Source organism: Meriones unguiculatus, chromosome 19 (assembly GCF_030254825.1).
Source record: "Meriones unguiculatus strain TT.TT164.6M chromosome 19, Bangor_MerUng_6.1, whole genome shotgun sequence".
Classification (NCBI taxonomy): domain Eukaryota; kingdom Metazoa; phylum Chordata; class Mammalia; order Rodentia; family Muridae; genus Meriones; species Meriones unguiculatus.
In genome coordinates, this window is record NC_083366.1 from 15359245 (window position 1) to 15503113 (window position 143869).

General features: G+C 44.5%; 3 protein-coding genes and 1 pseudogene across 5 annotated transcripts; 1 reads left to right on the plus strand and 3 right to left on the minus strand.

The window, feature by feature from the left end:
- Positions 1-543: 543 nt before the first annotated feature.
- On the plus strand, positions 544-8141 carry Ucma (upper zone of growth plate and cartilage matrix associated). Of its 2 annotated transcripts, XR_009587578.1 has the most exons (6): positions 544-739; positions 1080-1145; positions 1242-1337; positions 5212-5310; positions 7655-7823; positions 8000-8141. XR_009587578.1 is itself a non-coding variant. In XM_021643606.2 (5 exons), exons 1-5 carry the CDS (start codon positions 682-684, stop codon positions 7750-7752), a joined length of 417 nt encoding a protein of 138 aa, XP_021499281.1. In that variant the 5' UTR covers positions 544-681; the 3' UTR covers positions 7753-8141. The 2 variants fall into 2 exon arrangements, 1 of the variants encoding a protein (XP_021499281.1); XM_021643606.2 differs by having other exon boundaries at positions 7655-8141.
- Positions 8142-12844: 4703 nt separating this feature from the next.
- On the minus strand, positions 12845-37098 carry Mcm10 (minichromosome maintenance 10 replication initiation factor). Its single transcript, XM_021643598.2, has 20 exons — positions 37021-37098; positions 34505-34588; positions 32818-33153; positions 31844-31921; positions 31556-31690; positions 30876-31110; positions 29598-29763; positions 28687-28854; positions 26055-26171; positions 25657-25853; positions 24014-24114; positions 23263-23367; positions 23063-23180; positions 20897-21125; positions 18974-19118; positions 18058-18170; positions 16535-16648; positions 15683-15828; positions 15039-15081; positions 12845-14626 (listed from the first exon to the last, which is right to left on the minus strand). The coding sequence occupies exons 2-20, from the start codon at positions 34509-34511 to the stop codon at positions 14543-14545; spliced, it is 2637 nt and encodes an 878-aa protein (XP_021499273.1). The 5' UTR covers positions 34512-34588; positions 37021-37098; the 3' UTR covers positions 12845-14542.
- Positions 37099-40395: 3297 nt separating this feature from the next.
- On the minus strand, positions 40396-85942 carry Optn (optineurin). Of its 2 annotated transcripts, none has more exons than XM_021643603.2 (14): positions 85810-85942; positions 76153-76329; positions 75148-75350; positions 67247-67429; positions 63481-63557; positions 60005-60139; positions 56689-56785; positions 55199-55314; positions 54002-54151; positions 53069-53162; positions 51111-51269; positions 47647-47777; positions 45461-45540; positions 40396-42541 (listed from the first exon to the last, which is right to left on the minus strand). In XM_021643603.2, exons 2-14 carry the CDS (start codon positions 76316-76318, stop codon positions 42414-42416), a joined length of 1719 nt encoding a protein of 572 aa, XP_021499278.1. In that variant the 5' UTR covers positions 76319-76329; positions 85810-85942; the 3' UTR covers positions 40396-42413. The 2 variants fall into 2 exon arrangements, with proteins under 2 accessions (XP_021499278.1, XP_021499277.1); XM_021643602.2 differs by having other exon boundaries at positions 45461-45543.
- A 44880-nt stretch (positions 85943-130822) lies between these two features.
- Positions 130823-131303, minus strand: LOC110552355 (large ribosomal subunit protein eL21-like; annotated as a pseudogene).
- Positions 131304-143869: the final 12566 nt, after the last annotated feature.

Genomic DNA, 143869 nt, shown 5'->3' on the forward strand with positions numbered 1-143869 from the left:
GCCTCACACATGCTAGGCAAACTCCCTACCACTGACCTATATCCCTAGGCCAAGGGCTCCATGTTTTACTTGACAGGGAACAATGTGTGAAGTGAGGACCTACTGTAGGTACCACCAGAATGGCCTCTGTGTCTCAGGATTCATTAGGGTATAGTCCAGATATTAGGGGCTGTCCTTGTCTGACATTTGAATGCAAATAATCTCAGTAATTCCTTCTTTCTCGGGCCCCATATGTTTCAGCCATAGTACCAGATTCCTTCTCCACCTTGAGTAAATGCAAAGACCTCATTCAAGCATGCCATTGGCCTCTCCCACCCTGACTCAGCCTGAATGTTCTTCATAGAACCTCCTTGGGCATGGATGTTGTCAGGGACACTTCAGAACTGTCCCTGCCAGGGCCCCCACCAACTACAGCCTCCGCTTCTGTAGAGGTTTTGCCAGGCGCCAAAAACATCTCCAGTGCTCTGGCTTGGAGCAGCCAATGGAAACCACAGCCAGGACCCCTCCCTCTCTCCCCCCAGTGGCATCCCGGCTTCTTGCCTCCTGTTTCTCTCTCGCCTGTGCCAGTCTGCCTGACTCAGAAGCGAGGACTCACTGGGAAGCAGCTTCAGCAGCACTGGGGGCTCCTGGGACACCGCACCTGACTATCTGCCCTGTGTTTTCTGGAGGCTTGATATAAAGATGTCCTGGAGACAGGTCATCCTCCTGTCGTGTCTCTCGGCGACACTGCTCCTGTGTAGTGAGTAGGGAGGGTCCAAGGGTGGGCTGTGTTACCTTCATAGTAAGACTTTACAGATAGGTAAATTTGCTCAGGCGGCATAGGTAGGAAGGGGTGTTTTTCTTGAGGTAGCTACTCTCGGTGTGTGTGTACAAGATAACGTAACAGCGAAAATAGCAAAGATGAAAAGTAGGAAACAAAGCAGGCTCATATGGTGAGTTACCATAAAGCGTGGCTCTGTGCCTGCTCTGCCGACAGGCAGAGGGCCCCACAGGTAGTCTGGTGAGCTACAGCACCCAGAGCAATCGAAGCCCCACGAGGGCTCTGATGTTGCAGCCTTTCCCTGTATCCGACCCTACAGTGCTACAAGAGGGGACCAGCGCTTCTGTGGGCAGCAGGCAGGCATCCGGAGAAGAGACCCAGGATGGTGAGTCTAGAGGCTACCCCCACATGTGGGACAGTTAGGTCCTGCCCCCCCACCCCCACCCTGTGCTGGGTGTGAAGAGCTCTTCTCTGGTTTCAGGTACGAAACAGAACATTTTCATGCAAGAATCTGATGCCTCGAACTTCCTCAAGAGGCGTGGCAAGCGGTCTCCTAAATCCCGAGATGAAGCCAATGGTAAGAATGGTCTCCCTTCCACAATGGGTGACCAAAGGCCTTGGATATTAGGGTGACTGGAGTGCTAAGTGAGCAATGGTAACATATTTGGGGCCAGTGAGATGGCTCAGTGGGTGAAGGTGACCTGAATTCAGTGCTTGGAGCCCTGCCACACACATGATAGAAGACAAGTGACTCCTAAAAGTTGGTTTCTGACCTCCACGTGCACACTGCGGCATACATGTGTCCCTAACAAATGAAATAAATAAAAATATAGAAATATTGTATGTCACTGGTTGTGGGTCACTGGTGGACTGAATATGGCACCGGAGTAAAGAGCAATAAAAGCTTTGCCACATCAAGAGCGCCAAGGTGCATCCAAATTCAGAAAGTGAAAAAAAAAAAAAACTTAGAGGAAATGTCTAAAGGTCTAAAAGGAATACGGTACTTCAGTGTGTGTCAGGGGATGGTGGCATGGTGCATCCTGGACAACAGCATGGCACTCAGGGGACAAGCACCAGGGACCCAAATGCTGAGTAGATGTGGTGACGGCTCAGCTCATGAGTGGCCTTAGCCACTCCTTCTCTGTGATTCCAATTTCCTTATCTATAAACCCAGGAAAGAGGAGAGGGACAATGTGTCCAGACAAGGACATGGCATGGGTTTTTTTTTTTGTTTGTTTGTTTGTTTTTTTCAGTCTAATTTTCTGTGAATTTCAGAGTCTCCGGTACTCTGAATGTCCTGGTCCTTGACCTTCCAACCAAAGAGGCATTGGAGTTTCCTCTCTTTGAAATTGATTCTTGCAAGCCTCTGAGCTCAGACTATCCTGGCTGAGTCTGTGGCTTGATTCTTTCCTTGTGCGTACAGATGAATGCATTCTTTGTATCCTTCACCACACCGAGCAAGGTGACTTCTTGTTCAGGAAAAACAGCAGGATTATTTTCAAATGATGGGGAAGAACAGAGATGGAAATGTTTACAGGTCATACTTTTTTAAAAATTGGAGAAGGCTAACCAACCACGGTAGGAAAAGCGCCAGACTGCACACAGGTTGAAATTCAAAGTGGGCTAATGCCGAGCAACACTGAAAGTCTGTGCTGGGGGTGCAGTCCTTGCTTGCAACCAGAGAAGCAGCTTCTGGCAGACCCTGGGTGAGGCTGCTATCTCCTGTCCTGTGAAACTGACTCAGAATAACGAGGTGCATGACTGAGCCCGAGGCCTCTCACTTTGGATGAAAGCTCAGTTAGGCAGGCAGTTGGGGAGGCCCAGATTATCCAAGTGAGTAACCAGGACTTCAGGCAAGTTCTGTAGGCAGTTAGGGGAGCATGGCATTAGAATTAACTTGAACGTAGAACTGCTTTAGAGTAAGAATTGGATGGATGGATGTTTGCACGTGTGTGTGTGTGTGTGTGTGTGTGTGTGTGTGCGCGCACGTGCGCACGCATGTTCAATGCATATGGAGGCCAGACGACAGCTTCAGGTGTTGTTTCTAAGTTGCTGTCCACTTTTCTTTTTGAGGCAGGGTCTCTCGCTGGACTGGAACTTGCCAGATCGTCTAGTCTGGCTGGCCAATAAGCCCCTGGGGTGTGTGTCCCCTCTATCCCAGCTCTGGGTTTACAAGTGCATGGCACCATGCCCGGTTACTTTATAGAAGATGCATATAATGTATATGTTGGTACAAATTATAAAACACCATTTTGGTGGAGAATGAAATCATTCTGTGTTACTATTATTTCAGATATCCTTTTTTTTTTTTTTTTTTTACAAAGATGCCTCTTCAGGAATGGGTAGTCACTCATGATGTCCCTCCTAAAATCTGTCATCCTCCATCCCCAGCAGCAGCTTTGTGACCACTGGAGGCACATCAGAGCCTCCAGGGCACAGTGCTCTGGGCCAGGCAGTTGTGTGACCTCCATCAGGTCACCACACTCTCTGAGCTTGAATCACCTCCTGAGAAGTCGGTAGGCTATGGTGATGGACTGGACTCATTTCAGTCAGAAAAGCTTTTTGCCACTGTAAATAAAGGCAGGGCTTTGTGAAGAAGCATAGGACTTCCATCAGAAGTGTGTAGTAGGACAAATTCTCAGAAAACCTGGTTTTAATGAGTTATTAGTATTCATATTTACTTATTAATGTAAGCTTCTTGCTTCCAGGAAGGAGCTGAGATTTTCTTCTCCTTTTCTTCTCTACTTCCTTATTTCTTTTTCCTTCTTTCATTCGTTAACAAAACAGAAAGGCCACTTGTTGATTTACCCTGGGTTGTGTATGTTGTATGTGCATATGTATGCCACAGCATGTGTGTGCAGAGGTCAGAGGACTGTTTGTGGGAGACGATTCTCTCCTTCCATCGTGTGGATTCTGTGGATCAAACTCAGGTTGTCAGGCTTGCTGGTGAGCACCTTGTTGCTGAGCCCTCCTCCTGCCCTCCTCCTCTTCTTTCTCTTCTCTCCTGCTTCCTTCCTTCCCCCAGAGGGAGGTACCGACTCAAGGCCTTGTGTGTGCTAGGGGAATCCAACACTCTGTACTGTGGAGTGTACTGTGGGTACAGCTCTTAGCTCTTCTGCTTCTCTCTCTCTCTTGCATATCAGCGACATAGGGCCACAAGAGCTGTAGTCTAGTCTGTGATGTCCAGTCTGTGATGTGAGGGGACCCCAGCCTTGACAATGAGGTGATCGGAGGGGCCCACTCTTCCTGAAGTCCTGTGACCTGCAGGCCTTCACTGTGTTTTCCAGTTGAAGGGACACCCTTTAAATATAATCTTCCAGAGCATCACCACTCTCAGTTTTTATTATAGACGTCATCATGCAAGTAAAAATTTGTTTGACTATTGTTATTTTGTAGCGTTGGGAATGGAACACACATTCTAGGCAAGTGCTCCTACCACAGAGCCACACTCCCTAGCCTGCTGACACTTGATTTCATACCCCTCTTAACTGCATGACAGGGTTGTCCCTCTTAGGAAGTGGATGGCATCTTTATCTGCCTTTAAATTTTTTATGATGTTTCTGTATCAATTTTGTATGCGCACGTATATTTGGTATGTGTCCATGTATTTTGTATGTAGCATCTATGCACCTATTTTGTATGTGTACCATGTATTTTGTATGTATCAGGTGCATGCCTGCTACAGCATACAAGATGTCAGAGGACAACTTGTGGGAGTTGGTTCTCTTCTACCATCTGGGTCCTAGGGACTGGATCATGTCATCAGGCTTGGCAACACGCACTTTCACCCACTGAGGCATCCTGCCAGCCCCTTACCCTTTTAATCTCAGTGCTAACCCCACACTCTGGCTGAGACAGGTGCTCAGAATGGACTTCAAGGTATTCATCAATGTGAGATTAACTTTAAACATTTTTTATTTTCACTTTATTGCATGGGTGTTTTGCCTGCATGTATGCCATGTATGCCTGGTGCCTATGGAGGCCAGAATAGGGCACTGGATTCCTTGGAACTGGAGTTACCAATGGTTGTGATCTGCTATGTGGTTGCTGGTGGTTCAACGCAGGTGCCTTGGAAGAGCAGCCAGTGCTCTCAACTGCAGAGCCATCTCTCCAGCCCCAAGGGTCATTTTCAAGCCAATTAAGCTTTAGAGAGTTCAATTATCACCATGGGGGTTCAAGTTTCTATGGTCTGGTACTTGTATCTAACTCTGTGACCAGAGCCAAAGCACTTCCTCCTTTTGGGCTCCATCTTCTCATCTGCCAAATGAGGTCCGTGGACAGAATGGCCTCCCAGGCCTTTCATGTTTTAAAGTCCAAGAGAGGCATAAACCATTTTGGCAAAGCCCTGGACCATCCCTCTTCCCTCAGATCCAGTTTCTCAGACGCAGTGTGCTGTCCCTCATGCATGTGCTCTCCTTGCTCCTCTCTCAAGAGCAACTCTGTCTTCACAGCGGAAAACAGACAGAAGCTGCGAGACCAAGAGCTGCGGAGAGAGTATTATGAGGAACAAAGGAACGAGTTTGAGAACTTCGTGGAGGAACAAAGAGATGGTAAGGGCTCTCCAGCAGCAGCCTTGGGGGAGGAGAGTGTAGGGCAAAGTCCAGGCTTGCCTCGCGTCTCCCTGATGTTGACCGGAGGAGGGAGGTACGGGTGGAGGAGGCATTTTCAATTCCTATCCATGGCAGATGTGAAGAGGACAAGTCACAAAAATGGCAGAGGATAAAGGACATACGGGTTAGAGACACACTGGCCTGGGGGGCCGTGGTGACCAGGGAGTTATTGGCTAACGGTATGAAAGCTGTGCCCATTTCCCTGCAGGCAGCACCTAGCTAAGCCCTGCAAGCAGGTGCTGGGCTCGCATCCTAGGAAATCAAACTTTCTTGGGAACAGAGTGTAAAGAACTCAGACTGTCACCTCGGGGCAAACGCTTAGGTCGTTAGAGACTTGTTGACCTTGGCAGGCGGCTGAGGAGAGCTGTCTTGTTTTTAAAACCTGAGGATTTGGAATCCAAATTTCCTTCAGTGTGATTTTTTTACTCTCACTGTTCCTAATAACACCGGACAGAGTGCCATCCTAAGTGTTTCAGGCCTTGGCCAGGCCTAGTGGTGCCGGCATGTAATCCCAGCACTTACTCGGTAGATTGAAGCAGGGGGAATCTCAGCTTTTTAAGCCTGCCTGGGCTACATAGTAAAACTCTCAAAAACAGAAACAACCAAACCAAACCAAACCAAAATCCCCAAACCCAAAATTAAGCAAAAGCATATCATTTTCAAATTTTTAGCACATGGGTAGAAGAATTCACTGTTTTCTCCTTCATGATGAGTTGGGATGAGGGGTGACCCTGGTCCTCGAGCCCCACCCACACAGAGTAGAGAGCAGGGCAAAAGCTGTTGGGGACTGTCATCATAGCAGCTGCTGGCAATGAACATTTGTATGAAATGGATTCCTGTCACAATCCTCTGAACATAGGCCTTGCCATTTCCACTTTACAGACTGAAAGACTGAGGCTTAGAAAGGACACACAATCGCTTGATGATGTGCTAGAAAATGGCCTAGGGTGGATGGTCTGTTTGCCAGCAAAGCTGCTGCTCTTTCCCATCACCAATGATGGCATTCGTGGAGGCCTTGGGGGCTCTTCCCACTGGTCCACAAAGATGGTGGGATGAGCAGGGTAAAAGAAAGTGACCCTAAGGGTCTCTGCAGAGCTTAATAAAGGAAGGCGGAAAGAGAGCAAGCCTAGCTCACCATCGATTTGATTTTTGAAAAAACTTGAACTCATTATCCCCACCCCTACCCTCTCTGCCCCAGAGTGACTGCCACAGGGGTCCAGCTGCCTGGACCATTCCCTCACATGCACCTGCACTTTTTTCCTGAGCCCCATGGCAATCTGCTTTCTGTTAGCAGTTTTATGTCAACCCACTGAAGGAGTGAGGTCTCCCAGTGAGCTGCTTCATAAAAGGGACACTTAACCAACGACAAAAAGATGCGTGATTAACTTCCAGGTCAAAGTCACACCTCCAAGAGGATTTATTCCACCAAGCTTGAAAAATGTCTGAAGAGCTAAACCCCACCCCAGGGCTGGGCTCTGTGTGTACCTGGCTGTTCCAGAGGGAGCATGCATTGCAGGCTCATGCAGAAATGAGACAGCCTCAGTAGCCACAGTGACCAACACTTGCCTCATCTGTCCCTTCTCCAGCTCATTTTGACAGCGTAATTCTATTTTTAAAACTTAGAAAATCTAGAACATGCAAGGTCTGATGGGACACGTCTGTAATCCCAGCACTCAGGAAGTTGAAGCGGGAGGATCATGAGTTCCAGGTCAGCCTGAGCTGCTCCATAATTGCTGACGATTTCCATGTTTTTCTCCAAATTATTTTATATTGTTTGTTTATTTATTTGTCTGTGTGTGTATACACATGCATGTAGAGATAAGAAAACAGTTTGTGGGAGTTGGTTCTCTTCTTTCATGTGAGTTTTAGGGACGGGACACAGGTCATTAGGCTTAAGAGCAAGCACTACCCTGAGACAAGGCATCTCACTGGCCCCATGCATGAGTTTTTCAATACCTGGCCTGTGTCCCCATGTGGCCATTATGTTGTTACATGTTAGTTTGGTGTCTAGTCTTAAGCCAGTGTTTACATACGACTTTCCCCCTCATTTCTGGCAGCATAGGTAAGGCAGCTCGGGGGTCAGGTGTTGCCCTTAGTTTCAGTTCTGCTGGTAACCAGCTTGTGACCTTTATCCTCTGGCCTGATCCAAATGGAAACCTTTGTACAAATGCTCCCTTAGCTCAATGTCCCCTCAGCAGGTGCTGTGGGCTGATGGCTGATCAGTAACTGCTGCTGGGTTGGGTGTCTTCTAGTCTGCACAGTGGCCTTTGTCTTCTGTCCTCAGAGCAGGAAGAGAGGACCAGGGAAGCAGTGGAGCAGTGGCGACAGTGGCATTATGATGGCCTGTACCCTTCCTACCTCTACAACCGCCATCACATCTGACCTCACCCTGAAGCAGCTGGGGAAGAGGAACAGGAAACATGCCTCCCACCTCTCTTCTACAGACCCACGAGGTGAAGCTCCCACACTGCCTCGGCCAACGGCTCCAGGGCGCACACACCCTTTGTTCTGATGACCCAGGATGCTCGGCTTTTGCTTCTTTGTGGATATTTTTTTCTTTTCTTTTCTTTTCTTTTCTTTTCTTTTCTTTTCTTTTCTTTTCTTTTCTTTTCTTTTCTTTTCTTTTCAGGTGAGCAACCACCTGTGGTCCTTCCCAGCATTAAATCTACATGCTTAGCCACTGGAAACAGAATTAGAAGGCCCATCTGATAGGACAGTTAAAAGGATCGCAGCAAGATTTTAAGTTTGCCTACCACCTATTAATAAAAGTGCTGAATCAACCTTGTGTATCATTGCCACAAAACTCCGAGGGGGCTGGCTGCTATGTGTCCAAGTGTCATGCTAAGCACATGCTCTACCACTGAGCTATACCTCCAGCCCTAACTTTAAATACTGAAACACTGTGCAGAATGAAACAGGCAGGATGGAGGAAGCACTCCTCTGAGTGCCTGGGGCTCCGCTTTCAAAACTCAGGACAATCAAACCTGGAATACAAGTCCCAACAGAGCAAAAGCCCATGCCTGTTCCTGCTGGCATGACACACTTGTAGCTCCATGTGTACACAGTCATCTCTTTCCCCATTTCTCTTTTCCTGTGGAGTATTTGTGTCTGCCTCTTTACTTGAAGCAGGTGGTCCAATGTCCACACCAGGAGGTTTCTCTGTGAGTAGCAGGTACTCAAAGAATTTTCTGTGCTTTCATGTTCTTTCTTCATAACTGTTTTATACTGAAATCACTGGTGCTCTTGGGGTCTAGGCTGTGTTCCCTTTACATGCCATGGATAGGCTAATGTCAGTGTCCCTATTCCTTCTTCAGTAAGATGGTGAAATGTGGGTCCTAATTTCTGTACTGTCAACCTGGAGATGTCAGCAATTTGCAAACATTCACAGGTAAGCCTCAGCAGGAAAGGACCCTTCAAATATTATTGGTGCCATCTCACCTTTACCCATCAGACCTCCTGAGGTTGCCATCGCACACCTTCTGCATGACTTGCACATTCCTACCCCAATGCTTTTGGGGAAGGCTCATCTGCCATAGTGTGAATCTGGACTCTCCCCAAAAGCCCAGGGTTAAAAGCTTGGCATTCAGTTTTGATTTTGTGCTACTGGGAGGAGGCAGAGCGTCAACAGATGAACTCCAAAGGAGGTATTCTGGGACAATGCTGCAAGTGGGTTGTGCACTTTAATGCCTTTCCTCTCTCTCTCTCGCCCACAACCATGAAACAAGTGTCATATGTTCGTGCCATGATAGGCCTCATGCAAAGCCACAGGGCAGGTCAATCATGGGTTGAAGCCTTCTAACCTGATCCACACCTAGATTAGGAATTTCAGAGTAACCCTTCACTCATACCTTCTGGGTCACATGAGAGGTGATGAACTTTTTTACTGGGGCCAACGTGTGGGCAGTGATGCAAGCTCAGCCTGGTGAGCTCAGGTAGTGAGGCCGGATTACAGGTTGTTGGGCTAAGGGTCCAAGGGAGACTGGACTGTGGTTACTTAAACTGTCTTCCTGATTGGGCAGGAGATAAATGATGACACAGGCATTGAGAACTTTACCCTTTGATAGGAATTAGGTAGATAAGGTGCTTTCCAAATTGATTGTAGTTGTCCCAGACCTACCGATATCTAAAGATGCTAATCTCTTATATAAAGCATGCACGCAGCAGCCTTTGCATATAATCCCCCACCTGTGTGTTCCAGTTCATCTTGAGATTACATAAACATAATACAATGCAAACGCATTCTCAAGTTATTTTGAGAACACTGACAGAAATGTCTGCAGCCAGTGCAGAGGCAATCTGCATAGTTTTAATCTGCGGTTGTTGAGCTGGTGAATGCAAACCCCACACACACCTCACACGCCTAGCTGGGCAACAGAAAAGGCGAAGTACCCTCTCTACTCCCCAGGGAAGCAAGGGTGGCAGACCCTGCCAGGCTGGCCTACTTCCATTCACCCCTTTTGGTTGGCACCCCTTGCCACAGGCTAGTGAACAGGCAAGAGCTGGTTGCACTCTGACCCAGGGCCATCCCACACAGCCACCTGCCTATTGTGTCTGGTGCTGGCAGCTACATGTCCGGAAGCAAGCAAGCCAGTTAAAAAAAAAAAAAAAAAGTAAGTACATTTCCCTCTTCAATGGCTCCCTTGGCATGCTGGCTCTAGATAAAGGATTTTGGCCGGGAGAGGCTGGGTCAGAAGCCTCTCACCTCATTCACCCTTGTCCTGAACAAGGGGTCCATTCATTATACTTAGGTTTTCAAATTCAGCCTAGAATTCCTTCACTAAAAGCCAAGCACTGTCATTCTCTGGTGAGAATGATGCCAAAGGTTAACAAGACCAGGAATCTGAGTGACTAAGTTTCATCGGCAACCAGCAACAGAGCAATTTGTACTTGGAGACTGGCCTTGTCCAGTGTGGCTTCTGGGACATGCTTTTACTCTTTTCTGTTCTTTTATCACTCTCCCCTCGTTCTGAAGATGTTGAGAACAGATGTGTCAGTCTCCTGCTACTTTCCATCTACTAGCTTCGTGTTTTATTTACAAATACTGGGAGGTGGGGGTTCAGCTGGGGGGTAGACTGGGAAGCACATGCTTACTGAGGTCAAGGTCCTGTTCCCAGCAACACCCAAAACAAACTAAGGCGGTGACTAAAGCAACTGTGCTCCCAGGGCAACTTATTTATTTCCTGCCTTTCTGAAAAGAGGCCAGTGATTTTCCTAAGCCCCACAATGAGTCTTACATTCCCTGTATTTGTCCTGGGCTTCCCCATTTGTTTGGGTTATTTAATTTCTAATTGATTTTTTTCAAACAATAGTGCTCTAATGCTTTAGTAAGATCTTCATAATTTGGGTTGGTGAGATGGTCAGAGTAAAACTGCCTGGTGCCAAGCCTGATGACATATCCCCAAGTCACTCCCCAAGTCACAGGGTAGAAGCAGAGCACCAACCACTTCCAACTTGTCCTTTAGCTTCATGCACATTAGCTAACTCTGTCACTTGCTATTTATTCTCTCATTCAAAATAAAAAAACACGGCTAATACAGAGCATTCTCTAGACTGGTGGTTCTCAAACTGTGGGTTGTGACCCCTTGGTGGGGAGATTGAACAACCCTTTCTCAGGGGTTGCATATCAGATATTACAATTCATAGCAGCAACAAAAATTTTACAGTTGGGGTAATGCCCTCACCACAACATAAGGGTATTAGAGAAGCGCAGCATTAGCAAGGTTGAGAACCACTATCGTGGGCTCTTCACAACCTTCAGACTTTCATGATGGAAGCAAGCACTTGTGTTCAGGAAGGCATCTTTATAAACTCATCCTAATGCTACAAACAGTTGGCTGGTTGACAGCACAGGACAAGATGCTCAACAGTATTGGTGATAATGACATGTCACCATACCCTGATCAGAAAAGGAATGACAAGAGCCTGGGGAGATGGCTCAGCAGGTAAGAGCATCTGCTGCTCTTCTAGGTGAGTTCAGTTCCCAGCGCCCTTACAGGGCAGCTCACAACAGCCTGTAACTTCGGCTCCAGGGGATCTGATGACCCTCTCTGGCCTCTGTGGCTACTTGCACACACAGTCATAAATTAAAAAAGACTAACAGGCTGTGGAGCAAATAGAATTCCCGTACCTCTATTAGAGCAAGGCTGGCAGTTTCTTATAAAGTGAGCACACATATCCCATTTCTAGATTTTATCTGAAACCCAAAGATCTATGCACAGAAATATCTGAGTAAATATCTGGAGCAGCTTTAGTCATAGCCCCGAAGCAGAAAAGATTCAACTAAGATGTTCATGAACAGGTGATTAAATAAACCAATGACAGGTACATCCGCATAGTAGAATGCTTAGCCATAACTATGGATACACGAAGCAACATGGGTGAATCTCACAATACCATGCCAAGTGAAAGATGTCTGATACTGAGCTCTCTGTGATACCATTTATCCTAAACTCTAGGAAAGACATATAGAAAGCACCAAAAAAGGGATTATTCTCTACATTTGCTCTAATGGGCAGATCTAGGTCAGGCTTTGACTAGAAAGTACCTTAAGGCCAACTTCCTAGTGATTGTACTTTTAGTTTCTAAACATTTTTAAGTTTTTCTACACATTGTTTCCAACTTTAGCCAACTGACCTTTCTCTTCTTTTTAATGTATTGGCAAATGTAGAATTTCACTGACCTTGCCCCAGTTTGGAGATCCATGGCGTATCCAAACACATAAGGCAGTGAGGCTGACTTTCATGGGCAGAGTACATGTTTTGATGGCATTAGTGACATACTTAGGCAAACAGATTTGTTATCCTGCTTTTTTTTTTTAAAAAAAAAAAAAAGGTTTTATTTATCTTTATTTATAAAACAGGAGTGTTTTGCCTCCATATAAGTGTACCTTATTTTTGTAAGGAGTGTTTTGCCTGGATATAGGCTAGAAAGTGGGGGAACAGGACTTGGATTTCTTGGAGCTGGAGTCAGACAGTTGCTAATTAACATTTGGGTGTTAGGAAGTGAACCCAGCTCCTCTGGATGAGCACTGACTGTCCTTAACTGTTGAGCCATTCCTGTCTCCTGTGCACCCATTCTAACATGCCTTCGGACGTTACCTGTTTACTTGGCTAAACACCAGCCACTGGTGAAGCTTCTGGTGTTTTGGCTTCTGCTGGGAAACACTTAATCAGTGATTCAAATCACTTGCTATTTCTGCAAGATTGTTATCTAAAAGACTTCAGCTTTCCTTTTCTTGTTTGGAGATAGGATTTTGTTTTTAAAAATGTTATGTTTTTCTAAACCAAACAAAATGAAAAACCCACAGGGGAAAAAAGCAAACCAACCAACTAAACAAAGAAACAAATAAACCATCTTGAAGATACATTCAGATTAGCCAGTTTCTGCCAATTGCTGAGTGTTTACCATGTTCTAACTGCCTGATGACAGAATATGGCACCGATATTAGATGAAGAAAAATGATAAACACAGTGGATTTGTATGAAAGTATTTAATAGTTGATAAAAGCACTAAAAGGCAGGATTAAAAAAACTAATTCCATTCACGAATATTTTCAAGGCTCATGCGTAGTTCTCTCCACCACTCCTCACCCCTGAATACTCTGGAAAAACACACACACACAATGCACACAGATCAGCCCTTCTAATACTCCAATATGTTAGCGGGGTGTGGGTCCACTGTGTTTCTAATTATTTAGAAATATAAGGTTAACGTTTAAAATAAAGAGATCCAGACTCAGGCCACCACAAAGCTTTGTAAGCATACTGACATCTTGTAGACAGCACACACGAGCCCAGCCATGCCCTGTTCAAATGAGAGCACATTTCCACACAGCACAGGTGGCTCAAAGAGCCATCAAGCTGTACGTGGCTGAGCCACCAACTTCAGATACATCACTGTTTCAGATGCCAGTTTCAAGAACCTTTTGGTTCTAACTAATAAACACCTTATTTTTTATTTGTTAAATTAGAAACCAAGACCTTCTTGTAAGTACAACACCCCTAAAAAATGGTGGTTAGACCTTAAGGTAAACATGGCTGCAGTGGTTAGCACCGCCAGCCCATATAGAGCAGAAACAAAGCTGTATGCCAACCGGGGCCGTAGGATTGTATCTTTGGCTCTTGAAAACCTCAACCACCTATCTCCATAACCACTTTCCATTGGATTACTCTCTTGGCATGATGTTGTCCTGGATAAAAGTGAAACATGTCTAGCTACAGTTCAGATTCCAGAGAAATGATCCTGTCAACTTATTCTACCATTAGACAGTGCCAGCATTCATCCAGGTCACATACTATTTGAAAAGTTATCCAGCCAGCCTAATCTCAAGAATTAAATGTTTACTCAGATAAACTAGGTACGGTTTGACCTTTAAGATCCTGACACACATAATAAAGTGGATCTGCAACCCCCAAAGTCCTTGGGATTCTGTCCATACAGTTGGTTTTTGAGTCAAGCTTTACAGCTTCTCAAGTTGTATGTCTGCTTTTATTAAAAGCGTCAAACTTTATTTTGAATAAAGCCACAGTAAAGGTGACGAGAGCTTAGGCATCTCTATCTCAGAGTATCACAGCTTTGCAGACAGGGCAACTTCCTTCTCTCTATCAATGAACTGAGTCACAAATTGGCTCAGTGACTTTATTTTAAAGACAAAGCTGAAATGACCATAGAACAAAAGGAAAGAATGTGGCCTCCAAAGTCAGCACAGCCAGACTACAGGAACAGCAAGGAAGCTCATCCCCAGAGAACTGAGTGTTAGATATTACAGGCATGTAGCCCAGGCTTCACTTTACACATAAGGAAACCAAGTGCAGAAATAGGGAGATGCTACTGTAGTTCTTGAACTTGACTGTGATTAAAAAAAAAATGCACTCTGCCTCTCACAAGGACACCCATTAGAAGCAAAGCTCTTGAGTCACCTTTTGGTTTGGGGACAAAAATCTCTGTGGCTGCTGTAAGGCAGGCATGTGTAACATGAGTGTCCTGATTTCTCAGGTGCACGCTAATGTTAAATATGGCATCAAACCAGCACACAGAGCAAAGTGAGTGGGCGGTGTTTACGAAGCACTTCTTTCTCAAGCTGTCAGTTAGGAAAAAGGATGATGTGAAGTCAAGCTCTTGCTTTTTGGAGCCACAGAAGTAAGGCTGGTTGTGAGATGTTTGAAGAGAGGGGTCATTTCAGGCTGTTCAGGAACCTAGCGTGCTCCTCTCCTCTGGGCAACAGTGTTTCTCCTCCTATCTTTGGACCAGTCTTCTCCTAGAGAAAGGAGAACACATGAATAAGAAATGGCTTACCTTGATTTTCTGGGGTCACCAACTTAATTATGAAATAGAGTGCTGGTAACACACAGCTAGATAACATCTAGAATGTCCCCAAGGCCATTTGTTACAGCTTTGGCAATAGCTAGGTGCTCCTGGGAGGTAGGGGACCCTAGTGGGAGTTCTTAGAGCACTGGGGATGAGACCCTGAAGGAACAGAGGACCATGGCTCTTTTTAGTTCTAAACTATGAGATAAACAAGCCTCCCTTTGTCATCTCCTCCCATTTCCAAAGACAGACTAACCAGTCAGCATTGGAAGAACCATGAGCCAAAGTAAACCTTCCTGCTTTTAAAGTTGATTAGCTCTGGTCATCTGTTACAGTGATGGAAAACAGATGACCACACATACCTTTAGCATGCCATCCCGTTCCCACTTGTAGAGGCCACAGTTACTGAAACAGAAAAAATGGCTTTACTCAGTAGTAAGGTATTAATGGTCCCCCAACCCCATACACATAGACAATGGGGAGTGGGGGTGTCACTGAGGGGAAAAGCTGTCTCTTCAGTCAAGGAAGAGCTGTTCAAGGAGGTACTCATACATCCCATCTATGGTTATGCTTGAAGCTACAAAGAATAAGCACTTCAGTGACTTGAGAACGGCCTTCCACTCCTCTACTGTCTGGAGACTTCAGAGATGATGGTGCAGGTGACAGTATAACAGGACAGTGCACACCCCAGTGAGGAACACACTCTAGCCACTAATTTATGTTCACTGGAGGAGTACGTTGACAACAGAGGAGCCAGGGGGAGCACCATCCTTCTAAGCGCTATCTACAAAGCACCTGTTCTCCCATCTGTGGGCTGTACATACTGCTCACCCGTCGGTGAGCACCATGTGTGCCCTTCACCTGGGGGACCTCTCAAGGGTCCCAGGCAACAGCTCCAGCCTGAGGACTACCAGGAGCTATAGGAAGGTGTGGGGTGAGGATCTCATGTTCTAGGGACTATACAGGAAGGGCCACAGAGTCAGAGAACCCCATGCGATTCTCATACCTGCAGTGCTTATTTGGGAGCCTGTCAAGGGAGATCGTCCTGTTTCCACAGGGGCATCTGAAAAACCTCTTTACGCCATCATGCCAATGGAGGTTATGCTGTTCGCTGATGCAGGTCTCCAGAGGCTTGAAGTGGGTGTAGGCGCACTGCACAGACCAACACACACACATCCAGTGAGGGGCTTGGAAGGGGAGGCAAGGAGCTGCTATCGGGGGGCCCAAACTGTCACTACTGAGATGTAACCAACTTCTTCCTTCATTTCTTTTGTTTTTTTGAAACAGGGTTCTGTAGCCCAGGCTGGTCTTAAACCTGCGCTCACGTACAGCCTCCTCTCTCCCAATGCTGGGATTGAAGGCGGGAGTTAACATACCAGGATCAACTAGCTTTCTTGACTGTCTTATACTGCTTCTTTAAAGTAGCCCCAGTTAAGTAGAAGCATATAACAACATTCATTGACACTGAGTTGTTCGGAAGTCTGAGCTTGGTGATGCAGCCTCTACTCGAAGTGTTTGGGAGGCTGATGCAGAAGGGTTGCAAGCTTGAGGACAGCTTGGCACACACAGCGAGTCAGGGTGCCAGAGACAGCAAATTCTGAACATCAATCAATCCCCGGGATTCGTCAGAACTTGACATACAGCAAAAGGAACAACTTGATCCTAGTGTCCTCACAGCAGAACCTCCCTACAAACGCCCCATTGCACAGCTCCCAGGTCAGCAGGGAGCCTGAACCTGTCTATCCTGTGCTGCTTATTCTCCGCTCTAATGAGGTGACATACTATAAGATACGGTCCCACAGTTCCCAATGTCCTGCCCAGCTGACACTTCTAAACAGAGCCCCTGCCTTGCACACACCGTTCTGCATGTCACCACTCGGCATTTCACTTCTCTGATGCTTCTCATCTTTTCTTCCATTTGTTCTTTTTTCACCAGTGGCTCAAAATAGGATTTCTGTAGCTCAGCCTCAGCCTGAATGACAAAACCAACAATTAGAAGAACAGATAATTGGGAATGGTGGCACTCCCCGGGGACATTCTGAGAGCTCATTATCTAGTTGATTGTTACCTCGACCCTAGCAGGGTGCTACTTTTTCTATACTCCCCATGATAGAGAAATATTCCTTGTCCTACACAGATATGGCGCGCTCTAGGAGACACGTGAAAAAGAAACCTGATTATAACGTACAGAGCAGACCTGTTTTCTACACAACTTGACATACTTGTGAGTGGTTAACATCTGCATGACTATTCCAAGAACACTCGTCCTGTGCATACTGAAGGAGGACTGGACTTCAGTTCCCCAGGATAACTCACTCTTTGTTCTGTTGAAGCCTCATGACTAGGCTGTACCAGACTTACAAATTCAAGCCTCTTATCTCTTCCAGGATAAGCTATAGCCAAGCACTTAAAAGATGAAATACATATTGCCAGAAATATTTCCCTGTGCTCTTTCATACTAGTTAGTATATTTTATCTCTGAAACTGTAAGTATAATTTATTTTTTATTTTATATTCATAGCTTATACGATAAGCAATTTAAATAACCCATTAGTTTGATAAGGATTCTTGCTATTAAAATACTTGTTATTAAAGGGGTTAGGAGTGATAGGGCTAACTGTTGATTGGAAGTACCTGAAATGCCAGTAAGAAAATACTGAATGTTAACCTGTGATTAGTATAAAAATAAAAAAAAAAATAATTAAAAAAAAAAAAAAAAAGCTGAATGAGCTGGGCAGTGGTGGCGCATACTTTTAATTCCAGTACTCAGAAAGGCAGAGGCAGGCGAATCTCTGAGTTTGAGGGCGGCCTGGTGTACACAGTAAGTTCTAGGACACAGCCAGAGCTACACAGAGAAACCCTGTCTAAGGAAAAAAAAAAAAAAAAACCCGGAATGAAAAAAATTCCTCATATTGTGGAAGAAACCAGCAAGTAGTAAACATTTTGACATAATTTACAGTCATACTATATGTAAACATTTTTATGATGTTTACATATCATAACAGTTGTTATTGTAACAATAACATAACAGTTGTTACATATCATTACAGTTGTTATTCTTTAGGGCAAGGGCAAATGAGAAATTACAATGTCACTGAGGGTGCCAAGCAGATGGCTCAGTGGTAAGAACTCCTTTCCTGGAAGCCTGACGGCCCGAGTTTGAATCCTTGGAACCCACATTTTAAAAGCTGGCTACGGTGGCACATATCTGTAGCTCTAGTACTACTAAGACAGAAACAAGAAATGCCCAGAAGCCTGTGTGCCAGCCAGCTGCAGTACAGAGCACAGAGTACTTTTTCACTTGTGTAAGAAGCAGATCCTTAGTCCTCCCCCAACCTTGTTTTGAAGGACACTGACCCAATCAATCCCTTACGTGCTTACCTCTTGCAGGATGTCCGTGTGCTTGGACTTTGCTTTTAGAATTTTCTGAAACTCCTCTGATTCTAAGTAAGCAAGTTGCTCTCTCCTTTTTTTCCTGGCAGGCTCCAACTCATCTGCAGAAGAACATTAGCTATTACTGAGAAGACATGAGAGCCAGCATGCTTCATTTATTCAACTCCCTTCTGCTCTTTCCCTGCCCACCAGGCTCTTCAACCTTGACACCAGGACCCCAGTTATAACTGGCAGGGGTGACCTCAAGAGTGAACAGGAAGGGGGCATGATGGCCTATGATCCCATTATTGGCAAAGGTGAGGTAGGAGGATTGCCAAGCTTGAAGACAACCTGGGCTACATACTGAGACTTTATTTAAAAAGAAAAAGCAAACAAACAAAAAAGGTAACAAAAAATTAAGCAAGAGGTAGAGCCTAGATCATGAGGTGGAACCAGCTTGGCAACAAGAACAGATGGGTCTTCTCTTCTGATTACAAAGACAGAAAAACAAAAACTTGACTTACAAGCTAATTTTAAATGACATTTAGCAGCTTCCATGCTTTAAAAAAATAAAAGCAGCAAATTAAAACAAAGGAACTCCGTTCCTTTCCAAACCTTATGTTAGTATATGATGCATAAAGATTTAGTGAGCCATCTTTTTCCTACTTGCTCAGACTACCCATAATTCCAGTTCAAGTTAATGTGATCATACATGAATGACTGGATGAACCAGGCAGGTGATACGTGACTGTATCCCCGCCCTCAGGACTCTGGAGCAAGAAGATAGAGTTGGAACAAGTGCAACTTTGACTATTTAGAGACCAACTCAAAACCAACCATTGATATCAGGGCACGAGCTATGCGTAGAAGACTTCCTTTAAAAACAGGGTCTATCTGTCCACTACCTACTGTGGAGCTGCCATACCTTCAGGAGGATCCGTGTTGCTCTTCTCTGCACGAGCCTTCACTTCCAGCACATCTTGGGGGTCCATTTGCTTCCTTACAATATTGTTTGGATCTCTTTTGGTAAGAATCTGGCCTTTTGCCCTTAATTTTGCAATAGCAGCTATCTAGGAGAAAAAAAAAAGTTGAGATAAGACAGGCCCCTACAGTCCCACAGCCCACTCATTGTTCTCTAATAGAAACTGTGCTAGTGAGACAGTCCAGTGGGAAAAGCCTGACCATCTGAGTTCTATCCTGGGAACCCACAGGGTGGCCAGAGAGAACCTATTCCTGCAAGCTGTCCTTGGACTACCACATTCATGGCATGTTCATGTAGACACACATGAAAGACCACACACTACCACAGAACAGACATAGGTTGTCTATAAACAGCAAAGAACTAGGTCTAAAGATGATGTTTCGCAGAAATATACACTAAGAAATAGCAGAAATGCGTATAGGGACTTTTCGGATATTGTTATAAAGTCTATTTTAGTCTCAAGCCAAAGAATTCACTTAGCAACTCTTTTTTTTAAATTTATTTATTTATTATTTATACAGAGTTCTGCTTACATATACACCTGCATGACACAAGAGGACACCAGATCTCATTACAGATGGTTGTGAGCCACCATGTGGTTGCTGGGAGTTGAACTCGGGACCTTTGGAAGAGCAGCCAGTGCTCTTAACCTCTGAGCCACCTCTCCAGCCCCACTTAGCAACTCTTAAATCAAATGTTCTAACAATACGTTTCAGAGATAAAATTTTATACTTATACCCTGAGGAAAGATGGGAGGAAAATAGTAAATGTTTTTGCTTGCTGTAAACATTCTTTAGTAGTAGAAAATTGTGCATACACCAAAAACACAGCAAATTATAATGTAGAATAGGCTGGATTCCAGAGGAGGGTGTTTGATTCTGAGGTAATTTTTCAGACATTGTAGGCGCATAAGCTTTTATCAGTGATAAAATTTTCATGACTCATAACTTCAGTTATGAGAGCCCCATACAGTTGCAGCTAGGTTCAGAGGCTGAACTTTTCACCATTATTTCGTAGTTTTATCAGAACAATGACAGGGCTCTTTTGCCTAATGCTACTGTCTCAAGCTGTAGAACAGTATCTTCCTGAAGGCTGCATTCTCTAGACTGACAAGAAATTGTATGGGGATAGCTGTTCTCAAACTCACGGATTAGGTTAATGGCATTATGTTGATACCATTACCATTGCAAATCACTTTGAGTCTATTTAGGATGACTGGTAAATAGGTGCTAAGTGACTATCTTTTTGGCCATTAGTATAGAGTTTCAAATAAAATCTCTTGTCACAGAACGCAAAGGCAAGCAATGAAAAACAAATAAAAACCTTAAAAAAATTTTTTTAACAAAAGATTTGGGTGTGCATGGTCTATGTGAGTGGTTGTGTGCATGTGTATAAAATGACAAGAGAGTCTTTCTTGCTTGATCACTCTAACCTTATTTATTTAAAAGTTATTTATTTGTCTGTCTTGTGCCTGCTTGTCTGTGCACATATGTATGCAGGTATCCTGGAGGCCAGAGAAGGGTGTTAGGTCTCCTGGAACTGGGGTTACAGATGTGTCAGCTGCCTGGTGTATGTGCTGGGAATCTAACCCAGGTTCTCTAAAAGAGCATCCGAGGCCTCTAACCAAGGACCCATCTCTCCAGCCCCGTCCATCTCATCTTGAGATAAGATCTTTCCCTGAGCCCCAAACCCACCAGTTGGCCACAACGGCTGGCCATCATGGATCTGTTTGTGCTCCCCTCCTCTGCTCAGGTCACACACAGCCACCACGCCTGGCTTGTTACATGAATGCTAGGGGTCCTAGCTCAGGTCCTCCAGCACAGCAAGCGCGTCACTGACTGAGCCGTCTCCCTGGCCCCCAGTTACCTTTTTAGCTTCCGCTGCTGCGCTCAGTTTTGGTCTTGGCGGTGGTGACTCATCAAAGAAGAGAACATCGTCCCCTTCTGAGAAGCCTCTACCGAGCTTAGGCATCCTCGGGGCTGGGGTTCTTTCCAACTTGGGGAACTCAGCCCCAGTCCGAGGAGACTGGGCAGCAGCCTGTGGAGAGGAACACGGCACTGCGGGCCTCTTGACTTCACTTGTGCTCTGGAGGAATCTTAAAAGGAACATGAAGTCACTAAACATGGGCTGGGGGTGTGGCTCAGCGGCACAGCATTTATTTGTCTAGCATGCCCCAAGCCCTGGGCTCCAGCCCACAACCCAAACCCAAAGCAAGTAAAAGTAGGTCAGAAGACCCCCAAGGCTCCAAAGACTTAGAACTCAAAGTAGACTGGGAGACCTTAGGCAAGCTAGAGAGGACAATGATTACAACAATGTTGGTAAACAATTCCTTTCTTTGGTTAATAATCCAGAACAGCAACTAAGAACGCCAGCAGCTTTGCTAACTCTTGCCTGACTGAATACAGGGTGGCTGCTCCATCCCTTCCTAACAGATGACTGTTTTTCCAACTGGCTTGCAGGAGTAGCTGTCTTCGGCACACATCTAAAATTGTAATGCAGAAGTCTCTCTGTGTGTGGTTAGCTGTAAGAGCCCCAGGGCCTCACTGAATGTCCCTGCTTTTCGTTTTATCCTCTAGAAAGGGAATACGTAAGGAATGTTTAGAAATCCCTCACATGGAAGAAGGGATGAGATGGTGAAACGGCATGGGGGTGAAATGACTAAAATTTCTTATAGACATATATGAAACTGTCCAAGAATTAAAAGAAATAAGAATCTTTAACAAAAATGGCCCTGCAATCTACATGGTGATCTTTTATATAGGTTTAACATTAGAAAAATATTAGAAAGGCCAGGTGTGAGGGGCTGGAGACATGGCTCAGTGGTTGAGAGCAGTGAATGCTCTTCGAGAGGTCCTGAGTTCAATTCCCAACAACCACATGGAGGCTTACAACCATCTATTTTGTGATCGAATGCCCTCTTCTGGCATGTAGGTATACATGCAGATAGAGCACTCATACCCATTTAAAAAATAGAAAAAAAAAAAAAAAAAAAAGGCCAGGTGTGGTAGTACATGCCTAAAATTCTAACACTTAGGAGGTACAGTTAGGATTATGAGTTCAGAGCCAACCTGGGCTACATGAGATGGAGTCTCACTATGTAGCACAGAGCCTTGAACAGACAATTCTCCTGACTTGGCCTCATCAGTGTTAGAATTACAGGTATGCACCACCCTGTCTGACTCAGAACCAACCTTCCTTCCTTCCTTCCTTCCTTCCTTCCTTCCTTCCTTCCTTCCTTCCTTCCTTCCAATAATGACCTAGCTATACTTTATTTAAGGTATATTTAAGAATGAGACCATTCTACACATATATGAACTATCTACTTAGTCCTCATCAATTTTAGCACAGACACAAAATTAGATGTTAAGTTTCAGGAGATGCAGAAATGAACAAGACAAAATTCTTTTAGTGAAGTAAAAGAATTTCACATTTTATAGTTGTTTGCAATATCCACGAGATAATCCTCAAGAAGGATACATAAACTTCTTGCATGGTCACTCTATTGCTCAAACTTGTAACTCTCCTGCCTCTATCTTTAAGAGCTGGGATTTACCATGTCTGACAGTTTCAAAAACTTACATGTATTTACTTACATATGTGTGCATGCATGTGTGCCTGCCACAGTGTATATACACAAGGCCACAGGACCACAGGGAGTTGGTTCTGTATTTTTATTATGTTGGCGTGGGGATGGAACCCAGCTTGTATGGCTTGGTGGCAATCATGTTTATGCATTGAGCCATTTTGCTAGGCCCAGGCCTGACATATTTAAAATAACAAAGTCTGAGACTTCACTTCAGAACCGCCCAAACCAAACTTCTCATGTTGTAGATAAAAATATTGAGCTCAAGACCAGTGCTCAGACAGCCTCTTCATACCTCTCCTCTTTCTCCTTTCCAGGGCTGTACTAACTGCTCTTCTCTGTACCAGCAGGCTCTGGGAGCAGGAGCATTAGTGAGAGGCAGACAGCTTGATGTCCTTCAAGTTATTCCTAGAATAAGCTATCCCAACAGTTGAATCTACACCTCTTACCGTTTCTGTATTTCTTCTGATTTCCGCTTCCGCATTTCCAGCATCTGCTGTTTCTGCTGCTTTAAGAGGGCCGACGCTGAGATAGACTGGATGGCAGGTTTTGGGCTTCCCAGTATGCCTAAAACAAAAGCCACATACTGAGGGATTGTGGAAAGGTCTGGGGAACATGGGCACACCATAATCACACATGCTGACTGTACCTGAAGTAGCTTTGGCTAAATGCTTTAAGTTTCTGGCTCCAAATGTGGGTAGGGCCATCAGTTCTTTGAACTCCTCAGAACAAGACAAGCTCTTCTGGGGAATTCCTGAAACATATGAACATTAATCACAGAGGATTAAAAATTTAATTGGCTTGATATCATGTGACATCACTTTTTAAACCCTGTAGTCATAACTTAGTATCGATGAATAAGATAGAATACTAAAAAAAAAGCAGAACTTTTAACTTAAAGGTCAGACTAGTAGGACAGCAAGGAGATCATGAATATCAAACACTAAGCCCTCAGGTCTGTGGGGTTCATGGATATGCCATTTCTGGAATCCGTGTGAGTAAGAGGCCATACAGGTTCCTGGTTGCTCTTCAGACCACAGTACAGGTGGCCTCACACTGTCTGATCTAGGCCCTACTGTAACAAAAGGTAGCTGGCAAGATCTGCCAGGTACCTGATACTAATGCTGGATCACTGAGAGCCTGACCAGCCACATGAAGAAATTTCAGAAACGATATGAAGCGAAGGCACGCTAAGATCATGTTGCAGATTTTCTTTTCTGCTCCATTGCCAAACTTCTTTAAGTTTATGCCAGACTGTCCACTAAGCCCAGGGGATGAGTAGCTGCTATTCATCACTGAAGAGTGTAAGTAAGCCATATCCATTCTCAGGCCCAAGTACTATATCCACTGGATGCATGAACAAAGAATTAGAGACAGAGGATGGGTGAACAAAGAATTACCGAGTTTTTGTTTTGTTTCCTGGATGATAGAGCCTGTGCCCTTCACAACCAGATTAGTCAAAGTGGTTTGAACCTTCTTCTTGGGAGCAATAGCTGCTGCCCTGGAATGCCAAGAGTGAAAGCAGAAAGTAAGTTACTGAAACTACAATGCTGTCAGAGACAACTCAAGGATTCTCAATGCATTTGTTACCAACCGTCCACATTCCGCAAGCCCTACACAAGTAAGTTCTGCTAGCCACAGCTCAGTAGCCCTCGAGTTCTCCTCATCACAGATGGAGAACTTATCGATTTGCTTGAGGCCTTGCCGAAGGGCCAGAAACATCAAAAATATGCCATTACTTGAATTGTCTTAAAATAATTAATGACTGCTAGAATTTAGTATGTTACAATTACAGTAAGTTCAAAATATTATTAGAAGCTATGCAGAGTAGCATATGCATGTTATCCCAATACTAGGGAGATGCAGGCAGGAGGATCAGGAATTCAAGGCCAGGCTGGAGTGTCAAGCCAGCTTGGGCTACATGAAATCCTGTCTCAAAAAATTAAAAAACTACACTGCTGTTAGAAATATCATTAGTACTCACTCACAGGGCATACTTAAAATAACCATATAAAAGATACCCTATGATTACTAAAAATGACTAAAGAGATATCACTCAATACACAGAAAGTATAAATCTTGTTGCCTAATTCTTTAAGATTGTTTTTAGATCAATCACAGTTTGATTCCTTTGTACATTTTCTGACCTGTCACACTCTCAGATGCCATCCTTCGGGTAAGATGACAAGGTCCACATCACCCGGGGTCCCTACAGTCTAGAATCCCAGTAGAGGACCCTGATCACCCTCCTGTATCATCACCACACACTTATGCAAGCTACATCAACATGTGAGTTCATAAAGGTAAAAATGGTTTTAAAAGGTTTGCAATCTCACCATAAAACAATAATGGTAACAAAACAAGAAATAATAATAAAGGGAACGACTCAAGAAAGGCCAAAACATTTTTTGCTTTAATACAGCAACTCCTATATCCCTAGCTGGCTGAAAATTTTGCCACAGCTGGGCATGAACTCTTGCTCCTGCCTCCACCTCTTAATTGTTTTCTCCCCCTTTAAAAAGGTTTTACTTATTTATTTAATGTGTATATGCATGTGTCTAAGTGTAGGTTTGTGCACACTGACCCAGAGAGGTCAAAAGAGCATCAGATCTCCTGAAGCTGGAGGTCCAGCAGTTGTGAGCCACCTGACATGGGTACTGGGAAACAAACTCTGGTCCTCTGGTGAATAGTATGCACTCAACCATCTGTCCAGCCCGTTTTCTCCATTTGGGACAGGGTCTCCTCCCTATATAGCTTAGGCTGGCCAGAGAGTCATGTTCTTTCTGCCTCCATCTCCCAAAAGATGGGATTGCAGAGCTATCACATCAGCTCTATGTTCAAGATCACCCACAACTCACTTTCCATTCATTCCGAATGTGCTTCTCCCTCCTTAGGAACAAAAGATGTCCTTCACCACCTCAGTTTCAGCCATGAAAAAAAGCTCAGGTGAGCACCCCAGGACAGGCACAAAATCATCCACCACCAGCTTCCTCTTAAGAGACAAGCAGAATCCTTTCCCAATAGCAGCCCAGAAATGCCTTACATGGACGCTGCGAAGGATTCAGAGGAAACCCCGCCGTAGTAGAAGCCATCCTGGCACAGCCGCTCTTTCAGGCTGGTGCCTTTGCGGAACTTCTTTGGAATCCGTCCCCCGGAGAAAGTGGACTGCAGATCAGACCGCTTGGCGCTAAGCTTCTTGTACTGGGCCTGGATGTGATACTGGCAGTATTCACAGTCATGCTGCAGGGGAGAGCACCTGGTGAGGACTTGGTCAGGGGAGCAGGGCCACCCGCCCATCTCTCCTAGCCTTACAACACTATGTGCAGGATAAGGCCTGTGACCTCCAAGGCTCCCATTTGCTCATCCACCCTAGCACCTAGTCTATCCCTCATGACTGATTCTTTCCAGAGGCAAAAATTGACTAATGGATTTGAGACCCACCAAATTAACAGTCTGTGTACACGGCTCTCCATTCTTCTTCTTGGCTTTACAGGTTCCCAGGTCCATAGCTTCTCCCATAATTAAAACTTTTTGAGGATGATCAATAGATAAGCACACCTGTGAGAGAGAACATATGTAAGTGCTAACAGCCTTTATCCTAAGAATGGGAGAAGGGATGTCTGCAGCTGAGTTTAGGAAGGCATCTTAGAGGCCAATGCTTAAGACTGTCTCAGCTCCCTTCTCTGTGACCAACTTTTCCTTCCTCTTGGTTGTCGGAATCCTGTCTGTCCAGGCTGGCCAAGTGCTCATACTCAGACAATGGACCCAGCCCTCTGTTTTCCTAACATTCCTACAGCTAACAATGGTCTTGTGACAAAGGCTTGGCAAGTTAGGCTGAAACAGGCCTTGATAGGAAAGCTCTTGAGTTCCTACTAAAGAGCCAGGCTGGCTCACCCTTCTCCATCCTGCCACCAACAGTGAGAAGAGGTGAGGACAGTCTGAATGACCTTGGCTGACTCAGACCTTCCACTCACTGATGCCAATTCTCAGGCGACCTACCAAGAATACAGGCTGAGATAAGAAGGAATGTCCTCAGGTGCCTGGGCTCTGTCCTTGTTTCCAGAACATCCTGTCCCTTGAGATCAGAGGGTCTAGTGGTTACTAGGTAACCAGCCAGCCACTGTGCAAACTTTGCCACAGGAAAGACTCCATCATGACAGTTCTGAGACTGGAGGGATGAGCCCCACAGAGCATGGCTTCTAGTGATTCTTGCAGAACAGCTACAACAGAGCTGCTTTGCCTAACTGGACTCACACCCTGCTAACAGAGTTTGTACAAAACTCTAGCTCTAGGCTCCCAACCCAAGATGAGTAACGAATAGTTTTTCTCTCCCAGGATAGGGAGACACAGTACTCTGCCTCATAGTGATTCAGGGTTGTCTTGTGATCAAGGGGGAAAGGCAGAGACTCACCGTGGTGGCTTGAGTAAACCCTGACCCACCATTTCATAGATGTGGGTGTTTAGTCCCCGCTGGGAATATTTTGAGAAGGATCAGCAGGCGCGACCACGTTGCAAAAGGCCTATGACCGGGAGCGAGCTTCGAGGCTTCAAAACCCCGCACCAGTGCCAGTCTCCCTCTCTGACTCAATGGAGCAGGACGTGAGCTCTCAGCTGCTGTGCTGCCATGCCTGCCTGTTTGCGGCCATGCCCCCAACCATGATAACCATTGACCCAGCCTCCGAAACTGGGAACAAGGCCTCGGTTAAAGACTTTCTCTTATCTTGGTCATGTGCCTCTTCACAGCAATAAAAAAGTAACTAAGCCACTCACAGAGATAAGACATCACTAAGTTATCTATTTCTAGTTTTTGTTGTTGTTTTTCTGTGTATAGGAGGATGGCCCAAATTCTCCACATAGCTCAAACTGGCCCAAAACTTATGACTTTCCTTATACTGGACTTATAAGAATAAAAGGGGCTGGCTAGATGGCTCAGTGGGTAAAGGTGCTTGCTAACAACCCTGAGGAGCCGAGTCCAATTTTTGGGGCCCATCAATAGAAGGTGGGAACCAGTTTTGCAAGTTGTCCTCTGATCTCCACATGTGTGCTAACACCCATGCACCCCACCTCCAGCCCACAATAGACAAATACAGGTAGTAAATTAAAAAAGAAAAAGGATGAGAAGGAAAAATAGTAGTTGGGCATAACAGACCACACACACACACACACACACACACACACACACACACACACACACACACAGTTGTTTTGGTTTTATGAGACAGGATCTTACTTTGTAGCCAGACTGGCCTTGAAGTAATGGCAATCCGGTGGCCTTTGCCTCTGGAGTGGGGGGATTTCAGGTGTGAACTACCACACCCATTTAAATCCCACTGTTTATTGTTTAAGAAAGAAAACTCCATTGAATTTTGTTGTTGTTATGAATGGCCAAATACACTTTCAGTCAACAAAGGAATGCTTTTTGCCATTCTCTACTGGAAATAAAGTCCTCGCTGGGTCAGAGTAGAAAGACTGCCCACTGCCATTCACACAGGAAGCAACACACAACCCTACTGCAGATCAGGACAAAGATCTGCTTTAGCTCTGAGCATCAGCTAGGACTGTAAAACTAATGAAGCAAAATTCATTCAACTGCAACACACCGATCTTGATACAACCATGGACATTTATGTAAGGAACCTATGGAAACTGAGTGGGAGAGTTCAATAAACTTGGGCTGGCGAGATGGCTCGGCAGGTAAAAGTGCTTGCTCTGCAAGGCTGACGCCCCAAGTTCAATCCCCAGACCCACGCAGGTAGAAGTGACTCCATAAAGTTATTCTGTCACCTCCACATGTGAGCTGTGTCATGCAAGTGCGTGTTCTGTCTCTTTAATAATAAGTAAAATAGCAATCATAATAAGAGTTCAATAAACTCTGGGGAACTGTGGTGCTAATTCAAAGCCATTCAGAAAAGGCAGATTCGTGGACTAATATAGGGCAATAAGCCAATAAATGAAGAACTGGAATAATGGGTACAGAATGAGGTAAAGCCTCAGAGAAACACAGTGTTCCTGATGGAATGGTGACTGCACAAACCACCAACCGAGCAGCCGAGCAGCCGAGTAGGCTTCTTACCTCCTCTGAGCCATCTTTGGGCTTCATGGGATTTGCGTTGAGCAACCCTATGACGGTCCCTTGCTCTGTCTTCCAGAGATCTTTGTGAACGTCTCCAAACAAAAACAAGGACACACACCGTGTCAGGTCTCGAAGGTCGTTCAGTTTCCAGATGCTAAATGTTTTCCCCTGGAGTGAACAGAACAATTTTTAATCATTTTTGAACCCTGGCTCACAGTGCCTCCTCTTATGGTTAAAGTGTCTTATTGTGGAAATCTATTTGATGATAATTCACCCTAAATAATGGTTGTCAGAGTGCTTTCAAATTATGCATTAATTCTTTGTGCTTTAGTATTCAACACATGCCTCATTTCAAACATAAGAGAAGCAAGGCCACAAGCAAACACAGAGGGTCTAACTGTGTTGGCTAGGACTGCCGTTCAGTGTCACAGGCACGTGACCATGAGCAACAGCTTGTATGAGAAAAGCAGCAGCTACAGCATCGTCATCTGTAACCCGGTCGTAGGACTAGAAGCCAGGTAACCACTGCTCACAGCTGTGCTAATCACCACCATCTCAGCACACCTCGCTGACGTGGGCTGGCAACCTCAGCAACTCCGGATTATCTCACACCCACAGGATCTCTGGGATTTGTGGACTCTGATTACTTGGTCTTCTCCACAGGAGAGATTACAATATCTCAGGGACCAACACAAGTGTCCCCTAAAACAGAGACAACTGAAATGCAGTAAGAATGACTGGCTCTAAGCCAAGAGTTCTTTGTAGATAGACGCTACCCTCGAACCCCAACCCAAAGATGTGTGCAGACTAGAAGTTATTTCTAAAGAAGGACCGACTGGCACCAGATGAAGGGCTGGAGACCCCACTTTAGCCCGGGCAGGCACAGCTCAGGAGTCGGTAAGGCAGCTTACGCTGTTAGCGCTCTGTGGAGTGACCTTCCTCAGAATAACCCCAAATGTCACCCAGTCCGTTTCCTCCAGGTTCTCGGTTGCCATCTTCTCCTTGATCTGAGAGAGTCTGATCAGTTTCCGACCTGTCATTTTCCTGTTCATTTCTGTGGAGGATACTCGCGGTCGCCTGGGTCAAGAAGTGGTAATTGCTAGGTCATTATTCTGCTGATAGACATCTGACACCTTCCCAGTTGGTCCAGGGCTCACTAGGGGCAGCAACCTCTCCAGTGTCTTGAAGGACTTTTATATAATACGGACAGCATACATTCATTTATTTATCTATCTATTTATTTATTTATTTTTGTTTTTCGAGACAGGGTTTCTCTGTGTACTGGACTGTACTTGGCTGTACTGGACAGTGTAGACCAGGCTGGCCTTGATTTCAGAGATCCACCTGTCTCTGCATCTCACCTTGGCCCTGAGTGTTAGGCATTGCCCAGCCATACATTTATTTTTATTGATCTCGTTTTGGTTTCTGGAGATGGAATCTCACTATGTACCCCAGGCTGGCCTGGAACTCATAATCTTCCTACCTCAGCCTGATCACAGAAAACATTTTTTTTCCCTAAAGTATATCAAAATAATTTAAAAAGTAAGGCTTACTTTTCCCTGGATATAGATTTACCTGTAAAGTTTACTTTATAATCTTATTACAAGAAGGTACTGCTATTCTAGTTGACTCTCAACCCGCTTTCTTCAGCTTCCTCAGTGTGGGATTTAATGGTATGTACCATCACACCTAAATTTAGATATTTTAAAATAGCCGAGGACCCTAACACTGCATGCAATGAATTGTCTAAACCTTACCTACAGAAAGATGAAAAGTTTTAAAATAAAATCACTGTTTTGATATGCCAGCTTCTGATTAAATATCTATTATTTGTCCATTTCCTTTTAAGAGGTAAATATTCTTTTTGTTTTTTTTTGCTGACAGGGACTCCTACATAGCCCTGGCTGCCATGGAACTCACTATGTAGACCAGGCTGGCCTTGAACCTCCTCCTGCCTCTGCCTCTGGATTGCGGGGAGTAAAGGTGTGCATCACCATTCTTCACTGTGTAGACAAGCTTTCCATAAACAGCCCACACCACACCACACTGAGGTAAGACAAGTGCTGCCCACCGCGTTGCTAAGCTCCCTCAGTCAAGGCTGCTGCTCTGTGGATCAGCCTCTAGAAGACCCATCTTTTGACAGGAGGAGGAGCCATCTAGCGGGACAAAGGGATGTTGCAGCTACTGACCTGAGTCGTAGGCCTGAGAAGGCTTCCACAGAGACCTGGGGAACCTGTGGAGCCCGTTCCCCAGCATTGCCAGGGGTTCCTGTGCTCTGATTTCTAGCAGTCCCACTGGGTTTATTCCTAGGAACAGCTTGTGGTGAGGGTGCACTCATTGACCTTGAAGAGGAGCTTGTAGGCTCTACAAAACTGGAAATAACCTGGAGTGGTTGGGAGGGTGTACTTGTCCTTGAGGATGACTCTAGAAAATAAGCACAAGAAGTGGGAAGAGAATGACTGAGAAACAGAAAACCTGCTTACCAAGGAAATTCTTTTTGTTATTGACATGTAGGATAGTTTTTGTTGCTGTTTTGAGACTGGGTCTCACTCTGTAGCCCAGGTTGGCTTGGAATGCAGGTTCCTCCAAACGCTACATGTATAAGTGTGCACCAACATGCCTCAGGTAATCAAGTCTTGGCAGAGAACAAGACCACTGACTATTCTCCAAATCTCGGCAGTGCTGTTCAGCAGACCTTTGTGTGGCAAGGGTCGGGCAGCTCACAAATGCTGTGACTCCAGCAACAAGGGATCCCACCACGCTGCAGGGATCTGCACACACACAAGCTCATTCTCCCCACAAACCTCTCTCACACACCATACACACACTCACTGAGCAGTGAGACCCAGCAGAGCCTTGAATACCACACCTGCAAGAGTCTTGGGTGTCCGGGCCACACGTTTGGCTCTGGGTAAAGCAGGGACATCAAGCTCTTCGGAGAAGCATGCTGACTCCTGAATTCTCCGAACTTTCTTCTCCTTAAGAAGGGGCTGCCGAGATGTGCCTTCTCGATATAAAATATAAGTAATTAGAAATAGTACTGTTTTGGCAGGAGCTAGATGAAAGTAGTAACACTACTGTTTGTTGGCAACAAAAACGCATAATATCACTGAGATTATAGTCACATTACCAGGTGACTCGTGCAAGTGGGCTGTACCTGGAGGCTGTTTAATCGATGCCGCTTTTAGCTGCTCCTGCAAGGCTTTCATTTGCTCTTGCAACTTCTTTAATTCATCTATAAAAGAAAAATATATTGAGAATCAGATAGGACAGAGTGTTGCAGCTGGTGCATACACTGGCAGTATTTCTGTTGTTACTACTCCAAACCTAGAGATTCACAATCCCATACCTCAAGCTCATGAGTAACTGTAATACTTCAAAGACATTCCTTAGAGAAACAAACTTTTTATCCCTAGTATTCCTGAATCCTCCTGACACATTGGCTAGCCAGAAGCTTTTACTATCAGCAGGGCATGGTGGTACAAACTTGTAATTCCAGCACTCAGGAGGCTGAGGGGAACAGAGTGACATGTGGTCAGCCTGGGCTGCACAGTAAAACCCTGTCTCAGAAAAACAAAACACAAAACCTCGTACATTAAATAAATATAACTACTACAACAAATGCTGGCTTCACATTAGAGTCGTCTACTGAATCTTGTTTTAACTTAAAAATATATGAAAAGGTGCCAGGACTAAGAAAGGGGCATGCCTCAAAACAGGAGTTCAGAAATGGTCTCTTGTTCACACAAACTGTGTGGTAGCTTTGTAGCCTTGTCCCTGGCTCCCCATGCACACAAATCCTACAGTAATATACTCTGTAAGAAGCATAAACATTGCTAGAGCCATCTTATGGAAGATGAATTATTACTGGCTGACAGGATATAGGAGAACCTTGACTGCTGAAATGCTGACTTTAAATGCCTCATCTACCAACTCATTCAAGTTTAGTCCTGTGTGCATGCATAAAAAGGGCTTTCCAGCCTTTTGGGTTTTTTCTTTTTCTTTCTTTCTTTTTAAAAAGAGCTACTGGTATCCACCCTTGTACCTGCAGTTATTTTAATGAAAACTTTCAGACTTGGGGAGTCATCTACTGTCTCATGAATAAACCGGAAAAAGTAAGCAATGGGGTACCTTGCAACTCCTGGTTGGTTTTTCCTTGGCTGGGAGCAGAAGTAGGAAGGATGTTGTTTTCAGCTTGCAATGTAGGAACTTCATCATCTGTTAAATCCCCTACGTCCCCAAACAGAGTGGCCAAATTTTCCTTCTGGTTTTCTGTCTTTCCCTCCTCTCCACTGTCAGCCTCTTCCGTGTAAGATTCCCCATCGCCATCAGCATCAAAAAGCTCATCAAATTCATCAGGTTCACCCTCTTCTGGAGATAAGGAGTTACTCTCTTCTGAACTACAAGGCAAGGCTGCCTCGTTCTCCTCCAGCAGAGAGGTCAGTATTGACAAGTCATCTTCCTCCACTAGAAGAAATGGGAACACAAGTCTACCCCAGGCAGCGTCAGTGACAAGTACCCCCCTCCCCACAGCCAGCACTGACAGGACAAATGATGAAACGCCTCCAGAATGGTCACTCTGCCTGCTGCTCTTGAATCTACTTTCCTGCCCTGACTACTTCTTAGAAGAAACTGAGTAAGGAAAGGCGAGAGGGCCAGGCCGCGGGCGACGTCTTTTCACCTGCACTGCTTTAATGAGCCACCTTCCTGCGATAACAAGCTTCATGAAATTTGACCAGTAAGGAATAACTGAAAACACTTAAAACAAGACGTGGACCTTACCTACCATCTCACTTTTTAATTGTCAGTCTTATTTTTAATTAGTTAATTAATTTACTATTTCTGTATTTCTCTGCTTTACTCTGGCTGTCCTGGAACTCCCTCTGTAGACCAGGCTGGCCTCCAACTCAGAGATCTTGCTGCTTCTGCCTCCTGAGTGCTGGGATTAAAGGAGTGTGCCAGCACTGCTTGGTTAGTTGTTACTTTTAAGTGGAGAAAGATATGTAAGTATTCTACTCACCACCCAGAATGAGCTATCATTAATTAATATTTGTCATATTTGCTTTTATTTGACCTTTAACCATAAATAACACTTTATTCCACTGGAAATTTCAAGTTAAGGATAAAATTAACTCAAATCAGAACCGACAGTTCTTCTTTCCTTTTTAAGATCTCATGTAGCCCAGGATGGCCTCAAACTTGCTATACAGAGCAAGTAGTTGAACTCAGAGATTCACCTGCCTCTGCCTCCTGAATGTTGAGATTAAAGGCATATGCCACTATGCCACCATACCCAACACAGTGTAATTAATTTCAACGTTAGCCTTTACTTTTCTTGAATAAGGCCCAGTATAGTAAACCTGAGCAAAAAGAAATGCAGGTTCTGGCAATGAGCTCAATTATGTAATTGACAAACAAGCAAACATCACCACCACAACAAAACACCACACAATGCATTCCATTTGTTCAGGTCCCTTTAGAATCAGCACAAACATTCTCTGCTGCTCCAACTGAGCTTTGCTAATCACAGCAAAAAAAAAAAAAAAAAAAAGGGAATTTTCTTTGCACAAATCCCTGAAAAACAAGCAAAATCAGAAAGGAAAGACAGCAAGAATTTAAAACAGAACTAGACTAAAACCATTTCAAAAGATTTCCATATCCAAAGTCACTCTGAAGTCAGACTGCCCAGTTCAATTCCTTGGTCTGACAGCTTGACAAGTTCCTAGGCACCCTGGCTCCCTACTATTCTGTAATAGATAAAGGACCAGATGGTAGTTTTCTGTGAACCAAAGGAGTCAATAAAACTAGAAGGCCTTACCATTCATGGTGTCAAGAGAACAGCTGAGATGAGCAAGTGTGAAGGTGGATCAGGTAGGTGGCCCTGGTATAAGTAACGAAGAATCTTGTGTAAAAAAAAAAAAATAAACATAAAAATCAACATTAGAAAAGTCACCCCTGATTCGCCTCACAATGCACATCCATCAAAGCCCAATCCCAGAGATTCCAATTCATTCAGCACCTGGCACTTTTCATCTCATCTCCCATTATCAACAGAGCAATAGCATCACCCTCCTCGCACATAGCAGTGCTTTTCTACTTGGCTTCAAACTGGGGTTACAAAGACCCAGCTAAAGTGCAGTGTAGTGTGTGAGGTGGACTACAGACTCAAAGTGTGAACAAGAACTATTCAGGCTGATGTAAATTTTAGGGCCATATTATTATTATAATGCTTTTGAGGTCTACTTTATCAATTGCAGCTTAGGATGAGATTCTACACAGCTCTACCCTGAGTTAGGATTTTTACTTTCACACTAGTTAGCTGAGCACAGAGGACCAGAAACAATTAAGATTCATGGATAACAATGAAGCCAGGCATGGTATCAAATGCCTTTCATCCCAGTACTGGGGAGGTGGAGGCAGGTAAACAATGCCTTGGGGAACTGTGAGAGGCTCCAGGAAAAAAAAAGCAGACGGCCTTTTACCTCTAGTGCACTTTGTTCCCTGAAGTGCTCTTGGACCCAATTTCATGCCTCCTTTGACAAACATCTGCATTCAATTTACGTGACATATTTATTCTTGTTGGATACTGGAACACAGCTATAAACCTAGGCTGGTGAAAGGACATGCTGAGTGCTCTCCTCAGTGTGCCCTGAATCTAGATATGGCCTCTGCCTTGCTTCCCCAGATATAATCCACGGCACTTGCCAGACAACTGTGTTTAAGTTGGTCTATTTTGAGCACGTTCTGGAAATTAATTAAATTTAATTTAAATTAAATTTAGTACGTGCTTACTGGCATTTATTTACATGTTTTTGTGAACTCAAACAACCTTCTTTGCATCATTGCTTTCTTTGTTACATTTGTCTATAAAAATACACTGAAAGTGGAAAAAAGGTATTAAGTGTGTGCACTATCACCAAACAGCTAATTGTGGCACATTTTTTTTCACTTACTCAACAAACATTTCTAAGGACTCTATAAGACGTCACATGTTATCTCTGGGGTGTTCCCAATTGTAAGCTTCTGGAGGGTTAGAAGCAGACAGTCTCGGCTCATTCCCATCAGTCTGCTGTCCTGCTTCCCCAAATCAAACCAGTCTACCCTTCTGGTCCTGATATCCTGGGGCATCCTAAAAATACAATGGTTCCTACCTACAAACACTGCCTACATTTTCTACTTTTCTCCAACTGCATGGCTAACAGGGCTATTTCAAGTCACCATTAATTTTACACCTTCCCATATTGATTATTTCGTTCCCTGGCAAGTATTCCTCACAGCCCCCAGATCATTCATTCATTCTCATTGTTCTCTCTGTGAGAGAGAACACGGAGTCTCACTGTGTAGCTCTGCCTGGCTTCAAATTCACAGAGCTCAGCTTGCTTCTGCCTATGTGCTGTGCCCCCCCACCCCCAAGGTAATCCTCCCCCTTTTGTCAGGTATTTTTTAGGACCATAAGTCAGGCCATGGAATTCTTTTAGTTGAGACATTCTGATGATTTCCTAATAGGTGCCTGTATCCTTGTTTATATTTTCCCCTCGTTTCTGTGTTATGCCATCCCAACTCTGCCCCCACCTTCCTCAGCCTCTTCCTGCTAGGTTGGCTTGCTTTCAGCTTCTTGAACCAAACACTGCTTTAAGGCTTCAAGCACTTTGTCTAGAAAGCTCTTGTGGAGTTTTCTCATCTGCACTTCGCTGCCTAATTTCTGAGGCTTTCTAGCCAGCCATAACTCCCTCCGCCCTGGTCACTGCACATTTGTCCACTGCTGTGTACCTGTTATCTGGTCCTCTTTGGAGGACAAGCACGGAAGTGCAGGGCAGAGACTACGCGTCTGGGTAGGAGCCTTCCTCCAGGGTATGCATTCAACAGGGATCAGGAAGAGAGGGTCAGCGAGGCGGCAGGCGTTTTAAGAGGGTGCTTTGTGTGCAAGCAACCCTAACTGCATCCAATGCGTTATTTAACACTTTTAAAAGACGTGAAAGTAGCAGGGCACGTACGGTGAAGGGGGACAAGAGAGGAACGGGGAGGAATAGGCGCAAAACTGTCATAGTCACCAGTGTTTACAAGAAATTGTCAGAGATAAACTTCTAAAAGTGGAAACTAAAGGACGTTCCTAAAAAAGGAAACACACGAAGACCACAACAGGGTCTTCAAGCACACGAGCCCTCAGTCTTCAGACCCGGCGCCTTGCCCGCTCCAGCCACGCACAAAGGTCGCCTGCTCCGCGCGATCCAGAGCTCGGCGCCTCTCACGCACAGAGCTCGCGCCTCTCTCCCTCAGGGCCCAAACCCATCGCGGACGCCCGAGCCCCCAACACCCGCACCCCGCGCTGCTCACCCAGGTCGGGATCCTCTTCCCGGTCCTCACCGGAACCCGCCAAAAATTACAACTGGACCCCGCCCAGCTCTGACGTCAACGCGTTCGTCTGCGGAGAGTACTCTGATTGGCCATCCCGGAACCCCTGGACCACACAGATTCTTGGAGGCGGAAAGCACCGCCTCTCGGTAGAGCGATCTGATTGGTGAGTGTGCTCAGACGCCATCTTTGTTACGGGCGAAGAACTTCCGGTTGGTGAAGCTCCAGCTTCCCGTAACTGAAAAGAGAAGCTCTGGCGCCCCCTAGCGCGGATAAGTTCAAGAGTGGTTACCTCCTCCGGAGCCCCAGTTTTGCCCATCTTCTCTAAGGTAAGGACTAAAGAACACCGAAACCTGGACTTCTGCCAAGGGCGCTCATCGCTGTCCTCGCAGGGTTTCCTGACGTAACAAGTGAACCTAGCAAAGTCTAAATCAGTGTTGCTGATCCTGGGTCTGGTTTAGATATCAGAATTTAAATAACGCGGGACGAGTTTCTAGTTTTCCCTCTGGCTGATCTACAGGAACTAACTAACATCTCTTCAGATTTTGTTTCACCACCTGTAAACTGAGGGAAGGCTACGTGATATTTTTGGACTCAGAAACCAATATTCCTAGAAAATGCCAGATTTTGGGAAACGCAGAATTTATGTCAGAGTTGTAAATAATTTATTGATCATTCTTTAGTAAAATTCACTCTTTATTTAGAGACTGAAAAAGTGTTTATACATAATACTAAAAACATTTTCCACGTAGCTCTGGCCTGGAACTTTCTATGTAGTTCAGGTGAGCCTCGAACCCATGGACCCATAGATCCACATGCCTCTGCCTCCCACATGCTGGGATTAGATGCCTGGATTACTTTAAGACAGTATGCAGCAGGGCATGGCGTGTCCTGGGATTCCTCCTCCCTCCTCTACCCCTTTCCCTTTTTCTTTTCTTGCTGATAATTGAAGTAAGGAGTTCCTGGATGCCAAGCAAGCCCTCTGCTTCTTGAGCTATATTTGTAGCCGTGGCCTATAATTCTTGAGACCTTCTGCCTCACCTTCCACAGAGCTGTGATTACAGGCCTGAAAAATTCACGATGGAGAAACTGCAGGAAGCACACTGACCAGTTCCTGCAAGCACTCTGCAGTTCTTTTCTTCCCCGTGACTTCACAGGTGGCCTTTGCTTCCCATGCAATTCAAGGAATAGGAAATACTATCAGCCCAAGTGCCCAAGCACAGCTGGATGTGGAGAACCAGGCAATCTGTATTGTTATTGGTTTAGTGGCAATTCTGAGGATGGAGGAGATAGTGGTTTTGAAAAAAAAAAAAAAGTAAATTCAGAATCTGTTGAATATGGGCTATCAGAGAGAAAGGAGGCAGAGGAAAGTCAGATGGAGAATGGCTAATCAATTTCTGACTTATGCAACTGTTTCTTGAGGTAATCCACTTTAGTGGGAACATGGGAAGTCCATGTTTAAGGGGATGACAGAGTCTGTGGTTAGTTTCAGAATGACACCTTAGTCAGCCTTCTCACTTCTGTGACAAAATACCTGAGACAGCTTAGGGCAGGAAAAGGTCTTGGCTCTGTTTTAGAACTCGGTGAGGGAGAAGGGAATGGTGGATGAGGCAGGGCATGGTGGAAGGGTATGGTAAGGTGTGGTATGGTTGAGCAGAGCTGCTCACCTCATGGCAGCCAGGAAGCAGGATGACAGAAAGGCCAAGAGCAAAGTTTATCATTCCTACCCTCTGTGACCCACTTCCTCCAAACAGGCCCTGCCTTCCACAGTTCCACCGCCTCCAGTAGTCTTTTTTTTGCTGCTGTTGTTGTTGTTGTTGTTTTTGTTTTACTATACAGGGTTTCTCTGCTTTAGCTCTGGCTGTCCTAGAACTTGCTCTGTAGACTAGGCTGTCCTTGAACTCACAGAGAACCATCTCCCAAGTGCTGGGATTAAAGTTGTGGCCAGCAGCCCTGCTCCCCAGTAGTCTATTAACCCTGGAATCCACCAGTGAATTAACCCTCAGGGTCTGGAAGATGCTCTTCTGAACACTACCTCTGCCTGAGGTGGTTAGGCCTTCAATACAGGAATCTTTTCATGAGGACACTTCATATCTTAAGCAGAACACTAAGAGAATGATGACGAAAGGCCCAGAAGCAAGCAGCTTGTTTCAGTCTGGGGCTCTGAGCAGAGGCTGCACTCTCTTTAGCAGAAAAACTGAGGTCTCTACATCAGCTTTAAACTATTGTAGGGTTGTTTTTGTTTTGTTTTAAAGGTAGGTTCTTGCTGTATTGCTCAGGTTGGCTTTGAACTTCTGGTGGTCCTCCTGCCTCAACCTCCCAATGTATTACATACAGGGATGCACCAGGTAGTGGTTCTTAATTTTCTGGGGAGGGAGCAGAGATGAGGGTGCTCACAGACCTCTTTGGAAAAATAATACAACTAGTAGTTTTCTGTCCTTTTCTAGAAGAATATACACTGTCAGGAGTGTGTGTGCTTTTCAGTGGTTCACACACTCTGAGAGGAATCTGGACTAGCTGCCAGAGAGCAATACAGGTATACAGAAGGCTCAAGATAACTCACGACGGGAAAACACAAAGCCAAACAACAGTCATCTACTATCTCATCTGTCAAGATGGCCATTATTATCAGAAAAAAGAAAGGGCAGAAGGAAGGAAGGACAGAAGGACAGATGTCCTTCTGATGAAAACAAGGGTGAGGGACTACTGAGATGGCTTAGTTGATAATATGCTTGCCCTGTAAGCCTGGCAGCCTGAGGGGTTTGCTAAGAGACAACCATGACAGGTAATTTTGACTGTCAGTTTGCCTGGATTGGGAAACGTCCTGGGGATTAGCAGCTTCCCACTTGGTTTCTGGAGAGCGAGAGGTTGGCAGGTGGGGAGACCAGCAGGACCAGACATTCCTCTGTCTGCCCCCTGACCTCCCATGGGTAAGAGGCCTGGTTCCCACACACCCTCCCCACCAGGAAGGCCGAAACCTCTGAGCCACTGAGCCACAGGAAGCCTTTTTTCCTTTCCAGTTTTCTGTCAGATTTTATCATAGCAACAGAAGACCGATTTACACTTGCAGACAATCATGCTATTAAACATGGATGAAGACTATTTACCCGTGAAAATAACATGCTTAGCTGGGCATGGTGACCTTAATCCCAGCACTCACGAGGGAGGCAGCCCGGCATACAATGAGTTCCACGACAGCCAGGGCTGCACAGTGAACCCCTGTCTTGAAAAACCAAAGACAAGGAAAGAAAGAAAATAACACACACAAAACTCCTATGACTTGTAGCTAACTGGCAACATGAGACAAGGTCTTAGAATAGATAGTAGTAGATTCAATAAATGAGATAACACACAGAGTATTTACAAGTTGTTTACTAAACTGGTGATTCCCTTAAAACCACATAGCCTTAATATACAAATTTTACAGTCACTATTCTGTACAGTAGATCATGACAGTTTATCCCTCCTGAGATCTTGTACCCCTTGATCAACATCTCCTCACCCTTCCCACCCTCTCCTCCTGTGCTGATAAGCACCATTCAGCTCTCAATGCCTACGAGCTCAGTTTTTTCAGAGTCCACTGTAAGTGAGAGCATGTGGTATTCATGACTGGCTCGCTTCACTTGGCATGATGTCCCCCGGGTTATCTATATTCTCATGTGATATAATTTCCTTATTTTTAATGGCTGAAGCTACTTTGTTATGTATAGGCGTTTTCTTGTCCATTCACTCAGGTCACACTGTATCCCAGCTACTGTGGAAATGCTGCTATGAAACGGTATACGGATATCTCTCCCACGGTCTTAATTTGAACTTGCCTTCATTTGTAATCCTCTTCATGATCAAACAAATGCTTTGCTCATAGTCTTATTAAGACCAATTGAGTTCTCACTTCACAGTTTGGATTCATCAGATACATATACTTGAATGAAGTAAAAGGATTTTCCCAGTAACTTCATTGTGAAACCACTTGGTTTCCTCTTCTGGCTGGGATACTATAGAAATCTATTTTATTCAATATAAAATAGTAAAGAAATCTATACTAGAAACTATAAGAAGAGAAAATTCTCATTGAACTTTTAGGAATGTCATTAGCAAACTCTGCTGCGAGGGTCTGAGTGGGGAACCTAACCTAAGCACTGCTGAACCAGTGCAGCATTCTACTGTCTTGGAGTGGGAATAACTGTTCAGGCATGAAGACGCTGTAATTTGAAGTATACGTTCCCTTGAGATGAATGAACCATTTTGCTTCTATTTAAATACAAGTCTGTGTGTGTGTGTGAGATCTTATGATAAACACAAACATTTTACTTAAATGTTTTAGGACTTGATACTGTTTACTTTGTGACTTGTTTAGTTCCTGCTAGAACATTTTTCTTCAAGAACGTTTTTTTTTTTTTGTTTTGTTTTGTTTTTTTAACACAAAATATGGCAAGTCCACATTTATTCTACGTAGACCTGGCTGGCCATGAGCTGGTGATCTGCCTCAGTCTCCCAAAGTGCTGGAATTGCAGGTGTGCTATGCACCACCATGCCTGGCTCTGTTCACCATGGTAGCAGGGATCTCATTCAAGCATGCACTGGCTATTAAAAGGATCTTCTACTTATCAGGAATAAAACATCTCAGTATTAAGCTTAGATTAAGTCTAGTGAGCTTAATGCAGAATATACGTACTCTGATGTTGCCAGTCAACTGCAATGGGACAGACATAGAGCAGAATTGTACTTTGTAGTAAGTGATGTGTGTGAGCTGCTACTTGCTCTGGGAAGGAGACAGCTGTCCTTTGAAAAATTAAGCTGTGTACTGTAATGAGCCTGTACACCTCTGGTGCAAAGGGAGACTGAAGCTAGCGTCACACTGCACAGCAGTAGGAGAGCGCGCCCCTCCTGGCCAGCAGTCCCAGCCCTCCCTGGCCTGGCGTCAACGGAAAGTTCACAGGGTTCAGTCAGAAAGGGCCGTGTGGTGACATCCACAAAATTACACACAGAACAGCAAGATGCCTGCTGGGCGAAGATTTGCCTAGAAAAACACTCCAGACATGTTTCCGGCCGTTTCATTTTCCTGCCTCTTAAAGCTTCTTAATGTATGTCAGTGAGTTTCTCCCCTGTGATTTCATGAGCTCGGTCACAGGGTGTCCCATTCTGGCTGAGCAGAACATAAAGACACTGGCTCGCTTATTGGAAGGGTGGAAATTAGATTCTGCTTTCTGAGTTTGTGTCTAGAGATGCTCTCCTTGGGTCGGGTACATTTTCTTTCTCCGGAAATGAGGATAAGGGGACAAACATGTTTGTGTGACAACAAATAAGACAGAAGTACAAGTCTTGGAGGAGAAAATCTGGCATTTACCAACAGTTTTGGGGAGTTGAAACAACACTCAGATGATGCAATCCATGACATGGATCTGTAGTGTGTCAATGTCTGGCAGGACTTCTCCACATTTGGGGCAGGAATGAATCGGGATACTCCGCGGTGACTGCTGTCGCCAGCTCATGTCCTCGGCTCCTGGGAAGAGATGAGAAGTGACTGTGCCATCAGCTCCATCTCCAGAGCACTTTGGCTAGAATTTAATAACAGATGTTTAGTGTGAGCATGCTAAACTTGGTGATCACTGTCCAGTGGGATACACATGCATACTTTTGAGTCCCTGGTGGAAATTATGACATGAACACAGAGAAATCTAGAAATAGTATTTGTTACTTAAATCACATCCCAAGTTCAAGGTGTGTGAAAACATAGCTTTAGTTCTAGGTACAGGACAAGACATGGTGTATTAAAAATTAAATCCATATATATAGAGAGAGTGAGACATAGATGAGGATATAAACTAGAGAGACAGCCATTAAATAAGCTGGGAAAGGGCTCTTGGAAGGACTTGCCCCTTCTCAGAAGCAGACAATCTTCTTTATTCAGTAGATGGACTACAGGACTATAAAGTACTGCTCTGTGCTGGGATGTCAGGGTGGGAAAGCCAGGTGAAAGGGCAGCAGGTGCAGCCGCAGGCACAGGGGTCAGCAGGGGTAAGAGGTGGGTCCTGGATCTGCAGCAGAGCCTCGCCAGATGAAGCAGCTCTCCAGGGGCTCATGTTCTGATCCTCAGGTGGCAGCGTGGGTGTGGGTGTGGGGGCTGTGGACCCTTCAGAAGGTGGAAGTATGTCATGTTGTCTGACCCTGGCCTCTTGTCTCTGCTGCCTGTCCAATGTGAACAGCCTTCTCCTTCCACATCTTCCTACTGCCATGATGTTCTTCACAAAGCATCTGAAGTGTATCCCGGCTCTACGCAGATCTTTAATCAATAAACTTTTCCTTTAATGCTGAAAAAGGTTTCTGCTTCCAGGGTGTCTCTCTGACCTGATCTTTCTGGACCAAATTTTTGGCATTTTAGAGTCTTAGCCTAGTCTTGTCTCGGCTCTCAAAGTGTTTTTTTTTTTTTTAATTATTATTACAAAGAAAATGACCTTTAATATTTATTTGCTTCAAAGCACATTGCTTAAATTTATGATACAGACAGCTAATACATGGCTTGTGGTAAACAACTTAAAGACATTTTTATTGATTTATTTGCAACACTGAGGGTCAAACTAGGGCCTCAATCATGCTAAGCAAGCACGTTATCACTGAAGCAAGAAGTGTGTGTATAGATGGGGTAGTATAGATGTTGTATGTTGGGGTGGTACAGATGTCGTATGCACATATGTGTAGGGATGCTCACCTGTGAATACATATGTGAAGGGCATGGGCTGATGTCTAGTATCTATGTTATACTCCAGTTCAGGTCTTTTGAGACAGGCTAGCCTTTAACCACTGATGCTGAAAATACCCCAGGTTGATATAATGTCACGTGCTCAAAAATAGCCATGTGCTACCTCAGCACATGCTCCACGAATGCACATTTATTGTTTGGATTTGTGACTTAGGATTTTGTTTGTTTTTAATCAGTGTATGTGTAAGGTTCATTTTTTCTTATTCATGTGTGTTTGAATGTGTGGTATCTGTGTTGAGGTGCTTGCAGAGACCAGAAGAGTCAGATCCCCAAGAGCTGTAGCTACAGGCAGTTGTGAGCTGCCTGATGTGGGTGCTGGGAACTGAACTTGGTCCTCTGGGAGACTAACAAGTATTCTTAGCTGCTGTGTCATCCCTCTGGCTCCTTTATCAAAGCATATTAATCACTCAAAACAGCAGGTTTCAGTGTGATACTTTCACATATGTATACTAATCTTTGTTTGTCTGTCTGTCTGTTTGTTTGTTTGTTTCAGACAGACTAGCCCAGGCTGGCCTGGAGTTCTCAATCTTCCTACTCTGCCTCTCAGATACTAGCATGAGTCACAACACTTGAATGCTAAACCTATTTTTTACTTACTTTCCTATAAAAAGACTTTGCTTGTGATGTGTGGAGAGGGAGGGACAGACAGAAAACACAAAATGACGTTCAGAAACATTTCCTCCAGATTTAACAGTTTACTATATATGCTAATGGCATTTCCTTGCTGGTGATAAAACTGCAACTTTAGAGCATCAGCTCTATGTGTGATGATTAGTTTTCATTGTCATCTTGCCACAATCAAGACTCACCTGGGGAGACAGTCCCAAGGAGGGACTGTCTAGGTGCAGTTAGCCTGTGGGCATGTCTGTGGGGGACCGTCTTGAGTATGTTGATTATGTGGGCAACCCACCGTGTGGAGCACCATTCCTGGGGTTTAAGTCCTGAGTTATGTAACATGGAGAGAGCTGAGCTCTAGCCATGATTGCATTAACTGTTCTCTCTTCTTCACTGTGGATGCGATGACTGTGTCACATTCCTACTGCCCTGGCTTTCCTGCAATGATGGATGATAGCCTACCTACCTTGAAATGTGAGTTAAAATAAACCCTCCCTAAGTTGTGTCTTGTCAGGGTATTTTCTCACAGCAACAGACACAAAAGCAGGCCAGATTGTGAAAGGCACTTGGGCTGGTTCCTTTTTATAGGCCTGTGACATTTAAGATGACATCTTGTTGCTAAAGCATTGCTATTAACCTTTTTCCTAGCTATGTTAGGTCTTTTAATTTTTTTGAATATAAATCAAGGTAATACTTCCCTTTTAATAACTTATAGAACACAGTTGCCCATGTATTAATACTGCATTTAAACATGGCACCATGCATTTCAGAGCTTGTCCAGCATTTCATGAGGATCTGGGTTTAACTTCTAGCATCACTAACAAAATAAAGCAAAGCAAAACCCTCTGAATAAATGCAAACAGAGGCTCAGGATGAGGTGAAGAGGTGACTGAGATCAGCTAACAATGACTGGTCAAGAGTCTGGGCCGAATGGAAAGAGGGTATTGGAGACTAACATTCTGGGGAGACAGCACTGTATTTTGACAGTTTGATTTGTGATTCCTTCTTTACAATATAACCTGAAAACCCAGCTCAAAGGTGACTCACCTCTTGGAAGAAGGTAAGCCTGTTGGTCAGAGTCACTGGTCCTTGCCCCATGCCGGCTCTGCATTTCCATCAAGGACTGCCTACTGGGACCAAAAGCAACACTGCTTGTAATGTTCTATAATCCTGCAACAGGACACCTTTAAGCAGCCAATAGAAGTGTGAGGGTGGGAAAGAAGTTAAACAAATAAAAATAAAAACAAAACAAAACAAACAAACAAGGCTGAGGTTCGTAAGAACCAGAACTGACTCGGAGGATACAGCAGTGGCAGAGTGTTTGTCCAGTCATGCACAAGGCCCTGGTTCGACTCCCAGTGCAAGAAACAAGAAGCTACCCAGAGCAGAAGATTGACTTGGTTCTTAGCTTCTACTAGTATCAGGACGGGATATGATAAAGACACCAAGCAGTGGCTTTATGAAATAAAAAAATAGACAATTTTTCCTTTTCTTTTTTTTTCATGATAGGGTTTCTCTCTGTAGCCCTGGATGCACTGGAACTTGCTTTGTAGACCAGGCTGACCTTAAACTCAGAGATCCTCCTGTCTCTGCTGGGATTAAAGGTGTGCACCACCATTGTCCAACTACCAAACTCTAATTGATAGCAAAGTGGATCAGAGAAAGTGACCTATTTCTGGATCAAGACACTACATAGCAATTAAATAGAACAAATTATTTCATTTGATAAGAGAAAAAAAACCAAAATTTTTATTTTCTAAAAAATAATTAATGAAATCTGCAGCAGCATTCACAGTCACATGATATAAATCAAATTGAAAAATGATATCTACACTGATCATTTTGTAACTTAAACACAGAAAAAAAAATCAGTATTATCTTCCTTAAAAAAACACCATGTTGGGAGCTGGAGAGATGGCTCAGCGGTTAAGAGTACTTACACTCTAACAGAGGACCTGGGCTTGGTTCCTGGTACACACATAATGGCTCACAACTGTCTGTCCCTCCAGTTAAGGAAATGAGACACCCACTTCTGACTCCTGCTGGCACCAGGCCCGCATCTGGTGCCCACGCAAACATGCAGCAAAAAACACAAACAGAATTAAATAAATCTAAAAAAGTCGGTTAAAAATAGATGCAGGTGTTTGTGTGCAGATCTGTATGTAAAATTATAATCAGATGGGTGGCTCCTCACCAGATTCCTGGTGTCACAAAGTAAGGGAAAAGGGGTATACAGGAGGATGGGAAAAAAAAGAGGCCAGCTTAGCCTACAACCCTTTTTTTTGTTCCTTTGATAAAAAGAGCTTGAGGCTGGTGAGATGGCGACAACCTTTCTGACAAGTCTGAGTTCAGCCCTTGGGCCCACATGGTGGAAACGGAGAAGGGACCCCTGTAAGTGACTCTGATGCCCCCACACAGATCGCTGCAAGCATCCATACCCCACACATGAAAACAGGTAATAAAAATGGTTTAAAGAACTTAAAAAAAATACTTGCAGCAAATGAAATAAACAGTTCATTTAGAATGGTATAAATATCGCTTGTGTTAATTTAGTTTCTATTTAATCATATTTTAAGACCTCTCCCGATAAATTTTTAGCCAGACACATGGAGTTTGCCCATACTCCCAGCAGCACCCTACAGACTGAAGCAGGTGCTCCAGCTTGAGGTCAGCATGCAGTACATAGCAAGTTCTAGATCAGTTTGGGTTACAGCGTTGACCTGTCTCAAAATAAGGAAATACAGTAAATAATCACTTCTTTTTTTTTTAAACCTCTTTTATAATTTATTTATTTTATTTTATGTGCATTAGTGTGTGTATCAGATCCCTTGGAACTGGGGTTGCAGACAGTGGTGAGCTGCCATGTGAGTGCTGGGAATTGAACCTGGGTACTTTGGAAGAGCAGACAGTACTCTTAACCACTGAGCCATCTCTCCAGCCCTAAATAATCACTTCTTAAAATTAGAATTTGGTAAGTATTTTTTTAAACATATAATTTAAAGCCAGTGAGGTACTGCGACACAGAATGTTTTTATAGTTCATTTTAAAGCAAGGAGGTTGGCCAGGTTCCTATAGGCTTCTGTCAAGCTTTGGCGTCACCTGACCTAAGTGTGAAACAGGAACAGATGAGGTGGAGGGAGAGCAAGTCTCAGATGCAAATGAGGATATGGGTCCTCCAGTGAACCCCTGTAGCACTGGCCTGTGTGCCAAATCTCCTGCTTGCTTTATCTTACCTGCCTCCATCTTCAAACTCATTGTTCTCTTTCAGCAAAATTGCCAGCTGCAAGGCCAGCTGCTCCTTTTCTTCATGAATCTTCTCTCTTGCTGCTCTTTCAGCATGAAAATCTGAACAGTACACCTCCATCTGTTAGAAGAAAAGGTACATGAGTTACCATGGAGATGGGCATGGATTCGGGGATGATCTGGCCCTGACCCTGAGATCATCTGCAGACAGGCTTTGGGAATGACAGAGACTCCTGCCTTGTGATAAATGCCTTTCCAGTGCCATTAGACAGTAGATACAAGTTGTGTGTATGTGGGTGCTCTAAAGAATGAGAACCCCCAAACTGAACTGATATAAATGGCTTAATTCAGTAAAATATTCTTTTTAAAAATAGTATTCAGGAATAACAGATAGAAATGGTTTACCAGAATGTTGTCTTAAGCTTAATTTAAAATAAAGAAATAAATATTTATTATTTGTTGAATTCCAGACATGTGTGAAGTCTTATGTTGGTTGCTTATTTTACCTCATCAAAAGTCATCAGAATCAGCACTTGGGGGATGGAGGCAGGAGAGTAATGTCTGTTAAGGTCTATGTTGTAAGTCCTGGGCTACATACCATGACCCTGTCTCTAAAAAGTCCTGGAAATAGAAACTCATCATTTTTCACGTGAGCTTAATAGTTCTTAGGAAAACTGGCTGAGCCTGGCATTACAAACCTGTAGTCTTACTGCTCTAGAGGCTAAGGCGAGAAGATGCTGAGTGCTGGCCTAGCCTGGGCTACATGGCAAGACTGTCTCAAAGAAGAAATCTGTTCAGTGACCTCAGTGTTTGAACCTAGAGACAGGTCTTATTTGCCCTGGACTCTTCCATGTCAAGCCACTGTCTCTGCACAGGGTCAGCAGCCTCTGCTTTGGCTCCAGGGAGCTTTATCTCCTGGTACTGAACTTCTCTGTGGTCTCTTCCCACAACAGGGCCAGCCAGTGTAACTACTAAGGTGCTACAGAAGGGATGCCTGGTGGCTTCTGAAACTGCATCATAAAGGCACTGTGGCTCATGCCTTGCCCCCTGCTATATCGCTTACTTTGGGGGAGGCCAGCTGCCATGCCACGAGCAGGCCTCTGAGAGGCCCACACAGGAAGGCCTCCTGACAGTCATGTGACTGGTCATCTTAGAAACTGCCTGCCAAGCCCATTTTTAGTGCAGCCTCATGAGAGACTCTGAGCCAGACCCCCTCCCTTGCTGAGCTGTTCCTAGATTCCTTCATAGAATCTGTACATGAGATGACAAATGTATGTTTCTGTCGTTAGCTGCTATGCTTCGGGCTTAACTTACCACATAGAAAAACAGATAATTAATACACTATGGCAATAATTTCACTGTTCTCAAACTATAACATAAAACAATTTCACACTGAATGGAGATAATCTGAACAATGTTTTAATAGCAGTTTCAATCTTTTGCATTCTTTTGTTTTACTTTTTTTTTTAATATTTCTTTATTTTTATGTGCACTAGTGTTTTGCCTGCATGCATCTCTGTGTGAGGTGCCAGATCCCCTGGACTTGGACAGCATGAGCTGCCATGTGGGTGCTGGCATTGAACCTAGATCCTCAGGAAGAACAGCCAGTGCTCTCAACCACTGAGCCATTTCTCCCTTTTTGTTTTATTTATTTATTTTTTTTGAGACAATGTCTCACTACATAGCCCTCAGTGGCTTGGAACTCAATATGCAGACCAGATTCACTTCCAACTTGTGGTCATGTGTTTGTGTCATGTCTGTGGTGGGTGTTTGTTTTGGTAGATGGTCTCATTCACTCAGGAACTCTCCTTTGTGCACGTCAGAAGGTAGATACCAATGCTGATCCAGGATGGATAGCACAGAGACTCCATTTTCACTGGCTCACAGCTAGAAAGTCACAGAACTGAGTCTTCCTGTGATCATTTACTGATGCCATAGTATGTCGCATCACTGGCAGTGAGGGAACCTCCTAAAATGATCTGTTTGTTACACATAATTACCTTTTAGACATTACAGTTTTGACACAATAGTTTTGTTTTTGTTTTTGAGACAGGATGTCACTAGGTAGCTCAGGGCCTCAAACTCATGATCCTTTTGTGTTAGCTACCCAAATGCTGGAAAACAGGTGTGTACAACTATGTGAGGTTTAGATTTTTATTTTCCATTAAACAGTAATGGATAATACAGAGCAGCAGAAAAGCCCAGTAATGTGGGTTACCCGAGGAAAGACTCCCATGATGCTACTGTAGTAATGAAATTACAGCCACAGACACAAACTCCACTCTGTGGGGTTTGTCCACAGTGGGCAGCTGGCGATAATGAGTCGTCAGGCAGCACAGAAGCTGTATCACTTCTAAGTAAAAACTACAAGGATACAAAGACATTGGGGGCCTCTGGAGAAAAGGCCCTTCAGTTATGTGAGATAACCTGATAGTATTTATTAACTTTAAAATAAGCAGTATACTTAATGATGTAATCTCTCTCTCTGTCTGCACATCTGTGTACATGTACATGTGGAGGCCAGAGGACAGCCTTGTATGTCATTCCCCGGGTACCATCCACTTTGGTTTTTGAGACAGCATCCCTCACTGGCCTGGAGCTTCCCAAGTGTGCTAGACTGGCTGGCCAGGAACCCCAGGATTCCAGCATTGGGATCACAGCACATGTTGGCACTCCCAGTTTTTTTTTTTTTTTTTAACTTATATTCAATATTTCTATTTAAAAGCAGATTTTAAGAAAAAGACCATTATGACGCTAGGCATGGTAACACAGACATGCAATCTCGATACTTGGAAAGCAGGAAGATCAGGAGTTCAAGGTCACCCTTGGCAACATAGCAAATTTAGGACTAGCCTAGACATGAGGCCTTGTCTAAAAAATGAACAAACACACAAACAAACTAACCAAAAACCGCACTCTCCCCAATACACCATTTATAAAAACAGTATAAACTACAAAATATTTAGAAATAAGTCTTATGAAACATGACAAGAAACTACTAACGTTACTAAAAACAAACAGGCCAGCCTGGGCTATATGATATTTGTTTCCAAAATCATCCAGGCAGGTGTGATGGCCCACTTTTCTAGTCTTTAATCTTAGCACCTGGGAGTATAAGGCTAGTCTTGAACTATTGATCCCCTGCCTTTATCTCTGAAATTTCAGGTATACACAACCATGCCTAGCTTTGATTTAAAAGTTTAAAAAAAAAATCCATTGGGTAGGCATGGTGGCTCAGACCTTGAATCCTGGCAGTTGGGAAGCAGAGGCAGGCAGATCTCTGTGAGTTCCAAGACCAGCCTGGTCTACATAGTAACTTCCAAGTCAGCCAGAGCTAAACAGTGAGAGGGCAACACAAAAAGGTGCCATGAAGTGGTTAGGCACCAGCACTCTGACACCTGAAAATCTGCTCAGAGCTGGCCTCACTCAGCTCACGTTCTAGCCCGTATCTCACCTGGGCCCTGAGGACAGCCATGGTCTCCAGGTCTTCCTCCTGCCTGGCGATGGTCTGCTTCATCTCGTCCATCTGAAGCTGTTTGGACGCCAGCGCCCGCTCTGCCAGCTCCAGCTTCCCCCTGAGCTCCTGCAGCACCAGCTTGTCCACCTTTTCTGCCTGAAAAGTACAACCCCATTCTAGAAATGGCTGGGAAATTATGTAGCCTATTTTAGGAAAACATAAAACTGAAAAACTGTCAGCTCTAGTCTGTTACTGAGTAGTGACAATTCATTCAGGAAGTTGTACTCATTTATGACTTGCAAATAATCACTTCCTTGTTGAAAACACATTCTTAAAAAGTAGCAATGATTGTAGCACTGTTCACAGTAGATGAGTCCAGAACTTCACACACCAAACACGGTAATTGTCAAACACAGTGACAAGCCCTACCCTGAAGAGCCTCTGAGTCATGGATACTATTGGATTTATCTTGTTACTTTAACTCTGTAAATATTTCACATTCAGAAGGGATTAGGTCCTTGCTGGGCATTGTGACTCACACCTCCAATCCCAATACTCAGGAGGCAGGGGCTGGTGGAACTCCTTGAATTCAAGGCCAGCCTTGTCTACATAGTACCAGGCTAGCCAAGAACATATAGAGGGTCATTCTCTAAATAAATGTTTTTGTTTTTTTTTTTTAATTAAAGCTATTGAATTCAAGAGTGTCATAATCTCTCTTTTTAAATGAAGTAAAAAGGGCTGGGCATGGTGACACACACCTGTAATCCCAGCACTTGGGGAGGCAGAGGCAGGTGGATCTCTGTGAGTTTGAGGTCAGCATGGTCTAAAAAAGCAAGTCCAGGAGAGCCAAGGCTACACAGAGAAACCCTGTCTCAGAAAAAAACAAACAAACAAACAAAAAAAAAACAAACAGGGGTGGGGGGGAGCTGGGGCTGGGAGATTATCCAGTCAGTTAAGTGCCTGCCATGTGTAGGAGGACCTGAGTTCAGATCCTCAGTGCTCATGTACAGGCCAGATGTGATTGTGACTCTTGTCTGCAACCCTAGCGCTAGGGATCCAGAGACGGCAAGGTCCTTGGTTTGCTGGCCAGCCAGCATAACCAATTGGTAAGCTTCTGGTTCAATAAGGGAGACACTGAAAACTAAAGCAGACTGTCTCAAAAATACTAAACATCAACCTCTGGCTTCAACATGCACACACCAATGAGCATGTAGACACACACACACCTGGAAAAGGAAAAGAAAACTTGGGCTTATGGAGACTGAGGGAGTAGGACTGTAAGTTCAAGGTCTGCTCGGGTACTTTTTGAGATCCTGTAAGAGGCGAAGGGTAGAGGGTGAGGATGTAGCTCAACAGTAGAACATTTGCCTACCTGCAAGAGGCCCTAGGTTTAATCCCCACTATAAGAACATAGGTGGGGAGGAGGGAGAGTGGGAGGGGAGAGAGGGGCAGCAAAGAGCATATTTATAAGAATATTTATTTCCCTATAAATTGAAAGACTTAATTGAAAGACTCCATGCTCTGTAAATTTTACACCATGCTGGGCATTGTTACTAATTTAAATACACTAAGTAGAGTGTTCCAAGATCACTGCCAGCAGGCAAGATACGCTTGCACAGCTTCATTCCTCAGATGGCCTGGCCAACTGTCTCCTCGTACACTGTTCACATAGGAACCCAGGCTCTCAGCTCTCCTACAGATATACCCTGAGGACATAGGAAAAGCCCACGCCCTTCCTGGTAGACATCGGCACCATCTCCATACACAAGGATGTTTTATATATACACGCAAAACATGAAAAGCTACAATAATTTTGACACAATTGATAAATTGCAAAGTGGTTTTTGAAACCAGACTTAGTTGAGGGGTCATGCAATTTTTTAAAAAATAAATACAATATTCAGTGGTTTCCATCCACCCAGGCCACGGAAGTACTTTTTTTCCTCTATAAATACCTGTTTTTTGGTTAGTTCCTCAATTGTTTTCAGTGCATTATTATGTTCTTGAAGAAGCTTGTTGTGTGTTGACTGCAGAGTGGCTAACCTGGATCTATTAAAATATGATATTAAAAATGGAATAATGAGGGAATATCACAGAATCTCATCCTCTTGTCTCCCTAATAGCCTTTGAAAACTCAAGTAGAAAAATCCCTGCTTGAATCATCCCAACAACTTTTAGTCAGCAAGACACAACCTAGAACCTGAGGACAGACTAACGAGAGATTGTTTTAATCAGGTTGGCTTGTGGGCATGTCTGTGGGGATTGTCTAGATTGCCTTAATCCATGTGGGATGACCTGCCACGTGAAAATGCATGATTCCTGCCATTGCCTAAGTTAGGGCTCTAGATTATCCTGGCACTAGGGAGGCAGAGGCAGGCACATCTCTGAGTTTGAGGCCAGCCTGGTCTACAGAGTGAGTTCTAGGATAGCAAGGGCTACATAGAGGAACCCTGTTTTGAAAAAACAAAAGCAAACATACAAAATAAAAAAAACAAAAAACAAAAAACAGGCCACCTTGACTTCCTCCCAGTGTGACGTGTGTGGAACTATAAGCTCAAATAAACCTTCCTTCACTAAGCTGCTTTGTCAGGATATTTTATCACAGCAACAGAAATGAAACCAGAACCACCACATAGCAGCATTTTTCTTACTCTCAAAGAAAATGGTATCTTCCAAAAGACTATCTCTCTCCCAAAAGATAGAATGAAAATAATTTTACTATTTTTGTTAAAATACATCTCAAAGAAGTAATTCTCCCAAAGGGTCTCCTAGAACCTTTCCAAATGACAAAACATCTTGTGGCGTGAGTCTCATGTCCTACTTCCAGTCTGTACTCAGCTGCCCTTTCCCTTCCAGCAGCTGCTATCCTGCGCACACAGCACACTCACTTCTCGTCCTCTGTCTTAGCTTGCTCCATCTTGATTTCGGAGCGCATGCTCTCCACCTGCAGCTCCAACTTCCTGTTATTGTAAACAAGCTCTTGCTTCTCGTTCAGCTCTGATGGGGTTGCAGAGTTCTTCCTTTCCAGAGCCTGGCACCTAAAAGAGATGATTATCTTATGAGAGAAACGACATTGTGTCACTCCCCATGGCTTCTGTGCAACTCCTCAAGGGGATGTCAAATACAGAGCCTCGTAGGTCCACAGGATTTATAGGGCAAAATAAAGACTTTGTTCTCTTTGCTTTCTGTTTGCTTTTTGTTTCCTCCTGCCTTGCCTCCTAATAAGACATGGTGATATTTTAACCAACCTAAGAGTGAGCCAAGGAGCATCTTAGAGCGAAATCCCTGGATAACTTTCAGAATTTAACATCTTGTCTGTCACAAAGACTGATTCTGACAAGGATTAGTAAGAGAAAAGGAAAGCCCCTGAGCATCACTTAGAGATCAGAAAGAGAACTCGAGTGGAATAATAGTAAAAAAACAAATAAATGATAGCTATGCACTGGGTGTTAATGCCAAGCACAGTAAACCTCTCACAATTCAATACTATGTGTATATCGTACAAAGTGGATAACACTGAGGCTCAGAAGGCTAGACCAGTGTGACGTCAGTTGAACTTTGTTCCTAAGCTTTGGCTAACTCCTCTTTAACATTTTTGTTACTTGTTTGTTTTGTGTGTATATGTGGAAGTCAGAGGACAATTTGGGGGAATCAGTTTTGTCTTTCCATCATGTGGGTACCGGGGAGGGAACTAAGGAACTCAGGCTGTCAGGCTTGGTGGCAAGTGTCTGCCCACTGAGCCATCTCACCAGCCCCACCCCACCCCCACTCCCTTTTTGGACACTATTTAGTTCAGTGTGGCTTAAACTGGCAGCACTTCTGTCTCAGCCTCCCAGTGCCACTACTGGTGTAGGTGACTCCCCAGTCCGAGCCCTGCCTCAGGATTAGGTGTTAAGCCTTGCACATGCTGGGCAAGCACTTCAAACCATCAGCTGATTCTTAGCCTCAGATGGTTCCCTAAATCCAGAAAAACAAGCAAGGGCCAAATCAGCAACTATAATTTGTCAGTAATACAGTAACAGCACTGTTTTGATACAGTAATGTACTTAATAAATTATGTGCTAAGGTTAACTCCGAGTTCTTACTTTTCTTGAAGTCTCTTCTTCATTAGCTCAGCCTCACTGAGTTTTGTGTGTGCCTCTTGAAGCTCCTTAGACAGACAGGTCATTTGAATGTTCAGGGTTTCCACAACACTTCCAACCTATGACGGACAATGGCGGACATTCGCATGAGATGACCATTAGAAAGGAAACGAAACTGGGAGAAAACAGTCAGATGCACTAGCATTCAGCTAAGACTGATACTCTAAGAAGATTTAATTTGGGCAAGACTTCCCCAAGTGCCTTATATGAAAAATCAAACTTTTGGGTATGCTTCTGTTTCCTTTCAGAACAGTAGTTATCAGTCTGGGCATGTATGATAATGGAGTTGCTAGTACAGCTGGTCCTACTCATGCTTTGGGGAATCATAGACCACAGAGGTTTACTCATCTGGGGAGAGACTCAGACCCTATATTGCCTTGCCAACTTCTGCTTCTAGTTTATAATAAAAATTATCTTTATTATACAGCTTCTTCCCTGGAAGCCTGCCTGTTGTCAGTTTGTACATGAGTTTATAAGAGCTTAGAAACTTCAATACTTTCCCATAACTGTCAGTACATTTCAGCTAACAGTGTGCTGTTCTGCAGGTATACTCTCTTTGTCTAAGTTCATCCCGTTCTCTCCGAACCTGCCCCACTCCCTCTGTTTTGCATTTGTGGTCAGGCTGGTCTGGAACTTGCCATGTAGCGTAAGCTGTCCTCACACTTGAAAACCACCTGCCTCAGCCTTCCAGACACTGCAATTTTATGGATATGTACCATCATGCCAGTCTTCAAAATGTTCTTTAATGTCTTAAATAAGGACTTGGAGCCAGAGAAGGTGGCACAGATCTATAATGCTAGCATGCCTGAGGGCTAAATCTGAGCTAAGTCTGAGGCTAACTCTGAGCTTAGCCTAGTCTAAGACACTGTCTCAAAATTTAAAAAAATTAAAAAAAGGAAGAAAGTAGCAAATAGTGGTGTGTGTGTGTGTGTGTGTGTGTGTGTGAGTGTGTGTGTGCGTGCGCACGCACGTATACTGATGAATAAATTGAACAAAAGGATCATTTTATATGTTGCTCTCATGGACTACTGTAAGTTCTGTAACTTCCCGGTTTCAGGCACTTTTCCTTAGCTTAAGAGTCTTCAGGCTCAAGGGCATATCTTTAAGTTACTACATAACACTGAATATATATTCAGGAACTTAATGGAGTTAAGCGTCTTTTTCATGTGGTGCGCTTGTTGTGTTAAGAATTTAGGAGGTGACATCAGTCAAGAACAGACATAAGAGTTTTTATGTAGTACAGCTCAGGCTCCATCTTACTGTGACTGACATGGAGTTCAAACCCAGGGTAAGGAAATGAAAGAGAAATAGGAAATAGTCAGCAACAGACAAAAAGTTTCCACTTCTGAAGTAAACAGCATAACCTAAGACTTGAACCCAGCAGCTACACCCCCAATGGGAGCATGGTAGTCTTTTGGAAGTGTTTTACCCACACTCTCTGGATCTTTGTCCTCTTCATATTCTGTGCTTCCCTCTGTCTGGGTCTCAATCTCAGAATAGTCATTTGCTTTCTTTTCAAAATCTGAAATTCTGAAAAACAAAAAAAAAAAAAAAAAAAAAAAACCCCACCAACAATGTAAGAAGGTAGAAATGTTTTACTTTCTGTTTAGTTCCAAGAGGACAAGCAGCTGTAGAGGCATTCAACGAGCACCACCAAAGCCTGGACAAAGCGGGTCCAGAGTCTCTTTATGTTTGCCCCATTAGCAGTGGTCTTGGTTTTTTTGTTTTGTTTTGTTTTGTTTTGTTTTTAATCACACTGAACAGAACTGCTGTGACTTAAGATGAATACACACAAAACATCTCAATATAGATGAAGCAGAGAGACTGATTAAAGTGAAGACTGGCTGGGAATGGTGGTACAGGTCTGAGGGAATCTGAGGTGAGAGAGTTACAAGTTCAAAGGATGCATAGCAATTGCTGTTCAAGACCAGCCTTGGCAACTTCACAGGACCCTGTATCAAAATAGAAAGTAAATACAGAGGTCGGGATGTGGATCAGTGTGATAAGAGTCCTTGCCTCGTATACCCTTGGTTCAGTCTACAGTACTTAAACATACACATAGCAGGTTTCATATTTCACTTATGCACATATTTTTTCTCCCACTAAAAATTCTACAAATATGACTTTCAAACAGCTACATGCCTACATGAACAAAGAGTCAGCAGCAGCAACAATAAACAGAAAGCATAAGAATGTGTAGGACAGGATTAGTGTTCTAAGAAAGCTACACTCTAGAACAAGAATAAGGAGAGCTAAGACGTTTCCTGAGTCACACTTTTAAAACCCTTTATGGCCAGGAATTGGGAATGCCTTGTGTATCCATAGAATGAGGAATAAATAAGAGCAACTGGAAAGTGGCAAAATAAGGGGACTCAGGGTGCAGACATTCAGCGCAGCTAAGGAATTGCGTTTCTTACTAAAAGAAGGGAATTTGCATTAGACAGCTGCAATCCTTGCCCTCTCCTTTTTACCTCAAGAACCCTGCCATCTAAAGCAGGAGATGAGAGGCTTCTCTCTGGAGAACTGGACTAGGAAAGGGAAAACATTTAAAGTTTCAGACCCTGCCTCGCTGAGGAAATCCCCAGCTGAGGCTTCCTGCAGCTGCTCCCAAAACTCCAAGTAGCTCTGGCTCTCCTCATAAATCTGACCAGCCAAGACCATGAGACATTTGAGGAAAACCTTGAAATAAAACACATTTTGCTCTAAAAACAAGATAGGTCAGTGTAGAGAGATTATCACTAATATTCCTAGAGAGTCAAGGAATGATTTACAACCATTAAAAATAGAAACATAACCATCATAAAAAGATGAACATTGGTCAGATCTGAGAGGAGGTGAGAGAACACAGGTGAAGAAGAGCACTGGGCGTGGTGACACACACCTTTGGTTCCAGAACTCGGGAGGCAGTGACAGGCAGATCTCTGTGAGTCTGAAGCCAGTCTGATCTACAAAGTGAGTTCCAGGATAGCCAGGGCTATACAGAGAAACCCTGTCTCAAAAAACCAAAAATAGAAAGAAAAAAAAATCACATGACTAGTTCTATCTAAAAATAATACAATAGCAGGTTCTAGAAAAATGAAAAAGGACATTTAGGAGATAATCCATCCCCATATTAACTCGCGATTGCTTTATAAAGAATGAAAGGGTTCAGTGTATCTAGAAAAAAGGATGAAAAACAGCCTCAAATCAAAACATGTATAAAATTTCAGACTAGGCAGGATAACTAAAGAACTGGTAAAGATGAGGAAAAGCAGCGCCAAAATGCCCCATACAAAAAGAATGAGAATCAGAAAGGAAATAGGTTTCTCAACGGTAAAACCAGAAGCTAGAAGACAAGAAAGGCACCAGACAAGATGAGGCACCAGATGGTATGCACAGGAGGGTGGGCCTACCAGCACGGTAGGGCGGTTCACATTTGACACAGGTTTTGACCTACAAATGATTCACAAGTTATCTTAATTTTCTAGGGCAAATGTTCACTTTGAGTCATCTTTCCCTTGCTATTTCTTGATTTTTTTTTTTTTAAGCAATGGCTGCATTTCTCCTTACTGGCTTATTTAGAAAATACAAATGAAGTTAGTTCTGGGGTTGTACACCTTTAATCCCAGTGCTCTGGAGTCAGAGGCAGGTGGGTCTCTGTAGATCAGCATGGTCCAACACACCGTGTTTCAGGCCAGCCAGGGCTACATCGTGAGATCCTGTCCCAGAAAGCCAGAACAACAACAAAACCCCCAAACAACAAGCAGATAAAACCAAAAAACCCAAAATGGCAAACAAAAGACAAAAAAACCCTACAAATTACATGAAACACGAATGTTGTAAACACCCCAAGGAAGACAGAAAGGCAAAGCTACCATCATTCTTTTCTCCCATATATCTAAACATTTTTTTTCAGAAAACTTAAATTTAGAACATCTGTATCCCTGTTTCCAGTGATTAGGGAGAAAGGCTAAAGGTTGGCTCACTTATTAAAAAACAAATACAGCACGGTTTTGCAATGTGTTTGTTCCATAACTGATGTCAGTGTGTGCCAATCACGTGCTGACCATGTGTCCCTGATGTTGTCTTGGCTTTAGTCCTGCCTCGTCTGAGAAGCAACTGCCACCCGGGTGCCCATGCAGAGAACTTGAGTCTCTGCAACTGCTCACTGCCTTGCTCTATTAAATACTGCCAGGCAGCTGGCTCACAAGATAGAAGTTCAATAGCATTGAAAAAGGAGCCTTTGCAGGGTTCTGGGGGTGGGGCTGAACCCTTCCTCTGCAGAGGCAGGCCTGGCCACTAACTACCATCTAAAGAGCTACACACCTGTGGGCATCCAGGGAGAACGCTCTGTTTTTGTTTGTTTTGTTTGAAAGCAGGAAGAAAATTCAAAAAAAAAACAAAAACAAAACGTAATTGGCAAGCTGCCAAGCATACACACCTTCTGTTTTTTTACTTCCCTGCATGAAGGAACAGACCACTGCATACATGACATTGTGGATGAAGCTCAAAAACACCGTGGTGAGTGGAAGATGCCAGTCACAGAGGAGCAATACTGTTTGAGCCCATATATGAATGTGCAGTACGCAGAGCTCTCCACAGAGAGTCCATTACTGGGAGAAATGGACAGTGAATGCTGAGGGGCACTGATTCTTACATAGGGGGAAATGTTCTAAGACTATATCTCGACAACAGGCACAGTTATGTGACTAAAAGCCTTGGAATGTATACTTTAAAAGGTGACTTGCAGGGTGTCTTACTTTACCATACCTTTCTTTGGCTTCTCTGAGTTCGATTTCAAGTTTCTCCACCTTTTGGTTTCCTTCCCTTAAGCAAAGCAGGAGTTGGCTCACAGTTAATTCTTCAAACTCCACACAAGTCCTGGCATCCTCTGTAGATTTGCTCCTGATAAGACATCACCACCACATTCAGTATGGAAATTAAAAACTAATGGAAATTAATCTCAACAAAAGGGTCAAGAGAAGCATGGTACAGCTGAAATCAATGTCTCCAGTCAATTCTCAGCTGCCCCAAGCACAACTGATTTAATTCGTCTACACATGCGGCAAAGGCTGTGGGGACTAACATAATGTGAGGGAAGCAATCTCAAGTGTAAACATTTCAAAGAGTTACTGTGTCCACAACAGAACCCATAGGGACAGCTGGTGGAGCCACAATCTCCAGAGATCCAGACTCAGAGAGCACTGAAGAAAGCACTCAGGTACATTCAGACCACTGACCCCTCCAACTTGTTAGAGACTATCACCTTTGTGAGTCACCAAGAGAAAGGTTTCTGGCTTTGGCTTCACACAAAGCAGAGACATGTAGCTACTACTGGAAAATGTTTTGCTAAGTTTCAGAGTCCGATCAAGACACATTCACCATAAAAAAACAACTATGACCATCACCCACTAACAGAATGTTCAGGGTGATGAAGATGGCAGGGATGGCTAGTCTTTCAGCCCTCTGCTAGGATCACATATCTAAAAGCCGGGGTTAAAGACTCCACAGCTCCCCTTACTAGGGAACCCATTTGGAGACCGAGCTGACTATGGGCTATTTCTGAGCAGGAATTTTAGATCCTCTCCATGCCTGGTCCTTGGTTGGTATACCTGTCTCTGCAGGACCCCTGGGTCCAGATTTTTTGGTTCTGTTGCTCTCCTTGTGGAGCTCCTGACCCCTCCAAGTCTTTCTATCTCCCTCTTCTTTCATAAGACTCCCTGCACTCTGCCCAAAGTTTGGCTATGAGTCTTGGGCTCTGCTTCGATACCTTGATCACTAGAGTCTTTCAAAGGCCTTCTATGGCATGAACTCAGTGGCAGGCTCTCTGACCACTCCCCCCCTGTAGAGTGCAGCCTTGCTAGTCCATAGAGGAAGACAATGCAGCCAGTCCTGATGAGACCTGATAGGCTAGGGTCAGATAGAAGGTGGACTAGGGGAGAAGCACAGGGGGAGAAGAGGGAGGAAGGGTGGGATTGGGAGGAGACAAGGGAGGAGGCCACAGGGATACAAAGTGAGTAAATTATAATAAAAAAAAAAGTAGAGGAGAAAAAAAAAGACTCCAAAGCTGAAGCCCCAAGCCTAGAAACCAAAATCAGATCCCTTACCAGACTGATAAAAGGATAAGAGCTATGCCTGAAAGAGGAAGTGGTCTTTGCATATGGAAATAACTGAAGAGGAAGTGGCTTAAGACTCCAAATACGGTTTTCTTTCCTCTACTTCCAGGAAAGTCTTGATATTAAAAGCAGCAATTTGGGGAAAGTTGAATTCTAAAAAAACTGGGGGAGAAAAAAGAAAAAACAGGAATAACACTCATACTAATTACTCTGTTTGGTGAAAGGCTATTATATTATCTACATTCTCCCTGACATAAGAACATAAGGACAGACCTAAAAATTGTTGTGTTACTTATTCTGTCATTCTCTATGCATGTTTATCAAGTAACAGGAAAAATGGTTTTAAAAGTCTGTGAGGTAGGAGAGTCAGAGACATTCTGAGCAAACTGACAGGCAAATGGACTAATATACCACATACCAAGAATGGTCAATGCCTAGTTCTTGTACTGTCTCTGCTCAAAGGCACTTCCATTACTTAAGATGTCTGTTTCCTGGAATTCAGGAGCCTACCACAGAGGGCCTCTGAAAGACTCTATCCATCAGGGTATCGAAGCAGACAGATGCTGAGACTCACTGCCAAACGTTGGGCAGAGTGCAGGGAATCTTATGGAAGAAGAGAGAGATAGAAAGACCTGGAGGGGACTGGAGGGGACAGGAGCTCTACAAGGAGACCAACAGAACCAAAAAATCTGGGCCCAGGGGGACCTGCAGAGACTGATATATCAACCAAGGACCATGCTTGGAGAGGACCTTGGTCCCCTGCTCAGATGTATACCACAGGCAGCTCAGTCCTGTGGGTTCCCTAGTAAGGGGAGCAGGGGCTGTCTCTGCCGTAGACTCAGTGGCAGGCTCTTTGATCACCTCCTCCTGGCAGGCAATGGGGGGTAGCCTTGCCAGGCCACGGAGGAAGAGGATGCTGCCAGTCCTGATGAAACCTGATAGCCTAGGGTCAGCTAGAAGGGGAGAGGGACTGAGGGAAGGGCATAGGGGGAAGAAGGGAGGCTAGGACTAGGTGGAGATGAGGGAGGGGCTACAGCTGGGATTCAAAGTGAATAAATTGTTATTAAAAATGAATCAATAAAAGAGAAAAAGAAATTCTAAAAAAAAAAAAAATGCCTGTTTCCTAGAATCTGCTTGGGAAAGGCAGACTTGAGATCCTAAAGGTAAGATCTTTGGCACTTTTGAGGTTGATGAGATAGCTCAGTGGGTAAAGATGCTTGCCATCAAGCCTGATAGCCTGAGCTTGATCCTCAGAACCCACGTAGTGGAGAGAACAGATTCCCATAAACTAGTGGTTCACAACCTTCCTCATGCTGAGACAGTTCCTCATGTTGTGGTAACCCATAGCCATAAAATTATATTCATTTTCATTACTACTTTGTAATTTATTTTGCTACTGTTATGAATTGCAATATAAATATTTTTGGAGATAGAGATTTGCTAAAGGGGTTACGATCCACAGGTTGAGAACTGCTGCTACTACTGTCCTGTGGCCTCCATGTGTGTGCTGTGGCATGTTCCCCCCTCATCATATAATACACTAAAAATAGGGTAAAGATAAAGATCCCCAGTGGTTGACAGTTTTCATAGCCATTGCCTCAGGTCACCATTATCGGTCACTGTGGCTGAGAATCAGCACAGAACTGAGAAAAGAAAAAGGGTGCATCCTGGTGAAGGAAGCTGGCAGCCTCCTCAGTTCAAGCAGCTCTCAAAACAAATGAGCAAGCGCAGGACTGCTGGCTAGAAACAAGTCTCTTTTTGATTGAGGATGAATTTGTTCACACTTGGAATAGAAAAGAAACACCTCTGTAACAGAGAAGCCAGCATTTGTTAGCCTTAACAAGGCACCAGACATTGTTTCCATTCTCTGCCAGTTTCAGTCGCAACATTAAATACCATCTAATGAATGTTAGCACTAGGGAAGCTAAGGCAGGACGGTTACAGGTTCAAATCAAACCTGGATTACAGAGGAGGGTCCTGTCTCAGAAAACAAAGTATATTACTTTCTTCAGTCCATCAGGCCTGACTTCCAATAACAGGCTCAGAGTGACAAGACTTTGACAAGACAGAACAAAGTGACAAGACTTTGCCCCTTCTGTGTGCTTGGCAACTCAAGATTCTATCACCTACATGTTGATGGAGTCCGTCCTTGCAGGCCTATAACTGTTCTTCATTTCTTTCAATGCCCCTCCTTCAGTCTCTCCTTCCTGTAAAAAACAGGTGCAAGGGACTAAATACAACAGATCTGCAAGATAGTAAAGTAAAAGACAAAAGATTCCACCCAAGGAAAATATTCAGCCTTTGTATGTGATATGATCTAAATTAGGTCACTGAAATGAAACAGAAAACATCCCCTCTGAGCGTGTACACCCTGTCAGGATTATAAATATCTAGGCTAAGGCATGAAGGTCAGGCTCCTGCCATGGAACACACTCAACCCAACTCCATAAACATGAGGCTTTGGCTTACAAAGCAATGGTTTTGCCAAACTGGCTGCCATTATAAATCTGTGTGCACCACTGCCCTGTTAGGGAACCTCCTAAGGACTAGGACTGGCAGGATTTGTGAGCAGGTGGTAGCTCAATAAGCTAATGAAGTAATCCTCACAAATGCACAAAGGTGGCTCAGGATGCTTTGGCCATACTCTTCCTGAGCCACGGACAGAGTTTTCCAGCAGCTCACAGGACAAAGCGAAGCACATTTTTCACTCACAATAACCATCACTTCATCTGGGAGGCAGAAGAAGATGATGCTAACCCTGGGAGAAGCCTTGTCTGGAAACATGATAAACTGTCTGAGTTTCCTGACTTTTATCAGGCGTTTAGAGGGCTAAAACCCTTTGTGTTTCAGTCATCTTTGGCCACTTGTAGAGAAGTATGCTTTTTAAGTCTTCAGTCTGGGCACCCTGAATGCACCTACGTCATACAGGGCATGGATAGAGTAAGGGTCATTTTCCAACTGGACTAATCTGTAAGGCAGCTGGTAAGGAGTCCCACACTAAATATTCCAGATCTATCTAGTACCTACGTGTCTTGCTACTCTCCACTCCTTGGCTCTATCTACAAAGTGCACTTCTCTCTTTCATCTCCTTTCCTGCGGATAGGAACTTCGACAAGGTGGAAACGACACTTGTGGTACAAAGGCTTTTGTGCTGGTGTATTTTCACCCTCACTTCAGATATCTCATAGCAGCTCTGCAGGAGAGGTCCCTCTTGTGCTTACTCACCTGCGCTCTTCTGTTACGGGACTAAGTATACCCAGATACCATCAAAAGGGCCCAGTACACACTGCTTGGGTTGGCCGATTCACTTGGGTTACTTAACTTTACAGAACTTAACTTTGATAGCTCTGGCTTCAAATTCTGTTCTCAGAAGCTAAATCATGGCTTCTGGCAGGGAGGTAGACCAGATCTCTGCAACCTATGTCCAGAGTTGTTCTCTCTGCTTGCTCCCTTAAATATTTATTATTGATTATATGCACGTACTTATTGGAGTGTAAATGAGTGTAGATCAGTGCAGCTACCAAGAGGACAGAAGAAGGCGTCAGTGCTTTGGAGCTGGAGGTAAAGGAAGTTGTGAGGCACCCCATGTGGGTGCTGGGAACAGAACTCGGGTCCTCTGGAAGGGCAGTGTTCTTTTAACTGTGGAGTTGTATCTGCAACCATCCCATCCCTCTTTTTCAGACAAGCTTTCCTGCGTCCCAGGCTGGCCTTGAACTGGCTATATAGCTGAGAATGACCTTGAACTTGTGATCCTCCGGCCTCCACCTACTGAATCCCAGGCTTACAAGCTTATGCAGGTACACCCAGTTTATGTGTACTGAAGATGGAACCCAGGGTTTCACTCATGAAGCTTAAGTTGCCAGGCTTAAATGGCTAGTGTTGGGTTCAAAGGAAACTCCAATTCCCAAAACTACAAAAGGCAGTAGATGTGTCCAGAAATGACAACTTGGCCCAGCTCAAGCTGGACTATAGAAGGGTTTCTGAAGGTTAGACAAAAGCCAACATTCCTCTTACGCTCTGTTCAGTAACTTATGATCTGGGGTTCCTGGCTGCCAAAGGGAGTCATTTCTCTTGCCTCTGGGAAACAGTGTTCTCATTAACATATACGTATACCTGCATAGCAAAGCCCATGCTGACGCCAGGCTCTTAAAGGCCCTATTCACAAGAGCTGTTCCGTGTCTCACCTCAGGCATCCCTCCTCCCATACCCTAAACTCCCAGGCCTGCCCTAGCTCATGAGCTTCCCTTCCCCCAGCTACTTGCCCTCCTTAGAACCCACATGATTTTCCGTGCTGCCCTGGCCCACTCCCCTTCTCTTACAGATAACCCAGGCCGTGTCCAGTCTGTTGTTGTTTTGTTTTTTAAATCTGGACTCTTCCAGGTGCCTCTGGATATTTTTTCTCTCTTATTCACAATCAAACCTCCCTCCTAATAATGGAGTGCTGTTTTGAGGTTTCTTTACTGCACCCCCACACACATCTAGGACAACCCTTGTCAGTCACTACACACTTAAAAATAAGTCTCCAAACGGGTTTTCTCCCAAAGTTAGGATCATCCACTGCCTCCAGATGAAGTGATGGTTATTGCGAGTGAAAACGTGCTTTACTTTGTTTCTGTGAGCTGGGAAACTGTCCTTGGCTTAGGAAGAGTGTGGCCAAAGCCTCCCATGCCATCTTTTTGCATTTGTGAAGACTTATTCCATTAGCTTACTGGACTATAACGTGCTCACAGATCCTGCTGATCTTAGTCTTAGTCCTTTATTCTCTAACAAACAGTGCAGGCAAATTTATAATGGCAGCTGGCTTGGCAAAACTTAATAGCCAATTTATCTCTGTTACATTGTTACTCCTCATTATTTGGCTTAACTGCACTGACAGCAAATTGCAGTAATTGTTTCATGTGTCCCCTGGAGGCTTTGAAGCTTGCTTCATATATCCAATCTGCAACACCCACTCTTACCCACTGAGCTACACAACCAGTACTTTTTAGTTTTGTTTTGTATTTGGGTTTTTGAGATAGGGTTTCTCTGTATAGCCTTGGCTGTCTTGGACTCGCTTTGTACACCAGGCTGGCCTTGACAACCAGTACTTTTTATCACAGAAATGGTATCTATTGTTATTTGTTTATGTTGGGTGTGTGGCGATGCATGTGCCATAGAGCAGGTGCCAAGGTCAGAGGATAGCTCTGTGAAGTCAGAGCTTTCCATCTACCTTTATGTGCGTTCAGGGACCAAACTCAGGTTGTCAGGGTTATGTGAGAGGCACACCTTTGCCATCAGTCCCCCTTATCTTTAATTATCATGGTTCCTCACTAGACTTTGGAAAGAGTCTATTATATACCATTAGAAGCAGTTTAAAGGTTGGTGAGATGACTCAGCAGGTTAATATACTTGCCACCCACACTGACTAGAGTTCAATTCCTTGGACCCACAGCACAGGACAGAACCAATTCCTGCAACTTGTCCTCTGTCTCCACACTGTTACAGCACTTGTGTAAAAAATAATGTAAGATGTTTAAAAATCACCCAGTTTGATCACAGTTTTGCTCACTTAAGTGATCTGTTCAACACAACTTTAGCTCGGAAAAAAAGTTTATGCTTATGGTTTTTGTTTGGGATATTTTGTTTGTTTGTTTTCAGATCAGTCAGAAAAATGTCCAGTTTAGAAGGACACATTTGGGGTGGGAACTTTATCTTTTGTCCGAAAAAAAAAAAAAGGTGAGTGATATTTTTTTCATTTAAGCTAGGACAACCCTTGTAGGCATCATATTACACTTAAAACTGGGAGCCAATTTATTGCTCCTCATAATTTAGACTGGCTGTGTTGATGACACATTGAAGTGTTATATTTTACGTGTCTTGGAGGTTTGCTTCCTACAAAAACAACCACAATTCTTACAGCCATCCTGATCTCAACGAAGGAGTCTTCCGAGGAGCCACTGGAGTTGAGTTTGAGCTGCAGCTCTGAGACGATGCCCAGCAAGTCTGCCTTTTCAGCCTGAAGGCGCATCACCTGGGTCTTCAGCTGCTCCACTTCCTGCTCCAAGTCAGCCCTGGGAAGCCTGCAACCACCTTCGAGGGCCTGGGGAGACCAAGAATAAGGCATAAGGTGAATGCACAAAGTCAAACCAAAGGTCTGGCCAGCAAACATCACAACGTTGTGTTCTCTCTCTCTTCCTCTCTCTCTAAAAGCAGGATATCATGTAGCCCAGATTGGCCTTGAACTCAGAGCTGAGGACGACACTGATCTTTAGAGGCTCCTACCTCTACCTTCCAAGTGCTGGTATTTTAGGCATGCACCACTAGGCCCCATTTTATTTTTGTATGTTGGGGTGCACATGTGTGTAGGTATGCGTGTATGTAGAGGAAAACAACCTTGGGTGTCCCTCCTCAGGCGCCACCCACCTTTTCAGTTTTTGTTTTGCTTTAGAGACAGAGTCTCTTATTGGCCTAGGACTTGGCAAGTAGGCAAGCAAGCCCCAGGAACCCGCCTGTCTTTGCATCCCAAGCACTGGGATTAGACACACATCACCATGCCTGGCCCTTTCATGTGTCCTCAGGAGATTATACTCCAGTCCTCAGCACTTTCTTGGCTGAGCTGCATCTCCAGCCTCATGACTGTTTTTAGAAAAGGCAATTTGCTAACATCTTTGTTCCCTATATTTTAAGTAGAAAATTCTCCTTGTTATTTAACAACTTATTTTGACACAGTATATAAAATGAGAATCTGGAGGCTAGGGATACAGCTCAGTGATACCTTGTCTTAAATGTGTCCAACCATAGGTTTAATCCAGAGAGCCACACATACAAAAAAAAAAAAAAAAAAAAAAAAAGAAATTCAGAGTAACGTAATGACAAGAAAGGCTTCAACCACATACTGGAATGATGGGTTAAAATCATGAGAATAACCAACCGGACTTTGACAATGGTAGACTCAGACACCCTAGTTCAAAATTTCAGAAGACAAGGACAAGAGCTGTTAAAACTCAACCTTCTGCCTCTCCTCCCCACAAACACCCACTTATCTCCATGCCCCCCCCCCCCCCCCCCCCCCCCGCCTAGCACATACAGTCAGAAGCCAGAGCACCAAGAATGCCATCTGGCTAAGTGACGGCAAAATAAGGAAAGGTCTGTGGTTCTTGCAGTATGCTAGCTGCTGGGTTTGCTACTCTCTGATGGTGCCGTAAGACTGAAAAAAGAAAACGTGGGAGGGATAAGAAGACAAAAATGAAAGATGAAATTTTCAAAGATGAAAAAAAATTAAAATTCAGCCTATACTGAATCAATGATACACATTAATTAATATTGTACACATGTGAAATATAAACACAGTATTTTGAGTTCACCCTCTTGTAATGACCACCTACGACAGCAATGGAAAAACAAGCCTGTTCCGATGGGGTGCTTTTTTTATGGGGCATAGGGAGAACTGATCACTAGGGGTGTGATCCTAGCAGAGTCTCTGAAGTACTGGCCTCAGCCTTCTTGGGTCAGAAGGAAAATGTGCAGGCAGATCTCTGTGAGTTTGAGGCCAGCCTGGTCTACAAAGCAAGTCCAGGACAGTCAGAGCTATTACATAGAGAAATCCTGTCAAGGAGGAGGAAGAGGAGGAGGATAATGTGACACCTGTCCATATAGTCCATGGTCTCTTCTATGACCTTCCAGGCCTCCCTGGTTCCCACCCCAGGAAACCTCTATACCCCGATGTACAAGACACCATGCTTTACTTCCGTTTTCAAACATATTTGTTTCATCTTTTAAGTTATTCTCTTTTTGTGTAGTCCAGGCTGGTCAAGAACTCATGCAATAGCCTGGCTAGCCTTGACCTCACGATTCTCCTGCCTCAGCTTCCTATGTGCTAGAACAAGAAGCATACCTAGTTCACACTCACTTAAATGTCTTCAGATTTTAAAGAAGAGTCTTAATTCTCAGAAACCGCAATTAAACACAATCTACAAATTCTCTAAGCAAGTCATTTAAATATGTGAACCTAGACTGTAGTCACTCTTGCTGAACTGAGTTTTAGCCTTTCCATTTCTCTGCTTTCTCTGGCCATGGACCACGTGGTCCATAAAAGACTAACATCATTGGGATAATGCTGTCTTCTGTGAACTAGCTCTTGCTGGGGAACCATCAGGACCTCCCAGAGAAGCAACTTACAGAGAACATGAAGTCAGGCTGCAAGAAGAGGCAAGAGTCCCCAAGTGATGGCATTCAACAATGGGTCAGATGAAAGCAACAAACTTTTTTGTTTTGTTTTGCTTTTTGAGACATGGTTTCTCTGTATAACAGAGCCCCAGTTGTCCTGGGACTCTGTAGACCAGGCTGGCCTCAAATTCAGAGATCCATCTATCTCTGCCTCCCAAGTGCTGGGTTTAAAGGTGTGTGCCACCACACACTGAGAAAGCAAAAAATTTAATTAGGGGTGGTAGCATGTGCTTTTAATCCCAGCACAAGAGAGGCAGAGACTGGTGTATCTCCGAGTTTGAGGTCAGCCTGGTCTACATATCAAGTTCCAGGACAGCCAGGGCTACACAGAGAAAGCCTACCTTGAAAGAAAACAAAAATGCAGAAAGAGGAGTCTTCATTAGCTTGAACCAGGAAATGCATTTGGCAACAAACACAGAAGACTCTGCCTTATCAGGAATCTTCACCCTTCACTACTCTATTTATATTTTATAGAATTCTTAAAGCCTTTTGTTGTTGTTGTTATTTGTTTGGTTCTGGGGATTGGACCCATGGTCTTGTGCATGCTAGGCAGGTGCTCTACCACCGAGCTACACCTCAGCCCAAGCATAAATGTATTGCTTTTGTCTATGTGCTCGGTGTACGCATGTGTATGCATATGTGCAGGTGTGGGTGTGGAGGCCAGATGCTGTTAGGATATCTTCCTCAACTGCTTCCCTACCTTTTATTTAGCTATTTTAGTTTTACCTTAGTATCTTGAGATACTGTGTCTCACCGAACCTCACAATTCAGCGAGTCTAACCCAACCAGGGAGCCCACGCCACCTTGCACCTGTCTATCCAGGGCTGGTTACAAACTCACCTTGCCACACCTGGCTTTTGTTTTGTCTTTATTTTTGTTTGTTTATTTAAGGCAGAGCCTTGCTATGTAACCCAGGATGGCCTGGAACTCATTATGTAACCCAGGCTAGACTCAAACTTGTGGCAATGCTCCAGCCTCTGGAGTGCTGGGATCATAGTTTTGTACCAGTTCACTACGTGTAGTCTTAGAAACACAAACAAACAAAAACCCAGGCAGCTTGGCATGGTGGTGTGCACCTTTAATTCCTGCACTTGGGAGGCAGAGGCAGGTGGATCTCTGAATTCAAGGCCAGCCTGGTCTATAGAGTGAGTTCCAGGATACCTTCAGCTATACAGAGAAACCCTGTCTGGAAAAAGCAAACCAACAAACAAAACCAAAACCAAACCCTAAAACTGGAGGGCTCTGGGCAGGTTTCCATCTGTATCAACTGTAATGAACACTAATAAAACACTGACTCATTTCCTCAATATTCTTTTGGCCCCAGTTAATACAGCTAAAGCCTTACACATTTCTTTTCCCTCCACAGAGATTATACATGCTCCTTAAAATCATAAGCAGGCTTTTCAGCAAAAACACCTCTTCTCAGATCATGTAAAACACCAGCCGGTCTGAACCAGGGAAGGTTCTAATCTAGGAACAAGTAAGATCCAATAGCCTTTGGGGAAGCTCAGGCAAAAGGACTGTTACAAATGCAAGAGACCAGCCTGGGTTACGCAGTACAATTGTGCTGAAAGATAAGGGGCAGGGAGGGAGGAGGAAACGAGAGCAGAGAGAGTAACTAGCATTTATGATTAATTCAATCATCGACAAAAAACAAATCCTAACAAAACGTCCCTATAAATTAGGCTTAATTTCTTAATTTCAATTCTTCCGCCCCAACTAAGTATACCTAAACACATCAACTATTATAGTACACACACAAACACAGACAAATACACACACCTGTAAGCTCCATAAGGATAGGAACACATGCACTATTCCCAGGTAAGAATGGATACAATGGTCCATGTCAAATGCTGACTTAAGTGTTCCACATGAATTAATTTACTCAACTCTCACACTTAATCAATGAGGAACAAAGAGTAGCCAGTTAGAATAGAACCAAACCAGGAAACCTCAGAGCCAAGGTTTAATCTAGGCCTTGGGCCTCTACTCCATCTGGTTTCCTAATCTCAATGGTACAGACAGGCAACTGACTGTGAACTATAAAGGCTCAACTGTTCTGCTGGGGCAAAGAGAAGAAGCCTATAATAGAACAGAACTGGCAAAAAAAAAAAAAAAAGTCAGTGAAGTGATTCCTAATGATATTCTTATGCACAGATCAGTGCCTAGCCCAATCATCATCAGAGGCTTCAAGAGATGCATAGCCAAACGTTAGGCAGAGCTCAGGGAACCCTACGAAAAAGGGGAGGGAGGATTATAGGAGCCAGCACAGAATCAACTAAGCAGGAATCATTGGGGTTCACAGAGCCTGCATGGACACGTATTGAGGTCGTTTACCTTGGATTTTCTGTGGGGCTCCTAACAGCGGGAGTTAGGGTGTCTCTGACTCTTTGCCTGCTCTTGTGACCCCCTTGGGTTGCTTTGTCAGCCTTGACATGGGGGTTTGTGCCTAAGGCTCAACACATCTTGTTCTGCTGTGTTTGCTTGGTATCCCCGGAAAAGCTACTCTTTTGTGAAGGGGAACACAGGAGCAGTGAATCTGGTGGGTGAGAGCGGGGCTCGGAGGAGCAGATGGAGAGGAGACCGGGGTTGGCATGAATTATATGAGAGAAGAATGAATAAATAACTTACTTCAAATGATTCTACAACTATACTTAGTAGAAGGGCAGGAAACAGCTTTAAACAAGGTCTGAGGACCTGGGATAGAAGGCCGTGACATTAGAATCTCCCATCATTAGGTTAATTTTCTGTTCCTAAATCATAAGGATCTTCCAGTTACCTGTGGGATATCATAAATCCACTTACTTGGCCATAAAATACCTCGTATGAGAGCTCTTGAAATTCCCCTTTGTTTTGCTATTGACATTCTCCATTCTCTGTACTAAACCCATGATGGCTTATCTCTCCCATCTCTATCTCAACTCTGCTATTAGCATCTACCCGATTTGAGCTCTTGCCATTGGCCTCATGGAATATAGTCCTTTGTGTTTTCATGGACCCGTTCCACTGGCCTAAAAATGGGCTGATTGTGATGGTTAACCTTGCCTGTCAATCTGATTAAATAAAGACATGCTTGGGAAATTTGCAAAGCACAGTTCTCAGCATGTCTGGGATATGTTCCAGGCATGGTGGTACACGCTTGTAATCCCAGCACTCTGGAGGCAGAGGTAGGAGAATCAGTAGCTCAAGCCGGCCTGGGCTACATAGCCAGACCCTATCTCAGACAACAGAGTTCTTTGAGTGGGGTTTGGGGATGGTTCAACTGATAAAGCACACACCTTGCAAGTGCAAGGGCCCAAGTTTGATCTGCAGCATCTGTGTGAAAATTCTGGGTGCAGTGCTGTGTGCTTGTAATCTGAGGCTTCTTATGTAAAGATCCCAAGGGATCCCTGGGACTTAATTGGTGCGCTTCAGGCAGTAAAAGAACTGTCTAAAAGGAGAAAGCTAGCCTTCTTGAGGATGACACCTGAGGGTTTCCTATGACCTCTGCATGTGCCCCCCCCACAATATTGATACAATCTTTTTCTAAGTAACTTATCAAGCTTTATAAAATTTTCCTGTATCATTCCATTACGTTCTGTTTGTTTTACTTCTTTGTTTTCATTTTTATCTGTCCACAGAAAAGAGAGATTAACAAAATTCAGAGTAGATTCTCAAGAAAAATCATTAATACCTGAAACAGCCCAGGGCTCTGTCCTCTGAAGGATTAAGTGTGAGGTTTGGAAGGAAATGGGACAGTGGTGTCATCTAGATGATGCCGGAGCCTTGGAGGATCAGCTCAAAGCAAGTGGGCTCTGGTTTGTCCTTTGTTAATATATCTGGTGTGCATTCTCAGGGGTGAATGAATTTCACAGGACCTTTGGGTCAACCAAATGTGACCATTTTCCTCTTTAACCACGGCAGCCTGAAGTCAATGTCACATATCATAATATGACACTGATAAATCACTTTTCAAAGGCAAACCACAAAGGGAATAATCACTATTTAAAAGGATCCCAAGGCCAAAGAGTAAACATTCAAGGTAACTTCTAAAATCTAATTTTATATCAAGACTATAAACTAACAACAATTGGGTGGTTCTAGGCAGAGGTCCACCTACCGTTTATAATGAATATGAAACACTGAGTTATAACCTGAATATGTTTTTAGTTTTGGGGTTTTGTTGTTGTTGTTGTTGTTTGGTTTTGTTGGTTTTTTTGAAACAGTGTTTCTCTGTGTAGCCTTGGCTGTCCTGGACTTGCTTTGTAGACCAGGTTGGCCTTGAACTCACAGAGATCCACCTGCCTCTGCCTCCCCGAGTGCTGGGATTACACATGTGCACCACTGCACCTGGCTTAGTTTTTTTATTTTTATTTTTTTGAGCGAGAGAAAGTCTCATAATGCCCAGCCTGGCCTGTAACTTACTATGTAGTCCAAGCTGGCTCTGAGCTCTTGGGTCCCCCCACCTCAGTCTCTACAGTGCTTGGATTACACTGTAATTATATGCGCAATTATATGTTCGTGTAGGTATGTCCACATGTGTGTGAAGGTGCACATGTATGTATTATGGAGGCCAGAGATCAACATAGGATATCTTCCTAGATCACTCTCCATCTTAGTTTTTGAGACAAGGTCTCTCTCACTGAACCTGGAGCTTAATGATTCGCCCAGCTGGCCAATGGCTTTCAGGGATCTGCCTTGCCCCTATAGCTGAATTTACTGGCACACACCTCCGATTCCAGACTTCACGTGAGTATTGGAGATCAGGTCCTCATGTTTGCACAGCAAGCACTTTACAATCCGAGCCATCTCTCCTTACAAACATCTCTCTCCAACAGAGACTGTATGTGACCCAGCCAGTATTTCCAGCAAAACCACATAGCTTCTAAGACCATGTAAAACATCAGTCCAGCCTGAATTATGGAAAGTTTTGATCTAACAGGCCAGACTAATAAGATTCTACTGCTGTTGTATAACAGTTTCTTCCTAGACAGAAACGTTCCTTCTTGCAGGAAAGCAAATAACTCAAAACAGCTTCAGGAAGTCCCTGAAACTGACCAGAATCACTAGGTCCTTTCCAGACAGAGAAAGCAATAAAAGCTACGAGTTTTTATTTTATTTTATTCCTTCCTTAGAAGGAAGAAAGCTGAGCTACAGAGACTCTGAGAGGAGAAAAGTACAAAGAAGACTCTAAACCAAACCAACTGGCTACCTGAAAGAAGCAGAAGCCAGCTGAGGTGCCCAGAAGAGGTTCACACCAGAGTCACTGGGAAAAGATACTCCAACTTGTTGAGCTGCCTGCAGGCTGTGCAGTGTGCACCAGGTTTCAAAGCTTTTGTGAGCTGCCATCCATGCTGGGGTGGGCCTTGGTGATGCCGCTGTCTTTGAGTCATTTCTGCTCCTGTAAGTGGCCCCTAACCCCTACTCCTGTAACTACCCCTAATGAAACTCACAGTTCACTAAGCTGAACTTTGGTGGTATCCATACTTTGGTCTGTTGTGGGTTCCTTGTCTGGGGTGAGTAGATGTGTGTGTCATGTCTCCCCAGGAAAAGTTTTGTCACACAGCAGCTCTACATACTAAGAAAATAAAATCTGAATCATGTACTCACTTCAAATAGCCTCTCTGGTTTGTCTTTTAGTTTCTCAAGCTCTTTCTTCAGTTTTTCATTTTCATGACTCAAGGCCTTCAGGCGTTCCTTAGCCTCTTTGCTCTGTGTCTCAAACAACTGACGTTCTTCCTTCTGCTTCTCTGTCCAGGCCGAAAGCTCCTCAAATCGCCCTTTCATAGCTTGATTATTTAGCTTCATGGCTTCTGTTTGGGGTTCAGAGAGAGGGAGTCACCCACCAGGGAATGGATGGAATTTCATGAATCAGCTCTCCCCTCTGGCATTTCAATACTCAGGGGCTCTGGATCCACACATGACCCAGTGCCCTGGGTTGGGTCTGTCAGCAGGAAAAAGATGTGAGCAGAGTTTGCTCACAGACAAGCTAGAACATCATTGCTAGTCCTTAAAGGCATGGTGGAATACTGAGGGAGGGTGTATCATTCTTTGATTACGATGCTTGATTAGCCCTGGCTTGAGATACCAGAATATAATCCCTCCATTGAAAACAAAGTTTCACTGTTTTGCAGCCCAGGAAGAAGTTGCTATGTAGCATATAGTAGCACTAAACTTGGAATTCCCCTGCCTCTGTTCTGGAGCTAGGATATAGCCCCACATTATCATGATTAGCTCAGAATGCTTTCTCCTGACAAGCAATATTTACACAGACACTCCTCTCTTTTTCCTTTTAAATGGGATAAATGTCATTATACTATTTCCTGAGGTGGAGTACTTTATTTATTTATTTTTGTTTGGTGATAAGGATCCATCCTAGAGTCCTGCCATGCTGAGCAAACTTTCTATTACTGATCTACATTCTCAGCCCCTAAACAGAATCCTTTCCAGTCTGACCTGTAAACAGACATACACAGAAAGCCTCTTAGCCCTACCCAGTGTCTTACTGCGCTGGTTTCCCTTGGGGAAACAGGCTGAGAAAGGACTCCCTTGCAAGCCTTCTTCAGAAGGGATGGTGTTTCCTGAGTGGAGAGTCCAGACGACAGCCCCGCTCACCTTTCAGCTGGTGGTTCTCAACCAGGAGTTCCTTCATTTGCTGCAGCAGCTCCTCGGGGGTGAATGTGTCCAGACTCGGGTGAACCATAGTGGGAGGTCCATTTCCAGGGGTCTCACAGGGGCTGTCCCCCTTCTCAGTCAGGCAGCTCAGGGGTTGATGGGACATGGTAACAGGTCCTATGGAAAAGCCACAAGCTAAACAGATAGCTGTCGCCGGTCCGCCACAGGCCTCCAAAAGGCCCACAATTCTGTTAGTAACAAGCAGTGGTTATTCCCAAGGTTGCTGGCTTTCCCTCCAGTTGCACTGTGAAGGATTCTCCTTGAAACATCCAGTCACACCGCCCCGCTTCACGGGACCATGTGTGGAAAGGGGTAGAACTAGGAAGGAGTGGGCAGCGTAGGATGTGATAATGACCAGGATAGTATCTGCAGCTTTAATGAAGGATTACTACATAAACGCCCTGAAACCTTCAAGTTCAAATATCCCTATTTAGAGTGAACTGTATTATTTTGGGGTTAGATCTAAATGAAGCTTTTAAAATCTCCATTTTTTGTTTAGTGAAAGCTATTAAAGTCTCTATAGTTTATACTTACTGAAAGCTATTGAGTTCTGCATATTTTATGTCTGTTGAAAGCTATAACAATTTCCATATTTTATCTTTGATTAGAAAGGAAGGCGATGTTTATTTCTGGCAATTCCTAGGCATGGTGTGTGCTGAAACACTCTAGCAGGTGTGCTACTTTCTACTCTCCATCACTCAGCTAAGGGAGCAGTTGTAACAACTTGCCCAGGGTCAGAAGTGGCACACAGCAAGGCTGATGCGAGGACAGCATCTTAAAGTACAAGAAAGGTGTGAGCAAAGTTTTATTTTCATTTTGGCTTTGATATTTATCAGTGCATATACATGAAACACTAAAGAAGCTTGTTACCTACTGCATACGCGGGAAACACTTTATTTCATAGACATGTCAATGAGAACACATAAATAAGAGTAAATGCCAACTATACGTCTTTATTACCTGCCACTCAGGCAAACATAAACATCTTTCCAATGACTGGCTATCCACACATTTCAGGCAAAAAGAATTATCTTCACACCTCGTGAAAATGATAGCTATACCCATCAAGAACGACCCTGTTCTACAAAGGCAAATGACTGAAGTCCAGAGTGATGACTTTAAAAATAGTATTTCTTGTTATGCTCAGGATGCGAGGCTAAGCACTGCACTCAGGGTCAGCCGCTTTGGACCCAGAGAAGAGCATGTCTGGTTGCATGCGGGTTGATGCCCCAGGTCCCGCCTCTGAGAAAAAGGTATCGGACGGGTCTGATGCTCTTTGGGTGGATGACACCTAAACGAATATCAGTACAAAGTCCCAATTTACTTCTAATATCAGAGATCAGACCTCTACTCTTGCCTGATGTGTCTAAAACAAAAAGGGGGAACTGTAGAGAGCTGCGGAATACTATGCCTTAAAGATGGAGCTGGTTTCCACCTTCCACCTTCCCGATGGTGAGTGCTCTCTGTCATGAACAATTCCACATTTGGCTAAGGCTGAGGATCTGGCTTGCTTCCATGTATGTGGACCTATCTGCATTGCCCATGTGGCATGCCTGGGTTGGCTACCCAGAGGCTATTTAAGCTGTGGGCTGGCTTTCCCCAGGGTCAGATGATTGTTCAAGGTTTCTGAATAAACTGCATTGAAAAAAAAAATAGTATTTCTTGGGCCTGGAGACATGGCTCAGTATTTGAAAGTACTCACTCCCCTAGCACCCACGTCAGATGGCTTGAAATTGTCTGTAACTCCAGCTCCAGGGGCTCTGGTGGCCTCTTCTGGCCTCCATAGACACACATACACACATGGCATATATTCACACATACAATACACATACACATAAAATTTTTAAAAACTTAAGACTTTCTCTGATAATTAATTATAAGATAATTTTAAATCCATATGCAACAAACAGCATCAAGTGACCGTGCTTGCCCTACAGCAGTGGTAAAGCAGGGAGCCGCCAGTGCCACAAAAGGCTTGTGGCTTCACTTGGGATGAAGAAGTCACGTGGGCATGTGTTGGTGAGCTCTTCCTCTCTCTCAAGAGGCAGGCAGGTGTCCTACCTCTGAGCTGAAGCCCAGCGCACGGTGTTATTTCTACCTGGAGGAGAAGGCTTTGCTCTCAGACTGCGGGCTCCGCATGACCGAGGTGCCCACGCGGCTTCACGGAGTCCTCGCCTGCAGTGTGTGGAATCAGTCCCTTCTGACGGGAGAGCTACCCTCTCTGCTGTGTAACCACGTCATAGCGTTAGTGTGCATACACAATACCCACAGATGAAAATAAGACCAGATGCGCAGAATGAAAGCTGCTTTCCCTGCCCACAGGAGGCAGGATCCTTGGATCTCTGCAGGTGCTCTAAAATCAAGAGTCTGGCTTCCAGACTGAAGAACTGGGGGGTAAGGCATAGTGCTATCACTGATGGGACTGAAGGTGGACTGTGTTCCTTAAAGCATCTGGCTGGAAGAACAGCATCCCATGAAATACATAAGGAGGATGGCAACTTTATTTTAAATTTATTTTTTATATTAATCACAAGTTATTTACTTTGTATCCCAGCCATAGCCCCCTTCCTCATTCCCTCCCAATTCCACCCTCCCTCCCTCATCTTTTCCCTGCCCCTTTCCAAGTCCACTAACAGGGGAGGATCTCCATCTGACCCTAGCTTATTAAGTCTCTTCAGGACTGCCTGCAATGTCCTCTTCTGTGGCCTAGCCAGGCTGCTCATCCCTCATGGGAGGGGAGTGGAAGAGCTCGCCGTTGAGTTCATGTCAGAAATAGTCCCTGTTCCCCTTATTAGAGAACCCATTCGGACACTGAGATACCATGGGCTATATCCGAGCAGGGGTTCTAGGCTATATTCATACATGGTCCTTGGTTGGAGAAACAGTCTCATGAAAGGCCCCTGTGCCCTGATATATTTGGTCCTTGTGGCTCTCCTATACTCTCCAGGTCTTACTAACACCCCCTTCTTTCATATGATTCCCTGCACTCTGCTGATGGTTTGGTTATGAGTCTTAATATCTGCTTTGATATACTGCTAGGTAGAGTCTTTCAGAGGCTGTCTGTGGTAGGCTCCTGTCCTGTTACTTGTTTTCGCCTACATCCAATGCCCATCCCATTTGTCTTTCTAAGTGAGCATTGGTCATCTTACCCAGAGTCCTCTTTCTTGTTTATCTTCTTTAGGTGTATAGATTTCAGTATATTTATCCTATCTTATAGGTCTATATAAGTGAGTATATACCATGTGTGTCTTTCTGCTTCTGGGATACCTCACTCAGGATGATTGTTTCTAAGTCCCACCATTTGCCTGCAAATTTCAGGATTTCCTCATTTTTAATTGCTGAGTAGTATTCCATTGTGTAAAAGTACCACAGTAAAAGTATCCATTCCTCAACTGAGGGGCATCTGGGCTGTTTCCAGGTTCTGGCTATTATGAATAAAGCTGCTATAAACATGGTTGAGCAGATGGGAGGACGGCAACTTAACAGAGGGAAAACACTGACAAAGCATTGCTTGCTTGTGAGCCTCTTGCATGGATATAGTTTTTACCTAACGGAACTGATTTAAGATGCTTCCACACACCCTTTCTGGGTAAAGCCCTATTTCTGACTTCCCATAAAATTCATTTTTGCTGCTGAGTATGATGGCCCACACCTGTTCATTGCCTTAGGAGGCTGAGGCTGGAAGAACACATTTTAGACCATTGTGGGCCACATGGTGAAAACCTGCCCCTACAAGAACACTGGAAAAAAAAAAAAAAAAAAAAAAAAAAGAAGCAGGGCTCTGCTAGGTGAGACAGTAGAGGAATCAGTAGTACCCACAGCCAGCTATGTGGCCTTGGGAGGCACCTGAGCTCCGCAGGCAATTTACTGACTCACAGTAGATAATGCTCTTCATGGTTCTCAGCCTACCAACCCTAAAAAGTATGCTTAACTATCTAGAGAGATCACAGTCCCACCTCCACCCTTCAACACAGGCATGCACAGTATCTCTCACCCCCTACTCCCTGCCAGCCCTGCCATTACACCAACCATTCTCACAAATACATACTCACCTAGTCACATTGTTGTCAAATGGAGTAAAAAAAAAAAAATTAACTCCATAGTTCAAATGTCATGGTGAATAAGAAGCTACCGGTAGAATATAGTGAAAGCATACTTAAATCCCAAAGCCTTTAAACATTTTTTATCCCATCTATGTATCCATCCATCCATCATCCATCCATCACGGTCTGTGTGTATATGAGAGAGCACGCATGTACACACCAGCATATGCTGACTATATGAAGGTCAGATAACAGCTTTCTTCTTTCCTTCCATAAATCTGGGTCCCAAGGATAGAAATCAGATCATCAAGCTTTGCAGCAAGAGCCTTTACTTGTTAAATCAACTCACTGGAGTCTGAATGTTTAAGTCTTTAACTTCCTCTTGAACTACATTAAAGTGAGCAAACACAGAGTTACATATTTGTCTTTTATGTATTTTCAGGGATTGAAAAGGTTATTGCAAGGTTCCCCCTAACAACAATTCCTCATAAAAATCCAACTGATCTAGGTATGAAGCGCCACTTGTAGGCAAAGATATTTAGTAAGAAGGGGAAGGTGGTACATGCCTATAACCCAGAGGCAAGAGGAATGTCTTGAGTTCGAGGATAACCTGCTATACATGTGAAATATCTACTGGTAGAATGTAGTGAGGGAATACTTAAATCACAAAGTCTTTAAACATTTTTATCCTGTCCATCATCCATGTATCCATCTATAACACAGTGAGTTTCAGATCATCAAGGTCTACAGCATGAGAGAAAAAAAGGAAGAAAGAAAAGAGAATTAGCATGAGACAAGCAAGCCAAAAAATTTTTAGACACACAGGATGGTACAAGCCTGTAATCGCAACATTAGGGAAGCTGAGACAGGAGGGTTGCCAGATGTTCTAGGCCAGCACAGCAAGCCCAGATTCAAAGTAAATAAACAAAAGATATTTAACAATGGAAGGTTACAATAAGGAGCACAGGATTTGTTAAGATTTCCTTAATGAGAGAGACTGGGAACTGGCAAGGTAGAAAGTCAGAAGCCGGGCTGGAAACGTGGCTCAGAGCACTGTTGGTTTTTCCAGAGGCCCCTGGTTCAAGCCCTAGCATGCACATGGCAGCTCACAACTGTTTGTAACTCCAGCTCCAGGGGAGCTGACACACATGCAAAACACCAATGTACATAAAATAAAAACAAAAAAATCCTTTTACAAAAAAAAAAAAAAGTCAGAAGCAAAATCGCCAGCTTTTATTCCAGGTTTCTAGCCATGTACACCCTTATTCTTTACTTGGAGGTCAAGTAATTAGGGTAATGTATAGACATGAGCTTAAATCTCATTCCTAAATTGACCTTAATCTACTCTGACTTCTTATTGAATACAAGAATGTCTGTGTGCTTTCCACGATGCATGGCTGCCCAGAGTGGGCTTAGATCCTTAGAGCCATGACTCTCTCTCTGCCCAGCCTCCAGCCCCACCCCAGCAGGTGCTGTCTCTTCCATTACAGGACTGCTCTGACAGCCAGAGGCCATGTGCCCAGCATTATCTGCCTCATACTAACTTCCACCTACTGGACACTAGTAGATCTCCTTTTTTTTTTTTTTTAATCCTTTTCAGTTTTACAGATTAAGTATTAACAGGTTCAATCCCTCCATGGGTAAATGAAAGTTTTTTTTTCTTTTTTAATACTTATTTTTATTATTTTTTATTCAAATGTAGATGTGTGTGTTCCCATGTGGGTATACGTATGTGAACACAGGTACCCTCAGGTGCCAGAGGCACTGGATCCCCCAGAGCTGGGGCTTCCTGGGGTGGGTACTGGGAACAGAACTCAGATCCTCTGGAAGAGCACAAAGTGTTCTTTACTGCTGGGCCACCTGTTCAGCCTTGGTAAATTCATTTTAAACAATGAAATCCTATTTCCTGAAGAGAGTCAGGAGTTGTCTGTGGTAAACTGAAGTTTCCATTCACAAAAGAGTTGGAGGGGGCCAGCAAGACAGTTCAGAGTCCCAGGATCCAGTATCAGAAGAAGAGGCCTGACTCAAGCTGTCCTGAGGGCTCCTCACCTGTGCCAAGGCCTGTGGGCATTCACTCCCATACCGACAAGAGAACATATGAATCAAAGGGAGGTTGAGTAGATTCTGTGACCACACGACTAAACCCATTATCCCCATGAAAAAGGAAGGTAGGAGACATACACATCTTACTTCTGGAGTGAGGGAAGCCTTGGGGTAGCTTGCTAGGAAGGCTAGGAAGGCTATGTGAGGCTATTTCATGCCTTAGTAATACATGAAAAACAGAAACAGACTTAACGCAGTTTGAAGGCAGGAACATGGGAGTAAGGCTTCCTTCTCTCCACTCCCCTTCTCCCAAATCTAAAGGAACCATCAAGTCCAGTCACTTTTACCTCCAAAACTCTCCACCTTGTCTCCAGCCTTAAAGGATTAAGATCGGGCTTTTATTTTGCCTATGACTGGCAATGTTCAACTTTCCCCTATTTTGTCTGTAGTGTGATACACACAAAACTTAAAAAATTACCAGGTCCTTGTTAAATGAATTTTAATAGCATTCTTCCCTTTCCATGTCAATCCCACTGCAATTGAGGTTTTCGGGAGTTACTTTTTTTATATTTCAGGTTCTGGGCTTACTAATCCATATGCATCAATGTCACCTCCTGTCACCAAGCTACAAATACCACATTAAAGGGCTCGTGGTTTCATGCATTCTTGGCCTCTGTGTCCTTGTCTCTGCCGTGTCCTCTGCCTTGGAAAGGTCTGGCTCCCACTTGGTCTGGCACACACCCACGGGGCAGTTTCAATGTCCAGCCTGAATGTGACATTTTGTGGGGAAGCAACTTCTCTGAGCACCTAACAGCCATTTGTATTTCCAGCTCCTCAGCCCGCCCAGCAAGTACCATCTACTTTCTCTTTCTCTTTCTCTTACTAGAGACGAGCACATAGCAGCCTCCGGGTAAGTGTTGTGGAAAGGAGAGACAAACACAGCCTAATGAGGTCTGTTTAGGTCTAACACCTGTAAAATGCTCCCTGCTGTGCAAGTACAAACCCCTCCTTAGTACTGCTTCCAGCCTACTGCAGTTCTATGGTGTTTACATCCAGATTCTTGAAGTCAACTTTTTAAACTTATTTTTAAAACCAGAACTGTTTTTCTCTACCACTGCAAAGGATCTGTGTATGTGTGTGTGTAAAATGGGTATGTAATATATAATGTATATTCTAGCACCTCATTATTGTACACATGCCAAAGCAGAAGCAAGGAAAGCTTTCATAAATTTAATTCAGAAAAAATATTTTTGGAAGGCACGTTGGTACACACCTTTGATCTCAGCACTTGAAAGGCAGAAGCAAAGCAGATCTCTGTGAGTTCAAGGCCAGCTTGGTCTATGAAGGGAGTTTCAGGCTGGCCAGGTAAACATTGTGAGACCCTATCTCGATACCAAACCAAAACAAAAAGATTTTAAAGATCACAGAGATGGCTCAGTGTTGGTAAAGGCACTTCCTGCAAGCCTGAGGATCTGAATGGGATCCATGGATTTCTCACAGACTGTCCCCCGCTGTCTACATGAGCACCATGCCAAAGAGACAAGCATGTGTATATATGCATGAACACACACACACACACACAAACATGCATGCACACAAACATACACAAACACAGAATTAGTAAACATAAGAAAATTTAAAGACTTTAATTTCCATTTTTGGATTTTGATTTTCCAGAAAATCCAAATAATTCACTAATATGCTAAGTCTCTATGACAAAATGTCAGGAAAGCAGAGTTGGGGATTAGTAGGTACATTTCATTGCTACTTAACCATGTCCATGCAGTAGCCACCGAGGTTAGAAAAGGGCATCAGATCCCCCAGAACTAAAGTTACAGACAGTTACAAACCATCATGTGGCTGGAATTCAGATCCTGGTCCTCTGGGTGGGCAGCAAGTGCCCTTAACCACTGAGCCGTCTCCCCAGCCCCATGACACACCCCAGCCCCACTACACATGCTTTATTCTAACACTCAGAAACATGAGATTCGTTGATGGTGTGAAGCCAGCCTGTTCATCCCAAAAGGCAAATTTCTTGCTAAAATCCTCATACACAACAATATCTCTGATCTACTGACCCAACAGGAGAAAAAGCTCACTCTGACAAAGACTAAGCCTTGGAAGGTAAGGCCACTCCACATGATTACCTCTGGTTTTAATAAAAATGTGTAGGCAATCACAGAATTCTGGAATTCTGTAGAAAACTGTCCTCATGCTCATCACTGTCTGATTTAAAAATTCTTGAAAGGACTAAAAAGCTCCATGGAATCACTCACCATGTGCTACTTAAATGAGGGAGTTCAGGAGGAAGGTAATAACCAATTCCTTTCAAGTTTAATTTAGACTCACAAAAATACAGCCTCTCTCTCTCTCTCCCTCTCACACTCACTCACACACACCCTATAATATGCAATTCACAGGCCAGTTGTAAAAACGAGTTACTTCCCTGGCATTGCACACAATATAGAACACAAAGTGCTGCTCAAACTGGCTCCGTGTAAACAGATCAAGCAGGCACACATCCACAATTAAACCCCACTTGTCCAATCCCAGGGCAGTCTGTGGCAGTGGCCTCTGCTCTGTCCAGCTCTCCCCCATTTTCAGCCCTGAGGCAATGGGGCTCCCTACTGCTCTCCCTTGGTCAAAAGAGCAAAGGGGCTGCTTCGGAGCTCGTTCTGAAGGCTCAAGTGGGCCAATACTGCCTTATATTATTTTCTTGAGGCTCTCCATGACATTTTCCATCTCAACCTTAAACACCTCTGGCACACATTCCTACACAAGAGCCCGGTAGTGGAGGCCGCACCAGGGGCTGGGTTCTCATTTCCTGCCAGGGCTTGAGTACTGCCTCCAACTTACGCATCGCCTGTGGTGAAAACAATCTTTCCTTTAAAGTTCTCAGCTTTACTGAATTCATTCTCATGCTCTCACATTCTCCCCGCCCTGCTCTCTCGCTCCCAAACTTACATAGCTGTATATACACGCATGGATCTAGCACGCTCTCCCAGATAAACACGATAGTTTATGTACCCTTCTGTACGCCTGTCACTTCGGTAAGGGGTCTGCTTTTCACTGTTCCTGGGCGACCTCATCCAGAGTGCCTTCCTTCCCTGCGACAGTACCTTTAGCCACTGCCTCCTTAAAACGAACTGACTGCTTGCTCAATCGCTCTCAACCTGGGACGTCACCTTCAAACCACCTCGGTGAACCGAACTGGAAGTCACCTGCGGCCGCCAAGCCTGTGTTTTGCCATCCTAGGCAAAGAGGGGTGTCCTCTGGGGGGCGGCCACCCCACCCCCCGCCGCCCTTTCACACCAGGTCAGGACCCGCCTGGGCCTTGGAAGCCTTCCCAGGGCAGCCGTCCTACAGGAGGGCCGCCCCAGCTTCGTCACCCTCCCCGCGGCAGGCTCCCGGAGTCCGCGGCAGCAAGGAGAACCGCTGCCACGGTGGACTGGAGCCCGCTGGGGAGAGTCGCCGCGCTCGGCCAGCGCCCGCCACCCCTGGCCCCGCTCACCGGCCACCGGGATCCGCTCTCCTCGGGTCACTGCTTCGTTGACATCTTGTCCAAGTACCAGAGCTCTGGATGCTGACCGCCGCCAGGGACCGGCCGGGGGCGGCGACTGGGCAGCTGGACGGTGACGCGCGGCCTCGCGACCCGCCAGGCGCCGCTCAGCTGACCGCAGCGCCTGCTCCCTCCCTAGTCGGGGAATTTCCCAGACCACGCCCACTCGGGCACGCCCCCGGGAAACCACGCCCAACGCCCCGCCCCTAATCTATTCCTGAACCCTGTGATCCATCCCGGTCTTTAGTTAGGAATGGAGCTCTGGCTCGCTCAGAGTGAATTGGGAGAAAACTGAAGGGTCAGACGTAAGGCGTTAACTACAATAAACTACTAGACAAAACGAGCCGTGTCGGGCTTCCTTGCGTCTGTAGAGAAAGATCAGAATCACATGGGGTCTCTTGAGCTATCCTGAAGGGTCTCAGGCATCCTCAGAGCGAGGCCGTTATCTTTCCGCCTCTCTGCTTTTCTGCCCACTCCCACCTGAGTGTGTGTTATTAGGCATTTCCTCTGGCTGATCCTCTATCCTCTTTTGGAGGCTTTATATAAAAACCAAACAAGAAAGGAAAGAAAAAAGAAAAGAAAAAAGAAAAAGCCTGCGAAAAGCTTCCGAGCTCTCGTGCGACCGCATCATTAACCTCTGGCTGCATCAGCTGACCCAGGCAGGTGAGGTTGATTTGAATAACACTCAGAAAGCGGGGTCTTAACTAGGACGGGGCTATACCAACTGTAGGAAACCTCTGTGGAGACCAGAGAACGGAGAGCTAGAAAACAATAGAGAACCGCCCTGGTTTGCAGCCCCAGTCCCTGAGAAGTCATCAGCAAGGTGGCATCGCAGGACACAGATGGCATTTGATCAGAAGGGTAAGCTCCGGGCAAAGCGTTGCCTTGACAACCAGACCCCGGCGAAAGGTAAGTAGGTAGAAACTGGGCCTGGTTCCTGGGTGGCTCAGAAGAGAGCATGAGATCAGGTTTTGCGTTCAAGATCAAAGGGATGTTATAACCAGGGAAGAATTTGTTTACTCATGAGGGGGCCACAGCAGAGATAAGAAACAGGTGATTGTAATTGCAGACGAACCTGCTACAGGTAGGAAAGAAAGGCCCTCCTCAACACCAGGAAGAGACAGCGGAACCCTGCCCCGTCTTACATAGACCACATCACCTGCTGTCTGTCTGTCCCAAGACCTGGCCTCAAATGGTAACCCTAAAGCCGGGAGAGAAGGACTGAGAAGTTGTGTCAGGGGGAACCTGTCATTTTTCGGATATTCTCCACAATCAACACGGACGACTTCTATGACCCTGTCACCTCTGTCCACCACCAACCGCTTGTGTTTGCAGAGGATATCAGCCGAGTGTCCTTTCCTTCTACTGAGCCCTCCTGATACTGTCTCGATGTGGTGGCAGATGCCACAGGTCAGAATGCCACCCCACGGATCTGCTCTACCCTCCCAGTGCCAGCTGGAAGCCTCAGGCTCTTTTACCTTAGCGGCTGTCCTGCTAACCTGCCGTAAATTGGGGCTTGAGGAGCTCCTCTTTGGGTTTTATTAATTAGCCATGCAGCTTGCAAAACTCAAGGAAACACTTATATTTACCAGTTTACTATAAAGGCTTTTTGTTTGTTTTCAAGACAGGGTTACTCTGTGTAGCAGGTTGTCCTGGTCTCACCTCGTAGACCATGCTGGCCTCCTTTCCCTGTGTATTTGGATATCTAGTACCTCTTGGGTAGATGATGTTACCTATTATTTTGAAGCTCTGGATCATCATAAGCACCACATGGTAGCACTTACGGAATCCTATTGTTGGGCTTCAGAACCAGCTTAAGCAGCTGAAATGCCTTTTGAACCAAGGGGAACCAGGTTCTCACAGCATCCCTCGGACCCTACTTGCTGCAGGCCGTGGCTGGCACACCCTATCCTCAACCCTGAACTCTCCAGCCCAGGGGTGGGGCATCCACAGAGGCTCTTCATTATATAATCCAGATATTTTGGTCCCCCCTTTTTCTTCTTTCTGAGGTTCTTCTCTCTCTCCTTTCTTTCTTCCTCTCTCAGGCACCCACTTTTCTGTCTCTTCCTGCATAGCGACCATTCCTTGGTACCAGTGAAACTGCCCAGAGCTGCTCCTAATATACCTGCATTTAAACACTTTATGGTGTCTTGAATTAGCTCATTTCACTGCAGAATGTTTCCTATCATCTGCTGTCATTTCACCGGTGCAAGAATGCTTATCAGCTATAATCATGGAATACTAGCAGCAGGAGGACCAGAAATTCAAAACTGTGTTTGACTGCTACTACTGCTGAGAGAGAGGGAGAGAGAGAGAGAGAGAGAGAGAGAGAGAGAGAGAGAGAGAGAGAGAGTTCAAGGACAGTCTGGGTTACAAGCCACTCCCTCTTCTCCCCCTTTCCTCCCCTCTTCTCCCTCCTCCCCTCCTCTCCTTTCTTTTCCCCTCCCACCCTCACAGATAGTTAAGCTGAGTTGTTATAACTTTTTCTTGATTCTATTTTAAATGATGTTTAGGTGAAGTAAAGGGAAGCTGTGAGGATGCAGGGAAGAGCTCACACTGGCTTACCAGGGCCTTGAGAGAGAGGGCAGGAGAGGCAGCTTCAGGGAGAGAAAGTACTCAAGGTACTGCTTGACACACACACACACACACACACACACACACACACTCACACTCACTCACGAGCTCCTTAGCCACATGATCTCTGCGATGTTTATCTTTTTGTGTGTCATTCTTGGGCAGTTATCCAAGATGACCACAGTGCCACACCCTGGACCAGAAGTTCTCTCCTGAGACCCAGCTGGACTCTGAAAGTGCTTATAGGGACTTCTTTGGCTCCCCTTGCTGAACCAGAACCGAGAGTGATAACACAAACTGCACACCTATTTAGTTACACGTCTATTTAGTTACATACACTGTTTTTTTTTTTCCCCAGGGTCTCACTTCATAGTTTAGGATGGCTTGGAATTCACTATGAAGTCTGCTGACCTGGAGCTTGCAGCAATCCTCCTGTCTCAGCCTTCCAGGTGCTCGCTTAGCATATTACCAGCCCAGCCTGTTGGAGCTGATGAGCTGCACGATGGCTGCTGCTTTGGCTTCCTCCTCTCCTTGTTTTTAAACAAAATCTCAAACATTCGAGTTTATGAATAGACTCAGGAGCCAGATGCTGGGGTGGAAGCCCACTACCTCAGAGAGGCAGAGAAAGCACCCAGCTGACTTTCCTTCTCAGCCAATGACCCACAAGGAAAAACTCCTTCCCCACACTTCCTTAAATACCCTTCAACTCAATGTCCCTCCTTCCTGTGTTTTCCTATGTTCACTCCCTGTCAACTAGTTGCTTGCTCTGCCTCTTGACCTGTGGTTGACTTTATTTAGCTCTTGTTTAAAGAAAACTCTTAGTGTCTTTCAGTGACTTAATTATTTCCTCTATGAAGGAACCCTTCTCCATTGCTGGTGGGAATGTAAACTTGTACAACCACTTAAGAAATCAATCTCAGATTTTCTCAGACAACTAGGAATAGTGCTTCCTCAAGATTCAGCTATACCACTCCTAGGCGTATATCCAAAAGATGCTCAGGTATACAACAAGGACATTTGCTCAACCATGTTTGTAGCAGCTTTATTTGTAATAGCCAGAATCTGGAAACAACTCAGATGTCCCTCAATTGAGGAACGGATACAAAAATTGTGGTACATTTACACAATGGAATACTACTCGGCAATTAAAAACAAGGAAATCATGAAATTTGCAAGCAAATAGTGGGAACTAGAAAAGATTATCCTGAGTGAGGTATCCCAGAAACAGAAAGACACACATGGTATATATTCAGTTATAATATTAAATTTAATATTATGATATTCAATAATAAAATGAATATTAAACATGTAAGATAATCATACTAAAATCTTACACCTAAGCAAGCTAAGGCAGAAGGAGGACCCTTGGTAAGGTGCTCAATCTTCATTCATGAAGAAAGGCAAATGGGATGGACATTGGAAGAGGGAGAAAACAGGGAACAGGACAGGAGCCTATCACAGAGGGCCACTGAAAGACTCTACCCAGTGTTATGCCAGGTTCACGGGACCCTCAGAGACCACCAGGAGATGACTCGATGCAATTGCAAGAGAGCTTTATTACGAGAGCGATCGAACTCGGGACCCAAGTCTCACTGGCACAGCAGTAGAGAAGTGGGACCCTGAGCTATGAGTGAACAGGATTTTTAAAGGGGAAGTCTGTGAGCAGGGGGTTTCCATGGCAGCAAGCAGGGGGGCACAAGCCTTGGCATTACAGAATTGGGTGAAGTTTAGCAGGGCGGGGTGACCTTTTCTGAGGCATATAATCACAATGGCTAAGGCATATAATCAAAATGGCTATTTTTCTAAACCATATCTGAAACATTGGGGAGAATTTTCCCACCTGATTCTCAACCAATTCCCATTGATTATTGCCAAGGAGTTTGTCTCTATTTTCTATGAAGCATTTATTCTGTTATATTTCCTGCAGGCTGTTGCTAGGAGAGTTAACTTTGTTTTCTGCCAGGTGTACATTCTGTGATATTTCCTGGTACCTGAATTCAGTTCCCAGTCAAGATCTTTATTTCAAAATGGAGTTATATTTAGGCTATCTTAAGCTCTTCACCAGCAGGGTATCAAAGCAGATGCTGAGACTCATAGCCAAACTTTGGGCAGAGTGCAGAGAATCTTATAAAAGGGGGAGATAGAAAGACCTGGAGGGGACTGGAGCTCCACAAGAACAGAACCTAAAAATCTGGGCACAGGGGTCTTTTCTGAGACTGATACTCCAACCAAGGACCAGTGATGGAGATAAGCTAGAACCCCTGCACAGATGTAGTCCATGGCAGCTCAGTGTCCAAGAGGGTTCCCTAGTAATGGGAACAGGGACTGCATCTGAAATGAACTCAGTGGCTGGTTCTTTGATCATCTCCCCCTGAAGGGGGAGCAGCCTTGCCAGGCCACAGAAGAAGACAACACAGCCACTCCTGATAAGACCTGATAGGCTAGGGTCAGATGGAAGGGGAGGAGGACTTCCCCTATCAGTGGACTAGGAGAAGGGGCATAGGAGAAGAAGAAGGAGGGAGAGTGGGATTGGGAGGGGATAAGGGAGTGGGCGACAGCTGGGATACAAACTAAATAAACTGTAATAAATAAATAAACTTATTTTTAAAAAACTCGTAGGTTAAAGGTGTGTGCTAGGGCTGAGCCATGCCACAACAACAAACAGGTTTTTCCAGTTCACAACTTCAGGGTTCACAATGAGATCAAATATCCTGCAACATCTCCTTTCCCTCCTCCCCTATCCGTCCTCTCCCTCTCCTCTTTCCCTTCTCTCTTTCTTCTTTGACAGGGTCTCATTATATATCCCTGGCTGGCTTGGAACTTGCTATGTAGACCAGGCTATCTTAGAACACATAGAGATCTGAGTTCTACCAGTTCTGCTGGGATTCATGGCCTGCTTTACATTAATTAATGTGAGAGCTGCTTCAGAACTTCTGGAGGTGCAATGTTCTATAAGCTACATACATGTTGCTCTTTTTTTTTTTTTGCATCAGCAATTTTTCTCTTTGTGTTTATTTCAACAGTTCTCAAAACATTTGAGTGAACTGAGCCTCCTTTAGTAAGCAAAGGACCTGAAAATAATATTAAAAAAATGAACAGGTAATCTTCAGTTTCATCCATGACACAGTTGTGGTGATCCCTGATCTCATTCCATACTTTGAAGCACCCAGTCTTTTCATATAGTCTAAAAGCTAGAAGAACAAGAGTATATTTGTGGTGGAATGTATTGTCACTTGCTGATAACCAGTTGAAATACCATTATTTCCTTGTAACAGCCTTAAGAAACAGCCTTTTAAAGGTGTGTGTCTGTAGCTCTTATCCCCTGCTATATATAATACGGCTTACATAAAGGATGACAACACCACAATAATGTAAGCATTAAACATCTGCTGTATGGAAAGATTTTTTGCTCTAGTACTAACAGCACAGAGTTACAGCATATTTTTTACACTTAATTGCAGGTTTATTGACTATGGCAAGTTTCATGGACTCTTGAAAGAAAACATCTTCATCTTAAAATTCTTTACTGATAACTTAAGAATGGTTCTGGCTAAGCATTGATATTTTGAAAGAAAAGTAAACACCAAACTTGTTTATTGTTGCTTTTTTGCCATTTGGTAGCATTTTACACACAGGCTTCGATCTTCAGAATACCCTGGATTCAGTAGAAAAACTTCTAAATGAAGTTTTGTACAATAGAAACTTCTCAGCAGTCAAAATTTGGACTGTAAAAAAATACATGCAAAACATACTTTTCTGAAAACACTTAACTTTGAACAAAGCACTGAACTACACAAATGCAGAATGAAAACAGCATTTCAACTCCACCAAAACTAGTCATCATAAAAGTCACTTACATACATGTAACTCTTTTTAAACCCCTAAAATACATGGTTCTGAAACCGCCTACTACCTGAGGATGGTGAAGAGTACCTGGAGTGAGTCATTCTCTATATGTTAAAAATTACGTGTCACCATTGTTCTGTCATAAACTCCCGAACTAGATCCTAACATGTCAGGCTGAAAATAGAATGGAGACACTCCTTGTCTTAGTTTTCGATTGCTGTGATAAAATGAAATAACTAAGATTACGCCATCCTGTTCTGATTCCATTTTGTGTTTACTTAGACAATTTTCCACCTTCAGCCCTACTCCCCTACTCTGCCTGGGGGACACACTTGAGATTTCCATGGCCTTGACCATGGGCCAGAAATATTAACCAAAATAATTTTGGTAAACTAAAACAACTAAAGAAGATTTAGGCCAAATGTAATTGTCATGTTATGTCTGAAATAATTACTGTGCTCTGCCAGCAATGAACAGTTCAAGGTTATTCTAACCCTCATCCAACTTTGATATAAATTATGGTCTTTATGGGTTTTGCCTTTGAAAATGCTATGTGCCTCAACTTGGGCACCAAGAGGCGTTTCAGAGGCAGGAGCCTGCTCTTTGTCTGGCCATTAATAAAAAGACTGAAAACTTTGATTGGTTTAATCAGTGTGGTTTTCAATAACTATCTCATGTTGATCATTTCAAAGTACCATGACGGAGGCGATTTACAGAAGAAAGGTTTAAGAGCCCACCATCTTGGGGAAGCATGGCAGGAGCAGCATATGTGTTAGTGAAAGCAGAAACTGGGAGCTCACATCTCAATCCACAAGCAGGAAGAAAAGAAACTGGGAACATTAGCAGCTTTTTGAGTCTTCCAAGCTTACCCCCAGTGATAGACTTCCTCCAGAAAGGCCACGCCTCCTTAGCCACCAACTGGGGTCCAAGTATTCAATTGCACAAGAATATGGGGGACATTTCATTCAAACCACCACAGTCAGCTCAAGTTCCACTCAGGATGCTGGAACCAACCCGTATGTAACATGTGTAAAACGCTTAGAACCATGATGGCAGTTAGTGTCAGCCTAGGGACGAGGGGGGAAGGAAGGTCCCTATTCCCAACTGCCTTTTGCCCTTCTTCCTCTTGCTAAGATGTTAGCTGCTAAATGGTTTTTCTTTAGAGTCTCAGAACCCAGATCATCCGTTGGCCTCAATGATGCACCCCTCCTTAGTCATCAGCTTTGTAAACCGCAGTGAGGTGTACACTGGAGCATATGTTTATCAGAAATGTTGGAACCAGTCCCAGGAGGTCAAAGTCTATTCTGATGTCTTGGCCAGAGTGGGGAATGAGATAATTAGCCCTGCTTAGCTTGTCTCCTTCCAAGTCTCCCACTCTTCTCTCTCTGTGAAAAGCCTTTGTTTCTGAGTTCCCCAGAAGAGGCTTTGTGAAGAGTCCCCATTTCTTCTCTGTCAAGTCATCTTTCTGAATGTAAAAAACAAAACAAAAGGCCAGTGTTTATAAACCTAATTGGCCCAAGATAGGGGTGAGCAGCCATCTTGGGCCAGTAACAACATGATTAACAGAGCCCATTTGGGTTAGTCTACATAAAAAGACAACTCTTTTCTTTCCTCTTTCTTTTTTTTTTTAAATAATTTATTTGTTTGCATTTTATATACATTGGTGTTTTGCCTGTATGAATGTCTGTGTGAGGGTATCAGATTCCTAGAGCAGAAGTCATAGACAGTTGTGAGCTGCAATGTGGGTGCTGGGAGTTGAACTCAGGTTCCCCTGAAAGAGCAGTCAGAGCCATCGATCCAGCCCTTCCTTCCTTCCTTCCTTCCTTGTCTGTCTATATGTTGTTGGTATAATGTTCTTGTGGAATGTGTACAATTTACCCTTGTTCATTCAAATGCTGATTTCTCTGCCCCCCTATCTGTTTTCAATCTGGACATTGCATTGTGATGCTTATCCTAAGCATCATCTGTTTCAAGTTTGTGTAAACATGCCACCATTTGTTCTCTGGTTGTTTTAATAAAACAACCAACCAATGCTGTGCAATGGAGAGAATAGGGTGGGAATCGAGTGGGAGGAGTAGGAGAGCAGAAATCAGCAGGCTAAGACTCGGAGTCACAAGAAGAGATGAACCAGACCTAAGATATGACTAGAAGCAAGTATAATGTTGGAAATTCTGAATAGGAGGAAACTATTCCGGCTTGAAGGTTAAGGATGGAGTAACTATTGCCCAGTATTGTGCTTGGTTAATTTATTTAACTAACCAATTTATTTAATTGGTTGATGGTGATTTGGGTATACAGCTGGTTTAAGAATAACCACTGTTTAACTAAAAGATAAATCAATAATAAATATTAATAACCAACAACAATATGTCTTTATTTCTTTTTTTCTAAGAATTTCCGGTGTAGCCCAGGCTACCCTCAAGCTGGCAATCCTCCTGCCTTTGCCTTCATCTCCAAAATGCTGGTATTACAAACATGTGTACCAGGCTCAGCTAAATAATATTGCTTTAAAGGAAATAAAGAGAACCATTTATTCTGAGGTAAATAAAATAAAACCACTTATTCTGACTGGGAATACAGATTCAAGTTAGTCTGAATAACATTTCACAGCACAAAATGTTGTAGGAGCTTATTGTTACAGTAGTGTCAAAGGCCAGAGCTCCACTGAGGCCTTTTAAGGGAAGCTATTTTCTCCGAGCTGAAAGAATGAAATCTACTTCTGGTTAGGTGTCATTGTCTCCTCTATTAAGTGGCATTCATCTGGTCAAGTGTGCTGGCTAGTGTTATGTCAACTTGACAAAAGCTAGAGTCTCTGGAAAGGAGAGAAACTCAACTGAGAAAATGCCTCCATAAGATCAGGCTGTAAACTTTTTTTGTTTTTGTTTTTCAAGACATGGTTTTTCTAAAGTGTAACCTTGGATATCCTGGACTCACTTTGTAGACCAGGCTGGCTTTGAACTCACAGAGATCCATCGGCCTGCCTCTGCCTCCCTGAGTGCTGGGATTAAAGGTGTGGTACCACCACCACCACCCGGCTGTAGACATTTTCTTAATTAGTGTCTGATAGGTGATTGAATGGGCCCAGCCCATCAATGGGACCATCCCTGGGCTGGTGTCCCTGGGTTCTAAAAAAAAAAAAAAAAAAGCAGGCTGACTGAGGAAGCCACGAGGGGCAAGCCAGTAAGCTTTACCCCTCTATGGCCTCTACATCAGCTCCTGCCGCCAGGTTCCTGTTTGAGTTCCTGTCCTCACTGATGGACTACAATGTGGAAGTAAAAGCCAAATAAACCCTTTCCTCCCCAACTTGCTTTTGGTCACAGTGTTTTATCACAGCAGTAGAGACCAAAACTAGATACCAAAGAACCAGCCTTCAGGCAGGCCCTTAAGCCATGCTAAATAGATGGGAGGAATAATTATCCCATTTAGGTTATAATGTGCATTTTCTTCCCAGAATCTCCACTCCCTGTGCAGTTATTTACAGAGCTTGGTAAGGGTGTAACGTTAGAATCCAGCCACTGCTCGTGCCACAGGGTCTGCAGCATCCTGTTGCGCCCTGCCAAGACTCTTACTCAGGTTAACAAACCTCCCGGACCTGGGGAAGTACGTTTACTTCAGCGGGATGTTGGTGGCCACACATCCTGCCCCTACATCTCTGCCTCCTGCCTGGAATCAGGCAATCTCACTACAGGCTTGTGTTACGAAACCACCTCCATCCTCAAGGTATGAAAAAGACCCTGCGTCTACCACACAGGCCCTGCCATGCTGTCTGTCTGTCTGTCTGTGCAGTACTAACTTTTCTAATAAACTCTTTACCCCACAACGGTCTATCACAGTGTCTGTGACCTGAATCTGACTCCTCTGGAGCCACAGCTGTGCAGCTGGGTTGAACATGCCTACTTCTCTGAGTAGTTTTTCCTTCTTTCTATTTCTTTCCTAAGCGTGCTTTTTCTGACACTTTGGGCTTCCTTACTCTTTCTTTGAAGCACCCAACTACCACCTTTTACCACGCGGTTTCTTGTCTACCGCATACCTGACCTTCATTGCTGAGCACGCTGGTTTGACTCAGTGCAGATTTCATTTTTTTCTCTTCGTCATCTTCTTACAGGCAAGGGTAGAGATTTACAACTCGCCTGCCTTGGAGTTTTTCTTTTAAACTCTAATAAAATTGTTCTCAAACTTTCTTCTGAGTCCATTCTTAAATTCTTTCATAAGCAAGGCTAAGACTACCAAGAAGGGATCCCAGTTTTCCCAATAGCAAGGTGGGGCTTCTACAAATTTCCAATAACATCATAATCATAGAACGAAAGAAAAGCATAGATGAATTGACTTACTGATAGTGGGAACATCACAGAGATCAGCTACATACAGCAAGGTGGAAGAGAATCTCTTTGAGTTTCAGACATAATAGTATTCTTTTTTTTTTTTTTTATAAAAGTTAGTTAAAATTTTGAGGAATGAGCTTTATATTTATGCAGGCAGTTACCACACTATTAAAATAATATATAAAATGGAAGATTATCATTTCTACTTTATAGTGAATTTGTAAATCCAAGTAAAAGAATCTCTGAAAGTCATAGCATTAAGGATATTTTAAGTTTTCTCTGAAATAATATAGTATTTAATTAAAAAATCTAACTTTTTGGTCTTAAATTCTATATGACTTGCTGGAGACCAAGAATCCCAGGCATGTAGTCATGACAGATGCTGGCACCGGAGGCTGCAACTAGCCTTGACCACCTGGATAGATTGCTTCCTGAGACCAGGAACCACCCCCACCTGACTCCCCCACCTGACTCCCCCACCTGATCTCACCACCTGATTCCCCCACCTGACCGGAATCACGAGATAGCCTCCCGTCCTTCTCCCTCCAATTTCTTACTTCCGTATTCCTTGAGCTTAAAAGCAAAAGCTTTGCCCCATAATAAATGGGACTTTGACAAGAAAAACTGCTTGGTCCCGTTCTTCTCTTTCGCCCGTTTTTCTTCAGGCTTGGCCCTCTTTGAAGACCCCACGAATTACTAGTCCCGCAGGTGGGTACAATGACTCTTACAAAAGATTAATAATTTTGAATAATGTTACTTTGAAGTTTCACATCAAGTTTTTTAAAAAATATTTTTATTTTAATTTTTATTAATTATACTTTATTCACTTTGTATCCCTCCGTAACCCCCTCTCTCCTCCCCTCCCAATCCCATCCTCCCTCTTCTTCTCCACCCATGTCCCTCTCCCAGTCCACTGATAGGGGAGGTCTTCCTCTCCTTCCTTCTGATCCTAGTCTATCAGGTCTCATCAGGAATGGCTGCATTGTCTTCCTCTGTGGCATGGTAAGGCTGTTTTTCCTAAGGAGGAGATGATCAAAGAGCAGGCCAATCAGTTCATGTCAGAGATAGTCCCTGTTCCCATTACTATGGAACTCATTTAGACATCTGTGCAGGGGTTCTAGCTTATCTCAATCACTGGTCCTTGGTTGGAGTATCAGTCTCAGAAAAGACCCTTGGGCCCATATTTTTTTGGTTCTATTGTTCTCCTTGTGGGGTTCCTGTCCTCTCCAGGTCTTCCTATTTTCTACTTCTTTCATAAGATTCCTTGCACTCTGCCCAAAGGTTGGCCATAAGTCTCAGCATCTGCTTTGATACCCTGCAGGGTAGAACCTTTCAGAGGCCCTCTGTGGCAGGCTCCTGTCCTGTTCCCTGTTTTCTCCTTCTTCTTTTGTCCATACTCTTTGCCTTTTTGACTGGGATAATAGTATTCTTAGCTTTTGGGTTGGTGGAGCCTAGAGGCATGCTAAGCTTAGCCATGTAGTTAAAACATTCCTGTATAGGAGGATATTAGACCAGATACAAATGTTAAGGCAAATATCAAAGATGTAATACCCCAAGGTCATATAGCGCTTGTTATACAACATTACATCTCTCTGTCATCAGATACTTGCTCTGGCATCCACTTGGTGGTAATTCCACCAGTCAAGAATAAGACTACTACCACAATTTTGAGCCAAACTTGAAGCAAACTTTAATTAAATACTGGCCAGGAAGATGGACTCTGGCCAGGCCCACTCCTGGGTTCCCAGAAAATGGCTCCAAGTCATGTTTTGCAAAGGCTTAAAAAGGCAAGCCACAGGGCCACCATATTTTTTTTATTGAGTCTTTGGTGGTTTGAGTAGGTATGGCCTCCATAGATGCATGTCTTTGAATGCTTGGCCTATAGGGAGTGACACTATTTGGAGGTGTGGCCTTTTTGAAGTAGCTGTGGCCTTCCTGGAGGAAGTATGTCACTGGGCGGGGGGTGGGGGTGGGGGATAGTTTTGAGGTCTCTTAAGCTCAGGCTCTGTCCTGTGTGGAATAGAGTCCTGCTGCCTTCAGATCAGGATGAAGAACTCTTTGCTCCTCCAGAACCATGTTTACCTGCTTGCTGCCATGCTTCCTGCCATGACAGTAATGGACTAAAACTCTGAAACTGTAAGCCAGCCCCAATTGAATGCTTTTCTTTATAATAGTTGCTTTGATCATGGCTTCTCTTCACAGCAATGAAACAGAAACAAAGACAGGGCCCAATCATCAGCAAACGTATATCCTGAAGCTCTTCTTGCCTACATTCCTCCTGCATATCTGATGTAAAAACTTGCTTAAGGGAGGAAAAACACGTGGCTTCTTATTCTTCAAGAACCATAGCCCCCCAACATTCCAGGAAGTTGCCTGTCATTGGGCAAGGGGGCTCACAGGTTGACTTTGGCTCTTACATTGCCTCTCTAGTCCTTGTGATGTTCCTTGAAAGAATTCAGAACACACAGAGCATAGTATATAAGTTAGATATGTTATTACAGACTACAGGGGAATACACCCTCAAGAAGTCAGAGTGAACAGTGGCTGAAGAAACCATTGTGCTGACCTATGTTTTAAGCTGGTTTTATACTATTTTAGTCTCTAGAACAGACTTGGAGTATTTTCCTTCCCGGATGACTAACTGGTTTATTTGGATAACCCCTCTGCCCCTTTTTAATGTGCATATGAGTTTTTGCCTTCAAGTATGTAAGTACACCATGTATGTGCCTACCATGTCTGTGCCTGGTACCTGAGGAGCCCAGGAGGTGATGGATTCCTGGAACTGGAGTTACAGATGGTTGTGAGCCACAGTGTTGGTGCTGGGAGCTCTGGGAATTCTGGAAGAGCAGCAAGTACTCTTAGTTGCTAAGCCATCTATCCAACCCCCAGTTTAAATGAACTCTCGAGGGAGGGAACAATGTCTTTGTTTTCTACCAGAAAAATGCCAGCTAAGAATTTCCAGGCAGTATATAATGTCATGCCTCCACCCAGGACCTGATCTCATTATTTGGACCAGTAATCAGAGTTTTATAGTTTCAATTCCTGATTTATTATGAGGAAGGAGTTCATCCCCAGTGCACTTTAAGCCTGCTAACATCTAACTGTCAGGTTCAAGAGACCCAGGACAAATGGCTATCTGAAGTGCCTATCAGCATACCAAAGTGCATGCTGGCCTGCAGGCTCTCTCAGCATCACAAGGACGGTTACAGAGTCCATGCTGGCATCCTGGCTCCTATCAGCGCTTCTCACCCTGCCTCCTACCATAAATGTCTCCAGCTCATGGGTTTCCCTTCCTCCAGCTTCTCATTCCTATATAGTCCTTCTATTTTGGTCACCTACTCTCTTGTTCCACTTGCCTACTCTCTCTTGACCCTCCCACACACACCATGTTCTCTTGTGTCCTGTTTCATTCTGCTGCCCATGCTTATTCTACTACTTTCTTCCTGTTCTGGACTCTCCCAGATGCTCCTGGCTCAACTCTCATATCTACAATAAAAAAACCAAACCAAACCAAAACAAAAAACAAACAAACAAAGAGCCAGAAAAACAAAAAACAAACAAAAAAACCCTTCCCCTCAACCATACCTCGGAGAGGTGATGTCCCCATTTTATACGTTAACTAGCTAGCTAACATCTGTGTGATCAATGTTCTAGATAGCCAAGGTCAAGCAGTGTGCAGGATATTTAACCTAATTTCCCAAAGAAGTTCAAGTTACAGTTTCTTAGTATGAGTGGAGCTTCTATTCTCCTCACACTTCCATGAGTAGCTAGAACCTCAGGCATCTAAGGCTGAAAGTGAAACATGCCTTTTGCTGTTTCGATGATGTGGTTTGTGGTAGGCAAGTCAATAGCAGTGTGCTGGTTTTGAATGAGATGTTGATCTGTGCGCCATGCCCCTTGCTTCTCTCCTTCACTGAGAGAGACCTGCTGTTTTGAGTTGGTGGCTGGTCCTATTGTATTCCCTACCTCAGCGGCATCTGCGTGACTGTAAGACACAATTCTTAGAAGAATAACCAGTTTTTCTTCTTGTCTTCTGAGAAAGCTGATCTCAACTATATTATCCACCTCAGCTATCCTGGAAGGAGTGAAGAGGGTGGGGAGGTTCACAGCAGTTAGAGGGAGCAGTAGCTCACCCAGCTTGGGAGAAGGAAGGGAACTAGTGGCCTCACAAGCATCTAGGACTCAAACTTCATTTCCAGTACATAACAGAACTCTTCCATGAGAGCTTATGTGGCATTTTTATTGAAACACAGACCTTTCAACAGATTCTAGTGCCCAGGATTGTCATTTGAGATGTGTTTTATAGTTAGGGCAATGTTGAGTTGGACGGGTAGGAGAGTAAATGGCCTTTGTTCCAAAGCTAACAGAAAGTCATCCTGAATTTTTGCATGGGAAGGAAATTCTTTACTTTCAAGGTTGAGAGATTGTGGGCATCCCCAGCAAAGGGCCATTAGGCACTACAGACTTGGGCAGCTTCTGCTGATGTGACTATGGAAATAGTGAGGCCAACAGTATGTGACCTGACTTTGGAGAGTCTTCCCAGAGACCAACAACCAATGGCAGCCTCAGAGATGGTGTGGCGGAACCTGACTGGTTGCTCAAAGCTATATAACCTGCTCTCTCTTCCGGAATAAACGAGTCTGCAGCCACTTGTCCTTGGTTTGCATTCACCCGACTCCTGGTGTCTGTGTGATGACTCTGTGCCTCTCACCCTCTCCGCCTGACCCCCTTGTCTTTACCCATGGGCTGGACTCTTGGGAGGAGGACCAACAAGGGATTCCAAAGAATGGTTTTCCTTACATCCAGGTAGAGGCTGGACTTAGAAAGAAAGGATGTGTAACCTTTCATACACAGCTCAGCTAACAGACTATTCATATTTAGAGATGCAGATACAGGAGACTATGAGGACCAAGATTCAACAAGCAGTAAATGTCCAGAAAAGGAAAATAGAGACAGGAAAAGACGAGTCGTTGTATGGGTCTGGGGTGGATTTCCTTGCAGATAAGCTCATGGAAATTGAGGGTGATATTGGTTATACAGTGGTGTGAATGTGAGTAGATATTATGCTATTGTAGGTGTTTAGCCTAAACTCTAGAGACAAAGGGCTCTCTGGAATAAAGGGTGTATTGAACTGTAATACAGGCTGGACATAAGTCACTTTTACGTGTGGTGACCATCACCATAACCTCTCACAGATGCTACTCAGTACCAGTACTCAACTACCAGTAGCTATGCTACACAGCACGTGATAAATTCTGCTAGACTCAAAGCTAAGAATATTTTCATAGCAGAAAAAATGGCGTGCGTGTATATCTCAGGAGATGGCTTAATAGGTAAGATGGCTATGAGGAACCGAGTTTGAATCACAGCACCTATAACCTCATTCATGCCTATAATCCTAGGGCTATGGTGGGGGAGCAGAGACAAGAGGCTCTTGGGTTTCTAGCTGCCAGCCTAACTTCAGGTTTAGTGAAGGGCCCTGTCTCAAAAGAAGAAAGCAGAGTGGTAGAACAGGACACCCTATGTCCTCCTTTAGCCTCTATTCACATGCACATGGGCACACACACACACACACACACATGCATTCATCACATCTCCTCATACATACACAAAAGAAAAAGAGAGGAAAAAAATTGAGGAGGGCATATGTTGTTTAAATGGAACCTATGTGGCTTAACCTGATTTCTTAAAGAGAGGCACACTAAGGAAAAATATTTGGGGTTTCTGGATTAGTTGGTTTTGAAACCAGGATCAATTGTTAGCCAGAGACTTTGTGATAAGGTTCAACGACTTCTAACGGTCTCTTTTTGTTTAATAATTTAAAAAATAATTTTAATAATTTTACTAATTTTTTGATAATCTCATATGCATGCACAATGCATTTTAGTCATAGTCACTCTTTAGTCTTTCCTCTAATTCCTCCCAGACACACTCACCCTTACCACTTCCCAACTTTGTGTCCTCTTTTTGAAATAAAATTTTATAACCCACCAAGTCTAACTTTTGTTGTCCATAAACTCATGGATGTGGCGCCCTCTATGGGAGTGTGACCCACCTACCAGGGGCCGCACACTTACTAAAGAGGACTGAGTTCCCTCTCAGAGTAGCCATTAACTGCCTCAGCTAGAGCGGGTCCTAGTCAAGCTAGGTTGTTTTGTTTCGTTTGGGCTTGGTTTTGGGTTTTTTTTTTTTTTGTTTTGTTTGTTTTTGGGTTTTTGAGATAGGGTTTCCTGGACTCACTTTATAAATCAGGCTCGAACTCACAGAAATCTACCTGCCTCTGCCTCCTGAGTGCTGGGATTAAAGGTGTGTGACGCCATGCCCACCTTAGGTTTTTTGTTTGTTTGTTTTTTTAACAGACAGGATTTTACTCTTGTACCTCAGGCTGGCCTAAAACTCACTATGTCGCTATACTGCCCTCAAACTCCCGATCCTCCTTTGTCAGCTGCCTGAGAGCTGGGACTGCAGGTGTGCTACCACAGCTGGCTTGTAACGATCTATTGTAAATTTGCTCTGCAGCTATTCACTGACTAACTTGCCTTCTTTCTCTCCACCTCTACCCTCCTGTGTAATTAAGTTTAGGACATTTTGACATTTTCTCTTATAGCAAATCTTCCACAGAGCTGCACAAATAACCTCAGGCAATGCACGAGAGGCTGGGCACGGTGGCACACACCTGCAGTCCTAGCTACTGGAGATGAGGAAGAGGACTGTTGATCCTAGGAGATTAAAAATGGGCTGGGCAACATATCAAGACCCAATGTTGCAAACAAAAGCACACTGGAGACTGAAGTAGTAAGAATTAAGACCAATAAATATTAAGTTCAATAAAGAGGTCCAATAAGTTAAGTCCATTTATTAAGTCCAATAAATGCACTCAAGTATAGTGGTGCATGCCTGTAATCATGGTACTTAAGTAGAGTTATAAATCTGAAGACAGTCTAGACTGCACAGAGACCTTCAAACAAACGAAAAGGGAAAGGGTGGGGAAAAGGTGTCCCCTTAGGTTGGGCCATCACTGTGACCTGTATTGGCTATCTGCTATGCCTTTGAGCGAGGTCTGTCCTTTGCCCTGGCTTACTTACCATGTATTCAGAGGATAGATTCTTCTGATACAGAGTTAGCTTATGGGCCGGTAATCCTGCTGCCAGGTACATCTAAAACAATTGAAGAGAGGACTTAAACAAGGGTCTGTATGCATATCCTCAGGTTGGTAGTCTCTTACCTTGGAAGCCCTACATGGTGGTAATCATGTCTGTTTGAGAAGTGAGGGGCATAACTTCAGCAATGTCAGAAAAAGGCTCCAAGTCAGGGTCCAACCTGCAGCTTGGGCAAATATACCAAGACCCAGGAACAAAGCTGTGCTTTCTGAAAAGCCAGACCCCAGAAGGAGTTTGTTTTACAAATGATAGACTGGTACTCTGTAAATGTTAGTATCAGAGTGTGGGTGTTCCTCGTGGCCTTGTGTGCTTGACTGCTTTGTCCCTGCTGCTGGTGGTGTTGAGAGGTTCTAGAAGCTTTGGGACACAGCCTAGCTGGCAGATGTAGACCGCTAGGGGTGGGCCTTTGAGGGTTAGAACCTAGCCCTGCTCTCTGCTTTCTGATCTACCAAGCTATGAGGATCTTCTCCATGTATCCTTGCTGCCATGGAGTTGTTCAACCATGAGAAATTGAAGTCCCTTTGAACCACAGGCAAATTAAATAAGGTCTTCTTCCCATAAGTTACTTCTGTTAAATACTTAGTGACAGTGACAAAGAGAACAATCAAGATACACAACAAGACTATCATTTATTAACCGCTGTCTACTCTTTTCCCACTGTGTGTAAAATCTGTGTAGTTCTTGTTATTTTCCCCATCAGATCAAAGAAGAGCGTAGATTAAATGTTAAATCCTCACTTTGCTTGGTTTTTTTGCTATTAACTTGTTGAATTCTTGGACCAAAACTTTTCCTTTTTAAGTATTGTTTTACTTTCTCATTGCTGTGATAAATTACCCTGACAAAAGCAACTTAAGAGAGAAAGGGTTTATAGTTCCTGGGGACAAAGTCCATCGTGGAGAGGAAGGAGACGTGGCAGCAGAAAGGGACGGCATGGTGTCAGGGACAGGGGGAGCACTCACATTGCATTCACGCTCAGGCAGCAGAGGGTGATCAGGATGTTGTCCTGAGCTATAAAGCCTGAAGTTCCATTTTCAGTGATTCACACCCTACAGTGGCTGCCTACATCCTAGAGTCCACAACATTCCCAAACAGCAACGGCAGCTGGGACCAAGTGTTAAAACATGTGAGCCAATGGAGAACATTTCTGTTTGTGGTAGGCTGAATGAGAAACGGTCCCCTAGGCTCATACATTTGACTGTTTGGTTCCTGGTGGACTGTTTAGGAAGGATTAGGAGGTGTAGCTTGTTGGAGGAGTGGGCTTTGGGGCCCAGTCAACCTCTCTCTCTGCATCTGCTTGTGGATCAGATGTAGGCTCTCAGCTGCTGCTCCGGGCCATGCCTGCTTGCTGTCATGCTTCCCACCATGATGAAAATGGACTCACCCTCTGAAACTATGAGCAAGCCCCCAACTAAATGCTTTCTTTTATAAGCTGTCTTGGTTGTGGTGTCTCTTCACAGAAGTAGAATGGCAACTAAGACCACATTCGACCCAAAACAAGTATTAGTTATCCAGAACCAGTGATTTGGAAAAATAATCACCATCGCACCCTACAATTCTTTGTTATCGTCTGAAAATTATTGGTATCATATTCCGTGCATGGCTGAGAGATGACCTGGGTATCTAATGTGATGCACTGTTTTAGCTTCCTGCTCCAAATTTGAGAAATTGAAACGTGTGATTTTTATCCTTTCCCCTATCTCACTATTTTGTCCAAAACAACAGTTCACTCTTTTGTAAAAGCGAAGGGTACTGTGCCGCCTGGACTCCCTGGAAGAGTTGAAGTTTGGGGTTTGTCCTTTTGAATAAAAGAATTATTAGAAGAGTTACTGACATCAAAGACAGACAGACAGACAGACAGACAGACAGATGGTGAGTACTCTGAGGAAAGTTCAGACCTATGAGGCAAAGTACGGGTCTATTCTCATAGGTCTCAGAGAAGAGGAAAGGTTTCAGGCTGTCACTGATCCCTGCACAGCAAGGCGAGAGGGGGGCGTTTTGCTGTAGGAATGTGCTTCTCTGGGGCAGGAAGATCGTGAGTGAGTTTGAAGCCAGACACATCGCATGAAGGTGCACTCATGTGGGTGGGGGAAGGTTGCTACTGGTGACCCTTTGAAATCCAGGTGTCTGACAATCTGAGGTCTGTAAATTTTCCCCAGGGGAGGGAGAATGCATTCACACTCTCCTGGAATCCAGGCACTCAGCGGGTCATCAGGAGTCAGAGATTTACAGCCAGGCTCTCAGTAGTAGGATTTGCCATTTCCTTGTGTGTGTGTGGGGGGGGGAGGGAAATTCCCACACTCCCCTCAGCTCTCTGGTCCTTCTGATTGCCTACAAAAGGATTCAGAAGAGATGCACTGAGCACACTATAGCACATTATTACAGAACAAAGTGTGTGTATGTATGTGTTGAAGATCAAATCCAGGGCCTCATGCCTGCTAATCGCTTGCTCTGCCACTAAGCCACACCCGTACATCTGAGCCCGTTGCAGACTAGTTTCCATGATGTGTGAATTGCAGTTGATACAGCCTCTACTGGACTTTGGATGGTTTTGTCTTTTAACAGCCCTTTCTTATTTATAACACTAGTTGGCCCAATTCACATTTCCTTTATACTTTTTCAGAGTGACATATCACCTCTATAGAACTGAAGTCATTCTGTCTCTGAAGTACCACGCAAACAGTTTCTGTCCTTTTCAACACTGTATCTAAAATGTTAATTTTTTAAAAATGAATGATAAATAAGCTTCCCAAACTTCCCGTGCATTCGTTTGCTGTTGTGAATGTAAGTGGGACGGCCTTTTGCTGGGGTTTGGTTGAAGTTGCCACGTCCGGTTGTGCGTCCCAGTCCTGTACAAGGGGGCGTGGTCAAGCGGGTGCTGCAGGTTGAAGGTCGGCTAACATCGCCCTTGCTGAGCTGTGCCCTTAGGTGTGAGCTGCGTCTCCCCAGGGAAGCAATTCCTTTTTTAAAAATCACACAGAAGCTCTGTGTCGAATGGCAAGGTCCTGGAGAGTCGGTTGGTGAAGGGCCGAGATGACAGGAAGGGGCTACCATCAGAACGGATTTGGTTATTGTAAAGAAAACCTCTGGTACGATCCTATCATGGCAGACAAGGGCAGCCACATAGACTCTGCCCCAGACTCCGGGTGTGAGTGTCCCCAGAAGGCCTAGAAGAACATAAGTCTTCAGGCTCTCCTTGTACGTGACAGACTTCCCCAGGGGCTTTCTCACTGTGGCTTCTCTCCTCTGCAACTCACTCCCCCTGGTTCTCCACAGACCGCGGAACACATTTGCTCTCCCATCATGTCACTGTCTCTTGGTGAGAAGGGGACCCTCACCTCCCTGGGTTTCTTGTTTCATTCCCCCGCAACCTCCCGACCTCTAGCCCCCACTGCTCTCCTGTGCTTCCATTCTATCCTTTCTGAAGTCCAGGGCCCAATTCTTGCTGGGTTGATGTGAGGAGTGGATCTGAAATGCTTCCCCCGGGTGTTGAAAGCCTGGACCCCAGTGTAGCAGTGGTTTGGCGTTTGGGTAGTCATTGCATCCCAAAGGCCCAGAGCTTGAAGGCTTTGGGAGGTGGCGTTTGGCATAATTCTGAGCTCACTGGCTGCCAGCTGGCCGCCACGGGGCGGGCAGCTTTCCTGTGCTGTGTGTTTACACCATGGCATCCTTGCTCCTCCTCACACTGGTCTAATGTGTCAGGTCAGAGTAACCAAAGCCTCTGAGACTGTGAGCCTGTAGGGATCCAAGGACAGTGTGTGGACATCACTTTTCTCCTTTCACCATGTGGGGTTTGGAAATGGGACTCAACTCTCGGGCTTTTCCTCTCTTGCGTCTAGTGTTAAATCTTCTCACCAGCCTCTACAAACATATTTTCTTCCCTAATAATTTATTTATTTATGGTTTATGTAGATTGATGTTTTGCCTTCATGTGTAAGGGAGTCAGATCCCCTGGAACAGGAGTTACAGATAGTTGTGAACTGCCATGTGGGTGTTGGGAATTGAACCTGGGACCTTTGGAAGAGCAGCCAGTGTTCTTAACCTCTGAGCCACCTCTCTAGCCCCCTATTCATCCATTCATTCTTTCTTTCTCTCTCTCTTTCTTTCTTCCTTTCTTTCTTTTCCTCCCTCCCTCCCTCCCTCCCCCCTCTCTCTTTCTTTCTTTCTTCTTTATATCTTCTCTTTTTCAAAACAGGGTTTTTCTGTTTAGCTCTGGCTGTCTGTAACTCGCTCTGTAGATCAGGCTGGCCTCAAACTCACAGAGATCTGACTCTGTCTCCTGAGTGCTGGGGTTAAAGGTGTATTCCACAACTTCCCAGCTTATAAACATATTTCCTAGTGTATTTTCTTTGTGTTGAAAATGTTCTTCATTTAAAAAGAGTGCGTTTGTGTGTGTGTACAAAGGTGTGCATGTGGTGTGTATTTGTATTTGTGTGTGTGCAGGTCCATATGTGTGGAGGCCAGAAGTTAACCTTAGGTGTCATTCCTCAGGAGCTGTACACCTCGTTTTTTGAAACAGAGACCCTCATTGGTAATTGGGATTCACTAGGGTGGGTGCCTGGTGAGCTCCAGGGATCCCCTTGTCTCCATTTCCCTATCCCTGTGATTATAAGCATATACCATGGAGCCTAGATTTTTTGTTTGTGTGTTTGAAACAGGGTTTCTCAATGTACATAAAAAATTTTTATGGGCGAATGACAGGTTTTCTACTGAACGCTCAAAACACCTTGTTTGGCAAAATTAGGACTTCTTTCCTTTGCAGGCCTTTAACATGCCAGTGTGTAGTATGAGGTTCCAAAAGAAAGGCACAGAACCCCCTGCTTGCCAGATGCTTTGGACTGAAAGCCACACACTCTCTCCAAGGTCACCAGAGAGACCTTGCTAAGCTCAGTGACAGTGTAAGAGAGCATGACAGGGCCTGGTGCTTGGTCTCTTTCCTATGTTAGCTTTTTCTCTTTTACATTCACATGTGAGTACACACACAGATCAGAGAACATCTTGAAGACGCAGGTTCTCTTCTTCCATCACATGGGTCCCCGGGATGGAACTCAGGCCATCAGGCTTGACAGCAAGCGCTTTTGTCTGCTGAACCGGCTCACCGATCCTTGCATGCTACTTTTAATGCCTCTGTTGACTACTCTGCTGCCGCAGGACCTCACATTTCCACTTGTACCTCAGGTGCTGTGATGGCTCTGACACTTTGCCTGGAAGCCACCAAGAGGAATAATGTCTTAGTTATTTATTGCTGTGAAGAAGCACCAAGACCACAGCAACTCTTAAAAAGGAAAACATTTAATTGGGGCTGGCTTATAGTTTCAGAGGTTTAGTCCATTATCTTCATGGTGGGAAGCATGGTGGCACACAGGCAGACATGGTGCTGGAGAAGGAGCTGAGAGTTCTCCATCTGAACTGGCAGGCAGCAGGAAGAGCTAGTGAGCCACTGGGCCTGGTGTGAGCTTCTGAAACCTCAAAGCTGACCCCTCACTGTCACATTTCCTCCAACAAGGCCACGTGTCCTAACGCCAGCATTCAGATATTTGAGTCTGTGGGGACCATTCTTACTCAAACCACCCCATCCCACTCCCTGATGCCCCCTCCCTCATAGGCATGTGGTCATATCATCGTGCAGACATGTATCCAGTCAACTTCAAAAGTCTCCATAGTCTATCAGTCTCAACCCTATTTAAAAGTCCAACGTCTCTATCTCTTCTGAGAATCATGGCAATATCTTAAGTGCAAGTCCCCTATAAATCAAAATCAAAATCCAAAAGCAGATCACATACTTCCAGCATATAATGGTACAGGATATACATTACCATTCCAAAAGAGAGGAAAGGGACACAGTAAGGAAATACTGAACTAAAACAAGACTGAAAATGACTGGGGTGAACTCCAAGCTGCATCTCTGTGTCTGATGTCAAAGTGCCCTTTACGCCTCCAACTCATTTCAGCTTTGTTGACTGTAACACGGGTCTCTCTCTTGCACTCTTTCCATCCTCTTTCAGCAGTTCTCCTCAGCAGGTATCTCATGGCTCTGGCATCACCAACATCTTGGCATTGCCAAGACAATCTAAGCTTCACTTTCACAGCTTCATGCATTGGCCTCTCTGGGCCTCTGGAGAGACACACCTACCTCAGCAGCTTTCTTTTGTCTCAGAGGGAAATTCCATAACCCTTTCTTGTAGCCTTGACTCTAAAGCCAGAACCACGAGGCCGAAGCTGCCAAGTTCTGTTGCTTGTTAGGGCTGGAACACGGCCCCCTTAATCAAATATGTTTTTACCAGTTTTCTCCACTGCCTAAGCTTGGCTGTCCTGGAACTCAATCTGTGGACCAGGCTGGCCTCACAATCAAAGATCATCCTTGGCCTTCTGAGTGCTGGGATTCTTGGTGTATACCACCATGCCTAGACCTAAGCTCTTCTTAAGTTACCTTCACTTTTTAAAAATTCCTCTGAACTACTTGGAAGCTTAGTTGGGTGGGGTCTTGCTCTGAGGTCATTCCTTTTCTTGCACTTAGCATCAGGCTTTTATCTTAATCTGTCTATGCTTCCTGGTGCCCCTTTTCTCCTTGTACATTTTGTATTTTTCCTTGCTCAGCTTGCTCCTTTTCACTATAGATCTGTGTAAGGGTGAACACTAATCACTGCATGACTCACTTAACACTAATCTGTTTTGAAATCTCCTCTGCCAACACAATCCAACACTCTTCAATTTAGTCTCAGGCATATTTTTCAGACAAGGGCAAAATGCAGCCACATTCTTTGCCATAATGTCATAAGAATGGTCTCTAGGCTGCATACTCATTTCTAGTTCTCTGAAATCTTTTGAGCCATGCCCCCAAAGTTCAAATCACCTTCAGCACCACTGTTTTCCATACTCCTACTAGTGTGGCTTATTAGGCTCCGCTCAAAACATTCAGCTGAATTCCTGATCCAAAGCCCCAAAGTCCACATTTTGCCAAGAAGAAGCCACATGGTGGTTAAATTTATCACAGCAATACCTCACTCCTGGTACCAACTTCAGTCTTAGATAAGGTTTCTACTGCTGTGAAGAGACAACATGACCACAGCAACTCTTGTAAAGGAAAACATTTAATTGGGGCTGGCTTACAGGTTCAGAGGTTTAGTCCGTTATCAACATCGTGGGAAGCATGGCAGTGGTCAGGCAGACATGGTACTGGAGAAGGAGCTGAGAGTTCTAGACTGGCAGATAGCAGGAAGAATGAATGACTCACTGGGCCTGGCTTGAGCTTCTGAATCCTCAAAGCCCACCCCCAGTGACACACTTCCTTCAACAAGACTACAAGACTCCCTAAGCATTCAAATATATGAGTCTTTGGGGGCCATTCTTGTTCAGACCATCAGATATATAGATGCTCAACAGAGCCTCTCGGTTGTTTACTCAGAGTCCTTGAGTGAGTGGAGAAAATAGTCCTTTCCTCTCTCCTTGGTTTCTGAACAAATGAGAAATAAGAAAAAAGACAAATCAAGTATGAGAAAGTCAATGGAAAAGGAAACGTTTCTTTTACAGCTGATAAAGATACCTTCACGTGTATCTTTATCTGTCTTTATACCTTCACGGGACACTCATGACAGGCTCTAGCTTTTTGTAGGTCTAGCAGCATGTTTGACTCCAAATGAGTTAGCCATCAACCTTGCTCCTTTCATAGATAATCTTTTCTGGACTCTTTAGTCCTTCTGCTTCTAACAGTGATATGTTCTTGTGAAGTACTAAATCACCACAATTGGTTGGTTTAAACTACAAAAATGTATTGTCTTCCAGTTCTGGGGGTTGAGTGTGACTGATGACTTTGTTTGATCAAAAGACACCCTAGGGGATGTCTATGATGTGAAGATGTTCTCAAAGACTACAAGATCCCAGGGCTCTGGCCTGAAGAATGGTTTACTCCACTGATGGGTTGGGAAAATTGAGTAGATTGGGTGCAGCTGTGGGAAGTAGGGCCTGGTTAGAGGGAGTAGGCCACTGGAGGCTTTGTGTTGCTCTGGCCCCGAGCTGTCATGGTTCTATTCTGCTTCCTGCCTGGTGTGAAGTGAGCAGCCTCCTCCCCAACTTGCATCCACTGACAGGATGTTTTCTGCCCCGTCAGGGGCTCAGAAACCCTAAACAAGTGACTGTGGACTGAACCCGTGAGCAAAATCAGTTCTCCCTCCTTTATGCTGTTAGAGGCAAGCATTCTGTTACAGAGATCCTAACACCGACTGACTGACTAGCTCTCTAATGTCAAGGTGTTGGCAGGGCAAGATGTTTTCTTCTGCAGCCCGAGAGGGAAAATGTGTTGCAGGCTTCTCCTGTGGCAGCTGGCTCCTTGCTGGCAATCTTTGGAGTTCCCTGTCTCATGCAAGAACCATCTTTGTGTAGCAGGCACCCAGGGCATGTTCTGCTGTGTTCAGATTTCTACCAGTCAGTAGATTACATTAATGAACTGTGACTTGTCAGGGAGCACAACTGAGAAGATGTACAGGGCATTGGGACTGTGACTACTACAGACTCCTCAGAGATGGTGAGGAATAGAGGGGATGTTCCTGGCAGGCAGGGTCTGGTCTTCCACAGTGTCTCCTTGGAGGATTCCTTCTTTCCTTCTGTCTTAGTTTGGGTTTTACTGCTGTGAGGAAACACCATGACCATGGCAACTCTTATAAAGGAAACATTTCATTGGGGCTGCCTTACAGTTTCAGAGGTTTAGTCCATTATCATCACGGCAGGAAGCATGGCAGCATCTAGGCAGACAGGGTACCAGAAAAGGTGCCGAGAGTTCTGCATCTTCATTAGCAGACAGAAGGAGACTGTGTGCCATACTGGACATAGCTTAAGCATAGGCAACCTCAATGGCCACCTCCACAGTGAAATACTTCTTCCAACAAAACCACAGCTACTTCAGCAAGGCCACACCTTCTAATAGTGCCACTCCCTATGGGCCAAGCATGAGTCTATGGGGGCCGTACATATTCAAAGCACCACACCTTTCTTCTTTTCCTTCTTCCTTTCTGAACAAGGACTTATTATGTAGCCCAGGCTTGCCTTGAACTCAAGATCTTCCTGCCCCAGACAAGTGCTGGAATTGTGCATGGCAGGTCTGCCTTCATACCCTGTTTTGAGCCCCAAACTATTAAGAGCACAGACCTCTGGCAACACTCAGCACCTGAACTACAGCTTACCTCTGTGAGTTTCACACTGGTGTGCCCACCTGCTTCCTTGGGGTTGCCACTGCACCAATTAATGGGTGGATCAAATGTCACTGTACAGAAGAACTTTGATTATATCTATGTTTAACAAAGCCTGAGTGTCCCTTCCTTTCCAGCACCTCTGCTGCTGACTTGGCTTTTGTCAGACCTTAGCAAGCTTAAACTTTTACCCTACTAGGCTAAAGGCTAATGTATCTAAAGGCTGGGTTACTGAATGAGTTATCTGCTTTTGCTTGTCAAGTTGTAAGATTTTTGTTTTGGTTTGGTTTTGTTTTTTGTTTTTGTGGGTTTTTTTTTTTTGGTTGTTGTTTTTTAAATTTTTTATTAATTACACTTTATTCACTTTGTATCCCCCCATAAGCCCCTCCTTTGTTCCCTCCCGATCCCACCCTCCCTCCCCCTTCTTCATGCATGCCCCTCCCCAAGTCCACTGATAGGGGAGGTTCTCCTCTCCTTCCTTCTGATCTTAGTCTATCAGATCTCATCAGGAGTGGCTGCATTGTCATCTTCTGTGGCCTGGTAAGGCTGCTCCCTCCTCAGGGAGGTGATCAAAGAACAGGCCAATCAGATTAAGTCAGAGACAGTCCCTCTTCCCATTACTATGGAACACACTTGTACACTAAACTGTCATGGGCTACATCCATGCAGGGGTTCTAGGTTATCTCCATGCCTGGTACTTGGTTGGAGTATGAGTCTCTGGGAGGACCCCTGTGTTCAAATTTTCTGGTTCTGTTGCTCTCCTTGTGGATTTCCTGTCCTTCCCAGATCTTATTATTTCCCACTTCTTACGTAAGATTCCATGCACTCTGCCCAACCGTTGGCCATAAGTCTCAGCATCTGCTTTGATAGTCTGCAGGGCAGAGCCTTTCAGAGGCCCTCTGTGGCAGGTTCCTAGCTTGTTTCCTGTTTTCTTCTTCTTCTGATGTCCTTCCTCTTTGCCTTTTGTGATGGGGATTGAGCATTTTAGTTAGGGTCCTCTCTCTTGATTAGTTTCTTTAGATGTGCAGATTTTAGTAGGTTTATCCTATATTACATGTCTATATGAGTGAGTATATACCGTGTGTGTCTTTCTGCTTCTGGGTCAGCTCACTCAGGATGATCCTTTTCAGGTCCCATCATTTACCTGCAAATTCATGATTTCCTTATTTTTCATTGCAGAGTAATATTCCATTGTGTATATGTACCACAATTTCTGCATCCATTCTTCAGTTGAGGGACATCTGGGCTGTTTCCAGGTTCTGGCTATTACAAATAAAGCTGCTACAAACATGGTTGAGCAAATGTCCTTTTTGTGTACTTGAGCCTGTTTTGTATATATGCCCAGGAGTGGTATGGCTGGATCTTGAGGAAGCATTATTCCTAGTTGTCTGAGAAGGTGCCAGATTGGTTTCCAGAGTGGTTGTATAAGTTTATAGTCCCACCAGCAATGGAGGAGGGTTTCCCTTTCTCCACATCCTCTCCAGCATGTGTTGTCACTTGAGTTTTTCATTTTGACCATTCTGATGGGTGTAAGGTGAAATCCCAGAGTTGTTTTGATTTACATCTCCCTAATGGCTAATGATGTTGAGCATTTCTTTAAATGTTTCTCTGCCATTCTATATTCCTCTACAGAGAGTTCTCTGTTTAGCTCTGTTCCCCATTTTCTTTTTTTTTTTTTTAAATTGGATTACTTGGTTTGCTGCTTTTCAGCTTCTTTAGTTCTTTATACATACAGGATATTAGCCCTCTGTCAGATAAAGGGTTGGTGAAGATTCTTTCCCAATCTGTAGGCAGTCGTTTTGTTTTGATGATGGTGTCCTTTGCTTTACAGAAGCTTTTCAGTTTCATGAGGTCCCATTTATTGATTGTTGCTCTTAGAGACTGTGCTGTTGGTGTTCTGTTCAGGAAGTTGTCTCCTGTACCAATGAGTTCCAGGGTCTTCCCCACTTTTTCTTCTAACCAATTTAATGTGTCTGGTTTTATGTTGAGGTCTTTGATCCACTTGGACTTTAGTTTTGTGCAGGGCGATAAGTATGGATCTATTTGCATTTTTCTACATGTAGACATCCAGTTAGACCAGCACCATTTGTTGAAGATGCTATCTTTTTTCCATTGTATTGTTTTGGTATCTTTGTCAAAGATCAGGTGTCCATAAGTGTGTGGGTTTATTTCTGGGTCTTCTGTTCGGTTCCATTGATCCACCATTCTGTTTCTATGCCAGTACCATGCAGTTTTTATTGTTTTTGATAAATTTTCATTGGTTAAAAAGCTCTTTGGCAAATCTAACTCTCAGCTTAGCACATTGTATTAGTCAGGGTTCTCCAGAATACAGAACTTATAGAATGAATCTCTCTTATTTACATGTATATATATGAATTTATTAGAATGACTTATAGGCTGTGGTCCAGCTAATCTAACAATGGCTACCCACAAATGGTTCCAGAATCCAGTAGTTGCTCAGTCCACAAGGCTGGATGTTTCAGCTTCCCTTTTCCATGTCCTTATATAAGCTTCCTGCAGAAGGTGTTGCCCAGATTAAAGGGGGGTCTTCCTGCCTCAAGATCTGGGTTAAAGGTTGTGTTTTCCTATCTCAAAGATTCATATTAGAAAGATTCATATTCAAATTAAGCAATACTCCCTCACAGTTGTGCCCTCTTTTTTTGAATTTAATTAATTTCAGGTGTAGTCAAGTTGACAACCAAGAAGAGCCATCATAAGTATTGAGTATAGAACTCTTTTGCACAGACAGAATCCCTGGAATAGTCTCTCAGAGGTAATCATGCTGTTGTATTCTGACACATATTAAGATCTGTAACCAATGAGGTAGAACATACATTAAAGTTCAGATTAGGTGTTGTTCTAAGAGGACAAAGTCATGTTTCCAGTGAGTGAGCTGATGAAAGGTGCAGCAAACAGGGGTAATGGGATAAATTAGCAGGCAGCAGGTCAGACACTTACACCATCCAGAGCTGACTGCGGAGCCCCAGAACCAAGCAGGCTTCTGGAATGTCTGATCCACAAGGAGGGTCTTCTGGGTAAGACTCTCAGCCATCTCCTCCACAGGAACTTTTTACCATGAGATAAATGGTAGCTGAGTCTTTTGCTTCAAGAAAGTGTATGGGAACAATTTACCTCCTCCTTGTGTTCAGAGACACAGTGTTTCCCTCTAACAATTTGCTTGTTTATTCTCAAGGATGTGATATTTCTATTCTTGGGCTGCTTTGCTGTTCTGTCCATTTCTCACAGGGCTAGAGATGGAGAGAGTCCATTCCTGGACTAAGGTTTTGGAGGATCCTCTAAGACAGATATGCTTGGGTCTGAAGGTGAGGGCCAGTCTGCCTCCAGAGCCAGCTTCTTAGTGAACCTAAATGCCACACGCTGCTTTACTAATATAACATAGTACATGTGTGTTAGGGTTATACAGAAAAACGGGACCAATAGGAGAAAGAGAGGAGGGAGGCAAAGAGGTAGCAGAGAGAGTGAATGTGAATGAGGCAGGAATGTGTAAGGTTTACATGAGATCAACAGGCTGGAATTTTAGGTAAGAGTTACTCTTGATGTCTGGAATCCACATTCCACAGGCAAGGGTCTGAGGCAGGGTTTCTCTGATGTGGTCTGCATAAAACTCCCAAGGCGTTGGAATAAAAGGACCCACCCACAACATGGAAAGTCGTGCACCTCACTCAGAACGCCTTCATGAAAGCCCCTCCAGGGGTGTTTGTCCAAGCGCTGGGCATCCTAACCTGGCCAAATTAATGCCCGCAACCAGCTGTCACACGAGGAAGAGCTATTAACTATTCGTTTTTAAAGGTTACTGAGGGCTTGAGAGGTAAAGATTGAGGTCAACCTGTGCTACGTGGCAAGATCTTCGTCTCAAGAATTATTTGTTGTAATTTGAAAAAAAATTAAAAATGTGAAAAGGCAAATGGAGCAGCTTGTGTTTCTCCAACCTCAGCCTGCCTGTTTCACGGAGGATATACAAGCAAGGCCATGCTCCTGCCTCCCTCCCTTCTCCACAGCATTGCCACTAATTTATGCTTCCTTTTCTTGGCTGGTGTTTTCTCTCTGGCTCTTTACAGGTTCCCTACAGTGGAGGCAGGCAGATGTTCCCATTTAGAATTTTCTGTTTTTGTTTTGAGACTGGCCTCAAACTCTCCATCCACTCGTACCTCAGCTGCTGCAGGGATTACACCAGAAAGCGCTCTTTCCAGTAAGGCCTTAACTCATACCCACTGCGTGTCTGATTGCAATGCGGTTCTCTGTGTTTCATTCTTTCCCATCTGAACTTCTGCTCTCCTGGAGCCCTACATCATGAAAAAGCCTGTTTAGTTTGTGGAGGAGAGAGGACGTGATGGGGAGAACCGGAGGCCCGAGCAAAGGCTAGCGCCAGCTGCTTACATTCGGAGTGATGTCTCCATGGGGGTTCTGCCCAGCTGAGCTCCCAGTCAAACTCGGAAGCATTTGTGACCACGATCCAGAAGAACAGCCTAGCTAAGGCCTATTAACCCATAGAATCGCAGGAAGTGGGCGTGGCTCAGTTTGGGTCGCGTGCCTGAGGTCCTGGGTTTGATCCCCAGCACTGTGTAACCCAGCAATTCCACCATGGGGAGGTAGTGGCGGAAGGAGCAGGAGTTCAAGTTCGCCCTCAGCTGCGTATTGTCTGCGTTTCGTCACGTCCCGTGGCTCATGCTGTTCACTATGGCGTCAAAAGCCACAGACGAAAAGAAACCTGTTTCACAGCTCCTACTGTGAGCTGGACCCTATGCTGGATGATGGGGATGCCATGGAGGCAAGATGTGACTTCCGGTCTCCATTGCGGGCTGACTTGCCCAAGACTATAAAACTTTGTGAAATTCAGTGGAGACAGGATGCGGTAACTTCGAGATTTATGCGCAGGAAGTTGCAGATCTGCGATAAAGCCACGCACAGCCCCGCGTGAGCAGGAAACACTTTGCTCTCCTTAGTTCCAGGTCCTCAATGCGGATTCTGGGCGCTTCAGCTCTAATTTCTCCAGCAGATGGCGCCAAATGACTGGCTACAGCCGAGCGCCTATGCAAGGTCAGCATTTTTAAAGAACGTGCTCTTACTGTCGGTCTAAGGCCTTTTCATTTGCACCATTTTAATAGGACATATGTGTGTGTGTGTGTATGACAAGGAAATGGCCTTTCTCCCTGGGATTGTGAAATCATGGGAAAGAGGTCAAGAAGTTCTTCAGGAAAACAGCACCCCAATACAGACTGGCACCCGGAACTCCCATGAGTGTGCATACATGTGTGTGTTCATGCATTTAGACTCTCCACACGTATAGATGTGTATGTGTGAGTGTGCACGTGTGCATATGTATATATGTGAGTTTGTGTGAGTGTATGTGAGTAGGTGTGCCTGTGTGTGTGGGTTTGTGTGTAGTGTTTGTATGGGTGTGAGCAGGTGCATCTGGCCACACATGAGTGTGCCCATGTTCTGTGTGTGAGTGTGTGTATAGGAATGTGATGAATGAGTGTGTCTATGCACAAGTGTGTGGGTGTACGTGTGCATGAGTGTATGCGTCTATCCACGTGTGAATGTATGCACATGTATTTTTACTTTTGAGAAAATTTAAATGGTGAGGAATGAAAGTGATTATATATATATGTTGTTGTTTTTTTTTTTTTCCAACACAGGGTTTCTCTGTGTAGCCTTGGTTGTCCTGGACTTGATTTGTAGACCAGGCTGGCCTTGAACTCACAGAGATCTGCCTGCCTCTGCCTACCCAAGTGCTGGTATTACAGGCATGTGACACATGCGTGCACACACACACACACACACACACACACACACACTTCATTGTCCTATGTCACCTACTCTGAGACATTTCAGAAAGAAGACAAAAAAGCATCCAGGAGGCAATGTCCTTAGAGCACTGGCATAAACAGATGCAATGGCCTTCACACCTTCCCTAGGTTCTGGCCATCTCATCACTCCAGTTGCCCCCAAAGTGAAAGTCCCTTTCTGCCAGGAAAGCCAATGTCTTCCACAAAGAGAAGAGCAGCACGGCACACACCGTTACTAGGTTGGGTGTAGTTACAGAATCTATGGGAGAGGAAGAGTCTTTACCTGGTTTCTAATTAATCATTGAAAAAAAAAAATCCCAAACCATGAGAGATTCCCTGGTAAACCAGTGACTCAAATTTGTGTCCTAAAGACTCCGTGGCTGCTTTTAAAGATACAGGTTCCCAGCTGAGTGTATGGCACACGCCTGGAATCCTGGCACTCAAGGAGCTGAGACAGGAGGATAACAAGTTCAGCAGTGCAGGACCAGCCTAGGTAATACTGTGAGACCTCCGTCTTGGAAAAGAATGTCCAATTCTAGACATTAGGATTAAAGAGAAGTTGACATTTGGAGCAGTAACTTCAGGGGACTGAGATGAGGAGGGCAGAGAGACATGTTTTTCCTTTGTTTGTCCAGCCTGGCCTGCAAGTCTTGATCTCCCTGGCTCAGCCTCCCCAGTGCTAGGGTCAGCGTGTGCACTATGCCAAGCCAGGGACCTCACAGAGAAATATTGCCCTAAGCAAAGGATGGACCATTGGAGAGGACTTCAAATTCAGTGTTCATTCATTCATTCTTTCCTGAACCTATTAATTCACCACGCATTTCTGTGCCCAATTGGTGTATTAATTGACACAAAGACATAGTAAATATAAGAAAGATTCAGTTCTTGCCTGGCAGGACACACACACATTGTGGCACATATGTTGACTATATAGGTGTACATAGAGTATATATTGTCACATACAATGTGAATAATTACATATATAATTATGTCAGATGGCGAGTACTGAATATATATGTAATATATTACATATGTGCAGTATACATATTAGACACGATGCCAAAGAGAGCACTGCAGAGATATGTTTGCTTATTTTGGTAGATTTTTGTTATTTTTTTTTCCTTTAGATGGGGTCTCGTGTAGGGGAGGCAGGCCTCAAGACTTGCTTTGTAATGGAGAGGACCCTCCTGCCTCCATTTCCCACGTGCTGGGTTTCGGAATGTGCCGCCGTGTCCAGATGCTGCAGGGCCTCTGAAGGAAGTCAGGTGAACACAGGCGAGAGCGGCTGAGGGAGCAGCAGCTGATGTGTGGCTGCAGCGGGATGTTGTCTGTGCTGACTGATGAGTAGTGAGTGGTGCAGAGACCACAGAGGAGAATCAGCTTTACATTTTACTTCCAGTGCACGAGCGTGGTTAATATCTTTAGCCTACACTAAAGATAGCCCGGCAGCAAAGCCTGGCGAGGGATTACAGCTCTAATCTCATTAAGCGCCTTCAGAGGAGAAATGAAAGATGAGAAGCCTGACTCAGCAACATCAACTGTTCTTTGCTTTAAAAAAATTATTTCTTTTTGTGTGTGCCCTGCATGTGTGCCTGCTGCCCGTGAGGTCAAAGGGAGCATGGGATCCCTTGAGACCAGAGTTATAGATAGTTGCAAGCTGCCATGTGGGTCCTCAGCAAGAGCAGTAAGTACCCTTAACTGCTGACCCAGCCCTTAAGACCCCCCCGGACACTTTTCTTTGAAATAAAGAGATCCGTTTGTTGTCAGTATCGAAAAGCAAATTTGGAGGCTCAGTAGATGGTTTTGTGCTTAATTTCCAGCATCCACACGGTGGCTCACAACCATCTGTATTCTTGTTCCAGAAGACCTGACACACTCCTTTGGTCTCCGTGTGTACCAGGCATCCAAGTGGTGCGCAGACATACATACAGGCAAAAGGCCATATACATAAAATACGCTGCTTTTAGTCATGAGGAAATGTTGATGGGGTGAATGTCTGTCTTCATCACAGAATTCATCTGTTTTGTCCAGTGACTTCCAAAAAGTTAAAATTTGATGGTAAGACACACAAAGAGTTTGAGCAGATATAACTGTAGATAATAATTAGGGCTGCCTGAGATCAAGGGAGGTGGATTAGAGTAATTAAAAAGCACTTCCTATTTTAATATTTATTATTTTAAAAGAGGGAGGACAGATTTTGGCTCTCAGTTTCAGAGCTGTAAGTCTACCAGGACAGAGAGGGTGTGGCCAACAGAGCAGCTCACAGATGACAACAGGAAGCAGAGGGAAAGCAACCTACTTCCTCCACTAGGCCCCGCCTACTACTTTTCACCACTTTCCATGATTCTGAAGTCAGAACCCTCAGAATCTGACAGTCGGTAGAAATGACCTCATAGACACACCCAGAGACAGACCTCACTAACCTCCTACAATTCAAGTCGACAACCAGGATTTAGCATCACATTATGTAAAAGAAATTTGATTTTTGTACTCTTTCCCAGACTCCACCTCTTCCCCGTCACTATCCTACAGAGCACCCACTCCAGAATATCTAACAAATTATATCCTAGAGGCCCCACCATGCTTCACAGAGATGTTGTCCAGTGGGTAGAATGGACTCTGGAGTCTGGTAATTGGGTTTTTGTTTTATTTATTTATACAATTTATTCATTGTATATCCTGATTGCAGCCCCTCCCTCAACTCCTCCCAGTCCTACCCTCCCTTCTTTTCCCTTTTATCCTCTTCCCCTAGTCAACTGAAAGGGGGAGCTTTCCTCCCCTGCCATCTGCCCCTAGCTTATCAAGTCCCATCAGGACTGCCTGGATCCTCTTTCTCTGTGGCCTGGCAAGCCCGCATCGCCAGGGGTAAGTGATCAATGAACAGGCAACCAAGTTCATGACAGAGGCAGCCCCTGCTCCCCTTACTTGGGAATCCACATGGAAACTGATCTGCCTGTGGGCTACATCTTAGTGGTGTGTGTGTGTGTGTGTGTGTGTGTGTGTGTGTGTGTGTGTCTAGGTCCTTTCCATACATAGTCCTTGGTTGGTACATCAATGTCTTTAGGAACCCCTGGGCTCAGATATTTTTAGCTTTATTGGTTTCCTTGTGGGGTTCCTGTCCCCTCTGTGTCCTTCTATCCCCCCTTTTCTGTAAGACTCCCAGTGTTCTGCCCATAGTTTGGCTGTGAGTCTCAGCCTCTGGTTCGATGATGCTGGAGAGAATGTGGAGAAAGGGGAACCCTCCTCCATTGCTGGTGGAGTACAAACTTGTACAACCACTTTGGAAATCAATCTGGTGCTTTCTCAGAAAACTGGAAATAGCACTACCTCAGGATCCAGCTATTCCACTCCTGGAGATATACCCAAAAGTTCCACCATTCAACAAGGACATTTGCTCAGCTATGTTCATAGCAGCATTATTTGTGATAGCCAGAATCTGGAAACAATCTAGATGTCTTTTAACGAAGGAATGGATTCAGAAATTGTGGCACATTTACACAATGGAATATACTACTCATCTATTAAAAACAAGGAAATAATAAAATTTGCAGCCAAATGGATGGAACTACAAAAAATCTTCCTGAGTGAGGTAACCCAGAAACAGAGAGACACACATGGTATACGCTGACTTATAAGTGGATATTAGCCATGTAATATAGGATAGCTGTATTACATCTATAGACCTAAAGAAGCTAAACAAGGAGGAAGGATGCTTAAATCTCATTCAGAATGGCAAACAGGATAGATACCAAAATCCGTGGAAGAGGGAACAGGAGGGGAGCCCCCTATGGAGGGGCCTCTGAAAGGCAATTGGATTTTTAATCTCAGTTCCATCCTATTTGCTTGTGTGTCGTTGCCACAGGTACATAACTTTAGTGGCTCAGTTTCCTCATCTGTAGCCATGAAAGGATTATGATGGCTGAATGTACCTATGAATATTCACACATGTAAGCCATTTAGATTAGTCTAGACTAAGATCAATGGCACACAGGGACAGGACTGTTTTCTTTTCAAGGAATATGCAGGTAGACTGGAGATTCACTAGCTATATTTGAAAATCAAACATAAAGTGGGACTGAAAACAATTCTCCTTTTTTTTTCCCTTTGTAACAGAAATATTTAAGACTCTCTGTAAGAATCTGTAATATAAAACCACGCTGTACACATTTAAAAGTCGAGACCAGCAAGAGCAAGGACATAAACAAAAGGAGTGAAGTTGGCAACAATGCCTGATGAGGCCGGGGGATGGCTCAGTCGGTAAAATGCTTGCTGTGCAAATGCCAGGCTCTGAGTTTGGCTCCCCAGCACCCACATGAGAAGCCAAGAGTGGTGGCATTCTATAACCCCAGCACTAGGTGGGTGTTGGGGGAGGGCAGAGAGGAGGCTCCTGGTGCTCCCTGGTCAACCGGCTTAGCAGAATCGATGAGCTCCGGGTTCAATGAGAAACCCTGTCTCAAAAGACAAGACCGAGAACAATCGAGAAACACACTGATGTTGACATCTGATCTCTACCTGCATGTACAGACACACATGTACAGTCACGTGCGCGCACACGCACAGGCAGAGTGTGCTGGCTAGTCACATCAACAGGACGCAGCTAGTGTTATCTGAAAGGAGGGAACCTCCATTGAGAAAATGATCCCGCTATATGGTGTGTTCTTAATTAGTGATTGATGGGGGAGGGCCCAGGCCATTGTGGGTGTTCCCATCCCTGGATGGTGGTCCTGGGGTCTATAACAAAGCAGTCTGAGCGAGCCATGAGGGGCAAGCCTGTAAGCAGCGCCCCTTGATGACCTTGGTATCAGCTGCTTCCGGGTTCCTGCTGTGTTGGCGCTCCTGTCCTGACTTCCTTCCTTGATGGACCACGGCATGGAAGTATAAGCCCTATACTTTCATCCCCCAACTTGCTTTTGGTTGTGGTGTAACCCCAACTAAGACACAAAGCGCACTCTGGTACCCTATGCACACGCAATGGGTAGGCCACACATTTTGACTTTAAGCATCTTAGTCACCATTACAAAAAGAGAAACTTGACTGGCTGCTCATCAGATTTAAAAAGAGGACAATTGCTGAAGAGAAGTGTTATTCCTTATGTAAGACAATAGCACTGCATTAACACATATTATTACTTCTAAAAACCATCTTTGAGACAAGGCTGCATCATTATAACCAATATCTTTTAGGAAAGGAATGTACAGATTTCCCAGGAGTACTGTCTGTAATATTTCTCACTCACCTGAAGCCCACAAACTAGAGGCAGTTCTATGGAGAGCTGGGACTGAATCGCCCTGGACCCTGGCTCCCTGCTTCACGACGATAAAGGTTTTTTCAAATGCCCCAAAAGTACTATAAGAGAGACTAGAGATGGGCTCCCTAAGGTTAGCACCACACACTGGGGAATGCTATGTACCAGCAGCTTGCCTGCACGCTAGGACCGGAGCACCCAGCTTTGATGGTCAGTTACTTGCCTGACATGCTTTCTCTTCTTCAGCACTTCTCACCGTATTCCTGTCTCAGTTCTCTGTCCTGTTACACGGTCTAACAACAGTCCTTTCCAGAGAGGGTGTGGGAATTTATGTCTTTTCCTGCTTGGGACGCTATAACAAAATACCATGGTTTACAAATAGCAGTGATTTATTCCTCACAGTTCTGGAAGCTGAGGAGTCCAAGGTCAAGTCACTGGCAGGCTTCGTGAGCCGATGGTGTTTTCTTCATGTGCCTTAACATGGTGAAGGGCAAAGAGCTCCTCTGAGCCTCAAATCCCATCCAGGAGGGCTCCACGCATGATCTCACCATCCTTAAAAGCAGAGGCCCCACCTCCCAATAGCATCACAATGGCGAATTTTTTTGTGGGGGCGGGAGCACAGATGTTTAGAACATACAAATTGATATACTGCATGTACAGCAACTAGCATGTTCTTGACTCACAGCTGTAACAGGCAATCAGTAGCTGATTACCTATTGATCATGATCAATTACGGGGCTTCATCAGCCATACCAACCCAGGGACCCTAATCCTCTCACACCAACCTGCAATCAGTTGGAGATTAATTTACAGAGCAAGTCCTTGCTCTCTAATTCACTAGTGCCTGCATATTCAGAATCTTTTAAGTGGCAGATATGAAAAACATAACACAGGGATTCAGAATTTTTAAAAGAAAGAAAACAAACCAAATTAAAAAAAAAAATAACAAAACACATTCCCAGAGGGATCCGTATGTTTATTTGGCTTCAACTGCCATCTTGAAATGTGTTATATATAGAGGACTTGTTTACAGCTCTCAGCTGGAAAGACCTGGAAAAGCCATCCTGTTCCCTCACCCTAAAACTGAGGCGAGGCAGGGCCAGCTCCAGACCTTCTCATACTGGTTCAGCATTCCATTATCCACGGAACAACACAGCTGCATTCCCAACATGAATCTTCACACAGTCTTTTGGATTCCCGCTCCCGTGTTTGCTTCCTAGTTTGGTTTCACAGAAAGATAAACAAAAACCAAACAACTCCTGCCGGCCATCCTCACAGTGCTGTGTCGGTGTCTTAGGGTTTCTGTTGCCGCGATGAAGCACTACAACCCAAAGCAACCTGGAGAGGAAAGCATTTGTTTTACCTTAGACTTCCAGGCACCAGCCCGTCATTGGGCAGAGTCAGGGCAGGAACCCAAGCGGGGCAGGGAGAACCCACGGAGGACTGAGCTCTGTTTCCTGGCTTGCCCCCTGTGGCTTGTTCAGTCTCTTTTACCATCCAGGACCACCTGCTCACAGATGCCACCGCTTCTGTGGCCTGGGACTGACCACATCAATCAGTCAAAAGCTGGCCCCACAGACTAGCCTACAGTCAGTCTGGTGGAGGTATCTTTTTAATTGCGGTTCCTGTTTCCAGTTGACTCTATCTTTTATCAGGTTGACAAAAACTAGACAACACGGCCGGTGTCTGTTAAAACAGAAAAAACAGCTGTCTGGATGTCTGTGGTTTCCAAACCAGTTAAGATCTGAGAGTACCACCACCTGAGTCTTCTGATCTGGTAACTCTGATCCTCGGCTCCAGTGCAACCCACTGCCTGTTCCTTTTCTGAGCCGCAGGTGGCGCTGTGTACAAGCCTAAAGTGTCTCTTAACTCACCCGCACCTCACGAGCTCTTCCAGGGCTGGCTGCTCCCGAAGATCCTGTCTTCAGCCTTGTGAAACAGGCACAGTGCGCAACTTAGGGTGGTAAGACTCTGGGTCGCCATGGCACTGGCTTCCTCTCTTCCCTGGATCCACAGCTGGCACACATTTCAGGGTTTTCAGCATTAAACTTGGCTACATGTTATGCATGTAGCTGTAGCCGTGAAAGGCAAAAAGAAGTGATATATGCAATTTTCTAGACTTGGCCTTAAAACAACAGCAGCAGCAACAAACCCGCATTCTCATTTTATTTCTCCCCATAAGCTCTGGCGCTCAAGGGCAGAGATGCCCCTGCCCTCAGGCCTCGAGGCTGCCCAGAGCCTACTGCCCTCATTGACTTGAACATACACTGGGCTGTGAGAGGTGTAAGACTTAAAGGCCAACATGTTAGGCTGAAAATTTAAGTTTTGTTACAGTAATTACTCAAACCTAATGGATACAAACATTAGCTGATAAAACCCCACTAGCCCCCTTCCCCACCCCCCTAACAGGGCAATCCTAGTGGAGACATTCATGGGGAATACCCAAGTTTCCTGCAATAGGGAATTCTCCTTCTACATTAGACCGAAGCCGGAAGAGACCATGCCTGTCAATGAAGCTTAAAAGGTTTCTTCTGCATTTGTTTCTTTATTTTCCAAGACAGTAGTTCTCTGTGTGGTCCAGGTTGGTTTTAACTGCAGTCTTCTTGCCTCAGCTCTCTGAGTGCTGGGGCTGCAGGTATGTGCCATTACTTGTTTTTGTTTTTGTTTTTCTTAGGGGTCTTATGTAGCCCAGAATGGCCTTGAACTTGTTACCTAGGGCTTCATGTATGCTAGATGGGTGCATACCAATTGAGCAATGTACTGCAACCCATTTCCTTTCAAAAAGAAGTTTCATCTTTACTTATTTACTAATCTATTTATTTATCTGTTTATTTATTATTTATTCCTTCTGCAGCGCAGGACCCCAGGCCTTGTGCATGCTGGGGAAGTGTTCTACTGCTTAGCTGTAGCCCAGCCCTTTGCCGGTTAAACACATTATCTCCCTAGTTGCTCAGCCAGCAAAGGGCTGGGTCTGCAGGCCCATCCGAAGATCAGAAGGGAGGAGGCTGGCAGGGAAAATGCAGAGTAGCTCAAGATAAAGACACACAGGCGTGCGAGCACACACACACACATGCTGAGAGTCAGAGAGAGAGAGAGAGACAGAGAGAGAGGGGGAGAGACTAACCTTATCACATGGTCATGTTTGTTTTTCAGGAAGGCCAATACACATTTTGGAATAGAGTGAATTCTTCAGCAAAAACAAAAGTCCTGTAAGAATCACAATGGGACATCACCTTTATGTTTGTTTGAGACAGGGTCTCACTCTGGTGCCCATTTTGGCCTGTAACTCACTACAGAGCCCAAGTCTCTCTCAAACTCTGTCAGTTTTGTGCCTGAGTGTCCCAAGTGCTGGGTTTGTGGGTTTAAGCTCCCAGGCTTGGCTCAGCTTTTTCTCCCTTTGCTGTACATGCCTCTCCCCTGACAGGTGGCTCTCATTTCCCTCCCTTGGAGCCAGGCTGTCCTCATGGCTTGCACTGGTCAGCAGACTGGAGCAGAGGCATTGTTAGCAGAGGCAGCACCCCATGACTACCTAACTTCTGCTCTCTGGGAGCCCAGCTGCTACATCATGAAAGCCTGTTTAGTTTGTGGGGGAGGGAGGTGGCCCAAGCAAAGGCTAGCGGCAGCTGTTTGTCTTCTGAGTGATGTCTCCATGGGTGTTCTGCCCAGCTGAGTTCCCAGTCAAACTCAGAAGCATTTGTGACCACGATCCAGAAGAACTGCTGAGCTAAGGCCCATTAACTCATAGAATCATAGGAAGTGATAGGGTTGTGGGTCTGGCTCATTTGGTAGAGTGATTGCCTTGTGTGCATGAGGTCCTGGATTTGATCCCCAGAACTGTGTAAACCAGGTAGCACATGCCTATAATTCCAGCATGGAAGGTAAAGGCAGAAGGATCAGGAGTTCAAGTTCACCTTCAGCTGAATATTGAGTTTGAGGCCAGAATAGTCTACATGAGACCCTGCCTCAAAACAAAAACAAAAACAAAAACAAAAACAAAAACAAAACAAAACAAAAAGTCACTGAATTTTTTTTTTGTGGTTATTATGTGATAATAGACAACTGAGACAGAATTGCTGGTAAGTACTTTTAAACAAGACATGAATGTCTCAAGGGTGAGGTAGGGGCTTAGACATTAGACAGTAGGACAGAGAAAGAAGAGAAGAATGGTTCCATAAATTACTGAATTCCCTTATGACTGAGTCAGATAGGCCAGGAGGACTCAAAGACCATCAAGATAAATTCCTGCCCTCACAGAAGTCAGAGTAAGGCCGAGGAAGATGGAAAGGCAAAGGGTTTCCTTTTCCTGAGGACCTGAAGTTAGTTCCCAGAACACACATCAGTTGATTCACAACCTCTTGTAACTCCAGCTCCAGGGGACCTCCTACCCTATTCTGGTCTCTGCAGGTACCCACATATATATATCACCCCCCCACACACAATCAAAACTTAAATCTTAAAAAGAAAGAAAGATAGTTACTGAAATTGTTACTGAGTGGCAGACTCAAGGAACAGAGAGTTCATGAGTAGGGGCTGGGAAGATAGCTCCGTGAATAAAAATGCTGGGCCTGAGATGTGCACCTTCAACTCCTCCCAGGAGGTACAGACAGGAGGACCCCTGAAGCTTGCCACCCAGCTGATGAGCTCTAGGCTCAAAGAGACTGTTTTAAAAAAATAAAAAAGGTGGCTAGTTACTGAGGAAGATACTAGACGCTGAACTCTAGCCTCTATAGGCATGTGCACACACGTGAGCACATCATATGCACGCTCACATGAATGTACAAAATGAGTATTACTCAATGAGAAGCTTGAGGGACTGCAGAGAGGGAAGGAAGCACGTTCCAGGAAACAGGAGGGCATACATGAAGACAGGCAGGGGAGAATGAGTGTGGCCAGCGGAACAGCCAAGGCAGTTTGCCACCGCTGGGCTGAGAGCAGCACAACTCTACGGCCCTACCCAGTCCACCCCTTCCATGCCACACGACACAGAGCAGCACTGAGAGCTGTGTGATCGTCATGCCTGGCCACACTAGACCTGGGCCTTATTTTAGGCTGAGTGGAGTACAGATGCATTGCCAGCTTTCGGCTTGCAGGTGACAAATGAATCCCAAGTGTCCTTCAGGCTAATCAACATCTCTCACTTGGAGAAGTAGCAATCATCACATTTTTCTTACTTATCACTTTTGCAAAAAGCTTTAATTTGGGTTCTTCATATATTATGACATAAATCAACGATCGCCAACAGTTCCCATTTCCAAACTGTAACTGTTCTACCTATACACAGCCACCAACTCCTCGCTATTGAGCAGATACTGACAAAGAGAGCTAAGCAAGATGATTGGCATTGTTATATCCCCTGTTCACAAAGTATTCAATGGCACCAGACACGAGTGTCATAGTTCCTTTTCTCCTGCTCCGAAAAAACATCATAACCAAGGAAACTGCTAAAAGAAAGTGTTTAGTTTGAGCTTACGGTTTCAGAGGGCTAGCTAGAGTCTATGATGGTGGAAGATAAGCAGGAACAGCTGGGAGCTTACAATCCAGCTGGAAAGTAGAAGGCTGAGATCTGGGGATGGTGAGAATCTTCTGAAACCTCAACATTCACTCCCAGTGACACACCAACTCCAACAAGGCCACACCTCTTAATCCTTCCCAAATAGCGCCATCAAGTGGAGACCAAGTACTCAAACACATGAGCCTATGGGGGCCATTCTCATGTAAACCACTACAGAGAGGAAGTTTTATATTCTACACTTTGCTTGGATTTTAAAATTACACACATGTGGAGCTGTGCACAGTGGGAGCTGGCAATGCAGATGGGAAACAGTGGTCTGCTGATCAGCCTCCATCAGCCCTTGGGCACTCATCCTTATGTCCTAACAATCACAGTTAGTGGCAATGATTGCTGGTAATAATCATTGTTAGTGACTGTTGAGGTTATGAGTGTATCACACGAATGCTAACGATTGGCTATTTTATTTTTGGCTTCTCAAATAACTTACCCCTTAATGAAGCATGTGTGACTTTGTTTTCTCTTTCCTTTGGATGGGGGGAAGTACAGCTGTAAACTATTTGAATATAGGAAATGTTATTCTTGTAGCCTTGACATTCAGAGCAAATTGTAAAATAGACCTTTTTTTTTGTGAGATTTTAAAGATCAGGATTATTTTGATAACATTATTTACTGGTTTTAAAGTTGTGGTTATCCCAACTTTACTGAGGAGGAAAACTACTGAATAAAATAACTAATTTGTGATAACTATTTTACATCAGTTTAAGAAAACAACAACAAAACTGTGACTCCACTCATATTGTTTTCAGATGGCTTGTATTAGAGAAAGAGAATGCATTTAATTGCCTCTTAATCCCCTCTCCGCAACACACCCAGTGGGAACTGAACCCAGGGCCTTTAGCTTGCTAGGCAAGTGCTCTATCTTGAGTCTGAATACACAAAACCCTGGGTTTTATTGTCCTTTTGAGGTTTGAGGAGAAAAGCCTTTCTCTAGCTCCATCTTCTATTTAGGAGATCAAGGATACCCAAACTTGAGGATGAAGAAAAAAAATTCAACTTTATTTGTATGTGTTTCATTTAAATTCAGTAAGAAGCCATAACTATTCCTCCCTTTCTCCCTCCTTCCATCCCTCCCTCCCTTGCCCTTTCCTCCCTCTCTCCTTCTCTCCCTTTCTTTTGGCAATGATTCACTGTCCTCAAACTTGTAATCCTGCTACAGTATCCTACGTACAAAGTTTCCAGACATGGCCAACCATGTCCAGCAAATTTTCAAGACATTTCTTTTATGTATGTACAGTCTGGGCCTTTATTTTTTGTATTTCAGGCCATGAACTCGTATGGAATGTGTTCCAGAAGCTCTGGCTCCTTCCTGTTGGTCCTCACAAAGTGTGCTTCTCTGAGGGGCACAGGCTGGCACTTGAGCTAAACCCAGGTGCCCTTCTCCTTGGCCTCCTTCTTCTTCTGGTGGTCCTCCTTCACGTGCTTCAGGAAGCTGTCCCAGCTCTTCCAGTGCCTGATGTGCTCAATGAGCACACTGGTTCTCTTGTTGAGGATCTTGCCCTTAACCTGCTTGTTCACAATGATGTCCAGAGCATGCTGGGTGACGTTGTACTATGAGTTTTGCTGTGGTAACACTTATGGGGCATCCTTTTTGAACAGTGCCCATTCCCTTGATGTCTACAATGTCACCTTTTTTTTTGTAGATTCGCATGTATGTGGCCAACAGAACAACTCAGTGTTTCCTGAGAGGCCTGGAGAACAGGTACCGACTGCCTCTCCTCTTCCCCTTTGTGTTTGTCATCTTGGTGAGTTTCTGCAAGATGGCTGTTGTGGTGGAAAGGACTCTTAAGACATTTCTTAAGAGTGCAGAATACAGTGTTAACGATAGGCACAATGCGATCCAACCAGATCTTTTTGTGCCTGTTTTTAAGTTTAAGCTGCACTTAGCATATCCTCAGCACATATAAATGAGCCATAAGCAAACACACGCAGTGCTAAGGGTGTAGCTCAGTGGTACAGTGCAAGCACGGGACCTTGGAATTGAGACCTAGACCACTACCAGAGCAAAGAATGGCTACAGAAAAGGCACAGTCTCGTCAGAAAAAGCAATAGATAAAATTTTGGGAATACATTACTCCAGTAGTCTGCATCTTCAGCCTCTCATGCTTAGGTGAACAGCTCCGTATATATCTTCTGTAGGAGGTGCCTGGGGACACAAGTCCCACACCACTTCCTGCCATGCAGCACAGATGATTGGTTCCGGGACATTCATTCTGCTTTAACTTGTCCATGCAGAACCATTTAGCTCGCTTTCCTATTGAGAACCGACCCCCTCAGGCTCATGGTGGATCTTCCGCTGTCCTCCTCACCTTGGCCCTTCACCTCTAGGTCTAGGGCACAGACTCCACACCTCCCGTCTGCTAACTCTTTCCAGCAATCTCCCCCTCCTCATTATATCAGCCTCACCCCACAAAGGAACTTCAGGATATCAAAAGTTCACCAGTAGGTCAGTGTCTCCCCCACCATGAGCCACCCTGAGTTTGAAGGAAGTATAGCTCAGTGATAGCTGCTATGGAGACCTTAGGTGCCCTGTACTTGACACTGAAATGTTAGAGGTGCTCAGTGGCCTGGGGGGTGTGTGTCAGTGCACAGTTTTAGAGCAAGATAATTGAGAGTTCAGTATCTGACCTGGGAACTGAACACAAATGGCCCACCAGCCACCGGTGCTTGGGACTTTCTGCCTCGCCCTGCTGCTCCCACACCTGTTTTTTGTTTGTCTTGAGGCAGGTTCTCTAGTAACCTTGAACTTGAACTCACTACGTTGATCTTAAAGTACTGATCCACCTACCTTTACATTCTCAGTGCTGGCATTACAGAAATGCTCCATCACAGCTGCTGTGTGATGCTGGGCACCCCATTCAGGGCTTCATGTACGCTAGCAAGCATTCTGCCAGTTGAGCCAGATCCTTGTACCCCTCCAGGGCCCAAGCGTACATCAGTGGCAAGTCAGCCCCGAAAAGCCCTTGCTGGGTGAGAAGTGATCCTCTCTCTCTCTCTAGCAAGGCAGCTAAGGAGCAGCCTGTGACCAAAACAAACAGAAAAAGAGAATAATACAAGAGTCAGAAAGACTTGGCTCTCCTTTACGGCAGAATCAGAATGACAACGCAAAGACACCTTAACATCTTGCAGTACCGTCTGGCCTTTCCACATTGCGATATAATGATAATATCGTCCTCTGGAGCTGGGCTGGACCACATCCGACTTTGATTCTAGTGTGTTGTCAGGTCACTGGTCACCGTGACCACTGCCCTCAAAGTCCAGTCATGACTCCTGAATTCAGCCCTTCTACAGATGTAGCCCATTTAACCACTTAAGTATCAGCACCCTTCCTCTGCAGCATCCTAATTCAACCTGTGGCTGGAGACCATGAGCAAACACATATTTCCAGTGGTCTTAGGAACTGAGACATCACTCAGTAACAGAATTACAGTTATGAAATAGCAACAGAAATAAATTTATGCTTGGGGGGGTCCTAAGATTGCGACCCACAAGTTGAGAACCTCCTGCTTGATTTCCTGCACACCGTTAGCCTCACGGATTAACGGGGAAAAGGGATGCCTTCCCTCTGCTGTGCATCCGTAAGACTCCCAACGGCACAGACACATTCCCAGGCTGGAGGCTGGGAACCTTCAAATCTGCTCCTATGGCCATGACAAAGGATGTGGCCAGCACCTCCAACACAGGTGAACACTAGGCATTTCCGTTGCTCAGGGTTGCAGCTGCCTCCCCAGGAAACCCCCAGGACAGATATACGGCAACACTAAGAGCTTGGATCAGAAATACCAACACGCCATGCTTGCCGGCTACTTCTCCCAACTCCTATTTCCTCCTTAGCAAGGAGAGAGAAGCCTGGCTCCTTTCTCTCAGGAAATCAATCAGTGGAGGCATGAGGAAATCAGCTGCAGCGAGCTGTTCTTCACACCTGGGATCGCCTTTAATCACCGAGTTCATGCATCTGCTCTCCCAACAGACGCTCTGTGGCGCTCTGTGGTATAGATTTCAGGCTTCGAGGCCGCTTTCTCCATGACCTGGGGTTCTCATGACTTGGCCCTGTCACATTTCCGTGGCTAAACTCCCTCTCCAACTGTAAGAATTGCATTTCCTTTCCCCTGCTTTTGTTTCCTTTGCAAAAGGGTTTACAAAACATTCTCCAAGACATCTCAACTGTTGTTTTTTTTTTTTTTTTTAAAGCTAGATTTGATTCTTTATCTTACTTCTTCCAACTGTTCTCATTTGCCTGCCTTGGCTGGGGGAGGCTTATAAATATTCATTAGTTATTTTCTAACTTCACAGGTGAGGACAGATGTTTCCACAGAGGGGCCTTTGGCTCTGTCAATTCCATAGCTCTGAATAGGTGAAAAGAGAGACAGCTAGGCTTCCAGCTTCCTGTATGCAAAGAAAAAAAAAAAAGCCTGCAGGCTCTCTCTCCTGCAGGCTCTCTCCCCTGCAGGCTCTCTCTCCCCAACCTCTCTCCTAACAGGTATCAACTGATTTGTGTGAATTTTAAGTACCAACCCTGGATGGAGAGTCTAGCTAATTTCACTTCTTTGTTAACCAAAGTGTATACGGAAAATGCATAGACAGTTGGTTAACTAGTAATTCACAGTGTTGCTGGTGACCAGAAGGAATGGAAGGTAGGGGTGCACGTTGCGCATGCTCGAGCATGTGTGTGTGCATTGACATATGTGGGATGTATATGTCGTGAAAGCACACACATGTGCATGTGAGTGTGGAGGCTATGTATCGGTCAACCTTAGGTTAACCTCGGTGGGTGTTCTTCAGATGCTAGCCACGTTTTTTTTTTTTTTTTCTTTTTTTGAGACAGGGTCTCCTCATTGGCCTGGAGCTTGCCTGATAGGCCATTCCAGTTGGCCAGTAAGCCCTTAGGACTCAACGCCTCAGAATGACTGGTTTTGTTTTTTTTTAATGTGGGATTTGATGCTCCCACTCAGGTTTGCACACTGGCACAGCAAACACATGCCCACTGAACTATTTCTCCAGCCGACAGGGGCTTATCTTTGCATATCTTCTGAGGATTTGAGAACTCACAGGATGCCTGAGATGCCCCCTATCATGGACTAACTCAGGAAACTTGACCTTCATCCCCACGCATCGAACAACTCAGGAGGTCTTGTTCCCCAAATATGGCTCTTGAAATTTGTACACCCATCCCCTTTATTATGCAGCCAAACTCTTTGAGTTTTACAATGAAAAATAGAAAATTCAAACAAGATGATTAAAAAAAAAAACCCCATGCAGCTCTGGGTATAATGAAAGACAGACATGTACTCTTAGATACAATCTTTCTCTCTCTCTCTTTCACACACACACCACACATACACACACACCTCTACATGATGCACACTTTGCTCATATATATATATATTTCAAATTTCATTATATATTTAATGATAATACCCTCGTGGCTGGTTCCAGAATGTCAGATGGCAAGGAAACGTGCAGGGATAGCCAGGGAAACGTCATGCTGATCCTGCACTTAAGAATTAATAGAAACACTTAGGAAGTGTTTTTGCTCATGGTTGTTCAGAGACTTTCCTGATCTATTAGTGCTTCCAAGGAGGCATGGCTAGTGTTGGCAGGAAAGCAAGGGTAGAAGGGACTGTTCTCTGAGAATGTAACTGTCCATGCAGAGCAGATCAGGGAGACAAACTCACTCTGAGTTTGTCTGAACTAACAGAGGTACCTCTGAACTGAGAGGTAGCCATACTTGCCATGAATAGCCCTACATTTAAGGCCTAAGAGATTCAGCCTGGGGTGTCACAACAGGCTTTCTCTGTCCCTCTAAGCAGAACTAGGCACTCTTCATGGAAGGTGGAGGAGCCTGGCCTGGAGAATGCCCTTCGGAGATGTCAGAGGAGCTCCAGCTATCCAGCCATTCACTCCGCCGAGACTCAACTCCTAGCATAGATTCCAAGACCTTCCAGTATGGGTGCCTGGATGCCTAGGGAAAGATGATGGCCTTCTAAGGGCACACAGGTTTAGGGACTTGTTTCTTTTCTTTCTTTCTTTTAAATTTTGCTCTTTCCTAAAATAGTTCTGAGCACTGGATGGCAGGGAGTCATTATACTGAACTCAGGGCTCTGCTCTCTGATCCTTTCCTTTTAATAACCACATCATAGGCACAAGACTCATCTCTCAGCATCCCTCATCTCACTAGCCAGCATTGCCTGGGGGATTAGCACTCTGGGAAGCCAGACTAAAACCATTTTTTTTTTAATAAAGAAAATGAATGATCTACTGAGGGAGCAATAAATCTTTTTTTTGCAACCCATTAGATTTCTGATTTTTCACTTTAATGTAAATTGAGAAAAGACCTAATTGAGTTGCTAGAGAATTCAATCATTAAATAATTTTGATGATAGATCACCTCATCAGAAGCAGCTTGAGTAATTAGAGCTTCTATACTGAAACCCTTTCCGTTATTATTTGCCTGTTTCCGTGAAGAGGGTCTCATGGTACTTGTAACAATGATGACAATAATAATTGTAAAGTAGGAATAAGGTCATGAGGACCTGTCTGTTTCAGGAAGAGGTCTTAGGGAGAGTGTTTTTCTTTAATATAAGTCGACATTTTGTGTTTAATGATTACTTATAAAATTATATGTTTATGTTGTCTTGATAAATTGCTTATCCCAGAAATATTTCTTTGCTACCTTCAGCCCCAAAGGCAGTAGGAAATTAAAAAAATCAATTGCATCTATATTTATATTTGCTACTTATGTGAGACCAGTTAAAGAATTACAAGGCATCTTTAATCCCAGAAATCAGGAGTCAGAGGCAGTCAGATATCTTCGAGTCTGAAGCCATCCTAGTTTACAGAGTAAGCTCTATGACAGCTACATAGAGAAACCCTGTCTCAAAAAACAAGACAAAACAGCAACACAACAAAAAGGAAAGGAAGAAAGAAAAGTAAAAATCAAGTTAACAAAATAATGTTGGCTTATTAAAGATGGGCTTATGTATCTATAAATGACTTATGTTTAACCTCAAACTTTATGGCATTTAATGTCTTCAGGAGTTATTTGTTTACTTAATTTGAGATAGTGTGTCATGATATAGCCTAGGCTGCCTTTGAATCCTATAGTGGAGGATGACCCTAGACTCTTGAGCCTCCTGCCTCTATCTTCCAAGGATTACACTCATGCAGCACCACACCTGACTTTTACAGGAAATATTCGAAAACTTTGTGGGAGTTTGTGCATGTAATGAATGAGTGTGTTCATGCATGTAGTGGTCAGAGCTCAGAGTGGGTGGCTTCCTCTATTGCTCTTCACCATAGCTTTTGAGGAAGATCTTTCCTTGAACTCAGAGCTTACCAACTGCACAAGATTAGCCAGCTGGCATGCTCCTGGGACCCTCTTTTCTCTGCTACCCAGCAGTAGGATGACAGGCACATGCTACCACTCTTGGCATTTTATGTGATTCAGGGGAGATCCAAACTCAGGTCTTTGTGCGTAAATGATAATCACCTTAACCACGGAGCCATTGTCCCAGCCCAGGGAGTTTTGTTTTTAAATATTCTGTGTTTCCAGTTCACTAGGAGTTATCTCCTTGGCAACCATGTACAGTTATGAAGAAGCATTTTAGTTATTAAGTTAAAAGAATATGCAAAGCCATATAATTTTAAAAAGTGCTTTTGAGAGGAAACCAAAAGAAAAGCTGAAGGTGACTGCCTCTAACAGCACAGAAGGAGACTCCAAATGTAAAGACATGAACGAGTAGAGCTCTGTCAGAGGTTGCAAGGATTGACCCAGCTTAGGCATTCGGCCCTTTTTACATGCCTTTCATTATCTGATAATCAACGTTTTGGACAGGACCTTGGGACAATGTTCTGGTTTGAATTTGTCCCCCAAAAACGTGTGTTGGAAACTTTAGCCCAATTCAACAATACTTGGAGATGGTACTTTTTTCATTAACTCATTAATTAATTTACTTTACATCCTGATGGCAACTTTCCCTTCCTCCTCTTCTCCTCTTTTTCCAGTTCTTCCCCCCCCCCATCTCTCCCTCCCTTTCTCCTCAGAGAAGGGGAGGCTTCCCATGGATTTTAGCCTGCCTTGGCATATCAAGTTTTAGTAGGACTAGGTACATCTTCTCCTATTGGGGCTAGACAAGGCAGCACAATTAGGGGAAAGGGATCCAAAGGCAGGGAACAGAGTCCTATGTAATGAGACGTATCAGGCTATAAATGCATTCATGGAAGAGTTAACTCCCACTCACTACTTGCCTTTCTGTCATAGGAAGATTTAGCAAGGGAGCTGTCACTGGAGGGGCAGCCCCTTCACCTGGGACTTCCCAGCCTCTAGAATTACAAACCCACATATCTCGGTGCATTATAAGTTACTGAGCCTCAGGCATTTTGCTATAGTAGCGCATTATTGATTTGAATAAACCGCATCATGGAAACTACCCTGAGGGTAGGATTCTGGACTCCATACTTCCTGCACCAAATTTTAGAGAGTTTTAGTAGAAAGCTCCAAGTTAGTCCCGGTTTCCAATGTACTACCTTTAGCAATGGCTTGTAAATTGTCATTTTGAAAGTACTTCTCTCTATATATTCTTGGTTGCATTTTTCACCTCAACCTGCTGTGTCAGATGAAAAAAAATGGAGTTCAGGGGATGCAGGTGATTTGCCTGTAATTTCACAGCAAAAAAATGGCAGCATGAATGTTCAGATCCAGGTCACTGCTGTTTAAACTTCATTTTAACCACAGCATCTCCTTGCTTCCAAGGAATCTACTGTAGTCTAAAGCCAAGGAAAACCAACTGATATCTTCTAGTCTGGGTGGCCCACTCAACACCTAGTGAGCCCAGCCTCTGGGATGGCAGCGGGTGTTTTTTGTCTTTTTGTCTGATAGCCAGACCACTCTCTGCAATCCTCTATCAGGGGTTTCTGCCAGACACTTGGAATAGACTCCCAGACAGTGAGGGGGAAATAAACACACGCAGATACTTAATGTGGAACAAGATATCATTCTGTGGAGCCAAGAGAGGAAAAGTATAAATAAACAGTCACATAAAAATGTGCAGGATCTGCTGTGAGTGGTGTTTTAGTCTGTGTAGTCAGTTATACCAGAATTAAGACTTGGTCAGTTGTCAAAATACCATTCATCTTGTATTAACTTTTTAGTACTAGTATTTAACTAGACAAGGCCTTTGTGCCAAGCTGGGAGATGGCTCAGTGGGTAAGAGTGCTTGCGGCACAACCTCCAGGACTTTAGTTCAGATCCTCACTACCCACCTAAAAGCAGGCATGGTCGTGTGTGTCCCTAACCCCACTGGCGAGGGATGGAGGTCAGAGAGAGACACAGTCTCAAGGAAATAAGGCTGACAGCGATGGAAGACACCCGATATCCTCTGGCATGGGTGTACCTGTGTGTGTGTGTGTGTGTGTGTGTGTGTGTGTGTGCGTGTGTGTGCACTCGAGAGCAACTGAGGATGGAACCCAAGGCCTCATGCATGCTGGGCAAGCTCTCTATCACTGAACTTTACCCACACCTAAGAACAGCTTTTAATTTTTAAATTAATTAGTTATTAATTAACTTTACATCCTGTCCACAGTTTCCCCTCCCTCCTCTCCTCCCATTCCTTCTCACTCCCCACCTACCCCACCCATCCACCCCTCCTCCCTCTTAGAAAAGGGGAGTCCTCCCATAGATATCAACTGGCCTTGGCATATCAAGTTGTGGCAAGACTAGGTGCATCCTCTCCTACTGAGGCTAGACAAGGCAGCCCAATTAGGGGCCAGGGTCCCAAAGGCAACAGAGTCAGAGACAGCCACTATTACCACTGTTAAGAGTCCACATGAGGACCCAGACGCACAACTGTTACATATGTGCAGAGGGCCTAGGCCAGTCCCATGCATGCTCTCTGGTTGGCAGGTCAGTCTTTGTGAGCCCCTACAAGACCAGGTTGGTTGATTCTGTAGGTCTTCTTGTGGTATCCTTCACCCTTCTGGCTCCCACAATCCTTCCTCTCCTTCTGCAGGATTTCTCAAGCTCCCCCTAATGTTTGGCTGTGGGTCTCTGCATCTGTTTCCGTCAGTTGCTGAGTGAAGCTTCTCTGATGATGCTTATGCTTGGCTCCTGTCTGCAAGTACAGGAGAATATCATTAATGTGTCAGGGACTAGCTTCCTCTCATGGCATGGATCTCAAGCTGGACCAGTCATTGGTTGGTGATTCCTTCAATTCTGGCTCCATCTTTACTTCTGCACATCTTGTAGAGAAGACAAATTGTAGGTCTCAGGTTTTGTGGTTGTGTTGGTGTCTTGGTCCCTCCATTGGAAGTCTTGCCTGGTTACAGGAGATGGCCAGCTCAGGCTCCATATGCCCCATTGCTAGGAATCTTAGCTAGGGTCACTCTCATAAATTTCTGGGATTTTCCATTGCCCTTGGTTTTTTTTTAGCTCATCTCAGAGATGGCCACTGTCCATTCAGTTGTTTCTCTCAGTACTCTCTCTCTCCATCCGTCCCCAACCTGGTTCTCCTGTTCCTATCCTCAGCCCTTCCCCCATCCAGTTCCCTCCCCTCATCCACCCACAGTGTCTATTCTATTTCTCTTCTGAGGGAGATTCAAACATCCTCCCTTGGGACCTCCTTGTTACTTATCTCCTTTGGGCCTGTGGATTATTAGCATGGTTATTCTTTACTTTGCAGCTAATATCCCCTTAAAAGTGAGTACATCCCGTATTTGTTTTCTGGGTCTGGGTTACCTCACTCAAGATGATCTTTTCTAGTTCCTTCCATTTGCCAGCAAATCTCACAATGTCATTGTTTTTATTAGCTGAGTAATACTCCATTGTGTAAATGTACCACGCTTTCTTTATCCATTCTTCGATTAAGGAATATCTGGGTTGTTTCCAGTTTCTGGTGATTACAAATAAAGCTGCTATGAACATAGTTGAGCAAGTGTCCTTGTGGTAGGATAGAGCCTCCTTTGGGTGTATGCCCAAGAGTGGTATAGCTGGGTCCTAAGAACAACTTTTGAAACCTGTGTGTCAACCCAGTTTAAAGTGTTCAGATAAATAGGTATTTATGGCTGAGCAACTTGACTTTATGATTTGTGTGTTATATTTTGAAAATTTTGAGTTTTTAAAGGACCGCTAAACACACATGTTGGAATAAACTGTTTATTTCTGAGTCCCACTTACATGGATCAGAGTTAATCTTGGGGTGATAAACATGTTAGCGTAAGTAGAAAGTGTTATAAATATGTGTAATCCTTGGGTTATAGAGAACAATGTCCTAAGGAACCTGCCATCTGTGGAACATGTCATTAGTTGAAGATGTGTTTACTACACCCGAACTGTCTTAGTTTCTCTTCTGCTGCTGTGTTAAAAATGCCTTGACAAAAGCAACTTAGGGGAGGCAGGGTTTGTTTGTTCAGGCTCTCAGTTCCAGAGGGACACAGTCCATGGTGGTGGGGAAGGTAGGGCAGCAGGCAAAGGAAGGCATGGCAACAGCCTCACGAGGAGGTTGGTCGGCCACATTGTATCCACACTCAGGAACAGAATGTGAGCAGGAAGTGGGGGCCAGGCTATGAAACCTTGAGGCCCACACCCAGTGTGACTCTCTGGCTCCAGCTAGTCCTTCTAAAGGTTCTATAACATTCCAAAACAATGTCACAAGCTAGGGACCAAAGGTTCAAATCATAATACACCTTACTAGACAGTATGGCTTAGCAACAGAATACGCTGGGCAGTATCAGCGGACCCTGTAATGTCTCCATGCAGACTTGGGCTCTAGCTACTGCTGTCCAATGAGTATTGTAATGTCAAATGTAGCATGGGAGAAGATCAAAATTCCAGTTTTCCACCACTGAAATTCATGGCATTGTAAGCTGAAAATGTAACCACAGTAAATCCTCCATGGCATTCAAAAACAAATCTAGGTTGAAATAGTGGTGAACTGCAGGAAACTAAGCAATATTTGGGCATCCAAAAAAGCTGGTAAGTGGTTCATTGTATCCTATTTCTTTCTGTTCACCCACAGTCCCGAAATGTTCTCATTATACCTGTCACCCATGGCCCAGACAGCCTGAACTTTGAACTTCATCTTGCTTTGCCTGAACTTGTAGACATTGTTATCCCTAGGCTGTCAAGTGGGCCCCCTCTTGTGGGCCTTTGCCAATGTCAATGATCACTGAGGTTACTGGCATTCAGTCAGCAGGAAGCTTTTCTGTGCATGACAAATAGCATACGTCTTGCTACCACTTATCAGCAATCCATCTGCTACAGTTACCTTGACAACCGAAATCCACCTGTCGGAAAGATACTTATGGGAGAGGGAGGGAGGGTCCTCAAACTTTCAGTTGATGGTTGTGTACAACAGGGAAACAGGGCTGTGGGGGCGGGGGGAGGAGGAGTCACTTACCCAAAGCCATTATGAAAATTGGTGATGAAGTCAGAATTTTACCCCAAAGCCTGACTGCTCCTACCCATCTGAAAAGCAGGAAACTTAATTATATATACCCAATATTTGTGAATGCTTTAAAGGTCTACAACAAAAGCACTAAATAACACCACAAATTATTTATATTTGTTGATAACTCAAGGCACTATCAATATAAACATAGATGATCAATTGTTAAAGTATAATCCTCCTGAAAGTACTATTTTCTTTCCTTTTTTTTTTCTTTTTGAGACAGTCTTACTCTGCAGTTCAAGCTGGCCTTGAACTTACGATAATCCTTCTGCCTCAGCCTCTCAAGTATTAGGATATAGGTGAGAGCTGCCATGACAGATTTGGGATGTCCTGCTTGCTTTTCTTCTTTCCTTCTTCTTTTTATTTCCTTTCCTCTTTCTTCCCTCCCTCTTTCTTTCTCTCTCCATCTCTTTATTCCATCTTTCTTTATGGACAGGTCTTGTGTATCCTAGGCTGACTTTGAACTTGCTATGGATGTAGACAGGGACATCCTTGAAATTCAATCCTTTGCCCCTGTTCACTGGGTGCTAGGCTTAGTATGCCCATACACACCCCACTCTGCAGTTCTAGAAATAGAACCAAAGGGTTCATGCATGCTAGGCAAGTACTGCCAACCGCGCTGTATTTCCAGACCTGGGCATGCTCATTTTTTCCCCTTAAGGTGTATCAGGGATAGCTGGAATAATGTAGCTGTGCCCCTTCTGGAAGCTTCTGGGCATTGGTATTTTCTTTGAGCACCAAGTAGGCCCAGCTGATGTTTGCTCTCCAGAACTGAAGCATGTACACACTGGCTTTGAGCAGCCATCTCATATATTTCATTTTTATTTTTTTCATAATATTTTTATTGATTATTTGGACATTTTATATCATAAACCCTGATCACCCTCATGTTCCAGTCCTCCCAGGCTTCTCCTCATCTTTGGACCCTCCTCCCCCCAAAAGAAGAAGAAGGAGGAGAAGAAGACAAAGAGGAAGAGGAAGAGGAGGAGGAGGAGGAGGAGGAGGAGGAGGAGGAGGAGGAGGAGGAGGAGTCCAATTTGTGTTTTTGTGTTGCCCATACACTTACTGGAGCATGGTCCCAGTGGCCAGTCCCTTAAAGAAAACTGAGTCCTTCCTCACCTGCACCCCTGCCAAAAGCTATCAGTTCTGGAGAACTACACTTTAGCATCCTATCCCAATTTTTAAGAGTTTTCCTCGATCTCTTTCTATCGCAGTTGTTACATTTTTTGCGTGGGGGTGGGGGTAGAGCTTGTCACAGAAGCCTTCTGTGTCATCCTTTCTCTACTGTAAGCCTGCAGGCATCCATACCAAGGGAAAAGTAGCTTCCTTGCTCATTAAAGTCAGTGGGCCATGGACACATGGGTTCTGGCAACAGTGTGGACCACAGACATCTGCATGGTCCCCGATGTCAGCACGTGCCGCTGGCCCCAGCATGGTCACCACAAACATTGACCTGGCCTTCTGCTGCTGCAGGGCCGTGGACACCATCACAGTCCTTGGCAGCAGCACAGGCCGAGGACATCAACATGGGTTCAGGCTGCCGCATAGACCTCTGCATAGCAGTCAGTGGTAACAGTGGCCATGGCAATCCACATAGACCCCGGCTGCCATGGGACCCTGGACCCAGACGTGGCCTTCAGTGGCAGCATGGACATGGACACGGTGTTTCACTTTTAACTATTTCAGAGTCTCCTTCATGTTTGGATTTGTCCTGTTTAGCTTTTTGTCAACTTGACACATCGTGGAATCATCTGGGAAGAGGGACCCTCGACTGAGAAAATGCCTTCATCAGATTGCCTATAGGCAAGTCTGGCATGGGGAATTTTCCTGACTAATCATGGATGTGAAGGGCCTAGACCACTGT

Bases quoted from the DNA above. Each gene is read 5' to 3' on its own strand.
- Ucma (XM_021643606.2), top strand. From the start codon at position 682: ATGTCCTGGAGACAGGTCATCCTCCTGTCGTGTCTCTCGGCGACACTG. The intron at 740-1,079 runs GTGAGTAGGGAG...CCGACCCTACAG, and splicing joins GGCGACACTGCTCCTGTGTA to TGCTACAAGAGGGGACCAGC. The intron at 1,338-5,211 runs GTAAGAATGGTC...CTGTCTTCACAG, and splicing joins ATCCCGAGATGAAGCCAATG to CGGAAAACAGACAGAAGCTG.
- Mcm10 (XM_021643598.2), bottom strand. The intron at 31,111-31,555 runs GTGTGGTATTCA...CTTATTTTCTAG, and splicing joins GACACCCAAGACTCTTGCAG to AGTCATCCTCAAGGACAAGT. The intron at 15,829-16,534 runs GTGTGTGCAAGG...TGGTCTGTGCAG, and splicing joins GAGTGGTGACATGCAGAACG to TGCGCCTACACCCACTTCAA.
- Optn (XM_021643602.2), bottom strand. From the start codon at position 76,318: ATGTCCCATCAACCCCTGAGCTGCCTGACTGAGAAGGGGGACAGCCCC. The intron at 56,786-60,004 runs GTATGGTAAAGT...TTTGTTTTTCAG, and splicing joins CTCAGAGAAGCCAAAGAAAG to AATTTCAGATTTTGAAAAGA. The intron at 45,544-47,646 runs GTAAGATAAAGC...TTTTGGTCCCAG, and splicing joins GAGTTTGAAGATGGAGGCAG to TAGGCAGTCCTTGATGGAAA.